This window comes from Lacerta agilis, chromosome 1 (genome assembly GCF_009819535.1).
Source record: "Lacerta agilis isolate rLacAgi1 chromosome 1, rLacAgi1.pri, whole genome shotgun sequence".
NCBI lineage: Eukaryota > Metazoa > Chordata > Lepidosauria > Squamata > Lacertidae > Lacerta > Lacerta agilis.
This window is the reverse complement of record NC_046312.1, coordinates 282,883-426,471: the sequence shown is the minus strand read 5'-3', so window position 1 is coordinate 426,471 and position 143,589 is coordinate 282,883. Positions and strand designations below refer to the sequence as shown.

Sequence of the window (143,589 nt, the reverse complement as noted above, 5' to 3'; positions counted from 1 at the left end):
CTCCATGAGCCAGAACTTGCTGGATCAGAACAAGTCCTTTTGGTGCCTCCTCTAGGATTCGCTTCTCACAGGGGCCAACCAGATGCCTGGATAAACCCAAACAGAAAGCTGGTTGCCCATTTATTTATGGCCCCAATTCAAGGTGTGTAAAGCCCTAAATGACTTATGCCCCACATATCTGTCAGGGCCACCTCCCCCAATCCCTACAGACCCTCCTGGGTGTTAAGATCACCAGGGAGCCCCCATTGTAGCTTTGTCATCCTCACATGTTTTGTGCAGTTGTTGCCCAGCAGAGGGTCTTCTCTGTATGGAATTTCCTCCCCACAGAGACTCAGCCGGCACCTTCATTCCTGCATTGCAGGGGTTTGGATTAGGTGGCCCTTGGGGACTCTACAACTCTATGACTATGCAGCTTCCCTTGTATACCTTCTGGCCTTTGACTCCCAAGATATATATCGTTTTATGCCACCCCGATCACCAAGCAGCAAGAGATTCCAGGGTCCAGCCTTTGCCCCTGTTTCTGCTTCCTTGGAATGAAGGCCGGTGGAGACTGTGTGGTGTCTTTAGGACATATGGTTTACTTTACACATCTACACAACCTAAGCATAAGAAGGAGGGGCTCACGGCATCAACACCCCAACAGATCTTGCTCCTGCATGAGCCACAGCTTTAGATCCAGCACAGAGCAAGCAGGTCTCTGCGTCTCCAGTTTCCAGCCTCCTTCCATGTCAGCAGCTCACTCAGCTCTTGTTTTCCTGCCTAGCATCTAGGTGTAGGGGGGTGGAGGAAAGGTTCACCCCATCAGCCTGGAGGCCCCCATCACTTTGTTGAAGCTTTTGCAACTGGGCTAATTCTTTTGAGATGCTGTTGCGGACACTGAGGTGGCCACTTAAGGCCCTTGATGTGCAAAGACACTTGTTTAGTTCAGCAAACTGTTAGATTCTAATCCTCCCTGGGTCCAGGACTCAAGAACTGGGAGGGACTCAGAGCATCATTCCACAAACCCACAATAATATTGTAAGACCCACACAATTCTCTTGACAGTAGAACTGTTTTCAATTTTGCATTTTTGAATGGCTTTAACCTGCCCTGCGACCTTATGGTGAAGGATGGGTAAGAAACTGAAATCCCAGAATCCCAGAACCAACCTCCTGCAATGCAGGAATCATTTGCCCAGTGTGGGGCTCGAACCCACATACTCAGCAGCCTGAGGCCCTTTATCCTGGAGGCAGGACACAGCCTACGTGGCTAGGAACCAGCCTTCTCTCCCGCACATGTCTAATTCTCTCTTAAAGCCATCCATGATGGGGACTGTCACTTTGCTGCTGAAGGTGGTGGCAAACTCACAAACATTAAGCATGGCACCTTTTTGGGGAGGAGGAATGGCTCATGTCGGGATAAAATGGGCCGTTTCATCTGACATTTCAGCAGCTGAGCACTGCTTTGTTTTGCCCTGTGATGGAACTATCAAAAGAGCATCACTTCAGAAACATCTCCATGGGGAGGGACAAAAATTTCCAGTACTGCGTTTGGACCCCTAGACAAAGATCAAATAACATTTTAAAGATCTCCTGATCTTCCCCCACCCCACCAAAGTGCCTGAGATTTGCAAAGGGCTCAAGCGTGTATTTCTCTAACTTTCATTGAAGACTTTATCAGTTGAAAAACACCCGAGTTTAGCGCTGCTAAGGAGAAGGAAGCTAAAATATTATAATGCAACAATGTTCTCAAAAATTCTTGGCCATTTTCACAGGTCTGGAGAGGGCACTGATGAAACCAAGCCTGATGAGGAATGGTTGAAGCAACTGGTTACATTTAGCCTGGGGGGGGGGAAGAAGATTGAGAGGAGATATGAGAGCCATCTTCAAATATCTGAAGGGCTGACACATGGAAGATGGAGCAAGCTTGTTTTCTCCTGCTCCGGAGATTAGGACCTCAACCAATTATAAGGAAGGCAATTGTCACTAAACAGTAGGAAGAACTTTCTGATGGTAAGAGCTGTTTGACAGTGGGGTGAACTTCCCTGGGAGGTGCTGGACTCTCCTTCCTTGGAGGCTTTTAAGTAGATGTTTGATGGCCATCTGTAAGTGATTCCTCAGCTGTGATTCCTGCATTGCAGGGGGTTGGACTGGATCACCCCTGCATCCTTTCCAACTCTACAACTCTATGGATCTATGTTGATTTCAGGCACCTGTAGTTTTGGTCAACCACAACTTCTTTCCCCTACATATTAGCAATAAGCTTCTTTTGTTCTGAGACAATGGTGTTTATGTGCTCCTCTGGAGCAGTGCCATCCTTTTGGAGATGTGCTTTGTGACTTGAGGATGGCTCTCTCCCACACTCCAGGAAGGAAAGGAAGGCCAGCAATCAAAGTGAGGAGGACTCCAAGGCACCGTCAGGAAACTTGACGTTTAATTGACATTTCTGGGGAAGATTAATTTAGTGCTTGAGAGAGGTGAGAGATGGATCGTTCTGGCACCTGAGCACCGTTATTTATGTGCCTTGCTGATGAGGTGTGGGCAGAGGCAGCAGTGGGCTTGAAATGTCCTGATGTTGGCTCTTAATAATATCCCGAATGGGCTCTTGAGACAGTAATTCAGACACAATTTCATTTTGTCTTGAGCTTCTGCGGAACGCAGAATGACAATCATTGCAAATTTTGCTGAGCTGGGAGACACTTTAGGGATGAGAAAGCAAGAGGGAGATTTGCAAAAATTGCTGAAGCCATCACATTCCCCCTTTGAGTGATCTGAAGGCGGCAGAGGTGAAAGTCCAGCAACCAAGGAGGGGCATCCTCTCTCTCTCTCCCTCTCCCTCTCTCTCTCTCTCTCTCTCTCTCTCTCCCTCCCTCCCTCCCTCCCTCTCTCTGTCTCTCTCCCAGAATGTCAAAAAAGGCAACACTGCTGGTTGCAAGTGCAGGGATTTGAGGGTGGTGTTCTGATGACAAAGCAGATCTGAAAATGACCTCAAATAACATTAAGAGGGATGTAAGCAAAGCAGCCTGAAAAACTGAAAACCATCAGAAGACATCCTGCAGGGCAGAGGGTCTCTCCCTCAGCTCCACCACCCTCCCTGCTCTGCCTGACACAAAGACACTGGCATTCCCTTCCCAGCTGTTTTTGTTCCTTTGCTTGGAGAATATTTGCTGCATAAAACTGAATTGTTCTTTTTTGTGCCCCTTCTGGTTGGTTCGTCTACCTTTGGTGCCCACCCTGCACTCATCTCTCTTCTGGGGCTCCCTGAAGCTGCCAGCATGTGACAGTGGCCACCCCCTGGGACTGCTCAAAACTGGTGGCTGGAGGAGATGTAGATGGCGTTTATAAGTGGTCCATGTTCCACAAGCATACAGTAAGGTTGGTAGTACAATAGCCTTGTAAATGAGCATTTCGGTTTCCCTGCTAATGTCCCAGTCCTCAAACAGTCTGCACTGCCCACGTAGGAAAAGTGACTGACACTTTCCAATGTAGCACCATTGAGTTGGATTGATGGTGCTGCAGAGGGGATGTTTTGTGCCTGCTGGTGCAGCACTTTGGTTTTTTGGATATTGAGTGATAGGCCAAGCTTTTCATAGGCTTCTGTGAAGATATTTAGGATGGTTTGGAGCCCCAGAAGAGAGTGTGTCCTCTGAGCATGCACACACTACATTGTCATCAGCATCCTGAAGCTTTATGATGGAAGTTACGGTAACCTTATTCTTTGCTTTCAGCCTGCTAAGATTAAAGAGCTTTCCATCAGTTCAATGTATGATTTCTACCCCGGTGGGGAGTTTCCCTTCAACAATGAGTAGGATCATGGTGATGAAGTAAATGAATAGATTTGGGGCGATAACGCACCCCTGTTTAACGATTGATCCCACTGTGAATGGCTCACTCTGAGAGCCATTTTTATCTGTGATTGTTGCTGTCCTATTATCATGGAGGAGCGAAAGGATGTTCACAAATTTATCTGGGCAGCCAATTTTCAGAAGGACAGTCCACAGGGCATTACGATTTACAGTGTCAAAGGCCTTAGTCAGGTCCATAAATGCCATATATAGGGGTTGGTTTGGCTCTCTGCATTTTTCTTGAAGCTGTCGAGTGGTGAAAATCATGTCCATTGTCCCCCAAGAAGGTTGAAAACCATTTTGGGATTCAGGAAGGGCCACCTCAGATATTGTTAAGGGTTGGTTTGCTAAGACTCTTGCAAGAATTTTGCCAGCCTCAGCTAACAGAGGTTGATAATTTGGCATCCCTAAAGTCTGCTGGGATCTCCTCTCTCTCCCAGATTCTTTTGATGAGCTTGTGAAGTTGTTGAGATGAGGTACATGCTTCCTCTTCAGTGTGTGTCTCAATGGAAATGCTCTTGCAGACACTTATCTCCGGGAATGCATTACTGAATAAAATCTGCTTGGTTGGGAAATTGGTGTGAGCCTCTGAACCTGGGTCCCACACGGTCCGCTGTCCTCTCAGCTGCCCTCAGGATCAATCTCTGCAAAAGTCCTTTTTGAAATTTGTAGGTGTCCTTAAACATAGCTGTCCATTTAATACTTCCAATCTGCTCCCATAATTTTTGCCGTTGCTCTTTCTCAGAGGACATTGATTGCTTTTCCACATTTTTGCATATAAAATTCTTCCAATAGTGAGAGCATACAGACCTGATATTTGTTTTTGAACTGAGATGCTCTCTTTAACAGAGTTGTAACAGGAATGAATATTCAGCTGGGTCTGGCTGTGCTTTTTTTATTGCACTCGTTTCTCCAATTAACCCCAACACCACCAACATTCTCCACAACTTGACTCCTTTTTTGCACACTCACAATGCATAGGGAAGGAGCCTTCATTTTGTTCCTGACATATCCAGCTCTTGCCTTTCTCTTCCACGTATATTTCCATAGTGTTCCATGCAGTGAGCTCTCTTCCATTCAGTCAGAAACCAGCTCTAATGCTAATGCAATTCTAGGCTGCATCAACAGAAGTCAAGAGTGTGGGCGAAGGGAAGTGATAGTCCCACTCTATTCCACTTGGGACAGACCCCACCTGGAGCCCTGTGTCCAATTCTGGGCACCTGAGTTTAAGGGACATATTGACAAGCTGGAAGGTGTGCAGAGAAGGGCGACCAAGATGATCAAGGGACCGGAAACCAAGCCTTATGAGGAACGGTTGAAGGAAAGGGGTATCCTTAGCTTGGAGAAGAGAAGACAGAGAGGTGACGGTAGCCATCTTCAAATATCTGAAGGACTGTCACATGAGAAATGGAGCAAGCTAGTTTCCTGCTTCTGCAGAGGGCAGGACCTGAATCAGTCAATTCCAATGACAAGGAAGGAGATTCCAACTAAACTTTGGGAAGAACTTTCTGAGGGTAAGAGCTGTTCAACAGTGGAAAAGACTCCCTTGGGAAGTGGTGGACTCTCCTTCCTTGGAGGTTTTTAAACAAAGGCTGGATGGCCATCTCTCAGGGATTATTGAGCTGTGCTTCCTGCAATGCAGGGGCTGGACTAGATGACCCTTGGGGTTCCTTCCAGCTCTACGATTCTATGAGTCTATGAACACAGCTTGAACTGGACCATCTTGCCTCTGAATTGGCAGAGATCTGCAAGGTGCCTGGGCTTGGGAACCAGCTAGTCCAGACCTGTGCTCACTGGAGCACCATTGCTGGAGAAATGTGCTAAAGGCAATGAACGAAGTCCACAGCTGGAGGTTGTTCCCAAGTGTGATCTCAGCTGCAGTTTGGGTTCCTCAGTCATTCTCTAATCCTCCAATTCACTTTGGATATCCAGACACTATTTGGGGGTGGGGGAGGGGAGAGATTTGGAACTGGCTTGGAACCAATTCCTATTAGTGCCAGATGGGGGGTGGTGTGGTCAAATGGGGGCAGCAATTGCTGGCGCACACCTAATGCGAATCCTCTCCTGCCGTCTCTGCTTTGCCCTGCCTCACCGAACATGAAACCAAGCCAGACCTTTGTTCCTAGCCTCAGGCACATGTTGGGATTCTGATTTCTTTCAAAACACCAGAATCCATGGGTGTAGTCAGGGAGGGACAGCTGCCCCTTTCAACAAAAATCAATAAAAATACATAGCTAACTGAGGTCCTGCCCTTCCCCCAACAAAAGGCCTGCCCCCCCCTCAAATCCTGGCTACACCCATGCCAGAATCCAGTGAGATTTCTTGGGGAGGATCTGCAAAGGTGATGCTGAGTCCTCCAGGGTTAAAACTGGGGGTGGGGGCAAAATAATTTGGGCAAAGGGGTTTCCAAAATACCTGGTTTCTTAGGTGAAGAGGGGTGTAGGCTTGACCTCCCAATTAAACAAGAGTGACAGGTCTTTGGCAGTGTTTGGGAGCTCCTGGCTTCTTAACACCGTCAGCGGAACGTGGATCAGGGAAGATTGGCTTTTCCGCTTCTGAAAGAGCATCTTGTCTGCTGGGAACAGTTCCCTCTGCCCTGGCAAATTCGGGAGAGTTTTGCACAGAACAAAACCACTCTGCATTTGAATGTATTCCAATACTTATATATTTGTTATGTCTCCTAAGGAAACATAAATGATGCGGTTTTTGAGTAATATGTACTGCTTTTGTTAGCTATCAAGAGGCACGGGCGGGGGGGGGGGGGACACACACACACAAAAATGAAGCTCCACTCTCTGGCATCTGAGATCTCCCCAGACATCATTGCCCTGTCTTGCACGCCGCCGCCACCTCCTCCTCCTCCTTTCTCTTCTTCTTATCATGGAATCATAGAATGGGAGAAATGGAAGGACTCTGGGGGTCTTCTATTCTGACCCCCTAAAATTCAGGATATGTACAGAGGCGGGCAACCAAGATGATCAAGGGTCTGGAAACCAAGCTTTATGAAGGATTGAAAGAACTGAGTACCGGTATGTTTAGCCTGGGAAAGAGGAGACTGAGAGGAGACAGGAGAGCCATCTTCAAATATCTCAAGGGCTGTCCCATGGAAGATGGAGCAAGCTTGTTTTCTCCTTCTCTGGAGGGGAGGACCCAAACCCATGGCTTCAAGTTACAGGAAAGGAGATTCTGACTAAATATCAGGAAGAACTTTCTGACAGTAAGAAAGAATCCGGAGGTGGTGGATTCTCCTTCCTTGGAGGTTTTTAAGCAGAGCTTGGATGGCTATCTTCCATGACTGCGTTAGCTGAGATTCCTGCACTAGATGACTGTTGGACTAGATGACTCTTATGGACTTTTCCGATTCTTATGGACTTTTCCAACTCTGCAATTCTATGATTCAATGATCCATGACAGATGGCCTTCCAACCTCTGCTTGAAATCCTCTTCTTGTCTTCTTATTCTTGCTTTTCCTCTCCTTCTCCCTCCCCTCCAAAAGTGTGTGTTTGTGTGTGTGTGATGTGTCAAATAAACTCTCCATCTTCCTCTGAGAGATGCTGCTGGAGTCCCCTTGTGATGCTGGACCTCTGTGGCCCCTTGGAGTTTGCACTCTGCTCACATCCTGATGCTCATTCAAAGAGGAAGGAAAGGTGCAGTTCCCAGGGGCAGAAGGAACAGTAGCCACCACCACTTGCCTGATGCTAAAGGCTGGAGAGAGACATCCACACACACACACACACACACACACACTTCTTGTCCATCCCTCGGTCCCAGATTACTTCCTGAATTGGCTCGGGAAAATTCACTCCTTGCCAAATGTGTCCAGTTTAGGACATCTCCATAGAAATGTGTGTAAAAATATGTTTGTGAAAGCAGATAATAATACCTATCAATGTTCACAGCAGGAATCACTGTCATAAAAATGCACATCTAGTTAGCAAATTTTTTTTTTTTGCTTATTCCTGCTAAAAGCAGTAACCCAGAATGTCTCCGTGAATTGCATTACCCATGTTATCATGGCCTTAGCTTAGCGCTAATAAAAACCAAATATAGCAGCTCCTCTTTTTTCTAATCTGTTCAGACGCTCAGAACGTCCTTTGGCAGAACTTCTTTAAATATGAAATCCAGCATCCTGTTCTCACAGTCGCTGCCCAGATGCCTTGCAGGGAACTTGGAAGCAGGACCTGAGGGCAAGATCAACATTCCTCCATTCCAAGCAACTGTATTGGGAGGCACTGAGAAGGTCCAACGTGGCCACAGTTGGCCATCCAAAGCTGTCTCCTCCTCCATGAAATGGTCTGATCCTCTTTTGAAGCCATCTAGGTGGGAGGCCAGATCCAGCAGGCTCTTCTTAGAAAGCTGAAATATTGGAAGAATCAGGAACTCCCTCCCACAGGAGCCACTGATGCCATTACCTTGGAAGGCTTAAGAAGAGGATTCAACAATTTCATGTCAGAAGCAGCAGTGCTTCCGAATCTCAGTTGCTGGAAACCACAGGAGGGGAGAAGTCTCTTTGTGGGAATGTTTAGGGTGACAGGAGAGGATATATTGTTTATTAATATCCTTCCTAACTTTCATTAGCAAGTTCCTTCACTTAGCAGATTGCATTCCCCTTTACACAGCACAGCAGATAGCTGGTTGCAGACTCGTGTGAGCCTCTCACTATTGTACATTTCAGTCTGTCTCAGACTGAATTGTATGTTCCTGGTAAGTTCCCTTAAAAGAATAAAGATGCCACAATCTTATTCAAAGTCAATAAAAGAAGTTTACCCGTATTTTTCGCTCCATAAGACACACTTTTTTCCTCTTAAAAAGTAAGGGGAAATATCTGTGCATCTTATGGAGCGAATGGTGGTCCCTGGAGCTAAATTGCCCAGGGGCCAAAAGAGGATCATGCTTTTTATTTTACAAAGAGAAAAGGGGGTGTTGAAAGGACCCTGCTCAGCAGCTGATCAGCAAGAGATCAGGAGAGAGATCAGAGTCCCCGGCTCCCTTTCAGCCCCCCTCCATTGTAGAATGTGCTGCAGAGGGAGGTTGTTTGTGATCCAGCTACATGTGACTGGCTGATTAGATTATCTGTCTGGAAACTGTAGAAAAGGCTCCCTTTCCATTAGAAGCTGCAGAAATGTGAGTTCAACCCCATAACAATGGGGCTTTCCCTCTTTGCTTTTCCCCCTTTGGAAAAGGAGCTGCAAAACTTTTAGCTGATCCTAAAAAAAAACAGGGTTTTTCCCTTTGCAAAAAAGCTGCAAAACTTTTAGCTGATCCTCAAAAAACCAGGGCTTTTCCCTTTGCAAAAAAGCTGCAAACCTTTAGCTGATCCTAAAAAAAACAGGGCTTTTAGAGGAGGAAAACCAGAAAAATATTTTTTTTTCTTGTTTCCTCCTCTAAAAATGAGGTGCGCCCTATGGTCCAGTGCGCCCTTACATCAGACAGAGCACTGTTGAATCCCTGAAGGCAGACTTAGTTACAAATATGTACACATGGATCTATCCCATATGGGGGATAGTCCCAGTGCTTCTGCTAGCTGAGAAGCCTTGCTAGAAGCTGGACAAACAAAGAAGGAAGTCAAAAAGAGGGAAGGGTGCTGCATGACTCGTCCTTTTGTTACCTGGACAGGTTAGGTCACGCCCACCTGCTAGTCACATGCAAAAGGAAGGATGCTCCAGCCAGGAGGAACAGGAAGTTTTGACTGGCTGGACCAAACATTCCCTCACATGTCTTCTCTAGCATTACAAGGAATGTTGTACTTGACTGCCTCGCATGGATCACATCCCACACTCTTGTGCTCAGATCCTACTTGTGGGTTTCTCCTAATGGGCATCTCATCAGCCACTGCAACAACCGGGTGCGGGACTAGACTCTTCTTGTGTTCTTATGCACAGAAGCCGCCCAAAAATCTTCTCGTGGCAAAGCTGCAAAAGACGGGGCTTGCGCACTGAACAAGCAAGGCCTCCTTGATCGCAGCTTGCCTTGGCAAAAAGCTTTGCCCACCTCCTCTTGTTCCTCGGCTGTCCTCTGTTGCAGAGGCACCTGTGAAACCAATTAGGAGAAGGGGGCCTTTCAGCTGGCACAGCCAGTTCTGCGAGAGGCACTGACAGGCTTTGTTATCTTGGAAAGCTCTGCTGGAGAGGCTTTCGTGCAGAAGGGCAGGTGGCAGCCACACTCCCCACTCCTCCCTGCAGCACCCCTTCCCCTGCGAGGGAGACCCCCCCCCTCCCAGGCTCTGCTACCTCCTGGGGGAAAGGTTGGCCTCTGCATGTCAATGAGCTCCCTCCCCCCCCCCCAACAGCTCCAGCATCTACTTGAGGCCGACGGTGTCTGTTCTTAAACATCTCTCCTTGTCCTTGAATTGCCGACTTTGTCCTTGTGCGACACCGGCTCTCAAATCATCCACTTCCCCTGAGACAGAGAAGTTGGTCTTTTGTGAAAGGGGGGGGGACCACATTTTTCATAGCATTTGCAGCATCTGAGCAAGAACAGGTGATGCTGGCAGGTCAGAGCCTGTCAGAGCTGCAGGTGCGGCTTCCAAAAGACGGAGGGTGTGAGAGGGGGAGCCCACTCCTGCTCCCTTCTGTCTCCATCCCTCAATGGTGCTGGGGGGCAGATCTGTTTCTTTCCCCTCTGTTTGCCAATTAGCACAGGTTCAGGGCAGATGAAAGGAAGGATTTCTTCATGCAGCGCAGGCTCAAATGATGGAACTCCCTCCCGCAAGAGGCGGCGGTGGCTAGCAGCCTAGATAGCTTCAAAAGAGGTTTGGGCAAATTCACGGAAGAGGAAAAGGCTACTGATGGCCCCAAACCACGAAGGCTATTGCTCTTCCCTCTACGGTTTGAGGCAGCAATGCTTCTCAATATCAGTTGCAGGAAACCACAAGAGGGGATAGGACTCTTGGGACACTTGGGTCCTGCTTCTGGATTTCTCTTTGGGGCATCAGTTGGATTTCTGTGTCTTTGCAAAAAGCAGAGAAAGTTAAACCATCCCTGCCTTTTAAAAATTACCTTTGGTACTTCTCTCCTGAAGTCTCCGATTCCTGGTAGTGCTTTGCACGACCTCAAGCTTCTAGTCCCTACTGTTGGGTTAGGGTTAGGGTTAGGAGGAGGGTGGAGCACCAGTGACTAAAAATTGCACCCCCACCCCCCACACATACACCTGCCTCTTAGGAATTGCAAGATGATCATGAAGCCTGAACTCCTCATGCATACCCTCCCTGTCCGCAGACTGTCTGGCCAGAGGGGTACATGCTCTAGTTATCTCCTGCTTGGACTACTGCCATGCGCTCTACAGGCAGCTCCCTTTGAAGGTGACCCAGAAACTACAACTAATTCAGAATGCAGCAGCTAGACTGGTGACTGGGAGCGGCTGCCGAGACCACATAACACCAGTCTTGAAAGACCTGCATTGGCTCCCAGTATGTTTCTGAGCACAATTCAAAGCCCTAAATGGCCTCAAAGGCCCAGTAGACCTGAAAGAGCATCTCCACCCCCATCGTTCAGCCTGGACACTGAGGTCCAGCTCCGAGGGCCTTCTGGTGGTTCCCTCATTGCAAGAAGCGAGGTTACAGGGAACCAGGCAGAGGGCCTTCTCAGTAGTGGCACCCACCCTGTGGAACGCCCTCCCATCAGATGTCAAGGAAATAAAGGACTATCTGATTTTTAGAAGACATCTGAAGGCAGCCCCATTGAGGGAAGTTTGTAACGATTGATGTTTTAATGTATTTTTAACCTTCTGTTGGAAGCCGCCCAGAGTGGCTGGGGAAACCCAGCTGGATGGTCGGGGTAGAAATAAATGATGATGATGATGATGCAAGCAGGAGTTGCCAACTTCCGATTCTGGCGGGGCTCCTGTGCCTTTATGACAAGCATAAGCGCAAGAGCTAAGTGGAGAAATGCTCCGTTTTCTCTTGCCATGTGGCGCTCAGGCCAAGCCGCCCTTTCTGGCTCCCCCCTCCCCCAAAATGACCTTTACTCCGCAAAGCTCAAGGCAATGTTGTTCTGAGCTTCACAGTTTGGCAAGGAAAGCCCAGAAGAGGTTGGCCTGAGAGCTGGCTGGACCAAAGTGCTTCCTTGCTTCTTGGGAAAGGGGTGTTTTTTCATGCTGAGGAGCGAAAAGCACCATTGCTGACATCCTTCTGGCAGGCAGGCACCCCCCCTCCCTGATCCCGCCAGTTGGGCCTTGACTTAGAATCAGGGAATCAGATATTTGGAAGGGACCCCAAAGGGACATCTAGTCCAACCCATAGTCCAGTGGTGGGTAAATGGGAGGCAGAGCAACACCCCACAAAGGTGTGTTTTTCTCTGCTCTGGAACACAGAAGAGGGTTTATGGCCTGTAACAAGGAATGGAAGAATCTGCCCGTTTTGGATTCTCTTGGTTTCTCTTTTCTCCAAGACTCGCCCCCCCCCAAAAAAAAACATTTGCAGATCAATTTGTGATTATTAGTCCTCAGGAAAATTCATCAGCATTTTCATATAATTGTATTTTAGTGTGCATTTCTTCTAATATATGCATACATGAATGCAATACTGCCTAGTTGCCAAGCAATTTCCACTGATATAATTATTTTATTTTTAATTTTTGGATGCAGTATTGCCTATTAAACACATTTTTGTAAAGCAATTTCCACTGATATAATTATTTTATTATTATGTGATATCTTTACCTGCCACGTAACACTTATAACAGTCTCTAAATCACTTACAAGATAACAAAAATGCCTTTTTGCATGTTATTTGGACTAATATATGCATTTTGATGCACATTCTGCCCTTGCGTACGCAGACCTGTACACGTTACTTGGCTGGAGAAACTTCCTAGCAAAGTGGGAGACATGTGGCAGACTTTGGAGGGTGGTTCTGTGTTTAGGTTCTCACTTTGTTTCCGGAAAACGGGAATTAAGCAGGTGTGCTTTTGAATGTGAAGTGAATCGACTTTCTCCCCCGTCTCTCATCGTAACCTGTAATTTCAAAACTATTATCCGGAGACATGAAACTCGTCCCTACTTCACAATTACGGACTTGCACAGCAAAATTCTGAATAGCGTGTTATTGATTAGAGGAGGGCGATTATAATAACAACAACATTTCACTAGCATCAGATTAAAAGCAGGTTAGAACTTCAGTCTTCCGACTGAGCAAATGGTCCTCTGACGCCCATCTTTCGGATGGCGAGAGCTGCTCATTCGACGGTGCAATGGGGCTCAGTCAAAATGTGGTGGGATCTCCTTCCTTGGAGGTTTTTAAGCAGAGGTCGGATGGCCATCTGTCATGGATGATCTAGTTGAGATTCCTGCATTGCGGGGGGTTGGACTGGATGACCCTTGGGGGTCCCGTCCAATTCTGCACTTCTACGATTCTATGATTGTTTCATGGGAGGTTTTTAAGCATGTTGTTTGACCCCCCCCCCAATCAGGGATACCACAGCTGTGGTTCCTGAATGTGCTCACCCCTGTGGGCCCCCATCTTAGCGACCTTGATTTCCAGGAGGGAAGGAAGATGGGGTGCAGAATGAGGGCTCTGCCTCCAGCCACTCCCTCGGCCGCCCCGCCAGGCTCAGCCTTCACCAGCCCTCCAACCGCCGCCACCATCAATAAATACTCAGCCGCCCCACCATCTTGACAAGACTCAGCCAGCAGACTCTCTCCAGACTCGCCGCAAAGTATTCCAAACACTTTGAAAGCACTGCAAATTATTATGGATTATTGCAGATATTTGAAGTGCTGCAGGCGCTGATTTCCCGGGGGGGGGGAAGCTCTTCCAAGGAGGGGGTGGGGGAGAGAGAAACTCCTGGGAATTCCTGGACTGAGCTGCCTTCATCACCTCCCCCCCCCCCCCGCGCGCCGCTTCTTGAAAAGGGGAAACACTGAGGCAAGCAGAAAAAAAGAATGAAAGGCGCCCCTGGTGACATAAAAAACGCTATTTCGGGAGAAATTTGAATAACAAAAGCATCTGCAAATAGCTCTGGTGCTGAACTCCTTGCAGGTTAAAAGAATATCTGTTAATTGATTATCACTTCCTCTGCCCCAATTATCATTCTCTCCACCAGCACCCCTTGACAGGAAGGAGGAGGCAATGCGCTCGCTCCCGACAGACCAAGCGCCTTGCATTTCTCCCTTCTCCTCCTGAGTCATCTTCTGCTTCCTGGCGGCTTCTCTTGGCTACCCAAAACTGAAATGGAAAATGTGCTCAACGTAAAACGTTGTTGTTGATGTTGATGTGCGGGTTTGCCACTCCTGGCCCCATGCCTGCCCCAAACGCAAAGCCATTTGGGTCGTCTGCATCTGCCTTGCAGCGGGTTGGACTAGATGACCCTTGAGGTCCCCCCCCCCAACTCTACAATTCTATGCTCCTGAGAGCATAGGGTGGACTCCCCTCAAATGGATAGCTCAGTTGGTTACAGCGTGGTGCCGATAATGCCAAGGTCGCCGGTTCGATCCAGCTGCGTATTCCTGCCTTGCAGGCGGTTGGACTGGATGATCATCAGGGTCCCTTCCAACTCTACAATCTATGATTCAGTTTTTCCATGTAGGCTAGATGACTGCTCCCTCCAGAAGTGTTTGCACCAAGGATGCAAGGGTATAAGAACACAGAAAGAGCAAGGCGGGTGGATCAGACCGAAGGACACTCATCTCCACCCCCATTGTCCAGCCCTGACACCGAGATCCAGCGCAGAGGTCTTGGCTAGTAGCCATTGATAGCCTTATTCTCCATGGATTTGTCACCTAAAATACAATTTTTATATATCATTTTGCCTTGTACACATTTTTGCAAGGGCTAACCCCAATCTTCTTTGAAAGACATCCCAAGTTGGTGGCCCTCACTGCCGCCTGCAGCAGTGAGTTCCACAGTTTGCGCTGCATGAAGAAGGATTTCCTTTTGCCTGGCCTGAATCCCCCAACATGCAGCTTCAGCTGAGGTCCCTAACCCAGAATGCAGCAGCAGCAGCAGCAGCAGCACAGCTTGTCACGCTCAGTCAACACATAAGCCTTTGGCTCAGAGATCTGCAGATTTGTTACTGGGCCAAGGTCAAAGCATTACTGTTGGCATATAAAACCCTCAACAGTTGGCAGGATTTTACTTGCAAGATTGCCTCGTCCCACACAGGAACGCTTCAATCTGTGGAACTTCAGCTATTATGGGTGCTGCATCAAGCATGTTTCGCGCTTGGAAGAAATCATTCTTTGAGTCTGGCAGCATCTAAATAAACACTTTGGAACTCCTTGCCTATTGACACCAGGCTGGTGCCTTTGCTGTATTCTTCCCAGCGCCTGCTTAAAATGCTTTTTGTTTCTGCAAACATATCCCAGACATGTGGTTTGTATGTGTTTTAATTTATTATGGACTCTTAATTAGTTTTTGAATATTTTTCCATGCCTGCTTTTAACTATCTTTTATTGATAATGCCAAGGTCTGGGTTTGTAAAGCAGTTTGAGGTTTTATGACAATCATAAGGAAACAATAAAATCTATAAGTAAATAAACAGACCCACGCAAATGGCAAGGAAGGAGATTCTTACTAAAGTGCAGGAAGAACTTTCTGACAGTCAGAGCTACTCAAAAAAGCGATCTCCCTCAGGAGGCTGTGGACTCTCCTTTCTTTGAGGCTTTTAAGCAGAGGTTGGATAATCATCAGTCAGGAATGCTTTAGCTGAGATTCCTGCATTGAAGAGGGTTGGACTAGAGGACCCTTGGGGTCCCTTCCAGCTCTACTATTCTATGATTCTATCATAGCCCTAAGAGGCAGATCGTGAGCATTTCCTTTTTGCAGATGGGAAGCTGAGGCTAGAACATTTTAAGCCCCAGCAAAGCAATTTACACCAGAAATGGACTGTTGCAGCTCTCTATAAAAAGCAGCACGTGGAACCAGCCCAGCAGATATGAAGATGTTTCGGATTTGGACGCAAGACGCCGGCAGCCTCCGTGAAGATGGAGGAAGCCAACTTCCTTTCACAATAAATTGATAAATAGGAGCAAGGTGAGGTATCGGTTAATAACCGGGAGAAAACAAATGTTAGGCAGATGAGAGGTGCTAAAGCTTCATTTGATGATGATGTGAGACGCCTGACACACGCCAGCATCCCAGAGAGGCATCAAGGAACAGATGGTCTTTGCAAGGGAGCCGGGCACGGCATTGATCTTCATTTAAGTGCTCAGGTTTAACAACCAGTTCTGCAAAGTCCATTAAAAGACCATCTTTTCCAGAAGCCCCCCTCCCTCCCTCTCCACTTCACAGCACTATAATTAAACCTAATTCTCTATTAAGTCGGCAAAGAAATTGTTTATAAAGCATTTGACGTACAGTTCTTGGTGAGATCAACAGAGCTGTCCCAGTGTATGTTTGGGGCTGGGAATCCTGGTTCAAGGCCCACCGGTTGCCTTATGTGGCCCTGGGAAATGCAGAAAGCACTCTTCGCATGCTCAAAAGACCATTTGAACTGTTAAAACATGCAGAATGTGTGCAGAGGAGGGCAAGTTCAAGGCATGGGAACCAAGCCTTATGAGCAAGAGTGGAGGGAGTTGGGGATGCTTAGCCTGGAAAAGAGGAGACTGAGGGGAGATAGGAGAGCCATCATCAAATATCTCAAGGGCTGTCACATGGAGGAGGGAGCAAGGTTTGGTTTCTCCTGCTCTGGAGATTAGGACTCGAACCCAGGGCTTCAAGTAACAAGAAAGGAGATTCCAACTAAACACCAGGAAGAACTTTGTGACAGTAGAAGCCACTCAAGAGCGGAATGGAATCCTTTGGAAGGTAAGAGACTCTCCTTCCTAGGATGGCTCTCTGTCAGGGATCCTGCAGCTGAGATTCCTCTTTTGCAGGGGTTTGGACTAGATGACCCTTGGGGTCCATTCCAAAACTACAGTTCTATGATTCTATGTGCTTGGAAATGAATCGCAAGGCTCTGCATACATTCTCATTTTCCCTGCTTTCTACAAAACGTTTGTCTCCTTTGCCTGCTGCTGTATGATTTTGATGGGGTTTTTTTTATCTCTGGCCCTGTAACCAAGACTCAGGGCCCTCACTAAGCAGCTCAGAGACCTGGGAAAGCAGCCTGACATGGCAATTAAAACTTCCTTGCCTTGGAGGGCTGTGGCTGAGCTCAGTTTGGCAAGAGGCTCCGAGGGGAAGAGGCAGAGTGGAGCTTTCCAAGAACTCTGAAGGAGAGGAAAGCCACCTAGAAGGCACTGGCTTCCTCCAGCAGAGACATCAGGACATCAGAAGAGCCTCTTGGATCAGGCCAGTGGTCCATCTGGTCCAACCTCCTGTCCTATTCTCTCCGGGGCCAGCCAGATGCCCCCATGGGAGCCCAGCAAGCAGAAGAGGAGCGCCAGAGCAACTCTCCCTTCCTGGGCCTTCCAGAGCCTTTTCCTCCTCCAAGAATTCTCTTTTGTCTCATTCTCTTGTCAAGCCATCCAAGCTGGCGGCCCTCATGGCCTCCTGTGGCAGGGAGTTCCACAGTCTAACTCCACACCACATGGAGGACTTTCTTTCATCTGTCCTGAATCTTCCAACCTTCAGCCTCCTTGGGTGTCATCAAGTTCTAGTGTTGTGTGAGAGAGAAGGGAACTTCTCTCTATCCCCTTTCTCTGCGCCAAGCAGGCTGTTACAGACTTCTGTCATGTTCCCTCTTGCTTGCCTTTCCTCTCACGAAGCAGCCCCAAATGCTGTCACCTTTCCTCATAGGGATTCACTCCATCCCCTGAACCATTCTAGAGGCCCATTTCTGAACCTTTTCTGACTCTACAATATCCTTTCTGAGGTGAGTTGACCTGAACCACACAAAGTATTCTAAACATGATCGCTCCATCAGTTTGTATAATGGCATTGCGGTACTGGCAAACTTATTTTCAATTCCTTTCCCAATGATCCCTGGTGTGGAGTTGGCCTTTTGCGCCCCGGACAACGGGGTCGGCCTGGTGGGCTGGAGACCCACGTTGGAGGCCGAGGAGGCCGTGGAGTGACAAGGCCGAGGCCGAGACCGCAGGCCACCCTCTCAGCTTCACAGGTTGTCATTCCAACTAGTGTCTCTCATGGAGAGATTTGACAGGGACCCTGGAGACGATCTGAATGGATGTCACAAGTGCAGATTAATACATTCGCTCAGCCGAATCCACCTGGGGATCTGAAACAGCTGCTCCAAGAGGCTTCGGTGAGTTGGCACTTTCCTGGAACAACTGCGGATGTGGCGTCTCTCTCCGCAGAAATGAAAGAGCAAGTCTGCAGCTGTCAGAATGATGGAGAAAACCCCCCAAAGGCTGAGCAGAAGCAGGGAGTTCAGCTGGAAGATGTGGAGAGGGAGAAGCACAGCGGAGAAGGGGAGGGAAGCCCACCCCCCTTCATCTTGGGGTCATCATTGGAAGGAGGATCCATTCTTAGCTGCATCTCGAAGTGGGGAGACATCAGGGGACAGCTGTGGCCCCACATAGTCCATCAAGGGGGCTCCAGGACCCAGCCAGCCAGCCAGCCAGCCTCTCTCCTGCATGCAAACCACTTGGCTTATTGAGTGCTGTGTGGCTTGGACACATGATCATAAATGCACATCAAGCGCTCAGATGGTCAACAACTTGGATGGCTTTAGAAAGGGAGTAGACATATAGGAGGATAAGGCCATTGCTGACCCCTAGCCAGGATGGCTCTGCTCTGATCTCCACAGATGGAGACAGAAATGCTTCTGAGTCCCAGCTGCTGGAAACTGTAGGAGGGGAGAGTTGCTGCTGGGCTCAGATCCTGCCTGCAGGTTTGCCACCATGGGCATCTGGTTGGCCACTGTGAGAACAGGATGCTAGCAAAAGAGGCCATTGGCCCGATTCAGGAGGCTGTTCCTCTGTTCTATGGCCATGCATTCAGCCCCACAAGCTCTCAAGGACACCATCGCTTATTCCCTCTTTCCTTCCAATGATCCTCCTGCTCTGGGCCTCCTCCTCCTCCCTGCACCCCTCACCTGCAAACTGCACAAAGTCCTTTCCCCTGAGCTCTAGCGCTTCTCATATATATATATATATATATATATATATATATATATATATATATACATATACACACACACATACATATCTCAGATGTGGCATCATGATGGACCCCCTGCAGCTGCTGTGGCTGCTATTTGTGTTCTTCATGCTACACCTGTGGCTCATTTGTCAAGGTGTTTTGCAAATGAAATTTCTGAGGGCAAGTGCTGTTCGGCAGTAGAACAGATAACCTCCGAAGGTAGTTGGCTCTCCTTCCTTGGAGGTTTTCAACGGGGATCAAACCTGTGACCATGGGCATAGCCAAGTTGGCGCAGGGAGGGGCAGCTGCCCCCCATATCAATAAAATTACATAGCAAACTGAGCTTCTGCCCCCCCCCAACAAAGATCCTGGCTATGCCTGTGACCTTGGCATCATCAGCATCATACTCGAACCAACCAAGTTGGCTATGAGAGTAGAATAAATAAATGAAGGAGAAGTTTAAAGAAATCCTAAAAACAGGTTTCTAAAGTCCTTAAGTCTCTCCCTCTCTCTCTCTCTCTCTCTCTCTCTCTCTCTCTCTCTCTCTCACACACACACACACACACACACACACAATCCTCTCTCCATCAAGCCATTTCTCCAGCCCTCTTCCTTTCTATTTCCATACAGAAGCAACAATAGCGAGGTGCTTTTTCCTGCTGGAAGCGCAAACCACGATGGCAAATATTAAGGCCGTTCCCATGCTCACTCTCTTTTCTGTGTGGCTCTGACAAGGTGGCCAAGCAAGGAGCTCTGCTGACACATCAACTGTCTCAAATGCTTCCTCCTCCTTCTCTTCTTCCTCCTCACAGAGTAATAAGCTATCATTGACAGCGAGACGTGGATGCTTTGCATTTAAAAGTCTTGCCAGCCAGCTGTTTCAATTCTTCCAGCAATTAAACGGATTACAGTGGGAAATTAGATGTAATATTTGTTCGAGGCAAAATAAGCCAGAAATTGGCAGGCTGTGCATTGCTGTGAAGCTGAAGTTGGCAGCGCAGAAGAACAGGACAACGAAAGAAGGAAGAGCTCTTTCTGTGGAGAGGGAGAGAAGCACCAGAATGAAGACTTGGCTTTTCCTTAACCAGCCCACAAGCAGGACAGACCTTAGTTAAGGCAAGCCCTCCTAAGCACACCAGAACACCAGAAGAGCATCTGATCAGTCAGGCCAATGGCTCACCTAGTCTAGCTCTCAAACTTAATCTGTTCCAGAAGTTCATTCCAAAACCAAAGCGTTTCAAAACCAAGGTGCGCTTTCCCATAGAAAGCAATGCAAAATGGATTCACCCATTCCAAACTTTTAAAAACAACCCCTAAAACAGCAATTTAAGATGAATTTTACTATCTAACGAGACCACTGATCCATAAAATGAAAGCAATAAACAATCTACTGCAGTCACACAATCAATCAATCAGTAGCTGAACTGGGTTCCGCACAGTCACAAAAATAAAACAAAAAGCCGCAAAAATGAAAATGTAAAATAAATAACAAAAACAGACAGACCTCAGCGTAACTCTCAAATTGGAAGTGTAACACTCAAAACAGAGCACGTTTGGCTTCCGAAAAATGCCCATGGGTTTGCAGTGTTTGGGTTCCAAGGCGTTTGAGAACCAAGGTACCACTGTGTTGGGAACTGGGGTGAGGGATTGCCTAGGAAGCAGCATGGCCTCCGTGCTCATTTCACCAAAGTTCTCTAATCCAGGGGCTGGGGAGGGGGCTGTTACAAGCTGATGGATGAAGTAGGTGAGGCTTTGCTCCTTCTCCTCCCAGAGGAGATATTCCCCGGCGGAGAGGCCTGCGGCTCCTTGGCTAATGCCCGGGCATCACCACGCCTGCCTCTTGTGCTGGACCCAGAAAGGTTAAGGCTCTTTGCAAGCGATTGCGCCAGGCCATTTAAGCATCATAAATCCTGTTTATCTTGGGGTCGTTGTCCTGGTGTCGTTTTTGGTGTCGAAGCAGCCGGCTCTGTTTCAGCAGGAGAGTGAGCTGCATACTGATGGGAAGAACATCAAACAGGGAGGCAGGCAGGCACGCAGCGTCGCTCGTCTGCAGTGGATGTTTAATGGTTTGCTGACAAGAATTAAATATGGAAATTGTAATTAGTCACTTAGCCAAACAGAGTGGGGGCCAGGCTCTCCTCCCCAATAGGGCAGGAGGGCAGGAGGGCAGGCCGACTGAAGCTGGTGGGGAACCAGGGGGGATGAATGAGCCAGGAGAAAACCAAAAAACTAAGCATTGTTGCCTCCAACTGTGGTGGAAGGGCAGAGCCATCCTGGCTGGGAGCCATCAGTAGCCCTCTCCTGCTGCAGGAATTTGTGCTTTATGTTTAATGTGTCTCCAATTAAAGGCATACCATTTCTGTGGGATGTAAAGCACAGGAGCAGTCAAACACAACATTGCTAGAGTGGACATAGAAACTCTAGGCCAGCCAGTCGGAACTTGCTGTTTCTCCTGGGCTGGGATGGACTTCCTCTGTGTAACTGGAGATGGGTGTGGTCTCACCTGGGCAGGTTAACACAAAACCACAGGGACCAGACTCCATCTTCCTCTTTTGGACCACGCTCTCAAATAAGTGAGACGGCTAAGATGCTCTCTTGGCTTCTAGCTAAGAGAACACAAAGGAGCTGTTTTCCCTTATGGAACAGTCTGCTGAGTAAATGTAACTTTTACTAAGTTTAAGTCTGCCTTCTGGGATCCTTTTGTGAACAGATGATTTCTCGTGAGTAAACTCTCTTTATGCTTTTATATAAGACTGTGTAATGTCTTATTTTGAGAGGGATTAATGGGGGAAATACCAGGACATTTATTACAGAGGTTTTAACAAACCTGAGCAAGCTTTCCGCTGTGTGTGTGTGTGCGTCTGTGTGTGTGTGTGTGTGTTTAAAAGGGGAATGAGAACTCTGCTAATTTCTGGGACTTGTAAACACAAGTTGGAATAGGATATCTTAAACAATATATCTTCTCCTGCATCCCAAAACATTCCCACAGTTTCAAGTGTTCAAGTGAAGTGTGAGGTTATCAGAAAGACTATACTGTATGCCTGTACTTTAGTTAGAAAGTATGGAGAGGGACTTGGCTGAAGAAGCGCTCCCCTCCTTGGGGAACATGACTGCGCATGTGCCGTCACGCCACTGGGCTGTGCCAAGGCCAGGAGAACTCCGTGAAATGTGCTTGCGTCCACAATGTTGTGTTTTGGACCTTCTCGGCAACACAGCATTCAGACCCGTTGCATTTCAAGAGAAACATGACATTATAGTGAAAGATAGGCCAACAACGGAATATACGTATAGATACAAAAATGAATAATTACACTCAGCATTTTAAGATTGAATATTTCAACACTGCAATTGGGCTTACAGCTTGCTGGTCAAGGAAGAAACTAGCCCTAACTGTTTCTCTATGAAAAATTTCGCTGCACACCACTGAAAGAGCTTCTTGGTGCCATTCTGACTACTTTTAAGGGCATATCTTAACATTTTCCAAATCCTGCTGCTCCCCTTCCTGAGGTTTTGGGACAGAAATTCAAACGAAACGCTCCTCCTGGTCTCCCTGAGTGCTGCTGGCCTGGGCTTTCTAGGCCAGGGGTCAGCAAACTTTTTCAGCAGGGGGCCGGTCCATTGTCCCTCCGACCTTGTGGGGGGCCGTACTATATTTTAGGGGGGGGGGAAATGAACGAATTCCTATGCCCCACAAATAACCCAGAGATGCATTTTAAATAAAAGGACACATTCTACTCATGTAAAAACACGCTGATTCCCGGACTGTCCGTGGGCCGCATTTAGAAGGCGATTGGGCCGCATCCGGCCCCCAGGCCTTAGGTTGCCTACCCATGTTCTAGGCTCAAGGCAGGCACCTTTTGATAACCTCCCACCTTCTGGGAACAGAGATGATGTTACATCTGCGCTTCTTCCAGCCCCTTGGAGGGGATTCTCCACGCAATTTTGGCTTTTGCTGTTCCATTTGTGGCAACTGCTCTGCTGTCACCTATAAACCATCATTGCTCTGGGTGTGCAATTCACCTCCCCCTTCACTTTCTCAGAGAGAGAGAGAGAGAGATGGAAAAGGGTTCAATTAGTTCCTCCTGGCAATCGCTCTCTTGCTGGCTCGTTCTTCCTTAAGTGCTCTGCTCCCACTTTGCTTTCGTAATGGCACTTCAGATTCTCCACCAGCCTTTAGTCTTTCTAATGTATTTTCAAAATAAATTCTTGTTATTGGCTCTCATTGCTTTAGCTTCTCACTCCTCGCATTCTCTCACAGGCAGCTGCCTTATTGCATTTCACTCGCTGGAATTTATACTCTGGGATTGACTTTCTGCTATTTGGATCACCTTTCTAATTTTTCCTCTTTCGTTTTAATAGCTTTTCAAATCATTGCGCTTTAGTTTAGCACAATCCCTGAAAGATTCCTCTCCCTTCCTCTTTCTCCGTTGGTGGGTTCACTAGAGAGTTCATTTGAATTTTCATAACATGCTTCTGCAAACATCTCATGCACCCCACTGCACCCCAAAACCTGTGGTGGTTTACCGCGTCGTGGATGTGGGGGAAAGAGAAGAGACCTGTCTGTTGCAGCATCTCAGCCCTTATAACAAAGTGACTGTCAAGACAGGCAAGTGAGTTAGACCATTGTTTCCCAACCTTGGGTCTCCGGCAATTTTTGGACTACAGATCCCATCATCCCTGACCACTGGTCCTTCTAGCTAGGGATGATGAGAGTTAGACACTGAGTTAGGCAGCAGGATGGAGAGACCAGAGCAGGCAAACTCCTTCTCTTTGTGACCTTGTGACCTCACAAATCCAAAGCTCTCAATCACCTAGCCCTATAGACAAGAATAACAAGTATCTAGGTAGAGATTCAGTCAGGGTTTGGGGGGTCTGTCCAGTGTGCTGTTGTGAGTTGGGGAGTCAGTCTGTATAACTTCCTAAGTCTCTGGACCTAACGGTCAGGGATACCTTTACCTTTACCTTTATACTTGTGGGGGTAGAAGGTATTAGAGCAAGCCTGCCCAACCAGCCCCTTTCTCAAGCCAATGGTTGGGGCTGGCTAGTCAAGTACTAGAGGAGGAAGGAAGGAAGGAAGGAAGGAAGGAAGGAAGGAAGGAAGGAAGGAAGGAAGGAAGGAAGAAAGAGCCGAGCTGGAAACAGGCTGGGAGTTGGAAATGCAGAGACCCACTTGCTCTGTGCTGCATCCAAAGCTGTGTCTAATGGAGAAGCAAGATCTGTTGGGGGTGTTGATGCTGTGAGCCCCTCCATCTCTTGCTCAGGTTATACATATGTACAAATAAAACCATATTAATTAGCCAGTCTATGGCCTGGGAAAGGGGAAATGTTTTTTTCCCCCCTGGCATATTTTTGAAGCTTTTCCAACTCTACATTGTCCTTTTTGAGGTGAAGTGACCGGCAGGGGTGGAGTGCTGCTCACTGGTGCCCGGGGCGGGTGCGCAGCGCATTTGCCCTCGCCAAAACCGCTAGGCAGGCGCTCACACACCGGGCGGGGGCAGGGAGAGGAGGGTACTCTTCACCCTTCGCTCTCACCAGGGCCAGACTGGGGGGGCTGGGGGGACCTGGTTCACCCCTCCCCCAAGATTCTATGCCCAGATACACACCCCTGCCCCCCATGGTATGCCACTAGTCACCAGAACTGTACACACGACTCCAAATGCTGCCACACCATAGATTTGTGCCATGGCATTATGATATCAGAAGTTTTATTTTCAATCCCTTTCTGGGTGACCCTTAGAATGCACTTTGCCTTTTCCGCAGCAGCCGAACGCTGGGTTGATGTCTTCATTGAGCTATCCGAAACCCAGAGGTCTTGCTCCCGGTCAGTCGCATCCAGTTCACCTGAATCAGGATGGAATCATACTGCTGGTGCTTAATTATTTTAATTTTTTAAGGGTGTGAGTAGAAGAGTTTTTGAATGCATTGCAAGGGGGAAGCTGAGAGGAGCCTGCCTTGGGATCAATGCCCCTCCTTCTCCAAAGGAGGAAAGAATCTGTCATGTTAGAAGTCACATTCAGTTTGAAACACTTTAAAGCTTCAACTTTCACAATGTTGCATTTAATGACAGGGAAGAAGAAAAAGAGGCAAAAGAGGTTGTCTGTCAATGCCTTAAAATTTGTGAAGAGCAATAAAAAGAAAATGAAGAGTTAGAATTCTCTGGCCAGAAGAAGTGAGGATGAGAGAGAGAGAGAGATGGGGGGAGGGGTTGTTTCTGTAATATTCTTTTCCTCTGTTGCTGCAGACATTTTGCTCAGTTAGGGTTCTTCCTCCCATCATGCTGGTTATAAAACAAAACAAAACAAAAACATGCATATAAATAAATTGGTGGAATGGACAGGACTTTCCACTGCATGAACATCTGGGCTTAATCTGGAGAGCTTCCACATCAGAGCCATGTCATTAAAACTGTTTTCACATTTAAAAATCAGCATAATTTTTGGGTGCAATCCAGCCAATGCAAAACACTTCTAAAACAGTTGAGGGATTTGGGTATGTTTAGCAAGGAGAAAAGGAGATTGAAAAGAGACACAGTAGCCATCTTCAAACATCTGAAAGACTGCTGCCACATGAAGGATGGAGCAAGCTAGTTTTCTCCTGCTCCAGAGGGCAGGATCCAAACCCGTGGAGTCAAGTAAGAAGGAGATTCCAATTAATCATCGGGAAGGACTTTCTGGTGGTTTGACCATGGAACGGTCTCCCTCAGAAGGTGGTGAACTCTCCTTCCTTGGGGGAATTTAAACAGAACTCAGTGACCACCTGTCAAGGATTCTCCAGCTGTGATTCCTGCATTGCAGGGGGCTGGGTGACTTTTGGGGGCCCCTCCAATGCTAAAATTGTATTATTCATTGGATGCTTTAAAAAAGAGGCTGGATGGCTGACTGTCAGATTCTTTCGCTGCAATTCCTGCATTCCAAAATACGGGACTAGATGACCCTCAATAGTCCCTTCCAGCTCTACAATTCCATTATTCTATGATCTCGCAGAAGCTGAGTTTCTGAGCATTCATGAAATGAGGGGGGGCTGCTTTCTCCCTCCCAGTAGAAAAGGGGCCACCAAGCATTTGCTTCTTGGTTGGCAATTCCAAGAGCCGGGGATGCGGAATCACAGTTTGAGTTTCACTTACTAATGCAAGTTTTGTGTTTTTTGGATGTTTTTATTGTTCTGCACAGAGAGGCTGGTGGGTCTCCAGTGTGCTGTTTGAGCAATGTAAAATGTGAACATTTATTAAAGACGACAATAAAAGCAATCCATGCAAAGAGAAGAACAGGCTTAAACAGCACACCAAGAGGACTTGGCTGCAAGTCATGGCAGTCTGCTCAGACAGCTCTACCCTGGGGAGAACTCCCCTCCCCCCAAAAAACAACAACACCCTGCCCTCCCCCAGAGGAGAGACAAGCAGGATGGCCCTTCCCCCCGCCCAGTCACTCAGCGACTTGCACACAGACATATCTCCAAGAGGTCCAGAGCCCTGCCACCAAAATCTTAGAATCATAGAATGGAAGATTTGGAAGGGACCTTGAGGGCCATCCAGTCCAATCCCCTGCAATGCAAGAATCTCAACTGGAGCACCCATGACAGATGACCACCCAACCTCTGCTTAAAAACCTCCAAGGAAGGAGAGTCCACCATCTCCCGAGGGAGCCTGTTCCACCGTCAAACAGCTCTTATTGTCAGAAAGCTGTTCCTGGTGTTGAGTCAGAATCTCCTTTCTTGAACCCCAGATTTTCAGATGCTCCTTGGCTGTGGAAACACTGATTCTTACAGGTACCGGGTAGAGAATACTCCATAGATTGTTGCAAGGGGTCAGCAATGTGGAATATTTAAAAGGTAAAAGGTAAAGGACCCCTGGACGGTTAGGTCCAGTCAAACATGACTATGGGGTTGTGGCACTCATCTCACTTTCAGGCTGAGGGAACCGGCGTTTGTCCACAGACAGCTTTCTGGGTCATGTGGCCAGCAGGACTAAACCGCTTCTGGCACAACGGGACACCGTGATGGAAACCAGAGTGCACAGAAATGCCATTTACCTTCCTGCTGCAGCGGTACCTACTTATCTACTTGCACTGGTGTGCTTTCAAACTGCTAGGTTGGCAGGAGCTAGGACAGAGCAACGGGAGATCACCCCATTGCGGGGATTTGAACTGCCAACCTTCCAGTCAGCAAGTCCAAGAGGCTACGTGGGTGAGACCCCAGCGCCACCTGCATGGAATATTTTAAGTGCAGTCAAACCAACAATTCCTGTTTTGCTAGACAGGCACATGATAGGGGCTGAAGCTCACAGGGTTTTCATATAAACTTGCTAGAGAGATTTCTGTGAGAGACCCTCCCACTGTGCCTTGACAAGGGGAGGGCAGAGCTGTGCACTCTTCTGCCTGCCTGGGCACATCATGTCTTTTTCCTCACTTTCCACCAAGCCAACAATGTGAGGACATTTGCATGTCTGAGCTCCAATGCTCTGACACCATTTTAAGCTAGACTTTAGTATGTCTTTAGTATTGCCATTTTTAGCCTGCCTGAACAAAGCTGCTGTATCTGTTACTCTTCAACAAGTATTCCGTGTGAGCAATTTTTTTGTTTTGTTTTTTACCTTTTAGAAGACTGTTTGTTGTTTTAAGGGGGAGAAAAGGGTGACGTGCCAGGAGAATCCAGTCTGCCTTAAAGCATCCTGGATTACTTAACTAAATAGCTAAAACTAGCCTATCTAAGCTTCCCTTTTAAGCTGCAGAGGGATGTACTTTGCTGAACTCACAAATGTGATAGTATCTAATAAATATATCATCCACTGGCATCCATTCTTTGTCCATGGAGTTTTCTTGGCAGGGATACTGGAGTGGCTTGCCAGTTCCTGCTCCAGGTGGATCATGTTTAGTCAAAACTCTCCACTATGACCTGTCCATCTTGGGTGGCCCTGCACGGCATAGCTCATAGCTTTTCTGAGTTATTCATGCCCCTTTGCCACATCCAAGGGAGTGATCCTGAAGCTGAGGCTCCAATACTTTGGCTACCTCATGAGAAGAGAAGACTTCCTGGAAGAGACCCTGATGTTGGGAAAGGTGGAGGGCACAAGGAGAAGGGGAAGACAGAGGGCGAGATGGTGGGACAGTGTTCTTGAAGCTACCAAGATGAGTCTGACCAAACTGCGGGAGGCAGTGGAAGACAGAAGTGCCTGGCGTGCTCTGGTCCATGGGGTCAACAAGAGCCGGACACGACTAAACAACAACAGCGTCCATTCACATTCCACCAAGCACAGCATCCTCGTTCTGGTGCTGCCTTTCGAGTGGCCCCCTTTAGCACCCCTCCAGCATCAGTTCACCTTTGCTGTGGGCCCTTGCTCCTCTGAGACCTCCTGCTTGCTTAGAGCCCTGGGATGGAGAATGGGCTGCAAGTACCAGGAAGGAACAAGCCGAGCACCCAGGCAGTGTCACAACCCACCAGAAGTCCAGGTGTGCAGGTGGTGACAGAAATGCCCGGGAGGATGCGAACAGTGGGACCGGGCCAGAAGAGGAGTGGCAACCTGAGACATCTCCAGAATCTGAAGCACTTAGGAGTTGCTGCCTTGATCCTCAACGAATATCTGGCAACCACATTCTATGCTAGCATCTCCAAGTGGAATATCTTGCTCTTTGCTGTAGCCCTGGATGTTGCTGCAGCTCTGTTCCATCACATCTCATCTTGCAAAGTTATTGCATGGCTTTATTCAAAAAGTAAAGTCTCTTCTATGGACAACTGCCTCACATGTTTATATCTTTGTTGTGTCTGCTATTATGTCAATCTGTTGCTGTTAATGTATGTTGGGTTTTCTTGGGGCTTTTTTGTAAGTGGCATTGAGTTGCCCTTCAGGGGGGAGCATCTAACAAATAATAAAGGTGGTGGTGTCAAAATTCACAGGGGATTGTTTTGGGCAGCAAATTAATTGAGCTCTAAAGCTTGTGGACATTCAGTGAAGCTGGATGTTGGAAGATTCAGCCCAGATATAAAGGAAGTCCTTCTTTGTGCAGCACAGGAGGCAGTGATGTCCACCAAGCAGGGTGGCTTTAAAAGAGGGTTGGACAAACTCGTGGAGGAGGAGAGGGCGATGGATGGCTCCGCTGGGTGTCTCTGCTCTGCCCTGCTCTCCACTGTTGGAGGCAGCAATGCTTCTGAGTACCAGTTACTTGAGGCCTCTATGGGCTCCTGTTTGGCCCCTGTCAGAACAGGATGCTGGATTAGCTGGGCCATGGTCCTGATCCAGCCTTGCCTTTGGTCCTCACACCTGCCTGCCCAAGGAAGTCCACAGTGCCACTTGCTGTCTGTTTGGATCCTGCCATGACCCTTGCCTGCCAGCACATCCTCTTTTTCCTTTGGCTGCTGGACCCCCCAGAACTGCCATGGGGCACCCTAAGGAATATCTGTTTTCTAAGGGTGGGTAAAGAGATTGAAGGACGCAGTGAGCTGGAGGACACAATGCATTCGTGCAGATTATTCATTTCCCCCTTTTTATGGTCACTCAGATCTTTGCAGATGATGGACTGGGAACATAGAAGTGATATCATGAAATGCAAATGACTATAAATGGGGGGGGGGGAATCAGGCTGGCATTATGCACAGCGCTGGCTTGATAATTTAAACAAGAACCTGTGATTCTCTTTGAGAAGACAAATGTTTTACATGCACCTCTTCCATGGTGCAATTTGAGGGGAACGGCAGGATCCAGAATGCAAAATATTTACACTTACCCTGTACTTGAAACAAGAACCAAAAGGATGTTCGAAAGTGTTAACATGGCGAAGCCCTGCCTGAGGTGATTAACTTTGCAGTGCTCACATAATTAACATGGGTCTCCACTGATTCAAATTTAAATTTATTTCCACAATATATTGAAGTTGTTGGCTCATGTATTAAAATGGGGCTGTCTTTGAGAATCAGAGTTTTTGCTATCAATAGTGTGTGTGTGTGTGTGTGTGTGTGTGTGTGTGTGTTCTATGCTATGTGGAGTCACAAATGTTTCCCATGCTCCAAAGAGCCGATGATGGATCTGCCTGTGCCTCTGCCTGTGCCTCTCCCCACCCCAAATAGCATGCCCAGAGAGGAGTGTTCATGTGTGTCACGTGTGTCATGAACCACCCAAGATGCCCGCAGGGTCACCGAGACCATTCTAAGAAGACAGGTGTCCATCACAAAATCCCTAACAAAAACAAGTACTCACAGGAATATGCTGAATGTCATGAATGTCATGTGACACTTCAAGAAGGAGCCAGCAACCAGTATTGACACTGAGGAATAAATTCATTTGCTTGGAAATTGTTTTGTGCCTGAAAACACAGGTTGCTTCCTATTGGAGACCAGCCATTTAGACTCCGTATGAGAACTAGCCCAAACTAAGACCCTGGATTTTGGACTTCTTGGTCTTCCTAGATCTGTGCCATGCAGGGGTGGGGAACAGCTGTGCCTCCCCCCCCCCCAGATCTTGTGAGACTCAATTCCCAGCAGTCTCAGCAGATGGAGATCAGCCACAGATACTGATGGGGTTTATAAGCAGCCCAGAAACATCTGAAGGGACCTACGATTGGTGACACCTGGACACCATCTCTGTCGTTCTCTGCCCTTCCTCATTCTGCACCCCAGGACAACAGGGAGGCCCTCCTGCTTCACAGTTTGATGAGGAAAATGTAGGATAAGGATTGGAGTTCATAGAATCATGGGTCTGTGAATTTGAAAGTGACTCCAAAGGGTCATCTAGTCCAACCACTTGCAAAGCAGGAATCACAGCTAAAGAATCCCAATAGATGGTGATCCAACCTTTACTTAAAAACCTCCAGTGAAGGAGAGTCCACAACCTGCCAAGGGAACCCATCACTGTCAAAGGGCTCTTACTGTCGGAAAGCTCTTCCTGGTGGTTAGTCGGAATCTCCTTTCCTGTCACTGGAAGCCATGGGTTTGGTGTGGGAATGTTGAGGGTGGCAGGAGAGGATATGTTGATTATTAATATCCTTCCTAACTTGTGCTAGCATTCCACATGCAGCTGCTGGGTGACACTTCTCTGAAGTCTCTCAGCCCCACTCACCTCACAGAGTGTTTGTTGTGGGGGAGGAAGGGAAAGGAGAATGTGAGCCGCTTTGAGACTCCTTCGCATAGTGATAAAGCGGGATATCAAATCTAAACTCTTCTTCTTCTTACGCAGCAGACAACTGGTTGCAGACTCGTGTGAGCCTCTTAAGACAATAAGCAATTCAGTCTGGCTTGTCCAGATTGAGATATGTTCTATTATTGCTGGTAAGAGCCATTTGATCCCTCCTAAAAGAATAAAAACACCACAGTCTTATTCATAAGTGACAAAAAATAGTTTTACTCATGATCAGGCGGAGCACAGTGTGATTCCTGAAGGCAGGCTTTAGGCTTAAAGTTACAAACATGTACAAATAGTTACAGGTGGGTAGCCGTGTTGGTCTGCCATAGTCAAAACAAAATCGAAAATTCTTTCCAGTAGCACCTTAGAGACCAACTGAGTTTGTTCTTGGTATGAGCTTTCGTGTGCATGCAAACTTCTGTGCACACTTCTAGGGTGCATGCACACTTCTAGGGTTCAGTGTATCTGAAGAAGTGTGCATGCACACGAAAGCTCATACCAAGAACAAACTCAGTTGGTCTCTAAGGTGCTACTGGAAAGAATTTTCGATTTTGTTATGTACAAATAGGTTTACCCCGTATGGGAGATAACCTGGGAGACTGCTTGGCTGGCAGCCAGCAGTACAGGAAGTTCACAGGACAAAAGTGAAGCAAGAAGGTGGCTGAGTGACTTGTCCTTTTACCAGGACTGGAAAGGTCACGCCCACCCACTAGTCATATGCAAGGAAGGATGCTCCAGGCAGGAGGAACGGGAAGTTTCGACTGGCTGGACCAAACATTCCCTTGCATGTCCACTCTAGCAAAACAAGGAATGTTGTATTTGACTGCTCCCAGTGGATTACATCCCACATTTGGGTCGTAACCTCCAGAGCAGGAGAAAACAAGTATGTTCCCTCTTCCACATGACAGCCCTTGAGATATCTGAAGATGTCTCTCATATCTCCTCTCACTCGCCTCTTTTCCAGGATAAATGTCCCCAACTCCCTCAACTGCTCCTCACAAGGCTTGTTTTCCAGACCCTTGAGCATCTTGGTTGCCCACCTCAGCACACCTTCCAGCTTCTCCATATCCTCCTCCAAGTGGGGTGCCCAGAACTGCACATAGGAATCCAGGAGGGGGCTGAGCAAAGCACAGTACTATGGGGTCTTTTCTCTCACTCTGTGACCTCACAAATTCTGTGCCAGAACTGCTTTGCAGGAGGTTGGACTAAATGACCCTTTGGGTCCCTTCCAGCTCTGCAATTCTATGATTCTATGGATTCCTTCCTGGCCGGGGTATGCAAAGTGGGACGACAGCAGACCCTCCTGTGAAGATGAAGCCGTGAGTTGTGGCAGGCTGGCCACGCTCTCTAGCAAGTGTTTCTTCTATCTCCTGCCTTTCCAACTCCAAACCACTCAGAATGCCTGAGCGGAATTGTTAGTGGCTGTTTTTGAAATCTGAGGTCCCAGCTGAGCTTGGCTTAGAAAATTCAGTGGCCCCCAGCTGTGTGTGAGTGTGTGACAGAGAAGGAGAGAGGACAGAGAGACAGCTCCTGAAAAACAAAACCAGGAATCAGCACACCCTCAAGGACTGGCTTACAGTTAATAAGGTGCAGGGATGTTGTGAGAAAGCAGAAAGGGTTTTCATTTTGCAACTCCCAAGTCTGAAAAGTTAAGTGGGATCTTTGCCTCTTTTGGCAGGACATGAAGGGACAAAACTCTTCAAAGCCCCTTTGCCTCCAGGCTGTTTTTCCCTTTGAATAGTGACATTATTTGGCAAGCCAGGAGGATACACAAAGACAACCTTTTCTAGGATGCTTCAGAAACCCACGGCACATTTCCAGCTGCATGCAGTTTTGCGCTCCAAAAAGACTGCGGTGCTTATTAAGTCAAATGGGCCCAGAAACCTGTCTGCCTTGGTGGAAATCTGAACGTGGTCTTGCTCCAGGATATGAGCAGGATACTGACTACATCACCCTCCAGAGGTTGCAGAGCCATCTCACTGTCCAAGGATAAAGTCTAGCCCACAGATGGAGTGGGCCTCTTGTTGTCCATTGCTGAGTCAAAGCACAGCAGAACTTGGAATCATGGAATTGCAGAGTTGGGTCCTCTAGCTGGAGCCCAAACTGGGGCCAGGGTCCTCTCTCCTTTCCCAGGTAGGAGTTTCTCTCCCTTGTCTGGGATGCTGAGGAGGCAGCAATGCTTCTGAACACCAGTTGCTGGAAATTGCAAGAGGGGAGAGGACTCTTGTGCTTGGATCCTGCTTGTGGGTTTCTTGCAGGCATCTGGTTGGCCACTGTGAGGACAGCATGCTAGACCAGATGGGGCCATTGGCCATTGGCTCTTCTTGTGTCCACCACTCTTTCGACACACATCCAATCCTGTGTGAATTTGACATTCGTTTGCCATTGAGCAAAAAAGGAGGGCCTTCAAAGAATGTCAAGGAAGTGCCCTCACCCAACCTCTTCCCACTAGGTCCCCAGGGTGCCTCTCACCTCTTCTTCACATCCAAAACTTTCCCAACTCCTCCGGCTGATTTTACTATATAATTTTTTCTTCACCCACCCTTTCAGGAGCATCACACCTCCGTGCTAGACTTCTATCAGACACTTAAAGGGCAATCTTGTTATTTCAGGCTCTGTAAGGCAGGGAATGATTGCAGTGATGGCAACCTCATTTAATGGTATTTATTTCTTAATACACCCGTGAGAGGAATCATGGCCGGGTGGCAACAATGCAAAGGGCTGCAATCAGGGCTCTGGGTGAGGCTCATGTTGTTTTGCGACCAAATTTCCACCTGGAAATTTGCACAGGAGGAAAATCTTCCTTGGTGGAAATAAATGCACCTGAGCTGCTCAGTATTCTTCCAGGCCAACACCACGATCTAGAGAACGGTGCAGCTCAGCTCCGCCTCTCCAGTGGCAATTTAGCAGTGAAAATAAAAAAAACCCACCTACTCCAGCCTCCTGCTCTCACCATGGCTGAGCAGATGCCCCAAATGGGAGACCCAAAGCAGGACCTGAGAGCAAGAGTAGTTCTCCCCTGCTGCGGTTCCCAGCAACTGGGATACAAAACCACAACAACCTCGCCTCATACCCCTCAACCACCCTGATTTGAGCAGGACAGCCCAGAATTACAGAAGCCACCCTGGGTGTCCAGGGTTTTGGACTGGCACTCTGGCATGAGGTTTCTGGTTCACGCCAGGGTGCCAAACCAAAAGACGCCCCCTTTTTTGTCTCGTGCTCTTGCACAAGTCAGCTAGCTCCTGCGAGTGGTTGGGACCAAAAAGAAAGTGTCCTGATTTTGATCAGCGGGATGTTGGAGGACACGCAGTAGAACACAGGCATTGTGGCTAGGAGCCTTCTCCTCCACGAATGTGTCTGCATCCCTTTTGAAGCCATCCAAGTTGGTGGAGAAGCAAGGGAGGGAAAAGGGGAAAGGGAAACGGAGGGGATAAGGGAAAGTGTGTTGATGGAAGGGGGAGGAATGGAGAAGGAAACTTTCCCTCTCCTCCTTCTCCACTTCTCTCTCCTCTGCATTTCACAGAGTCTTCCTTTCCCTTCCTTTCCATACCTCTATCAAACCCCTCGCCCACAGAGTCCTGCTCTAGTTCTGAGCTGTGTGTGCAGCTGGCTTCTGAAGGGCAGGTGCCCAGCTTTGCAAGAGAGCAGCTGCAGGCTCCAGGCAGTAAGTCTAGGTAGAAAGGCGAGAAAGGATGGGTTCGAATGACAAGAAAGGATATTACGGCAAAACATTAAGAAGAACTTTCTGGGGCTAAGAGCTATTGGACAATGGAACAGACTGTCTGGAAAGGTGGTGGGCTCTCTCGACTTTGGGTGGCCATCTGTCACGGATGCTTTAGCTGGGAATCCTGCATTGCAGGGGGGTTGGACTAGATGACCCCTGGGGTGCCAACACTACCATTCTATGAGTGCAGCTGAAGTGGAGAGGAAGACTGGAGGGAAAGTGGAGAGCATTTTGGTGATGAGGCAGGCCCATTTCTCTCAATCTCTTGTCATAACTGAGTTTCCTCATGTCCTAACAATGCAAAATTAGTTTAGAAGCCCACAAAAGAGATTCAGCCAGATGGAATGATTCCATCTCCTTCCCTTTGTGTGCTTCTGTCTTACCAGCTCACCAGGGGCTTGTTTGCTTCCCTAGATTTGAGCTCCGGCTCATTCATGCAAAAGCAAAAATGACCTCGCAAAAACCTGGGGGAGGGGGGTTTGTGTTGGGAGGAAGCCAGATTCACTTCCGTTGGTTACTGGGTCTCTCTTCGCTTCTTTCTCTCAATACAGTGGTACCTTGGTTTACAACCATAATCCGTTCCAGAGGTCCGGTTGTAAACCAAAACAGGTTGTAACCCAAGGCACGCTTTTGCCAATGGGGCCTCCCCCCCCCAAAAAAATGGGTTGTAATAATAAAAAAGGGACATGCACTTCCGGGGTTGACGTAGTTGTCATCCAAAACGGTTGTAATCCAAAACGGTGGCAAACCAAGGTACCAAAAGCGGCACTTTTACATAAAATAGCATAAGGCAGTACACAACCTGACAAGACAATACTATAATAAGAACAATAAAACTGAGCTGATGGGGCTGTGGTGTGTGTGGGTGTGGGTGTGTCCATCCATCAACACTGGTTGCATATCCAAGGAGAGAGAGGTTTTCCTCCCCCTCTCATGGCACTGGGAATCCTTGACATCCTAGGAAGCTCAACATTGGAAGGTTCAGGACAGACAAAGGACGTCCTTCTTCACACAGCATAGTCAAACCATGGGATGTGGGATTTGTGTCTGCACAGTTGGTATTCTTCAGGGAGCATCTAGGATGGAACTTGGAAAGCATACATTTGGGGGTTCCACACACCCCTTTCCCCCCAGTAACAACAGGCACACCTGTGATGTTGAAGGATGCTGAACCTGGACACTGAGGTCTACTTCCAGGGGTCTTCTGGTGGTTCCCTCAATGCAGGAAGCAAAGTTACAGGGAACCAGGCAGAGGGCCTTCTCAATGGAGGCGCCCTCCCTATGGAACGCCCTCCCACCAGATGACATGTGAGATAAAGAACTATACAACTTTTAGAAAGCATACAAAGGCAGCCCTGTATCAGGAATTTTCTAATGTTTGACATTTTATTATTTTTTATATTTTGCTGGAAGCTTCACAAAGTGGCTGGGGAAATTCACATGGGTGGGGTTTAAATAAGAGAAATTATTATTATTATTATTATTATTATTATTATTATTATTATTATTAAACGTCTGAAGTTGATTCCTGCATTGCAGGGGGTTAGAATCATAGAATCCTAGAGTTGGAAGAGACCCCAAGGGCCATCCAGTCCAACCCCCTGCCAAGCAGGAAACACCATCAAAGCATTCCTGACAGATGGCTGTCAAGCCTCTGCTTAAAGACCTCCAAAGAAGGAGACTCCACCACACTCCTTGGTAGCAAATTCCACTGCCGAACAGCTATCACTGTCAGGAAGTTCTTCCTAATGTTTAGGTGGAATCTTCTTTCTTGTAGTTTGAATCCATTGCCCCGTGTCCACTTCTCTGGAGCAGCAGAAAACAACCTTTCTCCCTCCTCTAGATGACATCCTTTGATATATTTGAACATGGCTATCCTTCTCTTCTCCAAGCTTAACCTTCTCTTCTCCAAGCTAAACATACCCAGCTCCCTAAGCCGTTCCTCATCAGGCATCATTTCCAGGCCTTTGACCATTTTGGTTGCCCTCTTCTGGACAGGTTCCAGCTTGTCAGTATCCTTCTTGAACTGTGGTGCCCAGAACTGGACACAGTATTCCAGGTGAGGTCTGACCAGAGCAGAATATAGTGGTACTATTACTTCCCTTGATCTAGACGGTATACTCCTATTGATGCAACCCAGAATTGCATTGGCTTTTTTAGCTGCTGCATCACACTGTTGACTCAACAGTTGGACTAGATGACCCTTGGGTTCCCTTCCAACTCTATGATTCTATTATTTGGACCATTGGTGCCTTCAGGGCAGATAAAGTAAAGCCCTTTTTGCACAATGCATGCTATGGAACTCCCAGCCACATGAGGCAGTGGTGACCACCAACCTAGATGGCTTTAAAAAAAGGATTAGACAAATTCCTGGAGGAGGAGAGAGCTATTTCCATGGGAGGAAAGAGGGCTCTTGTGCTCAAATCCTGATTGCTGTTTCCCATGAGGTATGTGGAAATGTTTAGGGATGCAGGAAAGGATTTTTTTTTATATCCTATTCCAACTTGTGTTTAAAAGTCCCAGAACTTAGCAGAGTTTTCATTCCCCTTTTACACACACACAGTGGATAGCTTGCTCAGACTCGCTAGAGTCTCTATAATAATATTACCCTGGTATTTCCCCCTTTAATCCCTCCTAAAATAAGACACGACACAGTCTTCTATAAAAGTATAAAGAGTTTACTTACAAGTATCATCTGTTCACAATTGGATCCCAGAAGGCAGACTTTTAGCTTAGAAAATATAATATACATTAGGAAACTATTCCTTAAGGGCGATAGCTCCTTCTAGTCTCTTAGCTGGAGGCCAAGAGAGCAGCTTGCCTAAGCACATGTTGCTCCGTTGAAAGAGAGCCGAAAAGAGAGAGAAAATGGTGGCTAGCCTGTGGTTTTGTTTTACCTGTACAGGTAAAGCCACACCCATCTCTAGTTACGCAGAGGAAGTCTGTTTCAGCCCAGGAGAAACAGGAAGTTTCATGTCCACTCTAGGGATGCTGTATTTGACTGTTCTTGTGTTTCACATCCCACAAGGTGAATTTTGTTGCCTCTGTGGGAACAGGATCCTAAACTAGATGGGTCACTGAGTTTGATCCAGCAGAACTCTTCTTATGCTTTTATTCTCCTGTGCTCAGATCCTGCTTGTGGGCTTCTTCCCATTGGAACGCCTGGTTGGCAACTGTGAGGTTGGCCCTGATCCAGCACAGTTCTTCTTATTTCCTGAAGGCAGCTGCCCTGCTCAGCCTTGTTCCAGGCTCTCTTCAGCCACCGGGTGCCAGGGATAGTGGATGGTCATAGGAGACGGTTCCAGGCTGGAAGGGCCAATGGCCTGACTCAGGTGGGAGGGCAGCCTCACCTGCGCTTCTCCCGCTCCTAGAAGACCGTCTTCCTTTCCCTCCTGCCAGGAGGAGGCATCCACAACAGAGGCATCCGCACCTGGGAACGTCTCCCAACACAATCACGCCTGACGCACGGAAGTTAAATATTTTCAAAACACTTATTTTTGGAAGCCACAAATGCTTCTGCTCTTCCTTGGAAAGGTTTTATCATAATTAATGAGGGAGGAACATTTGGAAGAATAGGCCAGGTGTACGATGAGCAAACAGGAAATCACCGAGCCCCGCTAATGCTGACATTTCGCTCTCGTCTCCTTCTCCGCTTCAATCTGCTCCTAATTGTTGGGTAATTAACGACTCTTTGCGCCGCCGAGAACTTTTTTCTCTCTCCAAGTGAGGCCCTGGTATTCTTGGCAAAGAGCCCTCAGGGTTGGCACAGGCCTTTGTGCTTCGCCTTGTTGCAAAGTGCAAGCGTTGCTCCATGTAAAATGGCTCATTTTCAAAGGGCTCGCACTCCACGCTCAGCAAGAGGCCACCTCGGCCGGGAAGTGGCTCTGCGCCAGGCACCCTTTGAGGAAGCGGGGTGGGTGCGCATGAGAAAGAGAGAGATCTCTTCCCAACTCTGGTTTTCTTACAAATCTACCAGTAGGGAAAGGGATGGAAGGGGGCACGATCCAGCAGAGCTCTCATGGAGAGATGGGGGTACGGAGAGAAAGAAAGAAAGAAAGAAAGAAAGAAAGAAAGAAAGAAAGAAAGAAAGAAAGAAAGAAAGAAAGAAAGAAAGAAAGAGGCTTTTCTCTGTCTTTTGTCCCTGAATGGTTAGTTTTCTGTGTTCAAACATGTCATGGGTTTTGAAGAAGCTCAAACTCAGGATGAAAGGGAGAAACATGCTAAGTGGAAGGCATGCTTGGCAAACCCTCACCACGATCAATGTGGGATGTAAAACACAGGAGCAGTCAAGTATCCCTAAGCAGTCAAACATCCCTAGAGTGGACTTAGAAGGGGATGTCTGGACCAGCCAGTCAGAACTTCCTGTTTCTCCTGGGCTGGGACAGACTTCCTCTACATGTGACTAGAGGTGGGTGTGGCCTCACCTGTGCAGGTAACAAAAGCATAGGGCTGGCCACCATCTCTCTCTCTCTTTTGACTACATTTTGACGAGGAAGCATCACCTGCTTAGCCAAAGCTGCTCTCTTAGCTTCCAGCTTCCAGCCAAGAGACGACAAAAGGAGCTATCTCCTATGGAATAGTCTCCAAGTGTATGTTACTTTTCTAAGCTAAGTCTGCCTTCTGGGATCCTATTGTGAACAGAATGTAAGTAAACTCTTTTTTATACTTTATACTCTTATACTTTCATAGAAGACTGTGTCGTGTCTTATCTTTTAGGAGGGAATAAAGGGGGAAATACAAGGACAGTAATTATAGAGGCTTTAGCGAGCCTGAACAATACATCTGCTGTGTAAGCTTAAAAGGGGAATGTTACTCTGCTAAATTGTGGAACTTGTTAACACAAGTTGGAAAGGCTATAATGAAACAATATATCCTCTCCTGCATCCCTGAACATTCCCACAATCAACTCCCACCCGGAAACCAATGTCCCCACTGTGGAAGGACGTATGGATGTAGAATTGGCCTCCACAGTCACTTACAGACTCACTGTTAAAACCGTGCTTCTGGAAGATAATCTTACTCAGCTACGAGGGATCGCCAAAGAAGAAGAGTTTTCTGTGTGCAAAGAGGAGCTCACCTTTCTTGCCCTCAAGAACATAAGCACATCATAAGAAGAGCCTGCTAGATCATGGTTTCTGGAAAACACAGGAGGAGACGAGATGGATGATTGATTGGCCTGGTCCAGGGGGCTCTTCGGATGTCCTTATGGAGACCACATGAGCAGAGAGTCCTCTTGTCTTCAGCTCCTGCTTGTCAGCTTCTCACAAGCTTGGCCACTGTCAAAAGAGGATGCTGCGCTAGATGGGCCATTGAGCCTGATCCATCAATTCTTCTGAAGTTCCTACGACTGGCAGGCATCTGAGGACCCTGAGCGAATCTTCCCGACTTCTGAGTACCAGCAAAGCAAAGCCTCTTCCTCTCCCCACCAGCTTCCCTGCAGGAGAGGAGTGCTGAGCTCCTTTTTCTGCATCAGCGCCCCCTCCCCCCTTGCCACTACGCCTGCCTTCCCTTCCCCCCTCCTCAATCCAGTGTGTGTGGATTTGCTCTCCCTCCGGAACTGCCCCAGTTTAGCTGACAAGGTGAGCAGATGTTGGCCCCTTCCCCGCCCACCTCCCCCCTGCACAGACAGATCCCAGCCTCCAAAATGGCACAGGAAGTGGGCACTTTGCTGCCGGCATTCCCAGGAAAGCCCCCTACCCCCCCCCCATGGCTTGCTGAGGGTTAATGTGCAGATGCAGCAGGTTAACCCTTGCAACCCCGGCAGGAAATGAGCAGAGGCTCTTTCCCCTCTTCCTGGGACTCTAGGCTTCATTTATTGTGCCCCTCCACCCGCCAGCATCCTCCAGCAACCCAGATGCTGCAGCCTCTGCTTCTGCTCCCTCTGGCAATCTTCGTCCTCTGCTGTGTGTGTGTGTGTGTGTGTGTGAGAGAGAGAGAGAGAGAGAGAGAGAGAGAGAGAGAGAGAGAGAGAGAGAGAGAGGCAGAGAAGGAGGTGTTGTTGTTGTGGGGGGGGGGGGCGAAAGAGGAATCGGCACTGCTTGCTGATTTGCTAGCAGGCCCAGTTTAAGGAGTCACTATTAGTATGTGGCACTGTGGGTTAAACCACAGAGCCCAGGGCTTGCCGATCAGAAGGTCGGCGGTTCAAATCCCCTTGACGGGGTGAGCTCCCGTTACTCGGTCCCAGTTCCTGGCAACCTAGCAGTTCGAAAGCATGGCAAAGTGCAAGTAGATAAATAGGTACCGCTCTGGTGGGAAGGTAAACGGCGTTTCTGTGCGCTGATCTGGTTCGCCAGAAGCGGCTTAGTCATGCTGGCCACATGACCTGGAAGCTGTACGCTGGCTCCCTTGGCCAGTGAAGCAAGATGAGCGCCACAACCCCAGAGTGGTCCATGACTGGACCTAATGGTCAGGGGTCCCTTTACCTTTATTAGTATGTAAAGCCCATAAACACTTGGGACCACTTCGCCTGACCCCACCGGCATCCACTCAACCACTTTGATCAGCAGAATCAGCACTGTTACAAGAGCCACATAATAGCTGTACCATATTTGAAAGAATCAACCATTCAGTGTGGCAGCACCAACACTTTGCATCCTTTGCCTGTTGAGATCCAGCCAATAAGAAAAAGAAAAGTCACAGTCCCACTCTCTTCTGCCTTGGTCAGACCCCACCTGGAGTCCTGTGTTCAGTTCTGGGTGCCACAATTTAAGAAGGAAGGTGACAAGCTGGAAGGTGTGCCAAGGAGGGTGACCAAGATGATCAAGGGCCTGGAAGCCAAGCCTGATGAGGAATGGTTGAAGGAGCTGGGTATGTTTAGTCTGGAAAAGAGACTGAGAGGAGCCACAAGAGCCATCTTCAGATATCTCAAGGGCTGTCACATGGAAGAGGGAACAAGCTTGATTTCTCTTGCTCTGGAGGGTAGGACCTCCTAAACCAATGGCTTCAAGTTTCAAGAAAGGGGATTCCAACTGGATACCAGGAAGAACTTTCTGACAGTAAGAGCTGTTTGGCAGTGGAACCGATTCCCTCAGGAGGTTGTGGACTCTCCTTCCTTGGAGAGGAGAGGTTGGGTGGCCATCTGTTATGGATGCTTTAGTTGAGATTCTTGCATTGGGTCCCCTTCCAACTCTACAATTCTATCATTCTATAAGCAGTCCTCTCCCCTCATGTGGTTTCCAGTAACTGGCATTTGGAAGCACTGCTGCTTCCAGCCGTGTCTATTAGCCACCGACAGTCTTCTCTTCCCCCATGAACTTGTCTGACCCTTTTTCAAAGCCATCCAGGTTGGTGGCCATCACAGCCTCCTGTAGCAGTGAGTTCCAAAGCTTAGCTATGCACAGAGAAGGACTTCCTTCCACATCCTCATTCTCATCCCTGGCCATTGGCTGTGCTGGCTGATGAAAGCTGGAGTCCAGCAACACCCAGAAGCAATCGTGTGTGTGTGTGTGTGTGTGTGTGTGTGTGTGTGTGTGTGTGTGTAGGCTGTCCTATGAACTATCAAATAACTTGAGTGCAGCTTGCATTTTCTCATGCAACGGGAATGCCATCTGGCCTCAGCGGCTCATTATTTTTTCATTTGTCAAGCTAAGTTCTGAAATGTCATCCTTTTGTCACCTCCACTTGAGAGGCCCTCTCCAAAAATAACGTTCCAAGCGTGGGTCTCCTTTCAACGTCTTCTTCTTCCATGGCTGAAACCACAATTCGGCTTCCCTGCCGTTTCCCTCAATTATTCCTTCACTTCTCAGCTTTTTCCTTCCTTCTCTAATGGCCCCGCAGACCCTGTGGCTGGTTTCTTTCTCTGGCTAGTTTAAATTAACCTCTATTTTTAGCTGTAGCATATCAAGCAACCCCTGGCCAGGGCTCACATGAGGCTCTCTGAGGCAGCTGTGACACCCTGGGATGGGTGGCAGATTTGCCTCTGGGTGCAGCACCCACCTCCCTGCTTCCTGTTGCCATATTTCAAAAACTAATAATAATAATAATAATAATAATAATAATAATAATAATAATAATAAAATTTTATTTATACCCCGCTAACACCAATAAAATCACAACAAAAACATAAAACAATTCATTAAAATACAGATTAAAATACAATTTAAAATTAAATCTCAACTGCAGCCTCATTTTTAAGTAGCCCACCAATCACACCAAAAGAAGGAAACATCAGGGTTAAACTGAAACCAACCCAAAGGCTAGGTGGAACAGCTCCGTCTTGCAGGCCCTGCGGAAAGATGCCAAATCCCGCAGGGCCCTGGTCTCTTGTGCCAGACTGTTCCACCAAGTCAGGGCCAGTACTGAGAAGGCCCTGGCCCTAGTTGAAGCCAACCTAGCATCCTTGTGGCTCGGGACCTCCAACAAATTATTATTTGAGGACCTTAAGGTCCTACCAGGGACATACCAGGAGAGGCGGTCCCTTAGGACAGGACACCCCAAAAGTTGTTAAGCTTTTTTTAGGAAGTCCCCTATTTTCATTGCAGCTGGCGCAGGAGAAGGCATCCAGTTGTGCTGCTGCAAAGGCACCACAATGTTTCTTTTCTCTGCACTCCTCCCTGTGGTCATTTCTCCTCTGGTCACTGCCATGGATGCACAACCTGACTGTCTGTCTCCACATGCTGCGGTCATCTTCAAGGGATCCCCACATGGCGGGGTTGATGTCACCAGGCTTCATGTCATGCTTGCACACATCTCTGTAATGCATTGCAACAAGAGACTGAGTTAATGCAAAGTGGCCAAGCTCCTCCAATGCCCAATCTTATTTAAATGAGCAGAAGCCAGGGAGCCTCTCAGGATATATTGTTTATTAATATCCTTCCTAACTTGCACTAGCAAGTTCCTTTACTTAGCAGAGTTTTACATTCCCCTTTTAAACACACAGTGGATAACTGGTTGCAGGCTTGTGTAAGTCTCTCACTATTAGGTTCCTGGCAAGTTCCCTTTTATCCCTTTTAGCATTTATTTACAATGCTACCATTCAGTGGATTTGTAACTGGCTGACTGACCGAACCCAAAGGGTGCTCATTAATGGCTCCTCTTCATCCTGGAGAGAAGTGACTAGTGGGGTGCCACAGGGTTCTGTCTTGGGCCCAGTCTTATTCAACATCTTCATCAATGACTTGGATGATGGGCTTGAGGGTATCCTGATCAAGTTTGCAGATGACACCAAATTAGGAGGGGTGGCTAATACCCCAGAGGACAGGATCACACTTCAAAATGACCTTAACAGACTAGAGAACTGGGCCAAAGCAAACAAGATGAATTTTAACAGGGAGAAATGTAAAGTACTACACTTGGGCAAAAAAAATGAAAGACACAAATACAGGATGGGTGACACCTGGCTTGAGAGCAGTACATGTGAAAAGGATCTAGGAGTCATAAACTTGACATGAGTCAACAGTGTGATGCAGCAGCTAAAAAAGCCAATGCAATTCTGGGCTGCATCAATAGGAGTATAGCATCTAGATCAAGGGAAGTAATAGTACCACTATATTCTGTCCAGTTCTGGGCACCACAGTTCAAGAAGGATACTGACAAGCTGGAACGTGTCCAGAGGAGGGCAACCAAAATGATCAAAGGCCTGGAAACGATGCCTTATGTGGAACGGCTTAGGGAGCTGGGTATGTTTAGCCTGGAGAAGAGAATGTTAAGGGGTGATCTGATAGCCATGTTCAAATATATAAACAGGGCTGGAAGCAGCAGTGCTTCCAAATGCCAGTTGCTGGAAACCACAGGAGGGGAGAGGACTGCTTATAGAATGATAGAATTGTAGAGTTGGAAGGGGACCCAATGCAAGAATCTCAACTAAAGCATCCATAACAGATGGCCACCCAACCTCTCCTCTCCAAGGAAGGAGAGTCCACAACCTCCTGAGGGAATCGGTTCCACTGCCAAACAGCTCTTACTGTCAGAAAGTTCTTCCTGATATCCAGTTGGAATCCCCTTTCTTGAAACTTGAAGCCATTGGTTTAGGAGGTCCTACCCTCCAGAGCAAGAGAAATCAAGCTTGTTCCCTCTTCCATGTGACAGCCCTTGAGATATCTGAAGATGGCTCTTGTGGCTCCTCTCAGTCTCTTTTCCAGACTAAACATACCCAGCTCCTTCAACCATTCCTCATCAGGCTTGGATGTCATATAGAGGAGGGTGAAAGGTTGTTTTCTGCTGCTCCAGAGAAGCGGACACGGGGCAATGGATTCAAACTACAAGAAAGAAGATTCCACCTAAACATTAGGAAGAACTTCCTGACAGTAAGAGCTGTTCGACAGTTGAATTTGCTGCCAAGGAGTGTGGTGGAGTCTCCTTCTTTGGAGGTCTTTAAGCAGAGGCTTGACAGCCATCTGTCAGGAATGCTTTGATGGGGTTTCCTGCTTGGCAGGGGGTTGGACTGGATGGCCCTTGGGGTCTCTTCCAACTCTAGGATTCTATGATTCTATCCCTCTTAAAAGAATAAACATGCCACAATCTTGTGTAAAGTATATAAAAGTGGATCTGTCCCATATGGGGATAATCCCAGTGTCCTCTGTTGGAAGCCAACAGAGCATCTAAAGCTGCTCCAACGATGGAGGAAGTCAAAAACAGAGAGTGTGTGCTGCACGCCTTGTCCTTTTGTTACCTGGACAGGTAAGGTCACGTCCACCTCTAGTCACATGCAAAGGAAGTATGTCCCAGCCAGGAGGAAACAGGAAATCTTTGACTGGCTGGACCAAACATCCCCCTGCATGTCCACTCTAGGAAAACAAGGAATGTTGTACTTGTCTGCTACTTATGTATCACATCCCACAAGCACCACCCTCAGGAAATGGGTGTCTGATACCCGTGGGATGGGAGGAAGCAGACCTCAAGGTGCAGGAAGACCCTGCACAAAGTGAAAGTCCTTCACACGGTGCACAGTTAAACTATGGAACTCCCTCCCTCAATTACTCAGTGGCTACTGATTGTGATGACTGTGCTCTCCCTCCACAGCCAGAGGCAGCCATGCTTCTGAACCCCGGTTGCTGGAAGCCAAAGGAGGGGAGAGCTGCTCTTGTGCTCAAATCCTGCTTGAAGATTTCCCCCAGGCATCTGGTTGGCCACTGTGAGAATGCTGGACTCCATGGGCCCCCATTGGCCAAATCCGGCAGGCTCTCCTTATATTCTTATTGCTTTACAACCATTCACTGTGAGGAAGGGAGGGCACTTCAGTGAGGTCACCTGTCCACATTTCTGCAAAGGGTACAAAGATGTGCAAAAAGATTGTTTCAGCACTGTTAGTGAAAACTGTCTCCAGTTTTAGTTTGCCTTTCAACAATCCAGTGTTGGGACCTGAAAAAGCGATCTGAGTGTTCTTGTCTGACCTCCTGCCAAATCTCCTGGCCCCTCCCAGGGCCTCCTCCCTCCATCCCAGGAGAAACCTGGTCCACATCTCTGATTCGGAGAAGGATCCCTGGGAGCCCACGCAGGCGCTCGGTCTCTGAGCTCCTCAGGGGTGGCAGAAACACATTTTAGAAGGTTCACAAGACCTTCAATAATGGTCCCCACAAGAGGCCATTAAGGACTCTTAATTCAGATGCTCTGTAATGAAGGGAGCCGAGAGCGGGTGGAAAGATTAAGCAGGAAGGAAACATTTAGCAGGGCAAGGATGCAATTATGTGCGGAGTTGAAGGACAGCAAGAGGGGTAGGAGGTGTTTGGGTTTTGCCATGGAATGAGGCTATTAATGGAAAGAGAATTTGCTAGGAAATGTTAACAAGCTCTGCGGGGTCCAGGCGGTGAAAGAGAGAGCCGAGTTTTCGGTAGGGAACCCAGTTGATTTCCCCCCTCTCACTCACCTCTTAGTTGCCCTGGCAAAGGTTTCATTTAAAACTCTAGCGCTGCCTATAAAGACACACAGAAGAATCAATCCTGTGTGTACATCTCACTCGAGGGAAGGGAGACAAATCTTTGCTTCTGAACACTGGTGGCTGGAAACCGCAGGAGGGGAGGGAGGGGGCTCTTGTGCTCGAACCCTGCTTACTGGTTCCCTACAGAAACCTTCATAAGTGTGAGCAGGAGACACCCCTTACTCCTGGGAGGAAGACATCCTCTGCAGATGAAAGGGTCGTCCAGGGAATCTCGCCATCTCCAGCCCTGGGAATTGCCCCCCAAGGCAGTGTGGGTGGGGCATCAGAACACAGACTCCCCACTGTTCAGCTGCAGGCAAAAGATGTGTCCTTGCATTTTCAAAAGCTGAGTATGGAGGTCTCCTGAGTCCTCCCCCTCCCCCTGTGGCTCTCAGGTTCCTGACAACCCCTCAGGATGCCTGGATAAAGGAGAGGATGAACATAAGAACGTGAGGTGCTGGATCAGGCCATTGCCCATCTAGTCCAGGATCCTGTTCTCACAGAGGCCAACCAGGTGCCCATATGGGGAACCCGCAAGCAGGATTTGAGCCCAAGAGCCCTCTTCCTTCTTGTGGTTTCCACCACTGGAGTTCAGAAGCATTGCTGCCCCCATCTATAGGCCTCTCCTCCATTAATTTGTTCATTGTCCAAAGCATCTGCAGCTGCCTGAGGAATTTCCCTCCGCTGAGTGTCATGCAATCTCCAGGCCCTTCTGAAGGTCACCTGACACAAGGGCCTCCTCTCCTCCCCGGCAGGAAACCAACCTGCCCTTCCTGCCCAGTCACATCTGACCATCTGGATGAAGGCGGCAAGTTCTCTCTCTGCTCTCCCTGCCGTATCAGGAAGGAGAGAATCTGGAAGCACCTCCGCATAGTAAGCAGCAGTGCCACACACTCTCTCCCTCCTCAGACATGTCTCCAATCTGGATCTGGATGAGGGGACCAGGGCAAAGGGGGCAGCTCCCACTGAAGGGGGCAAGGCCACATCCTGAGGTGGGCAGGATCCCTCTTCTCCCATGCCTTGAGCTGCACTCACAATGCTAGCCCTACTTCCTTGGGGGCCAGGGAACTTGCACTGCGTTCTTCTAAAGCTAATTCTGTTCTCACAGTGGCCAGTTAGATGCCCCAATGGAAAACCAGCAGAACCAGTTGCTGGAAGCCACAGGGGTGGAGAGGAGACCCCCACTCGAATCCTGCTTTCAGGTTTCCCACCTTGGCTGGCAACTGTGATCACTGATCACTATTTGGGGAGCTCGTTCTCCTATGTTCACAGAGTCACACCCCAGCAGCTGCCTCTGTGTGTGTGTGTGGTCCCTTCAGACATGCAAGGGCAACACACACACACAACTTTACTCCTGTCTCTCATATCAAATGTGCTGTGTATGTGTGTAGAAGTGAGCAACACAGAGCCCAGTATCCCTTCTGCCACCCGTTCTCCTGCTAACTGGCAAAATGTTCAAATACCACACGAGATTGCTGTGAAAATAATGTTGGGGGTATTTATAGTTCCAGAGATAATGAAATGCAAATAGCAGTAGCTGCAATTTGGCAGGGACCGAGCCTGCTTTTCCGCACACACTCAGTGAGCAGGGATGACTTGGTAGTTGTGAATGGCTGGAGATATTCAAGGCTTCACGGCAGCCTCCTTCTGGCTGTGTGGTTTGCCAGGCAGGGCTTCTGCTCGGCATGCAGGAGGTCCCAGCTTCAACATCTTCATGGACCAAGAATGGTCTAACTGGGCACCAGGCAGTTCCCTGTGTTCCTGAGTCTCTAGGCCTCTTGAAAAAGATGCTCTTAAGAACACAGGAAGCGCCTGCTGGATCAGGCCAATGGCCCACCCAGCCCAGCATCCTTTTCTCACAGAGGCCAACCAGATGTCCCAGTGGGAAGTCCAAAAGCAGGACCCAAACACAAGAGCAGCCAGAGCAGAGCCATGGTGACCAGAAGCTACCGATAGCTCTCTCTACATATCTGCCCATCATCTTATGACATTCAGCTTCCTTGGGTGAGTTCTAGTGTTACGAAAGAGGGAGGAAATCTTCCTGCTGTCCACTTTCTCCAGGCCACACATAATTCTATAAATTTCGAAGATGCCACCTCTTAGTCTCCATTTCTCTAAACTGAAAAGTCTCAAACATTGCAGCCTTCCTTCAGAGGGGAGTCTCTCCACCTCCTTGGTCATTTTGGTGGCCCTTTCCTAAACCTTCTCGAACTCCACAATCTTCTTTATGAGGTGAGGCCACCAGAACTGGACACAGTAGATTCCCAAAGCTCCTGGGTGGTTCTTGCCCCGGAGATGCTCTTTTCTATTTCTAGAGAGGTATTTGTGTTCTTCAGAGACACATGAGGAAAGAGGTCAGCCTGGAATCCAGAAAACACTTCTGGCAGAAATGCAAGACTAGAAGCACTGCTCTCCCCACCCCACTGGGTGTGTTGCTCTTAACCCCATGACCTCCCAGTTGACACACACACACACACCACAGCTCTACATATCACCAAGCACCATCTGAGGCCACCGGCTTCCTTGTGATGCTTACTGGTATGATTGGCAGCCTGCCTGCTCAGCTTCTCCCACCGGGGTGTGGACAAGCTCCAGCTGCCTTCACAACACGGATCTTGAATATTTACCAACAGTGGGTGACATCATCCTCTGCGGAGACACATCCCCCCCCCCAATTCCTCACTAAACCTCTTCCGAGGGCAGAAAGCTGGTTGATAACATGTTTAATTAAACTTGTGAATTTGCCCGAAACCATCTTGTCTTGTTCTTGTGCTTCACTTGTCATTACATCCTTTCAGAGCGTGGAGAGATCAGCCAGCACCACAGACAGCTCCAGGCCCATCTTCCAGGCTGCCCTTTCAGATCCACAGCACTGGAGTCCCCACTTCACACAGATGGGTTACTGGGGGCGGAGGGAGGATAGCTCCCGACTTTATGTTCCCAGGACTGTTTCAAAGCAGAGGTAGAATCATAGAATTGCAGCATTAGAAGGGACCATGAGGGTCTTCTAGTCCAACCCCCAGCAAAGCAGGAATCTTTCCCCCCTGCAACGCAGGGCTCAAACCCACAACCTTGAGATTAAGAGTCTCATGCTCTACCCATTGAGCTATCTGAGATAGTCTTTGCTACAGCACTGGGATGGCCTTCAAAGATCTCCATGGGAAGAGGGTCCTGTGATGGAAAGGTATTGCTGCAGCCTAGGGTAGAATCATCAAATTGTTGTTGTGGATAATAATAATAATAATAATAATAATAATAATAATAATAATAATAATTTATTTATACCCCGCCCATCTGGCTGAGTTTCCCCAGCCACTCTGGGCGGCTCCCAATCGAGTGTTAAAAACAATACAGCATTAAATATTAAAAACTTCCCTAAACAGGGCTGCCTTCAGATGACTTTTAAAAATAGGATAGCTGCCCTCTGTCTGGTTCCCTGTAACCCCACTTCCTGTTGAGTTGGAAGGGACCCCCAAGTGTCATCTAGTCCAACTCCCAAAGTGCAGGAATCACAGCTAGAGAAGCATTGAGAGACCCAACCCAACCTCTGTTGAAAAACATCCCATGAAGAAGAGTCCATCACCTTCTGAGGAAGTCCATTCCGCTGTCCAACACCTCTTACCATCAGGAAGTTCTTCTGAAGGTTGAGCTGGAAACTCATTTCTTGTCACTTGAATCCATTGGTTCAGGTCCTCCCCTCTGGAGCAGCAGAAAACAAGCTTGTTCTCTCTTCCATGTGACAGCCCTTTTGATATTTGAAGATGGCTATCATACCCCCTCTCAGTCACTGCACAGGGTTGGACTAGATGACCACTGGGGTCCCTTCCAACTCTACAATTCTACGGTTCTATGATTCTCTTTTCCAGGCTAAACATACCTAGCTCCTTCAACCGTTCCTCATAAGGCTTGGTTTCCAGACCCTTGATCATCTCAGTCACCCTCCTCTCCACACCTTCCTGCTTATCCATATCCTTAAATTGTGGTGCCCAGAAGTGGACACAGGACTCAAAGGCTGAAGAGAGCCTGACCCTCTGAAGGCTGCAGGTCCGCACATGGCGACAAAGCTCACTGGTTGACCTTGGGGGCCAGTCACCACCTCTTCTTAGCCTAACCCTACCTCACAGGGTTGTTGTGAAGATGAAACGGGATAAGGGGAGAACCACGGGTGTCACTCTGAGCTTCTGGGAGAAAAAGGTGGGATATAAATGCCCAGCACCCAACAGGGCCTCCCTCCTCTGCCCCAGTCAAGGTGCCCACAGGGGATCCCTCAAGGCGAGCCAAGCTATTTTGGCATCTGAGCTGGAAAATCCCCAAAGTGCCTTCCGCACCCACACCCCCAACAATACAGAAAAGACCAGTCTTATTCCGTTTATTTATTTATTTTACTCCTGAGCTCTGCTGTTGTTGTTTTTCAATGCTGTGTATCTTGTGCATTGTTCTCGTTTGCATTCTTTGCATTTAAATATATTCCTTATTGTAGTGCGGTTTTAGAATTATTTTAAGCCTCCCTAATGCATAGGCACCAGGAGGCGGGAGAGGGGGAGATGGGGGGGGGGAATGAACCAACATTAATAAACTAAATAACTGTTTGCTGCCCTTTCTGGACACTCTTGAACAGGTGGCTGAGGTGGCTGCCTCCCTCTGCCTCACGGTGGGGCTGGCTTTGGCTCAGGGCAAGCCCCACCCCCAGCCCACATCAGGAAGCAGAGGGGCAGGGCTGCTTCTCTGCAGAAGAAAAGCCCCTGGTGCTGCAGGGGCCTTTTTCTTTGAAACACCTCCCCCCCCTCTCTCCTCCCGAAGGAGCCACAGAATAGGGCTTCCATATGTCCAGATTTTCATCAGGTAAGACAATTGAAAAACTGCATGGTTTTTCGGGAGGTGTTTTTGTAAATAAAAGTTCAACAACTGTGGGGGCTTTTCCTTTTAAAAAGCTCAAGAATTCTGGGATGTCCTGGCTTTTACTTTTTGAAATATGGCAGCCCTACCACAGAAACATAAAACAGGGGTAGGCAACCTAAGGCCCATGGGCCGGATCCGGCCCAATCGCATTCTCAATCCAGCCTGCAAATGGTCTGGGAATCAGCATGTTTTTATGTGAGTAGAATGTGTCCTTTTATTTAAAATGCATCTCTGGGTTATTTGTGGGGCCTTCTTGGTGTTTTTACATAAGTAGAATGTGTGCTTTTATTTAAAATGCATCTCTGGGTTATTTGTGGGGCATAGGAATTCATTCATTTCCCTCCCCCACAATATAGTCCGGCCCACCACATGCTCCGAGGGATGGTGGACCGGCCCACAGCTGAAAAAGGTTGCTGACCCCTGACATAGAATGATAGAGCTGCAAGGCAGCCTCAGGGTCATCTAGTCCAACCCCCTGCAATGCCGGACTCGGGGCTAAAGAATTCCTGAGCAATGGCCATCCAACCGCTGCTTAAAAACCTCCCAGGGAGGAGAGTCCACCACCTTCTGATGGAGTTTGTTCCACTGCTGATCATCTCTTGCTGTCAGAAAGTTCTTCCTGATGTTGAGTTGGAATCTCCTTCCTTGGAATTTGGATCCATTGAATCATCATACAATCATAGAGTTAGCAGGGGCCCAAAGGGTCATCTTCTCCACCACTTGCAATGTAGGAATCCTTGGTCTGGGTCCTCACCTTTGGAGCAGCGAAAACCAAGCTTGCTCCATCTTCCAGGTGACAGTCCTTCAGATATTTGGAGATGCTTATCCTTTCTCTTCTATGTCTCCTCTTCTGCTGGCTAAGGTTGAGAAAAAGGCACCCGATTTCACAGAATTATAGAACCACCTCCCTCTGCCTCGCAGTAGGGCCAGCTCTGGCTCAGGGCAAGCCTTCTCACCCTCGAAGCATCGGGGCAGAGCAGCTTCTCTGCAAAAATAACATGAAATAAATTGAAGCCCTGCTGCTTGCAAATCCTCCCGGGGAGCTTTCTTGCTTGAAATCTCTCTCTGCAATCTCTCCAAGGTTGCCAGGGTGCAAGTGGGAGCATATGGCCTGATCCAGGCTCTGGGGAAGCCCGGTTTGGCAAAGAGACGTCTGCAAGGCAGAGAGAGCTCTGTCTGGCTGCCAAGGTGTTCAGGAGAAGCAGCTGGGCAGGAGAGGAGCATCTCCAGAGGCAAAGCTGCCGCTTGGCTGGCTCCCATGAGGGGAAAGGCTCTTTCATTTTCCCTCATGGTTTAAGGTCCGACCAAATCACCCTTATGGGGTAAGAGGGGCACACCCATCATTGGGGTCAAGGGAAGGCTCGGGAGAGAGCCTGTGCACACCCGGTGCTGTCTTAAAGCCCAGCAGGAACCCAGGAAACCCCCCAATTGCAAGCTGTCCCTCTCTCAGGCCATGATGGGAAGGGGGGCTGGGATGGAGAGGCAGTCAGGAAAATGGGGCTGAGTGTCCTTCCTTGCAGGGCTATTGGGTTAGGCAGCCAAGGTGATGCAGGAAGATTCAGAACAGTTGAGGGAGTTGGGTATGTTTAGCTTGGAAAAGAGGAGACTGAGAGGAGATATGAGATATCTCAAGGGCTGTCAGATGCAAGATGCAGCAAGCAAGTTCTCCCCTGTAGCTCCTAGAAGCTGTCAACAGGCAACAGATCAAGGGAAGCATTTGGTTCCACTGTATTCTGCCTTGGTCAGTTCACACTTGGAATACTGTGTCCAATTTTGGGCACCACAATTTAAGAAGGATGTTGACAAGCTGGAAGGTTTGCAGAGGAGAGTGACCAAGATGATCCAGGGTCTGGAAACTAAGCCTTATGGAGAATGGTTGAAGGAGCTGGCTATGTTTAACCTGGAAAAGAGGAGATATGAGAGCCATCTACAAATATCTCAAGGGCTGTCCCATGGAAGATGGAGTAAGCTTGTTTTCTCCTGCTCCGGAGGGGAGGTTTCCAACCAATGGCTTCAAGTTTCAAGAGGTTCCAACTAAACATTGGGAATAATTTTCTGATGGCAAGAGCTGTCTGACAGCAGAACAGACTCCCTCTGAAACTGGTGGACTCTCCTTCATCGGAGGGTTTTTAAGCAGAGGTTGGATTCTTTCTTTGGTTCTTGCATTGCAGTGAGTTGGACTAGATGACCCTTAGGATCCCTCGTAAACCTACGATTCTATGATTATAGGTGAAGAACATTTTCTTTGCAAATTAAAAGAGCTCCCAAAAGTAGCAGGAGCTTGTATCTCCTCTGATATTTCAAGCAGGGCATCACTTTTAATTAAGGTTGGGAGGGATCCTGCTGCCTTGGCTCACTAATGGAGGAGAGGAAAGAAGCTCAGTCCAGATAAGACGGAGGTGCTGCTAGCGGATGGTTCCCTAGAGCGGATGGCTGGGAGGTGGCCTGCTTGGGTGGGGCTACACTCCCTGTGAAAGAGTGGCTACATAGCTTGGGGGTCTTCCTGGATCCTTTGCTGTCGCTTGAGGCTCAGGTGGCCTCAGGGGCGGGGCGGGCCTTCCATCAGTTTTAGCAGGGATAGCCTAACTCAGGCATAGGCAAACTCAGTCCTCCAGATGTTTTGGGACTACAACTCCCATCACCCCTGACCACTGGTCCTGTTAGCTAGGGATGGTGGGAGTTGTAGTCCCAAAACATCTGGAGGGCCGAGTTTGCCTATGGCTGGCCTAACTTCTGTCAATGCACTGATAACATCCAGGTTAGATTATTGCAACACATTATACAGGGGGCTGCCTCTGAAGACAGTTCAGAAACTTCAACTGTTGCAGAATTTGGCGGCCAGGTTCCTCTCCAGGACAAGATGGTTTGGGTGATTAAGCAGTCTGTGGTCTTCAAAACTGAGCAAGAAGGCTCATTGTTTTGTTTGTTATTATGTTACATACTTTGTGCTTTCATGTTTTAAACTGTTCTATGATCTTTGGAGAAAAGTAGTATATAGTAAATTTATCATAAATAATAATAACTGTTCTCTCTCAAGGGCAAAAGGGAAAGCTGCTCCTCTTGGGACCTTCTTCAAAGGACGTTTCCGAGCACAATTCAAAGTGTTGGTGCTGACCTTGAAAGCCCAAAACGGCCTCGGTCCTGTATACCTGAAGGAGCGTCTCCACCCCCATCATTCAGCCCGGACACTGAGATCCAGCGCCGAGGGCCTTCTGGCGGTTCCCTCACTGTGAGAAGCAAGGCTACAGGAAACCAGGCAGAGGGCCTTCTCAGTAGTGGCACCCACCCTGTGGAACACCCTCCCATCAGAGGTCAAGGAGATAAACAACTACCTGACATTCAGAAAATACCTGAAGGCAGCCCTGTTTAGGGAAGTTTTTAATCTGTGATATTTTAATGTATTTTAATATATGTTGGAAGCCGCCCAGAGTGGCTAGGGAGACCCAGCCAGATGGGCAGGGTACAAATAAATTATTATTATTATTATTATTATTATTATTATTATTATTATTATTATTATCATCATCATGCTACGAAGGCTACTCTGGAAGGCAAACGGCAACCTCAGGATTGCAGCTTGCTCCTGACACTTGAAAATAGGAACCTAAGAAAAGCCTGCTGGATCAGGCCTCTGGCCCATCGAGTCCAGCATCTCGTTCTCACAAAGGCCAGCCCTGTGGGGAAGCAGCAAGCAGGATCCAAGCACAAGAGCAGCCCTGCCCCCCCCTGGTGGGGTCAGAAGAAGCTTTGCTGCCTCCCAATGAGGAGGTGGTGATACAAGGACTACTGCAGCCGGCAGAAGGTAATATCCCCAAGGCAACTGTCTGTAAAGAAACAATAAATGTCCATAAAAATGGCAAAAGCAGTTTCTTTCCCAAATAGGTTTTATCTTAAACCATTGCAAACGCAGTAAATAAAGAGATCACTTGTAATATGTCAGTGGTTCAGTGCTCATTTCTTCTCTTTCCAAAATAGATTTTATCTTGAACAATTGCAAACGCAATAATAAAGAGCCCGCTTGTGATATTCCAGCGGTTCAGTGCTTGGACGTCATTCCAGTTATCTGACATTTCGTCACAAAAGATCTTGGTCATCAAGCTGTCGAAATCAACTGTAATAGAACTGCCCTGAATTAACAATAGAATGAGGAAAATTAAAATTAAAAATACATTGAGAATGCAGAATTAAGACATGCCTTTAATTTTCCTTATTCTACTTGTTTCCCATTGAGAAAGGCAGAGCATAGCTATCTATCTCCAGCATGGAGTCCAGCATCCTGACACCCTTCTTGCCCACTGGGCTGCCTGCCTGCGCCCCTCTCTGTGCTGGGTGGGGGCCAGATGCCATTCCAGAGAGCCAGTGTGGGGCAGCGGATGTGCTGGGCCATTGTCGTGACTCGGTAGGAGACTGGATCAGAGCCAGCAAACTGAGGCTCAATCTGGATAAAACAGAGGCACTCTTAGTGGCTGGTTCCCTTGGACTGGAGTGATTTGGGGGGGGGGGTTGCCTGCTCTACGTGGGGTTACACTTTCTTTGAAGGAGCAGGGGTTGCTTCTGAATCCTTTGCTGTCACTTGAGGCTCAGGTGGCCTCGATGGCACGGAGTACCTTCCACCACCTTCGGCTGGTGGCCTAGCTGTGCCCCTATCTGGACAGGGACAGCCTAAAGTCTGTTGTCTATGCTCTGGTAACCTCTGGGTTAGATTGCTGCACTGCATTATATCTGGGGCTGCCTCTGAAGAAGCTTCAGCTGGTGCAGAATTTGGCGGTCAGGCAAGTTGGGCAAGACAGTCTGAGAATATGACACTGATCCTGACCCAACTGCACTGGCTGCCTATTCGTTTCCAGGCCCAATTCAAAGTGCAGGTTTTGACCTATAAAGCCTTAAACGGATCAGGACCGCAATACCTCAAGGACCGCCTCTTTCCATATGAACCGACCCAGACTCTGAGATCATCTTCCGAGGCCCTCCTGTGTGTGCCTCCTTCATGTGAGGCCCGGAGGATGGCAACATGAGAACGGGGCCTTCTCTGCAGTGGCTCCCCATTTGTGGAATGCTCTCCCCAGGAACGTTTGCCTGGCACCTTCATTGTACACCTTTAGGCACAAGGCAAAAATGTTTCTCTTTAACCAGGCCTTTGGCTGATTGACATCCTATGCCCTTTTAAATGTGTTTGTAGAAGGGCGAGGGTTATCGTTCTGTTTCGGTTTTAGTTCTTGTTTTATTACGTATTTTGTCTTTTTAACTTGTATTTCTAATATTGTGAACCACCCTGAGATCCACAGATGAAGGGCGGTATACAAATTTAATTAATAAACCATCATCATCATCATCATTAGCATTGGACTAGAACCTGGGAAACCCGGGTTGCCTCTCTCTACTCAGTCATGGAGATCACTGGCTTTAACTTGGGGGGGGGGCAGTTGGTGCCTCTTAGCCTAACCTACCCCACAAGGTTGTTGTGAGGCTGAAATGGGGAGGAGGGAGAGTCATGAACCCCCCCCCCCACCACCTTGAGGAAAAGGTGGGATGTGCATGATGGTCACAAGACTTTCTGAACCACTGTGTTCCCTCCCGAAATCTGCCCCACTGACTCAACACAATCTTCCTGGAAAGGGTCACGTGACCCCCGGGCCCCCCAGGCTGCCAGACCCTTTTACTGAACAAGGCAAGAGCTTCGTATGTGGCTGGGAAGGAGCTGGATTCAGAAGACGACACACTTGATTCTGTTCCAGCCTTGGTGAGCGCGGAGTGAGCTGGACCTTTCCCCAGCCCCCCTGGAAGCTGCTCCAAGATGTTGCAGGATGTGTCTCAAAGATGCCCCCCGCCCGCCCGCCCGCCATGCTCCTGTCAATGAACCAGTGGGGAAACGCTCATATTAAAACATTTATTTCCAGGGGTGGTGTGACATAATGGAGAATCAGTCGTACGGTCTGTGAATTCAACCACCACCAACCAGCAACCACGAATAGGAAGAACGGAGGCCACACCGGGCCCAGACCCCTCTCCCTGTTAATTCTTTGCTGTACAAAAGAAAAATAAAGTCCTGAAGGCCAGAAGAAGACACTTGCAATGCCTGGGCAGGGTTTTCTGGGGGTGGGGTGGGGCGAAAAGGGGGGGGTGGAGGAGGGGGAGGGGAGACAGGGGAGACCATCCATCCCTCCAGCATCTCCAGTCTCCGTGGGTTCCCAGCGCAGGCCTGAGGCACCGGGGGTGTGACGTCCCTGCTGGTGGAGCAGAATTTGGCCCTATTCTCAGTCTCCGGTGAGTTGAAACCGAATGGATTTTTGTCGGGTGCAAACGTGGGCGGCCACGTTTTCAGGAGGAGCAAGAGGAGGAGGAGGGTGGCAAGCACTCTTCAGGCTGCTGCCAGCTTCTGTGTGGTGGAAAGAGAAACAGAAAGAGAGAGAGAGAGATCTATAAGGAGACAAAACGCCCGGCTTGGCTCAGCTCCTCAACTTCACCAAAGCAGTACCAACCTGGAAGGGGAGAACTTCCACCAGCTCCCTCCCTGCTGCCCACCTGCCCATCTAAGCATCTTCCCCTCAAGCAGGAAAGGTAGAGCCAGGCCTCCACAACGCCCCATCCCCAGGAGGACTCAGGACCAAGGAAAGAAAAGGCTTCTGCACACAGTGCCTGGCTGAACTGTGGGACTCACTGCCACCGGAGGCAGAGATGACCAGCAACCTAGATGGCCTTACAAGAGGATGAGACCAATTCCTGGAAGAGGGGAGGGCCATTCATGGGTGCGAGACACGTTGCTCTGCTCTGTCTTCACAGCTGGAGGCAGCAATGCTTCTCTGAATGCCACTTCAGTGCTCTTGGAGAAAGTGCTCTTGCGCTTGAATCTTCCATGAAGGTGCCTCATCATCTTTTAAAGCCATCTCTGCCTCCTGTGGGAGGGAGTTCTGTTGGATCAGGCCAGTGGTCCATCTGGTCCAACCTCCAGCCACATGCCCCCATGGGAGCCCAGCAAGCAGAAGAGGAGCGCCAGAGCAACTCTCCCTTCCTGTGCCTTCCAGAGCCTTTTCCTCCTCCAAGAATTCCCTTTTGTCTCATTCTCTTGTCAAGCCATCCAAGCTGGCAGCCCTCATGGCCTCCTGTGGCAGGGAGTTCCACAGTCTAACTCCACACCACATGGAGGACTTTCTTTCATCTGCCCTGAATCTTCCAGCCTTCAGCCTCCTTGGGTGTCATCAAGTTCTAGTGTTGTGTGAGAGAGAAGGGAACTTCTCTCTATCCCCTTTCTCTGCGCCAAGCATGCTGTTACAGACTTCTGTCATGTTCCCTCTTGCTTGCCTCCTCTCACGAAGCAGCCCCGAATGCTGTCACCTTTCCTCATAGGGGATTCACTCATGGGGGGTTTTCCCATTGGCACTTGGTTGGCCGCTACAAGAAGATTTCAGTGATGGCGGCCTGACTCTGGCATTCTCTTCCTGGGGAGACAGATAAGAACATTCGAAGAGATGGAGCATTGGCTGGATCAGGCCAATGCTCCATCTGGTCCAGCCTCCGGTTCTCACAGAGGCCAGCCAGATGCCTCCATGGGAAACTGGCAAGCAGGATTCAAGCCCCGCCACAACTCTTCCCTTCCAGCAACTGGGATTCAGACGCAGCACTGCTTCCAAATGTGGAGGAAGAGCATCAACCCCTGGGGCAAGGAGCCATCTTCCATGAATGCGCCTCATCCTCTTTTCAAGCCATCTCTGCCTCCTGTGGCAGGGAGTTCCACAGTTCATCCATGCACTGCATGAAGAACTAGGTGTCTTTCCAGCTATTGTGAACTGGAAGCTATGGTGTTCTATAATTAGCCTTTTAGCTATAGCTGCTAAAAACAACAACAACAACAACCCAGATCCTGTTATATGTGGTTTTCTATTGATTCTTAAATGTTTTCTCCTTCCCAGGCTGTTTGCACCTTGTTCTGTCTTTACACCGGCCCTTTTATCATGTTGGCTCCAGCCAGATTTATCGCCTCCCTGCATTTCAGTCTTGGAAGCTGCCTTGAAGGCAGGCAGGCTGGCGAAGAACAGGAAAATGTCAAGCATTGGGACATAAGAAAGGACGGCTGCTGCTGCTGCTGCTCGACAGAGAGGGCTCCTTTTTAATATTGCTTTTATTTTTTATCTATGCCATTTTAAATTGTTATTGATGTCGATGTTGTATTTTTAGTTTTAGATTGCACGATTCATGTGGAAATTGTTTTCCATTTGGTTGTGTACCTTGTGATGTGTTTTATTGATTGTTTATGACTTTTGTTATGTTATGTAATGATGTAAATCTTGTCATGTCATGAGCCACCTTGAGCATTGTTTTAACTATGGAAAGGCAGCATACAAATAAAATGAAGAAGAAGAAGAAGAAGAAGAAGAAGAAGAAGAAGAAGAAGAAGAAGAAGAAGAAGAAGAAGAAGAAGAAGAAGAATCAAGTTTGGTCATAATGCCAAACCATTGCTTAGCAGACTGGGAGCCAGGCAGCTCTGAGTCGGTCCCTGCCTGTCCCCTGTCCCCAAATGAGTTTGGAAGCATCTGCCTCATGCATTGAACTTTGTTGTTGTTGTTTAGTCATTTAGTCGTGTCCGACTCTTCGTGACCCCATGGACCAGAGCACACCAGGCACTCCTGTCTCCCACTGCCTCCCGCTTTGAGCTAACCACGGTTTATTGGGATGCATGAAAATGACAAGCCACACTTTGCTAGGAAGGTTCAGCACCAAACCATTGTTTCTGATTCCAACCTGCCAGCTCCAAGCAGGATGGCCCAGAAGGTGGGAGAGAAAGGGAACCCCCTTCCCTGTAGAGAAACGTCCGGCACCTGAGGTGGGGGGTGGGGTGGAGAGAGAGAGAGCACCACAAAATATATGGCCCATGGTGTGCTCAAGGTAAATGGTGACCTAAATAATGTACGTGCATTTTGCAAAGTTGATGCATTTTTTAAAACCTGCCTATTTAGCTTAGAATTTGTGCTTTTAACTGCAAATTTTATTCCTTCTGCTTTTCTATGAATTTAAGAATTGTAGAGTTGGAAGGGTCATCTATTCCAACCCCAAATTGCTTTTAATGTTGTTGTTTTTATTTTAATGTATCTTTTGCATTCTTTTAATGCATATTTTATGTTCTTTTCAAACTTTTGTTTTCAGTAAAGCTGCAGGCACATTTTGTTAAAAAGAATAATTGCGCACATTCACACATAACGCTCTTTGTGCACAGAGTAAGTAGTCTAGCAAAACCACATCAGCGTCTCCTCGAGAGCAAGTCCTCTTGGGTTAACCTGGGTCAGCGGGCCAAGGATGGCAGCCTAGAGCTTTGAACTTGCAGAGGTGCCCCAGGGCAGAGTGTGCATGAGAGACCAAAGAATGGGAGGCCAAGCAGCCTGGGCAGCAAAACAGAAGCGACCACCTGGTCTGCAAGTGTCAAGAATGCCGAGATTAGGGCCAGGGAATGAACGTGGCCCCTGCGGGCTCTCTATGTGGCCCTTGGGACTGTCTCCAGCTTCCACCCTCCTCCAAGTCCCTTTTGTCTGGAAGGATGTGGCCTTGCGCTGTGACGGGACCGGTGGCTGCCTCCTAGATGACCCTTGGGGTCCCCTCCCCACTCCACAATCCTAGGATTCGCCTGCACTGCCCAGGGCGGGCACGCTCCCAAGGAGGCGTGGCACAGAGGGTGCATTCCCCGGGCGCCCGGAGCGACACACACGCCCTGCAGCTGGGGGCGGAGCAAGCCACCCATGGTGGACATTCGGCATGCCGCCCACCCGCAACTCCCAAGCCTCCCCCAAGCTGTCAAAACGAAGGAGGAAGGGGGGAATGCTGTCAGCAAAGGCTCGGGGTAGGCTTGGGAGTCGCGAGTGGGCGGTGCGCCAAATGTCAGTGAGGCACCCAGGGCGGTCTGCCCCCACCACACCCCCTGGGGTGGCCACCAGCCTGGGATTCTTTCCCTGGGGTTCCTGCGTTTCAAGGGGTTCAACCAGATGACCACCTCAGTCCGGTCATAGCCATGGACAGCCCTCTCCTCTGCCAATCCTCTTTGAAAGCCATCCAGGTTGGCGTCTATCTCTGCCTCCGGTGGCAGGGAGTTCCAGAGTCCCACACTGTGACAGGCGCCACATACAGCAGCTATACTTTGGAACTCCGTGCCTCTTGAGATCCAGCCATGTTCTCTTGGGGGGCCCTGCTCAAAACAACCTCGTTTGGACCACCCCAACTCAGGTGCTTAAAAAGCTGGTGTGAGTTTTAATCTATGATTAGTAGTATTTTAACTTTGTGCATGTTTTCAAGTGTTGTTGTCCATTTCCCTTGATGGTTTCCTTGCTTTATCTTTTTGTAAACTGCTTTGAGGCTTGCTTGCTTTCAACAATCGAGCGACGTGTAAATTTTATGAAACAAACAAACAAACAGGCCCCCAAGCCACACAACTTCCAGAAAGGGGACCAGCTATGGCAATTCTGAACATTTTCTCGCCAAAGCAGCATTTGTTTAGGGAAGTTTTTAATGACTGATGTTTTAATGTACTTTTAATCTTTTGTTGGAAGCCGCCCAGAGTGGCTGGGGAAACCCAGACAGATGGGCGGGGTTTAAATAATAAATTATTATTATTATTACTATTATTATTATTATTATGGCCAGGACCTGAAATTTCAGATTGGGTTTTTTGTTTTTTGTCTAAAGTATACTGCTCCTATTTTGTTTTCACTGCCTTGTTTTAGGGCAGTCTATACAGCATTGTAGAGCTGGAAGGGACCCCAAGAGCCATCTAGCCCACCCCTGCAATTATTTATTATTTAGTCCTTTCATAAAATGTTTGCACAGCTTGATAGTGTAAAAAGATCTCAAAGTCGTTTATCTCTAAGAGATAAAACACTAAAATCAAGGGGGAAACACAACAGCTTAAGACATGCAAAGGTTAAAGCCATAATAGACTGAAAGGATGCAGCAAATGTAATGAAGGAATCACAGCTAAAGAATCGCTGACCCATCGGGTGGTTTTTTTTAATGTTCTTTTATTATCTGTATTTTAATAGATTGGGTTATTTTATATTGTTTTAATCATATTAGGGTTTAATTACTTTTAAAACTATTATCTTTGTGACATTTTCAGCTCTCTGCATTCCCTCTGTGTCGTTTAAAGTGACTTTTAAAAATGCCATTGAGTGAGTGATTTTAGCTGCAAATAGCCTTGAGTCCATATCAGGGGGAATAATAAATATAATGAGAATATATATATATATGAATGAGTTGGGGGGAGGGGAGGCTTTACAAGCAAGAGGAGCTGACTCTGGAGGAAGAAAATGCAACAGAGGCTCGTCTTCCTTCCGCACCAGATTCACCCTAAGCAAGGAGAGCAGCTCATTGGAGCCACAAAGGAACCGCAAAGGAAGGACCCAGAATCCAGGCAAGGCCAAGGGAAGCACCCATGGGTGTGGTGGGGGGGGGTGATGTGAGTACTTGGGGGGCATTCATCTCTGAACTGGCGCAGGCACTCTTTGTGTTTCAGTTGTTGTCTTTTTTCTTCTCCCCACACAAGTTATCAAAACAGACCAACCAACTGAGCCCATTTTTTAATATGCATTAATTCTATCACGGAGCAAACAAAGAAGGGATCTTAACGCAAGTGTGAAATCACGCCGAGATCCCTCTTTGCACCGCGATTGAGTGAATGCAATTCTTTCCCTGGGATCCATCAGCAACCTGGGGCGAAAAGTGTGCAGCCAAACTGTGAGCAGCTTCTGAGATTCGTCCAGAAGAACAAGGGATCGATCAAGCACCGGGGCAACTCCAGAAACAAGATTAAGCCATTTGGAACCCCAAGAAGGAATTTGCAGAAGCCTCGAGAGATCTCCCAGGCGAGCATCGCAGAGGTTTACGGCTGCTCTGTTTCGGGGTGTTATAACTGCTTTTTATCGGTTAGATGGCATTGCAACAGGCCGTCTTTTCTGCCTGGAAAGCTGACTCATAGCCTAGCACAAATAGAAGGAACGAAAGAGCGAAATTGGCACCAATATAAATGCTGCTGACTCAGCCTGGAGAAATCCCCCTGCCGCCAACAAGACCCACAGAACGCAAGGCTGGCCAGCCTGTAGCACCGCTGACCCACTTTCTCTGGTGCTGGAGACCCCAGGCTCCTGCTCACAGCTACCAAGAGAGAGATGGACAGGCTCTCTGACCAGGCACACTTCCAGCCTGGCTCTGTCCTGCCTCCTACAGCAGATGACCTCCGCCCATTGGGCAGCCTGGCCAGGGAACAGGGGCAGAGACCTCCTCCTTCCCCCTCTCCCCATCGGCCACCCGGATAGGGCGCCCCCAGCACCCCTGAACCAAGGAGGGTCATTCCAAGGGCACTGCCTGGTCACACCGGCTGAAGGTATTGAAGGAATATTTTATTTTACACAACGTAGCAACACAGAGTTGGATGGGTTTTGTACAGCGTTGGCCCAGAAAGGAAGGCAGGACCAAAGTCACAGGAGGAAAGAGGGCAGAAAAGACACTTGGCTCGATTTAGAAATGCTCCCTCTCCCTTTTTTGTCTACTGATCCATCAGAAAAGCAGCCTTCCGTTGGCACAGAGGAAAGAGCAACGAGGCCCTTCGACAAACGGCTCCTACTTCCCCCCTGGCCAAGGCTCTCTCCTGGGTCCTCGATCGGCTAGGGTGGGACCCGGGTGCCGATCCTAGCAGAGGCGGAGACCCCGCTCGACTTTTGTGCTTTCCCCTTAAATCTTTGTTTCCTTGCCAATATTTCCCTCCGCTTGTTGGATTAAACAGAAACCCCAAGAGAGAAAAGGTGGTGTGAAAGGGCGCTCCTCGGTGGTCCATGCCCTGCTCTGTGCGGAGAGGTGAGAGGGGCAGGAAAAAGCCAGACACTGCCCCCACCCAGACACGAGTTCTCGGACAGTGTTTGGAGGGCGGGGGAAACCTCCGTCCTTTTTTAGGACTGGCAAAATAAAAAGAAAAGAAAAGCCACACACCCCCTGCGGCTCACACTGTGCTTTCCAATATCCACTCCGAACTGGAGAAAGTTGCTTGGCCACTATCCGCCTCGGAGGAGTCTGTCTGAAGGAGCATCCCGTTCATGGACAGGCTCCGCTTAGACCAAAATCCGCCTGGGTTCGGGGAGTTAAGGTAACAGTGGTATTCCATGATCTCTCCGTTCAGGGAGTACCTGCGCTTGGCGCGGGACGGGTCGGCGGGCAAGGTGAGGAACTTACTTGGCTTGGCTTGCGCTCTCTTGTAGGCGGGGGCCGCCCCCGGGGAAGAGTCCGCTGGCCGGGCGGCCAGCTGCAGCGCCGTGGAGTTGTTGCGGTTCGTGTTCTGCGACTCGAGGCCGCCGGACGCGGAGGAGCAGGAGGCGCCTTCGCTGGGCACGGCCTCGTGGCTGCTGGACTTTGGCGTGGGCTTGCGCTTCAGCTTTTGGGAAGCGGGGGGCCCCGGAGTCCACGTGGGCGGCAGAGCGGAGGTAGCGCCGGCAGAAGCGGAGCAGGAGTCCTGGCCGGGAAAGGAGTCCGCCGGCCGCGCCGAGCCCTCGCTGCCCACCTTGCAGCACTGCAGGCTCTCCTCACGCCCCACGGCCTGCTTGGAGCCCGACGGCGGCAGGGCAGCGCCGGCGCCGCCGAACCCTGGCTGCTGGGCCTGCTGGGCCCCGTTGGTCTGGGAGTAAACGTTGCTAACCTTGGCGGCCTTGGGGTGCCCGCCGTTGTTGCACACCTTGTAGCGGATCATGAGGATGATGATGAAGACCAGCACGGAGGCCACGATGATGCCCCCTATGATGATGATCATGGTGCCCCCCAGGAACTGGGACTGCATGAAATGGCAACGCACGTAGTCCTGCTCCGTCGTGAACTGGATGCAGCCCACCACGCGGGTGGCCGTCAGGGAGGTGATGCCGTCGTCGTAGATGGCCAGGACGCACAGGTCGTAGACCGTCCCCGCCGCCAGGTTGTTGACCAGGAAGGTCTTGCTTGTGGGAGGGATCATTCTGCGGAGAGACAGAGAGAAGAAACACGTCACTGGGCTGGACCAGGAGGACTGACCTCAGAATCTTAGAAGAGCTATATAGGTGGTCAAAATATATATAAGAATAAAAATAAAAATTGTCCAGTAGCACCTTAGAGATCAACTAAGCTTGCTATAAGCTCTCGCATGCATGCACACTTCTTCAGATGAAGAATGCACACAAAAGCTTGTACCAAGAACAAACTTAGTTGGTCTCTAAGGTGCTACTGGACAATTTTTATTTTTATTTTTATATATATTTCGACTGCATCAGACCAACACAGCTACCTACCTGAATCAATACAGGTGGTATTTAACACCAACTAAACTTGCCAAAATGTATCAGATAAAAAATAAGGAATGTTGGAAATGTAAAGAAAAGGAAGGAAATTTCTATCATATGTGGAGGACTTGCACGGAAGTAAATGTCTTCTGGGAAATGATATATAATGAATTAAAGAAAATGTACAAAAGTACATTTGCTAAAAAAAAAAACAACCAGAAGCATTTTTACCAGGCACAATAGGGGAAGAAATTCCAAAGAGAGACCAAAGATTGTTTATATATGCAGCAACAGCAGCAAGGACTGACTCTTCTAGCCCCCAAATAGAAACAACCGGAATGAGCAACGATTGAAGAGTGGCAGGTGAAGGTGATGGAATATGCACAACTGGCAAAGCTGACCGGGAAAATCCGAAAGCAGCAGGATCAAGCTTTCTAAAAAGACTGGAGTAAATTTATACAATATTTGAAGGACGGCTGCAAACAATTAACAACACTAGCAGGATTGACTTAAAAAGACTTGTAATGTTTATGATTTATACCTTTTTGAATTTATTTAAAATGTAAAAATGGAAATGTAAAAATGTAAAAAGGGAGGAAGAGGTACAATTGTGATGAAATAGATAGGAATTATGGCACCCACAAGGTGGGGGGGGGGAGTCGAACAGCTTATATGAACAAAAATTTAATGTGAGTAATATGGATGTGTTCATATATTATGAAACCCTGTTCTCACAGCCAGGGGCCTGTTGTGGGCAGCCCAAAATCAGGATTCGAACACAAGATCCCTCTCCCTTCCTGAAGTTTCCAGCAACTGGGATTCAGAAACATGGCTGCCTCCGACTGTGGAGGCACAGCTGAGCAGGATAGATAACATTCAATGATTTAAAAAAATCATTTAAATCATTTAAAAAAAATATTAAATATGTTTTTTAAAACTTAAATTGGATACCCAAAATACCCTTATGGATTTCACCCACTGAAGCCATGGCTGTCAAGAGAAGAAATGAAATGAAAGGAGATTGGCCCACATACAGATTAGTTATAGAAACAATTAAGGACAAACTAACGCTCAAGAAATACGAAGAAATCAAGGGTTCTCTTTCAGATTGGCTACAATGTTTCCAATTACGCCAAAGATTAATGATAGATTTAAAACATGTAATTGCAAAAGAAACATCCAGATTTGAAAGAGAATTAATATTAATAAAAAGGAAAAACATCTCACGAATATAGGATTATTTGCTGGAGTGGGAAACAAAAGAAGAACAAGTAAAAGTAGTCATGGTAAAATGGGCACAGGACTTTGGATGTAATATATTAATGGAACAGTGGGAGAGACTATGGACAACGGACATTAAGTGTTATAACCTGAGGGAGAATACCATGAAAATGATCTATAGGTGGCACCTTACCCCAAAAAAGTTCGCTAAGATGTATAAAGGAAGGAATTCAGTATGTTGGAGATGTAAAAAGATGTAGGGACATACTATCACATGTGGTGGACCTGCTCATTATCGCCCTGTTGGGAAAACTGAGAGTCCTTCGGGGACAAAGGAAAAGGGACGTTAGACCCTAAGAAGAAGGTGCTGGATCAGGCCATCTAGTCCAGCCTCCTGTTCTCACGGTGGACAACCAGATGCCTCTTCTGGGAAGCCAGCAAGCAGGATTCAAGGACAAGAGCAACTCTCCCTCCCTGTGGTTTCTGGAAAGTGGGAATCGGAAGAGTTGCTGCCTTTGACTGTGGAGGAAGAGTAGAGCCATCCTGGCTGGGAGTCATTGATAGTTTTTTATCCCTTGGTGGCCAGGGCCGTCTTTACCCGGGGGTACAAGGGATGCAGGGTACCCAGGTGCCAAATTCTGGGGGGCACATATTTTCCTCCCCCCAAAAAGCTCAACAACTTTAAGTTTGCCCCCCTAAAAAATTTGGGGGCAGCTAAACTAAATTTGGGGGCACTGGGTAGATCTTTGCACCCCGGCGGCGCATATGCTAAAGATGGCCCTGTTGGTGGCCATTGCTCCCTCCCTCCTGTGGCAGGGAGTTCCGTAGTTTAGCTATGCGCTGCATGCAGGAGGATCGAGTCTCCCCACATTCATTCATTGGGTGTCCATGAGGTCTAGTGTTTCCTCAAAACTAAAAAGTCCCCAACACTGCAACCTTTCTTCATAGAGAAGCTGCTCCAAACCCTCGATCATTTTGGGGAACCTTTTCTCATCCCTTTCATTTTTATCCTTTTTGACGTGAGGCGCCCAGAACTGCACGCAGAACTCCAGATGCAGTTGCGCCATAGATCTGGGCAAAGGCATTAGGATACTGGAAATTTTGCTTTCCTAATTATCCCTAGCAAGGAATTTGCCTTTTCCATGGCTGCCGCACACGGGTCCAGCAATTTCATACCTGTTTGGCTTGATTTCATTTCATTTGCAAGCAAGGAGGAGCATGACCGGGAAGCTCCCTCAGTCTACGAGCGAATAAGGCCAGTGCAGTGACTCAGGGCCTGCAAATACTTTCAATTCCTTTCCCTGGCCATAACAGGGCCCACGTTTGTCAACCCTGTCTTGTGAATGTCTATGCCAGAAATAGTTCCAGTTGCTGCATTTGACGCATCCATGCACCTTTGGTTTATTTACTTGGTTTTGTTTCTCGTCTGTCCTTGTTCAAGAGTGATCTATCATTCTATTTATTTAGTTATTAAAAATATGCATCGTAAAAATCGTAGCAGAGCAGTTTACAGCGATATAAAACCGTGCAGCCGACAGTTGCATGGGGACTGTGCGAATTGTCAGCCGATCCTGTCTGATCATGCCATGTTTTGCAGAAATTTGTATAACGTTTGCAGAAACAATTCAACAGATTTTATTTAAGAAGAAGACAAAGAAAAGAAACAAACGTTTCTCGCTGTGCGGAGGAGAGTCAAACAACGGATAAGGAAGACTCAGAAGCAGCAGCAGGGGACACGGAAAGGGTGTCCCCAAACTCAAAGCACCGAAGTCACTGAAGATGGCAGAAGCTGTGAGCAAAGATAAATTGCCTGTCCTGCTCCCTGCACAACATGGGATTTGTTCTCTTTTTGAACGTAAGCCGTTGAACCTCAAGCATACCCTCCAACATTCCTCAGATGAAAATAGAGACATTTCTCACTTCCCTCCAACTGACCCTCATCGACCCCCCCTTTTTTGCCTGTATCCCCCACCATCACAGAGCATTTCCACCATCGCTCCACCAACGGGACGCAGCACTCGTGCCCTCCATAGTTCTGAGAAAAGCCCTGAATCCCGATTTTATTGCATTCTTTGGTAGACTTACAAAAAGAGAAGGACAAGATTGGATGCAGACACACAATGCATACTTTTTTCCAAATCAAGACTCCTCCCGCTCCGCCTTCTTCCGCCCAGGGTGGCCCTGCCCTCTGCCTGCCCCCCAGAGCCAGGGGGTCATGTGGGGTTGGACCTTGCCAGCCACAGCCTCTCCTCACCCGCTCTCCAGCCACCACCAAGAGCTGCCCAAGGGATGCTCCTTCTCAGCTGCCGCTCAGGACAAACGCCGGCTTGGAGGCTCCATGGTGCTTGTCCCTAGCAAAAGATGAGCCCTCTTTCTGCCTCCCCCTGGAACAGGTTGGGAGGCCTGGAGAGAAGCCTTGTGGGGCAAGGGGGCGCATAATAATAATAATAATAATAATAATAATAATAATAATAATAATAATTCATTTATACGCCACCCATATGGCTGGGTTTCCTCAGCAACCAGGGCCGTCTTAAGTACATGAGGTGCCCTGGCGCGGGCCGGCTAACTTGCGCTCCCGCGCTCTGGCGGGCAGCTGGAGGGTGCTGCTGGCGGGCCCTGCCGGTGGGGCTGGAGGGCGGAGGTGCCCTCCAGGCCATTGCGCCCTGGAGCGTTGCGCCAGTAGGCTCAATGGTTAAGACGGCCCTGTCAGCAACCCTGGGGGGCTCCTGACAAAATATTAAAAATACAATAAAGCATCAAACATTAAAAACTTCCCTAAATAGAGCTGCCTTCAGAAGTCTTCCAAAAGTCAGAGAGTTGTTTATTTCCTTGACATCTGATGGGAGGGGGTTCCACAGGGCAGGCACCACCACTGAGAAGGCCCTCTGCCTGGTTCCCTGTAACTTCACTTCTCGCAGGGAGGGAACCGCCAGAAGGCCCTCGGGAGAGGGACCCTGGTGTCCGGGCTGAGTGATGGGGGTGGAGACGCTCCTTCAGGTATACTGGGCCGAGGTCATTTAGGGCCCCCAGCCGCCTCTTTCTCAGCAGTGCAGAAGCCAGAGGAGAGGGTGGCTTTGTTGCAAATACCCCATGGCAAAAAGACAAGCTCCCCAACACACAGAGGGGTGGGTAAAGGAATCAGACCCCCACGTCCTCTTCCAGTGGGGCTGTTCCTTAGTCTCAAGTCTTCTTCTTCTTTATTTATTTCCTGCATTTATATCCCAGCTTTTTCTCCCCAGGGAGTTTGAGACGCCTTACATGGTTCTCACCCCCTCCTCGTTTAATCCCCACAACAGTCTTGCAAGGCGGGTCTGAGAGAAGGCAGCGACCGGCCCAAGGTCCTTTTTTCACAGATAAGAATGGAGAAGAGACCAAAATTTGGCTTTTCCATAACAGCATGTGAACTGAAACACACGGCCACCTTTCAGAAACCCCCACTTCTCCCGATTTTGCAATGTGGTTCTCCAAAGCGGCACTTGCAAGGGCAAATGCTCACATCAAGGCATGAATGGAGGAAAATGGCAAAGAAAGAGACATCTTATTATGGAAAGTTGTTTCCCAAAAATGTCTTTATCAAGCAAAATTTCAAACAGGTGTGTCCATTTGGAGGAAATCACACTAAAACGCTACTGGGGTAGCGGCAACAGTAATGGTGGCAAACTGCTGTGAAAATGTGGAACTGTGAGCTTATGACTGCTGTGGGGTTGTAGCTCAGTGGTTAGAGCATCTCCCTGCCTGAAGCCCTGGAAAGTGGGTGCCAGTCTGTGCAAGCAGGACAGAGCGAGCTGGACCAGCAGGTCCGACTTTGTATCGAGGAACCTTGCTGGCTTCCTAAGGCTGGAGAAAGAAGCAAATAATTTTATTTATGGTGCTGCCTTCATCCGAAGGTCCCAGGGAAGACGGCAGCAGGAAAGCAGCATCATAAACCACAGTCATGGAAATAGGGTGGGTTGTAAATATAGGGAAAACGAGAAACCAAGGTGGAGAGGCGAGCCAGCCAGCTGCCCACCGCCAGTTGGCCTCAATTGGCCCGGACCCGGGGGCAAGGAGTCCAAGGGGCCCAGACACAACCTGAGACGTCTCCGAAGACCCAGGACGGCCCTGGCTGAGCATCTTCTCTCGGGACAGGCTCCATCCTTCCGCATCCTCTCCTCCACAGGCTTCTAGTCCCTGTGAGCAGCCCCCCAACCACACACACACACACACACCCCTCCCCACAGCCCCTGCCGTTGTCCTGGGAGAGTCTGGGGGCGGGGGCTTCTGGGTGGCTTTGATCTGCAGGATCCCGTTCCCTCCCCAAGGATGTGGCTTTGAAAAGTGGGGGAGAAAAAGGGAATAATTTATGACAAATCGGTTAGGAAAGGTGTGACTGCTCCATTAGGAGGCTTCAAAGCAAATCCACTTAGCAAATCCAACACCTTGTCCACACGCTCTTCCGTTATTCATCCATGGATATATATAAATAAAAATAATTTATGGATATCCTTTCCCCCTGTCATTCCCTCCCCCCAACAGAGGGTGTTAGTGTCTCCTGAGTAGGGCTAACTTTCCAATCCTTGCGCTAATCAGATTACCTCAAAGGATTAAAGGTCAGTGGGGATGATCCAAAAATAAAGCACAAATCAAACCTGCTGGCTGCAAAAGGCCTTTGCTTTCCTCCTGCCTGGAGGCCGGTCGGTGCTTGTAGAGAATCAAAGAGCTGCAGAGGTGGAAGGGACCTCCAAGGGTCCTCTAGTCCAGCCCCCTGCAATGCAGGAATCACAGCTCAAGGTTCCTTGGCAGGTGGCTGCCCAACCTGTGTTTGAAAACCTCCAAAGAAAGAGAGTCTGCCACCTCCCAAGGGAATCCGTCCCGCCACTGGACAGCTCTCACCAGTGCCGGATTTACGTGTAAGCTAAACAAGCTAGAGCTTAGGGCCCCACTCTCTTGGCGGCCCCCCCAAAAGCCCCGTTTTTTAGGTTGGTGAGCTTCTTTGGGGGGAGCCAGTGATCTACCGGCGATCTACCACAGACATCCAGTGATCTACCTGGTGGACATGCCGGCCATATAGCATATATTCAACACAAAAAACCAGTGACAATTTGCTGTTGACAAAGGACAGCTGAACAGATACAGGGCCCCATTACCTTTAGGAGCTGAGGGCCTCATCAAACCTCAATCCGGCCCTGCCTCTCTCTGTCGGAAAGGTCTTCCTAATGTTTCGTTGGAATCTAACCCTGGGAGAGCTCATGATTTCTGTCATTCCTGAATTTACTGACCTGCTCTGCACTTCCTAAGATGTTTTGAATGGTTATTGTAGGGTCCTTGGTTAGTTGCTCATGAGTAACCAGGCAAAACCCCAACCTTTCCTTTAGTAGTTTTATTGTGCAAACTATGTACAGTGCAGAGCTAATAAGTTCATGTCTGTATCAAGCGTCGGCAGAATCTGGGAATGGCCCCTTCCAGTTCTGACCCCAACAAAAGAGTTTTGGTATACGAAAACCCCGCCTCCCATCCTTTTGTTTCACCCCTCAACGCCTTTGGGGCGACGGAAGCTGCGTGTCTCTTTCATCGCCCCTTGGGCTAGGGGAGTGCAGGGTCTCTCCAGCATCCTCAGAGCCTCGACCCTCCACCCCCTGAATCCCATGCCCCTCCCCGCTGGAAGCCTCGCTGCTCCCTCCGCTGCCAGAGGAGGCGCTGCTGGTCAGGTGGGGCCGGGGCTCTCTGTGGCATCCCGGGGGCCCTTCCACCACCTTGCGCTGCGCCGGGGACAGTTCCCTGACAGTTATCGCCAGCCGCTTTGGCCACAGGCTCATTGTGGCAAAGTGACTTATGCACAATTAATTCAAAGCAAATCTAGAAGTTTATCTGACTCCCGCAACTCCCACCTCTCTGTTTTTGCACATTACATATTTATTCAGACTCAGCCTTTTGCCCTGATGGGACTCAAGGCAACCTACAGATAACCATTCCCCTCTTTGAGACCACACTTTGGTTGCAACACATTTTAAGCAGGTCTGGGGAACATCTGGCCTGCCAGATGTTGATGGGATTTTTAATGTAAGTTATTTGACTTTGTTGATCAGTTCAGTCCTTTTACATTTTTTGTGTATTGTGGCATTTTATGCATTCTGACTCACTGTTATTTTTATTATTATAATCTAGTAATGATTTATTGCAATTGTTGAGGGTGAAATTCTATTTCATTATTGGGTGCTATTATATTCTAAATGCATTACTGGCTATTTCTTTATTTGATATAAGTTGTTTATGTGAAGGTCATATTCTTATCTGCACTGGATCAGATTGCTTTGATCTGGTGTCTGGTCTTTTTTCTGCTGCTGCTGCTGCTTGCAAGCATCTCATGGGCAGAGATACAGAAAGGCAGTATGCAAATAAAAAGTGAAATGGACTACATTTCCCATCATCAGACATATTATTTATGAAGAATATTTGTACTGCTGTGTCATACAAAATATCAAAGTGGTTTACACCAATAAAACCATAAAACCATCCCATAAAAACCACAACAAAATGAAACAAAAAGTCAGACATCAACAAAATATTGTGGAAGGTTGCCGTTTTAATGGCCTGCAGAGGCCTAGAGGAATAGAATAGGAAGGTTTTCAGCAGGCTTTTAGAAGTTGGCACAAAAGGTCCCTGCCGAGTCTCCAGTGGCAGAGAGTCCCAGAGGACTGGGCTGAGAACACTGAACATATTTCAGGTGAACATATTTGGCTACTCTTTCACCTCACTTTCCTAACCCCCCCCCCCTCAACTCCCTGAAATGCAACAAGACTTGCGCCAGCAGTGGATACTTCCAGGAGGCAGATACCCAGACTGATCCCCAGAGAGAACTTGCTGCAAAACAGACCCAAAAGAGAAAATAACAGAACACCACTGGTAATCGCATACAGCTCCCAAGTTAAAACAGTTCAACGCATCATCAGAGATCTACAACCTCTCCTAGACAATGACAGTTCTCTTTCTCAAGCTCTACAGACAGCCACCCACTTAAACAACTCCTCACCCACAGTAATACAACAACAGGACTCAACATGGACACTGGTACCAGAGCCTGCAATAAACCCAGATGCCAACTTTGCTGCCACATAAACCCAGACAACACCATTACTGGCCCCAACAACATCAAACATACCATCTCAGGACTATTTAATTGCTCATCTTCCAACATTGTGTATGCAATCAAATGCCAACAGTGCCCTTCAGCTCTCTATATTGGACAAACAGGCCAAACCCTACGCCAAAGGATAAATGGACATAAATCTGATATCACGAATCACAAGACAGAGAAGCCAGTAGAACACTTCAATCTCCCAGGACATTCACAAGATCTCAAAGCAGCTGTCTTATTACAAAAGAATTTCAGAAATAGACTGGAAAGAGAAGTGGCTGAATTGCAACTAATCACCAAACTTAAAACCATGGAGAAACCTGGTCTTAATAGAGACATTGGATTCCTGTTTCATTATATATGCTAATCATCTGCATACTATCCCTTGCTTTTTCCTGTAAGACCAATTGCAGTCGTTAACAGTCCAACAGGTTTTCCACACCTATCAGCCAATCCCCCATTCCCACCACCCTTCTGAGTAATATCCCTCCCCAGCCTCTCACTATATATAGGGTCTGGTGACTTCTGTTTCAGTGTATCTGAAGAAGTGTGCATGCACACGAAAGCTTATACTGTACCCCAAACAAACTTAGTTGGTCTCTATGGTGCTACTGGAGATATATATCTGTATCTCGGGAGTAAGGCTATGGGAGCCATCTGCAGGCCAGCTCCCTCTCCCTTGCCTTGAAGCCAGGCTCCTTGGAGGGCAGCAAAATCAGGGCCAGAAACATTACTGTTGGTGAACTCGTGTCTTGCTGTGTCTCCATGTACCTAAGCCCAGGTTGCTTTTTCGGAATGGGAATATTGACTTTATTCTCCATTTGCCCAAACTCCTGATTTCTGTCATTTTTGAATCGACTTCCATAAATTGCATTTTGTATACTTGCACATCCAATGCTCTGCATTTTGATGTTTTCAGGCGATGTACAGATAAAAATAAAGACTTCTAAAAGCATGAGGTGGAAGGCAATCCTTAAAAGACAATTAAACACTGCTAGCGTTTAAGCTAAGCGCAGAGATAACATCGATGGAAGCCATATCAGTAATTACAATTAAACCGGTACAGCGCCAGCCTTTTTGTTAAAAGCAGTCTGTTCCCAAATGCCTGTTGGGAGAAGTCTTGCAAGACCAGGGGTGGACTTTGGCAGAGGTGTAGCTGGGGGGGGGATGCTCGGGGTCACGCATCTCTCCTGGGGGTGACGCAGTGGCTCGGGTGCCTGCAGGATCCACGCTGCCCAAAACGGCACCGTGGGGCTTGTGTCTGCCCACCACCTCCCCCTCAGCCACCTACAGCTGAGGGGGAAGCAGGGGGCAGACTCCAGGGAGGCTCCACACAGTGTGCCCTGCCCTGGCTCACCCCACCCCCGGGCACAGGGCCCACGTGCCACTCTGGGCCCCCAAGTGGCTAGCTATGCCACTGGACTTTGGTAATCTTTTGTAATATGGCTCCCTGTGTGAGGCCAAAATTTGCCCCCTTCACCAATGGATCATCTTAGTTATGGATCTTTTCGGTTTTGGGCCCCCTTGGCTCAGTGCCCTGTGCAGGGAAGCCACCCGCTGTCAGGCATCAAGGAATCCGATCCCCCTCGGCAGGCTGTCAGGAATAGATACGACAAGGAAGCTCTTACCAATGTCTTTTATTCAATATTCACAGAGGGAGGCTTACAAATGATGCCTCTTGGAGCAATGGCACTACTCTGAGTAATCTCCATCCCCCTTCTCTCCTCAATCGCCAACGGCACCACCTACCTTACAGTTGCCGCTTAGGGTCATTTCCTTACAAGTCTTTGCTCTCCTACTTTCAATGCCCACCGGGTTCCGGGAGAAGTGGGGTCTGGAATGCTACCTAGTGATAATGTGTCACCCAGCTGCTCCGGCTCTGCTTCCCCCCACTTCCTCTCCCATTATTTCCTAACTCTGCTCTTTGTCTACCTCTGAGCCATGACCTTCTTCAAACCACTGCTCTAAATCTACAGTCTTCCTCTTCTCTGGGAGATTCAGGAGGGCGAGGGCATCTCCATCCTCCCTCCTTTGTCCAGTCCCACACAGCCCTAAATTCGGCCCTGGCAAGACCTAAATGACAAGTGTTTCTCCCCATCTCCTGCTGAGTCCACCTGACCGCCCCCCAAGAACCAAGAAGAGGTGAAAGGAAAAGGTTCCCCCAGCGAAGGGAGCAGGTGATGGACCAAAGTGGTCTGAGGTTCCTTACCTGTAAACAAGTGAGTCGTCATACGTCCCATTGTACTGGATTTGGAACATGCGTATCCCGGGGATATTCCTTTGGAAGTTGAACTTGAGCAGGGCGGTGGAGGACGTGGCCTCGGCCACCACCACCTTCTTGTCGGGGCTGACCTTGGTCTCCCCGTTGCTGCTGCTGCTACTGCTGCTGGCGTTGGAGCCGGACTTGGTGGAAGTGGAGATGTCGGAGGACCCAGGGTCCGGCTCGTGGATGTGGTTGGTGCTGTTGACAATGTGGGGCAGCTTGATGATGTGCAGGTCCACCGACTGCGTGGCCTCCCCGGCCGGGTTGGAGGCGATGCAGGTGAAGGAGCCCGTGTCCTTCATGGTGGTGATGTGGATGTCGAGGGTCCCGTTGTCGTAGACCAGCGAGCGCGTGGCGTTGGAGATCAGCTTGCCCTCGGGCGAGATCCAGTGGATGGCCGGCTCGGGGTCTCCGCGGGCCTTGCACCTCAGGATGGCCCTCTGCCCCTCCAGCACCCTCAGCTCGTGGGTGTGCCTCGTGATGAGCGGCGGCTCGCACAGGAACTCCTCCTCGGGGACCGACCAGAAATAGCGGCCCGAGAGGAGCGGCGGGGAGGCGCACGTCTCCAGGTCGTCCTCCCTGGAGAGGCGCCGCAGCCACAGCAGCTCGCAGTTGCAGTGCAAGGGGTTCCCGCCAAAGCTGAGGGCGAAGGTGGAGGGGCTGATGATCCCTGAGGTGGCCAAGACCTGGGCCCTCTGGAAGAGGGGGTCGGGGGGCAGCTTGTGCAGCTTGTTGGAGGTGACGTCCAGGCGGGTCATCTTGTGGAGGTGGGAGAAGGTCCCCTTGGGGATGCTGTCAATCATGTTGTGGTCCAGGCTGAGGGTGTGCAAGCTGACCATCTTCTCCACGGCGTCCCAGGGGATGGTCTCCAGGTTGTTGTAGGACAGGTCCAGCTCCTCGAGCGCCAGGACGTCGTCGAAGGCCGTGGCGGAGATCAGCGTCAGCTGGTTGTTGTTGAGGATCAGGTGGTGCAGGTTGAGGAGCCCGCTCAGCATGTCGTGGGTGATCTTGGTCAGCCGGTTGCTGTTCAGGTGCAGGGCCCTGAGGTTGCGCAGGTCGGCAAAGGCGTGCGGGGTGACGAAGCTGATGGTGTTCCGCGAGAGGGTCAGGTCCACCAGGCTGGTCATGTTGGCAAAATCCTTGCGCTTGATGCTGGTGACAAAGTTGTCGGCCAGGCGCAGCTCCACGGTCCTCCGGTCGATGTTGGGGGGCACAAACAGGAGGCCCTTCTTGGCGCAAAGGGTGGCGAGGTTGGGCGACAAGATCTGGCAGACGCAGCGCTTGGGACAGATCTGAGCCTTTGCCGCTATGCCAATGAAGAGCAGGTACAGAAGCAGTTTTTCCATTGTAGAGCGGGGTCAGGATGCTGCGAGAGAGAGGGAGAGAGGAGAGAGAGGGAAGAGGGGTTACATGGGGAGCACCGGGTTTGAGTCCCACACACAGCCCCACCGGCACAATGGATGGAAGGAAACCCCAAGGGCCATCTGGACCTCCCCCCTAAACACAGCTAAGGAATCCTTATCAGGTGGCCGTCCAACCTCTGCATAAAAACCTCCGGCAAAGGAGAGTCCAACGGGGTCTCTTCCACTATGGAACAGCTATTCCTGTATTTATTATGGTTTACAAGCTGAATAAGACAATAACATTATCAATTTAAAAAAAAAAAAAACCTCTTTAAAACTTTGAAGAAGTAAGATCAGAACTTGGGTTGCCATATTTTGAAGAGCAAAATAGAGGGCGCTATGACGACTCTCATTTTAACTACCACTACTATATGTAGGCTATAGAGGCTGTGGTATATTGCTGGGGGGGGGGGCAGGAGAAGAGGAGAGGAGAGCAAGTCTTCAACCGCCAGTTCCGTCTATGTCTCCTCCCAAAAATATAGCCAGAGACATTTTGGTAAATTTTAAAAATCCACCAAGGCAGAGGTTTTACCCCTAATAATAATAATAATAATAATAATTTTATTTATACCCCGCCCTTCCCTGCCAAACTGGGCTCAGGGTGGCTAACACCAATAAAATCACAACAAAAACATAAAACAATTCATTAAAATACAGATTAAAATACAATTTAAAATTAAATCTAAACTGCAGCCTCATTTTTAAGTAGCCCACCAATCACACCAAAAGAAGGAAACATCAGGGTTAAACTGAAACCAACACAAGGGCCAGGTGGAACAGCTCCGTCTTGCAGGCCCTGCGGAAAGATGCCAAATCCCGCAGGGCCCTGGTCTCTTGTGCCAGACTGTTCCACCAAGTCGGGGCCAGTACTGAGAAGGCCCTGGCCCTAGTTGAGGCCAACCTAGCACTCCCCTCCTGAGGTTTCCAGCAATGGGAAAGTGGGGATGGCTCCATCACAAAGAATCCGAGTGTTTTGCAAAGGTGCTCTTGCGCTGTAGCACATTATAAGCAGGACAACCAACAACACCAAAAGAACTGGAGCATTTGCAGCAGGAAAGTTGCAGGAGTTTAGCAGGCCTCAGTTGCAGCTGAAGAAATATTGTGATAATGGTGATAATGGGTGGAAATCCTTGAGTGTGCTTCTAAGAGAGAAGTTTTGGTAACCTGTTGCTTTATGAAACTGGTGACTTTGCAAGTTGCCCCCCCCCCATTGGGGCAGGAATACAGCTAATATGTCAGGGGTCAGCAAACTTTTTCAGCAGGGGGCCGGCCCACTGTCCCTCAGATCTTGTGGGGGGCCGGACTATTTTTTTTGGGGGGGGGGGAACGAACGAATTCCTATGCCCCACAAATAACCCAGAGTTCCATTTTAAATAAAAGGACACATTTTACTCATGTAAAAACACGCTGATTCCCGGACCATCCACGGGCTGGATTGGGAAGGCGACTGGGCTGGATCCTGCCCCTAGGTCTTAGTTTGCCTACCTATGTAATATGTGAATCACAAAGATACAGCTAGAACATAAGTTGCTACACGGTGCAAATGGCTACACATAACACAGGTTCACAACATGCATACTAACACAATGCAACAGAGCACAGTGGGAATCAACACTGAATCAGCAAACTTGCCAGTGCTTACTGCGCAATGCGCATATGTATTAATATGAGGGAAGGATGTACCTGATTGGTGAAAATTGAGATGCAGTGGAACCTCGGGTTGCGGACATAATCTGTGAAGGAGGCACGTCCGCAACCCACAGGGTTCGTAACCTGCAGCACCGCGTCTGTGCGCACACATGATGCGATTTGGCCCTTCTGCGCATGCACGAGCAGCGAAACCCAGAAGTAACCCTTTCCAGTACTTCTGGGTTTCCCGCAGTCCGCAACCTGAAAACACGGAACCCAAAGTGTTTGTAACCTGAGGTACCACTGTGCTTTTGATCAAATGTTATAAATACCACTGCCTGGACCACTGGGCAGCACTGCAGTTTTGCACAACGATCCGACTATAACCTATTGCTTTGCAATAAACCACAGTGGACTCCTAAATCCTCATGTTTCTGGGTATTATTGGCATAAACTCAGGAGATAAGCCATGACCACCCAAAACCCTCTGAGGTGCACAGGCGGAGGAAAGCGCCATCAAAGGCCCTATAACCACCCCAATGGCATCATGATCACCAATCACAAAGAAGGCACAATTGAAAAGATGCCAAGGAGAGCTAAGAAAGACCAAATGCTGCAACATTTCTTCATGAGGAAGTGACTGCCCTCAAGGTCACCCCTTGAAGAAGTGGGGATTTGGACCCAGGTCTCCCAGGTCCTGGTTTGATACTCTAACCAGTGCACCACACTGTACCACAATGCAAGGTGTCTAGGAGGGCATTATGATGTCAGCAATTTTATTTTTGACCCCTTTCCCAATGACTCCTCGCATGAACTTTTGCCTTCAGGGAGCTGGTGTCTCCATGGCCTCCAACAGGGAACTGTGATCATAAACTCAAAGTCTCCTTCTGGTCCATCACCACCAGCTCAGACCACATCAAAGTAGATATGTGAAATTCAGATTATTTGCCCCATTGGGGCACTGCTAAGCCCAGGCTTTAGGGCTTCCATACATCCAGGATTTGTCCATTGGAAATAACGTCCGGGTAAAATTTCCAAAAATCAGTAAAAATGTCCATGAAAACCCAGACGTATGGTAACCCATGTCAGAAGTGTTGGGTTTTTTTGGGGGGGGCAAATTTCCTTAAAAATAGCTCAACAACTTTGCCTCCCCCCCAAAAAGTTCAACAACCTTTGTGTCCGGATTTGTGTATGGCAACCCCTCCATCCTTGCTGGTTTATTTGCCAGTTTATTGCCCATTCCTCAATTTTGGAGAGGCCCCTCTTGAGTTCAATCCCTTTTTTGCTTTTCATAGAATCATAGAATTGAAGATTCAGAAGGGACCCTCAGGGCCACTGAGTTCGCCCCCTGCAATGTTTTTGCCATCTCCAACTAGTGTCTCCGGGCAGCTCCTGGCTCCCTCTCAACCCTCCGCAGAGACTACAGTAAACAGCTTTGACTCCCGCATTGCAGGGGGTTGGACTAGATGACCCCTGGGATCCCTCCCAACTCTGCAATCCTAGGAGCACATGTCGGAAACCACGGGCAAGCCGAAGATCCAGGCCGTGCAGTTGCCGTTCCACCCAGGTAAATCTCCTTGGCTCCAACTTGGCTTTTCTTCCAACTTCCAACTGTTTTATTGGAAGGAGATTGTGCTTTTCTTTATGACGGCTGAAGATTGCTTTGGTGCTGATTTTCTTCTGCCTCCGTTTAATTATTTCCCTCCCACATGGTTCTGTGCACTTAACATTAGCCGCCTTGCACACTGTTTTGTTGAAAAGTCAGGATATAAAACATATTAAAATGTTCTTTGTGGTTTATGAAATGTCAGTATGCAACCTCTTCCAGCACCTCTGCCAACTCCCTGCATGTCCAGAGGGCTCGGCCTCCCACCCCCACACAAGGACCCCCATGGCCTGGCCTGCCCCACATCCAGAGGGTGTCAAGAGCCCAGGGGCCGACCAATTTGCTGGCTCCATCGCAGACTCTGTGTCCACTGGACAAAGGAGGAAAGCTTACAGAAACAAATTCATTTTTATAGGCAGCTGAGAGGGTAATCTCTTCTTTGCAGAATCCAATATTGCTCCAATTTATATGTTGCGTTGGAAAGAAAGTGGTTGGGCTCCTTCACGGAGAGCCAGGCAGTCCGGGACTATAAATGTTCCAATTAAACTTGTTCCCTTTCCCCAGCAGCCTCAAACATGAGGGAGGCAGGTCGTTCTGGGAAGGAACCATAAATTTTTGGAATAAAACCATTTACGCCTTTCCGCGGAGAATATTCTTTTGCATTAATTTGGACTTCCAAGGGTGATGTTTAAGCACATCCTTGAGGAAAAGGCCCCCAATTTCTCTGACCCTGGAGAAGTCAGGCCATTTGCAGCGAGGCTCCAGACACAGAAACAGGAGGCTGGACTACATGGGCCACTGGCCGGATCCAGCAAACTCTTATTACGTTCATATATTCTTTTGTCCCCAGGAAGAGTATTGTGTGCATTTGGGAAGAGTGACCTTATTGGGGGGGGGGGAGAGATGTTCAAATTTTGCCCCAGATTTCTATAAGCTGCATTTTATTGCTTCAGTTTTATTTATCTTTGGCTCCTTGAGAGCTGCTTTGGGAATCCTTTCTGGCCAGAAGGCGGCATGGAAATAGTCCAGCTAACTAACCTTTTCCTGTTCCCTACACAACTCCTTGTTAGCAGATTCTGGACAGGAGCATTTTCTCTTCCTCCCAGCATCAGATGGGAGGGTCCCACTCCATGGCCCCTGAGGAACAGGCGCTGCATGCCAGGGAAAGGAGGCCAGGCTGGGTCAGGGAACGCGAGTGCAGGACCATTGCATAGGGCAACTGGCACAAGGAAATGCGCAGGAAAGAATGTCGCTTGTGTATGGCGCTGCCTCTGAATGCCGAGAGGCTGAAGCAATGGCCCATCTAGTCCGCCATCCTGCTCTCGCAGCAACAGCAACAGCAACAGCAGCAGAGAAGATGCCCCAGGGGGAAATCTGCAAGCAGGATCCAAGCACAAGGGACCGGTCCCCTCCTGGGATTCAGAAGCATTGCTGCCTCTGACTGTGGAGGCAGAGCTTAGCCTTCTCTTCCAGGGATGGTGGCCATGGATAATACTATTAATCATTAATAATAATAATAATAATAATAATAATAATAATAATAATAATAATAATAAAGAATTCCTTCCAGGAGCACCTTAGAGACCAACTAAGTTTGTTCTTGGTATGAGCTTTCATGTGCATGCACACTTCTTCAGATACACTGAAACAGAAGTCACTCTCTCACTATATTTAAGGGTCTGGTGACTTCTATTTCTGTGTATCTGAAGAAGTGTGCATGCACACGAAAGCTCATACCAAGAACAAACTTAGTCGGTCTCTAAGGTGCTACTGGAAGGAGTTTTTTTGTTTTTTATTTTGTTTTGACTCTGGCAGACCAACACGGCTACTTACCAGTAAATAATAATAATAATAATAATAATAATAATAATAATAATAATAATAATAATAATAATAATACAGTGGTACCTTGGTTCTCAAATGCCTTGGTTCCCAAACACCGAAAACCCAGAAATAAGTGTTCTGGTTTTCAAAAGCTTTTCAGAAGCCAAATGTCTGATGTGGCTGTTGGCTATTGTTTCCGAGGCGCCTGCACCAATCAGAAGCTGCGCCTTGGTTTTCGAACATTTCGGAAGTCAAACAGACTTCCGGAACGGATTAAGTTCAAGATCCAGGGTACCACAGTATTTGGTGCTTTTGGTTTTGCTATTTATTTTTGCGTTTTTGTTTTTGAGGCTTTTTCGGTTAATTAGTTTTTGTGACTGTGTGGAACCCAATTCAGCTGATTGATAGATTGTGTGACTGCGGAAATAGATAAGAGCCCCCCATCCAAACAATGACTATCATCAGAGCGAGTAAGAAAATAATAATTTAATTTTCATCATCTACAATAGTGCCTTATTTATTTTATAGTACAGTACATTGATTATAGCTTTCATTTATGGAATCAATGGTCTCATTAGGTAGTAAAATTCATGTTAAATTGCTGTTTAAGGGGTTGTTTTTAAAAGTCTGGAATGGATTAAGCCACTTTGCATTACTTTATATGGAAAAGCGTGCCTCAGTTTTGGAAGGCTTTGGTTTTGGAACGGACATCCGGAACGGATTAAGTTTGAGAATCAAGGTACCACTGTAATAATTTTATTATTTCTACCCCAGCCACTCTGGGCAGCTCCCAACAGAACACTGAAAACAGAATAAAACTTCAAACATTGAAAACTTCCCTGAACAGGGCTGCATGTAGATGCCTCCACAGAGGCAGGTGAATTTTAGGCCCACCAACTTCAGCCAGGTGAAAAGGGGCTTTCGCAGTTCTGTGGCCTTGTATAGAAAGAGAAAGAGAAGCCAGAAGGGGGATCCATTGGGAGATCCACCGAGCTCCCCAGAAGGCTCCTCAGAATCCCAGGCAAAGAAGTGGAATTCCTATCAGGGAAAGGAGAGAGGACCCCCCCACCCCCCACTTTGGGCTCCTGCAATGTAGCTGTGATTCCAGCATTACAGGGCGTTGGGCTCTTCCAACTCTACAGTTCTATGATTCTAGAAACCTAGAGGGGGAGCAGGGGCCGATTCAGATGCCATCTGACAGACACTTCCTGGCCTGCCAAGTGAATGAGGTGATAATGACACTTTCAAGTTCTGTTTGAGGCAGATTAGCATTTGAGGCAGATTAGCATAGAAGAAAAACCTGTTGCAGGCTTCCCTCCTTTGCCGAGGTTCCTGCTTCATGCTAGCAGCTCAACTCCTTTGCAAGATTGTTTGCATTTCTAATTGAAACCTAAAGGTTTAGTTGCTTGATTCGTTTATTTGCACAACTCATTAATTGCTTCTCATTAGAAAGGTCAAAGCGGTGTACAAAAGGGAGGAGGGGAATACTTAAAATAACAATTAGAACACGTTAGTTAGCAGAATTTGAGACATCTGAGGACAGCAGAGCGGACAGGCGTCCTCCTGTCAGCCAGCCAGAAGACACTCTCCTGAAACAGATGACTGAACTTTTGCAGATAAGAACTGTAGTGATGGGGGCTTTCAGCTTTCCTGGCATCTGCTGGAAATCTAACTCTGCCCAAAGCAGATCACCCCATAAATCCACGCCTTGCTGACAACCTTATCTCTCAAGCCGAGGAGGAAAGAATGAGCATTTGGAACTCTGCTATCCTGCACTTGCATCCAAGGAGGAACTGGCGGGTGAGGGGTCAGACACAGAATCACAGAATCATAGAGTTGGAAGGGACACTAAGGGTCATCCGGTCCAACCCCCTGCAAGGCAGCTAAAGCATCCCTGACAGATGGCCATCCAGCCTCTGCTTAGAAACCTCCAAGGAAGGAGAGTCCACAACCTCCAGAGAGAGGCCATTCCACTATGGAACAACTCTGACGGCCAGAAAGTTCTTCCTGATGTTTAGTGGGGATCTCCTTTCTTGGAACTTGAAGCCATTGCCTCGAGTCCTCCCTTCCAGGGCAGGAGAAACCAAGCATGCTCCCTCTTCCATGTGACAGCCTTTAAGATATTTGAAGACGTCTCTCATATCTCCTCTCAGTCTCCTCTTTTCCAGGCAAAACATACCCAGCTCCTTCAACCGTTCCTCATCAGGCTTGGTTTCCAGACCCTTGATCTTCTTGGTCGCCCTCCTCCACACACCTTCTAGCTTGTCAGCATCCTTCTTAAATTGTGGTGCCCAGAACTGGACACGGTATTCCATGTATGGTCTGACCAAGGCAGAAGAGAGTGGTGCTATTGCTTCTGTTGATTGGGACACTAGAATCATAGAATTGTATTGTTTGCCTCTACAATGTCCAGCATGAGGCTCTCACAGCGACCTACCCGAAGCCCCCACGGAGAACCCATAAGCAAGGAGGGCCCAAGTGCGAGAGCAGCAGCAGCAGCAGCCCTGTCTTCAAAGAAGGAGCTGAGACTGGCAAGGGGCGTAGAAAACAACAGAAATGGGTTTCCCCAGCTCTGCGTGGAGTTAAGGAGGAGGATGTCAAGGGAAGGTGAAGTTTGACGCTTAGGGGAAAACGGCAAAATGTTAACGGATGACAGGAAAAAGTCAGAAACGCTTACAGATTTGACAGAGATGGAAAAAGATGTTGACAGGCTGGAAGGCTGGGCCAGCACCAGGGAGATGACATCCTCCCTTTAAAATAAACCCTGGACCTCGGTCCCAAGAGCAAAAGGCCCCAACGCTGGAAGCAGAAGCTGCAAGCTCAGCAAGCAGGAGGCGCCAGGAGGGTCCTTGGCCTGAGCAGGACACCAGGAGGCGGCTGAAAGGACAAAGGCAACCCAAGGCTGCTTGGGTGGGAACAGAGTCTCCAGCAGACAGACACAGAGTCTTCTATGTGGACCAGGCTGGTCTGGAGTCTGAGACACACAGAAATCCACATTGTAAGCAGGAGGCAGACCAGGACGGAGGCTGGAATGGCAAGGGGCCTGGAAGGGAAGTCCTGGGAAGAAGAGTTGGAGGAGCTGGGAAGGTCCTGAGTGGAGAAGATTCTTGGCTGCAAGTCCTGCTCCCTGCCTTGCGAGCCTCTTGAGACACCTGGCAAGGGAGGGCTCTGGGGCCCTGGCAGATGGACTGATTCCAGCTACCGGAGCCGAGGCTTCCACAGACGCCCTCTTACTTGTGAGCCCCGAAAGACCTTCTTCTCAGGATGCCTGCAGACTCTTGGGGTGGGGTGTTGTTTAGGGGGTTTTCTTGGGGTCAAGATTTAACTCTGGAGGTGATAATTTCGCTGCTATTGGTACGTATTATTATTTTGCATCTGTATTTTTCAATCCTTTTACAGCTTATGTGGGGAGTGTTTTTCATTTGTTTTGAATCTCTCCATTTTGAAAGCCGCCTTGGGCAGGGTTTAACTATGGGATGGCAGCCCACAAATAAACAATGCTGATGATTCAGGGGAAGGTGAAAGGGGGACCTGGCAGCTGCCCTGGAAGAGCTGAAGAGGGAGCCGACTCCTGCTCTCCGTTGCTCCAAAGGTCAGGCCTGGCCCCAAACCGGAGGGTCTTGCAACAGGGGAGCAAAGGTCAACTCCTCCCAACTATGGAAGAGCCTGTCCCAAGAACAAGAGGCTGGCCAGCCTCTTGCCAGGGATAAAAACCTAAGAAGTGCCGGCAGGATCAGGGCTACGGCTCACCTAGTCCAGCATCCTGTTCTTACAGTGGCCAGCCAGGTGCCTCAATGGGAAACCCACAAGCAGGATTTTAACCCAAAGCAACTCTCTCCTCCTGTGGCTTCCAGCAATTGGTATTTAGAGCATTTCTGCCTCCAGTTGTGGAGCCAAAGCAGAACATCCTGGCTGGTGGCCATCGATAGCTCTCTCCTCCTCCATGAATTTGTCCAATGTTCTTTTAAAGCCATCCAGGTTGGCGGCCATCCCTGCCCCCTGTGGCAGGGAGTTCCACAGTTGAACTCTGTGAAGAAGGACTTCCCTTTATCTCTCCTGAATCTGCAAACATTCAGCTTCATCGGGCTCTCTCCCTCCTTAACACCCTCACAGCTAAGACATGTGAACTGAGCTGTACAACTCCTCGATGCTTCTCGTTCCTTTCAGCTTTTTCATTTTATTTTCACCTTGTAAGCTTAATTAAAATGTTGAGCAGCCAGTTGCTCTCGTTGCTGCAGCTAAGACAGCTTGAAAGGATGGCAGGAGCCCGTTTGCTTGGAGGCCCCCCTCCTGACCTGCCCTTCCAGAGTCACAAGGCAGGGAGCAAAGAAGGCGGCAGATGAGGCTGACAGGGTGAGCTGCCGGCGCCTACAGCATAGCCTGGAGGGGGGGACTTAAAATGGAAAGGGATTTCGAGAATAAACCTAAGAGCACCAGAAGAGCCTGCTGGATCAGGCCAAAGGGGGCCCATCCAGTCCAGGGTCCTGTGCTCACAGTAGCCACCCAGATGCCCCAAGTGAAACCTGCAAGCGGAATCCCAGCACAGGAGCATCCCTCTCCTCTCCTGCGGTTTCCACCAACCAGTGTACAGTGGTACCTCGGTTCTCAAATGCTTTGGTACTCAAACAACTTGGAACGCAAACACAGCAAACCCAGAAGTAAGCGTTCCGGTTTGCGAACTTTATTCGGAAGCCAAACGTGCTCCGTTTTGAGTGCCACACTTCTGTTTTGAGTGTTACACTGAGGTCTGTCTGTTTTTGCTATTTATTTTGCTTTTTTGTTTTTGTGGCTCTTTTTTGTTATGTTTTTGTGACTGTGTGGAACCCAGTTCAGCTACTGATTGATTGATTGATTGTGTGACTGCAGTACATGGTTTACTGCTTTCATTTTACGGATCAATGGTCTCGTTAGTAAAATTCATTGGGGTTGTTTTTAAAAGTCTGTACTGGATTAATCCATTTTGCATTACTTTCTATAGGAAAGCGCACCTTGGTTTTGGAACACTTTGGTTTTGGAACGGACTTCCGGAACAGATTACCGTAAGTTTGAGAACCAAGGGACCACTGTATTCAGAACCACTTACTTGTCTCCAACTGCAGAGCTGAGCCATCCCAGACAGTAACCACTGTTAGCCCTCTCCTCCTCCTCCTCCTCCTCCTCCTCCTCCTCCTCCTCCTCCTCCTCCATGAATCTGTCCACACCTGGGAGCATATTCCAGGACTTAACCCTGCACTGTGAGAATCACAGCACTGCAGAGTTGGAAGGGACCCCATGGGTCATCTAGTCCAACCCCCTTCAAAGTGGGAATCACAACTACAGCATCCCTGGCAGAAGATTCCTGCCTGCCCTGAGTCTTCCAGTGTTGGGATCTGGAGTGAGGAGAGCGCCTTGGTGTTTCTTTGAGCACCCTCTGCCGCCTCTCAGTGAAGCCAGACTCCTTTACCCCATGGAGACCTTGAGGAGAATCGCTGCTCAGAGTCTCTTCTTGGAGGGGTTTGTATGTGAGAGAGGAGAAAGAGCAGATAATTCCTTCCCTGTCTCTGGAAAAGACATCTTTGTTTCAGAAGAGGGGTGGGCAGCTCTCTCCCTGGACCTCCACATATATTTATCCTCCTGCTTATGTATTGTTTTAATTATCGAGTGTTAATATTTTATGGACATTTATCATGAGCTGCCTTGAGAATCCTTTAGTAGCAAGACCAAAGATGGAAGAGATCAATAGGCACACAAGTTCCATGCAAGCTTGGAAGCAGAGTTGCTCAGAGATGCCACCCCCCACCTTTCCTGGAAAGCTTTGAGAAAAGTTGCAAGCCATCCATCAACTCCGGAACGTTGGATTAACCCCTGCACTGCCATCATTTCTTATGCCACACCATCAATGTGCAGGGATCTCCCTCTAAGGCTCACCTCGGCCAAAGTGTAAGCTTCACCAGGAAGATATGTCTGTGTTTGTTTGTCCCTCTAAGAAAGGTCTCTGCCCAGCCCAGCCCAGCCTCCAGTCTCCCAGGGGAGAAGCCCAGAGGAAGAGACCAGAGCTCAATGGCAGGTGGCATGGTTTGCTTACAGATCCCAAAGGGGACAGGTGATGGAAAGAATTCTGTAGCTGTGATTCCTGCATTGCAGGTGCTTGGAAGAGATGACCCTTGGGGTCCCTTCCAACTCCTTCTCTGCCCCAGAGCCCGTGTCAGGCAGCTGGACACAGAGCTTGGCCTGGTCTGATAAGGCAGATTCCCACAGGCCTAATCTAAATTATATTGGGGGTGGGAGAGATCAAGTGAACAGAGACCAAGGCAAGTCTCACAGGGGTTGGAGGTGGGCTCCCTCTCTTTTCAGGGGCATTTGCGGGGGTGAGAGAGAGGAGAGGGTAAGAAGAAACTCTTCCAGAAAGCTCTGAAGGGCAGCTTGGAATGAGCAGAGTCTCCAGCAGGACACCATCCACAAGGAGTGGGGAAAGGGAAGTGTCCTCCCTCTCTCCGGACACGGAGAACTCCTGGACATCCCACAAAGCTGAACGTTGGAGGAGTCAGGGCAAATAAAAGGAGGGACTTTTTCATGCAGCACAGAATTAAATTGTGGCACCTGCTCCCACAAGGAATACCAGTTTGAATGGCTCTAAAAGAGGACTGGACAAATCCATGGAGGAGGAGAGGGCTCTCCAAGGCTCCCAGGCTCTACCTCCAGCCTTCTGGTCAGCCACTGCAAGAACAGGATGCTGGACAAGGTGGGCCATTGGCCTGATCCAGCAGGCTCTTCAATCTTCTTATGCGGGTGCAAAAGTCAGCTACGTGGTGGTCGCCCGAGAGCACATGTTTCATCCTGCATCAGTGCCTCTTGATGCTCTGCCTTTTTATCAGGCTCTCAAAGCTCCAAGCACATCTGCTTCCAGCGAAGCCTCACAAGGCTGGCACGATGGGGTGCAAATGAAGAGGAACCCCCCCCATGGCAACAGGGGGAGGCTGGAAGGGAGGGGAGCAGAAGCCGCAGCCTTTCGTTTTGCCAAAGAGAGAGAGAGAGAAGCACCAGGTCAGCTGCTTCGCAGGAGCCGCTGCTGCAGCACCTCCAGGATGCAGCTCTCAGGTTCCTGACATCTCTCGTCTCTCCTCTAATGGATGCAGCTGGAGAGTCTTGGTGGAGCCACGGCAGCAGCAGCCTGTGAATTATTGATGGGGGAGCAATAATGCGCAGGGAGCAGGCGGGCGGGGGGAGAGGACCACCCCACCCACCCCTCTCCCCTCCTCGGGAGCAGCCAGAGGTGCCCAGCAGGCCTCCCCAGCCTGGGCAAGGAGGAAGAGGCCACGCCTGCACCCCCCCTTCTCTCCCTGCTCCAAGGCAGAACACAGTTAAACCGTGGAACTTGCCCCCACAGGAGGCAAGGATGGCCACCAACTTGGATGGCTTGAGAAGAGGACTGGACGAATTCACGGAGGAGGAGGAGGAGAAGGAGGAGGATAAGGCCAGGGTGGCTCTGCTCTGCCTGCACAGGGGGAGGCAGCAGTCCTTCCAAATGCCAGTGGCTGGAAATCCCGAAAGAGGAGAGCGCGGAGATGGACAAGTTGACTGGGCAGATAAGAGATCAAACAAAACAAAAAAAAATTAAAAAGAGTGGAACATATTCAAACAATACTTGAAAGACCGTTATGGGGAAATTGAAATTTTGACTGGATTAGAATAACTTCTGTAAGAAAAAAATTACTAAAATATAGAGGGAAAACAGGAAAACAAACTCAAAGACGTGTTAAGAGAGGCATTCAAATAAGTAAAATTGAGGACCCAAGTAAGAAGGGGAGGAAAGTCAAGTATAAAAGGAATTCAATTGAATCAAGCAATCAAGCACAAATTTTTGTTTTTGTTTTCTTTATTCTTATTTAGAAATACATGTTTAGCCAAAGGAGAGCTGAGATGTTATGTGATTCTATGAATATAAATTAAAAGAAACGATTAAAGGTGATGTGCAAAAAAAGAGGAGAAGGAGAGTGCTGTGACATTTGCGGGTGTCCCATTGGGCGCATCTGGCCAACCAATAGGATGCTATGAGAAGTGAGAGCTGGACCATCAAGAAGGCTGATCACCAAAGAATTGATGCTTTTGAATTATGGTGCTGGAGGAGACTCTGGAGAGTCCCATGGACTGCAAGAAGATCAAACCTATCCATTCATAAAGAAATCAGCCCTGAGTGCTCACTGGAAGGGCAGATCCTGAAGTTGAGGCTCCAGTACTTTGGCCACCTCATGAGAAGAGAAGACTCCCTGGAAAAGACACTGATGTTGGGAAAGATGGAGGGCACAAAGAGAAGGAGAAGACAGAGGACGAGATGCCTGGACAGTGTTCTCAAAGCTACCAACATTTGTCTGACCAAACTGCGGGAAGATAGGAGTGCCTGGTGTGCATGTAGAGTTGGACATGACTCAATGACTAAACATCTGAAGAAGTGTGCATGCACACGAAACTCATACCAGGAACAAACTCAGTTGGTCTCTAAGGTGCTACTGGAAAGAATTTTCGATTTTGTTTTGACTATGGCAGACCAACACGGCTACCCACCTGTAACTGACTAAACAAAAACATGCTATGCTATATCATCAGAAGTGTAAGTCTTCTCCAGAAGACTGTGAGCATCTGATTCTCTTTTCACTCCTGCTGCAGGGCAGGGGGCAAATTCCACCTTCCCCACCATGAGCCCACCTCTCCCACCTCCAGCTCATCTCCTTGCTTTCCTGGGGGGGGGGGGTCCTGCCCTTGGCTCCCACCTGCCTCAGAGGCAAGTGAGATGCTGCTCCTCTTTGGTGACCCTCAAGCAGGCAGAGTGGGGGCGAAGACTCTTTCTCAGAGCAGAGAAGGGTCGTCCACCTTCTGTGGAGAGCAGGGCTTGCGGCCTGGACCAGCTCTCTGCTGCGCCAGGGAAGCCTGTTGCACCTTGCGTGGCCAGCGGAGGATGCTGGTGGTTTGACCTGCCACCAGCCAATCCTGAGTGGGCCAGTTGGCATGGGCTGGGGAGCGAAGCAAGAGGGGAGCCTTCCCAGTCCCTTCTTCTAGTGCGGTCCCCTCTTGGGGCACTTAAGGAGGCTGCGGCAGGACCTGACAGCTCAGTTGGAGGTGGATCTTGCCGGAAGGAGCCCTGCTCTCCTCCAAGGATGTGGGGTGCCTCGTTAAAGGGGCCCAGTCAGAGTTTAGTGGGTCACAATACACCTTCAGAGGGTGATCCTGTGGGGTCACCCTTATTCATAGGGAGATCCTTAACCCAGTTGGGCTGGAAGATTCAGGATCCAGTCCACCCAAACCTACTGACATCTGTGACCAATGAAATTGTGACCTGTTGACTCCCAAGCTCCGTGTCCTGTCATCTCTCCACAGCCCCCACCGGCAGACGGCTCGCTGCACCTGCGCCCCCAATTGCCCATGCGTACAATCCTGTCAACAGACCTCTGGTCCTTGAGAAATAGTATCCTAATTCAGGGCAGCAGGGGAGGAGGAAGAGATGCTTCCTTCCCTTCCGAATTGAGAATTCCAAGCACAACAGCAAAACTTGAAGTGCTGGAGGACATCTGCAAATCCCTTTTGTGCTTTTTAGCCAGGACAGGTCTGGACGCCCCGCCAGAACTGCTCTCCAGGCCTCAGATGCCCTTTCCAAATCAGAACAAGAACCAAAATGCATCCTCCCCTTTGGAATTTGCACCTCTCCGGATTTCTCCAACCAAGCAAGGGGTACAAAAGTGCATGTCTGGAGTATTAGGCGGGTGTGTGTGTGTGTGTGCATGCGTGCGTGCGTGCGTGCGTGCATTCATGGAAAAAATGCCATGCATTTGGGGAAATTGCTTGCAGAAACGTGTGTTTACCTGGAGAAGTCTACACCGAAATGCTGATGAATTTTCATGAGGACTTTAAAAAACCAAACTGACAGGTCCACCCACCCCGAGATGAAGTCCTCCTCCGTCAGGATTGTGCAATGTGTGCAGCCCACCCACCCCCACCCCCACTCCCCAAAGTACCAAGCACAGCCTGCTGCCTTTGGACAGAGTCCAGCTGGGGGCTGAGCTCCCTCTTCCAATCCTGCATTCTGGGTGTCCCAAACAGGCAGCAGATTGCACTGGCCCATTTTCATTCTTTTAGTAAACCAGACTCAGAAGGTGACGGGTGGGAAGAATATATTTGCAAAATTCCCTAAACCTAGAAAACTTGCAAAGAAGGGTTTTGGGGTGCTGGAGCAGAGAGCCCCGCCCCCTTGGCTGATTGACGGACGTCAGCTGCCAATGCTGAGGCTTCCAGAGAGACCAGAGATCAGCTTCCTTTTGTATCTTTATTTTGAGAACTTATTATGACTTATGTGGGGATTGTTTAATTTTGTTGTGTACATTTTGATATGATAGCCCTTATTGCTTATGACTGCTTTTGTGCTATTTTTGTAAATATGCAAATTGTTTCATGTTGCGAGCCACCTTGAGGGTTTTAACGATGGAAAGGCAGCATGAAAATAAACTATGATGATGTGCAAGATCTCCTTAGGTTTCTGTCTCATGCAACTAATTGGCCGTGTCTGAAAACATTTACAAGAACTCGCATATTAATTTCCAAGGGAAGGTATAAATCTACTGAAAATAACTCAGAAACCAGATTAAGGCTGTGATCCTATACACACTTCCATGAGAATAAGTCCCATAAAACTCAACAAGAGTTACTTTTGAAAAGATGCACATAGGATTTTACTGTTAAGTGCATTGGAGAGATGCTTTCTCCTTAATCAAATATTTCAGTTATAGTTAACTGCTATTTTTGGGAGGACGGGAATTTTGAGCAGGTCAAATGGGGATGGTGCACTTTGTTCAGTAAACTAAACTGAAAAAAATCCAACATCATAACTCAGATCCCAATTTATCTGGGTCAGCACAAGCATTTCAGAAAACTGCATTGCTGCTCATGACAGTAACCTAGAAATTCCTAGGAGACTGTTGACATAGATTTACTTTCCATTTTATTAATTGCATCATGACCAGATTCAGTATCAGCCAACTAACCAGCAGAGGTTTCCAACACCGAGATTCAGAAGGATTCCTGCCCCCCACTGTGGAGGCAGAGATGAGCCATTGAGGCTCGTCATCATCAAAACCTTCTCCTTGATGAATTTAGCTAACCCTCTTTTAAAGCCATCTAGTTTGGTGGTCACCCCTGCCTCCTGTGGGAGGGAGTTCCACAGTTTAACTCTGTGCTGCACAAAGAAGAGAAAGGATTGGGGCTGGGCAATATTTCAATATATCGCCCCAAACTGGTTTGAGGTCCATCTCATGATATCAAGTTCATAATTTTTGACCTGGCATCATGATGTGTGGTTGTGTGTGCTATGCTGAAATCAGTGTGGGGGAAAACATGGAGGAAGTGAATCCTTCTCTCAAGTCGGCTAACTCTGCCGGCTGATCCCTCCCCTGCCTCCTGCAGGAGGCAGTAAATTCCGAGAGCAGGAAAATCACGATGCAGGAAAACCCATGAAGCCAGCTGGTGCCTCTACATAGTTCCACCCTTATTTCAGACATCAGGATAAATCGACATATTGTGATGTTTAGCTGGTGATATATCAATGCCATCTCCAACTCCTTGAAAGATTCCACCAGCGGTGTCTCTGAAAAATTCTACACATCACTTGGGAAGACAGGCAAACTAATACCAGTGTTCTGGAAGAAGCAAGGATCACCCGTGTCGAAGCAAGGATTCTTCAACATCAACTTCATTGGACTGGTCATGTTGTGCGGATGCCTGATTATCGTCTTCCAAAGCAGCTACTCTATTCCGAACTTAAAAATGGAAAGCGTAATGCTGGTGGTCAACAAAAGAGGTTTAAAGACTCTCTCAAGGCAAATATTTAAAAAAATGTAGTATAAGCACTGATAACTGGGAAACAGTAGCCTGTGAGCGCTCCAGTTGGAGAACAGCCTTTACCAAAAGTGTCATGGGTTTTGAAGACACTCAAACTCAGGACGAAAGGGAGAAACGTGCTAAGAGGAAGGCATGCTTGGCAAATCCACACCATGATCAACTCCTGCCCGGAAACCCATGTCCCCACTGTGGAAGGACGTGTTGATCCAGAATTGGCCTCCACAGTCACTTACGGACTCATTGTTAAAACCGTGTTCATGGAAGACAATCTTACTCGGCTACGAGGGATTGCCAAAGAAGAAGATGATGTTGAAAAGCAGACATCGCCCAGCCCTAGCAAGGATGCATTTTTGAGGACACAAACATGGGATAAGAGTCATCCTGCTGGATGAGGCCAACGAGTCTCTTGCTGCTCCCCTCCTGCGCATGGCTGATCAGGCACCTTCAGGTGTGCTACCTGCAAAACGCTCTGGAACCCGGGAGAAGGGAGAAGCTCCTGGCTGCTCCATGGAATGAGTGTGTCTCCCAGCTGGCCTCCCCTTCAGAGATTGCCGCCTGCTCTTCCTCGAGGCGAGACAGTTGGCCCCTGAGTGGCCTAATTCTGCCTAAGCCACGGTCCGATGACACGTAAGACCCAGCAAAGCCCCAGGGTCTGCAGGGACAAAGCTGGAGTGTGCAGAGCATCTGCAGGGTGTAATCCAGTTACGCTAAGTCACTCAGAGCATCCTGAACATTACACCATGAGACCCACGTGGGGCTATTCATGGCTGGCAGGCTCAGAAATAGCACAAGGCAGCATGGCACAGACCGGAGGGGGGGCGTGGAGAGAGGAGAGGAGATGCTTCTTTTCCAGCCTGGGAGACTGAAGGGCTCAAGGGCAAGGGATGAGGGGAAGCAAACCCTCCTCAAGGTGAGAGGCAAGGGGCGCAGATTACAGGCTGCTCCTTCTCACCTGGGCCATCTTTCACTTCCAAAGCTGCAACCCTCAAGCCAAGAGCAGTATAGAAGCACAGGACTGAAGGGACACCAAGGGTCCTCTAGTCTGACCCCCTGCAATTCAGGAATCTCAGCTAGAGTTTCCATGACAGATAACCACCCAAAAATCTGCTTAAAGGCCTCCAAGGAAGGAGAGTCCACTCCCTTATGATTTCTCCAATTGGATAACAGCCTTTACCAAATGTGTCATGGGCTTCAAAGACACTCGAACTCAGGACACAAGGGAGAAATGTGCTAAGAACGTGCTCCCCCTACCTGGGCCTGAGTCTACATCCTACCTTGCAAGCCTGTCGCAAGTAGAATCCAATGAACATTTGGGAACCGAATGGAAGCTTCTTCGCACACGGCAGGACTTGAATTCACACACCCAAACACGAAATCCAATGCAGGGGGCGGGGAATTGAACTGCCCAAAGCTCTCCTTCCTCTCCCCAACCCCCTCCCCCCCAAATACAGCAGCATTTCCCCTGGCTCTCCTCCCTTGCACACACCCCCCAACTGCAGAGGCAGAGAGTGGGGCAGGCGAGCCCACCTGACTGTAGTTAAATTGTCAGGTTTCAGCCAATCTGATTTAAAATGCTATTAATGCCTCTCCGCTTTCAAGTCGTCCAATTTGAATTCAGATTAGTGATTAGCATAATAGTGTTAATTCCAGATACCAGCACACACCACTGATTTGATATTAATTTGCTGTGGCCTATGAATTTTTTATGCATTCTCGGTTTTATTTTTCATTTTTAATTGCGGCGGTGCGGAACGGCGTCGCACGCCTGCAATAAAGAACGTCTTGGAGCCATCAGAGGGGGCATCTGAGCTCTGGAGACTCTTCTCCAGGCAGCCAAAGAGCGGCAGGTGAGGAGGGATGGATCCATGGGTCCTCTGCGCCAGAAGGATCAGCCCCAGAGCAAACGTTCTGGATTTTTCAGACGAGATCCATGAGCCACTGAGAAACGTCACTTATGAGCCACAGTTTCTCCTGGGGATTTTTTTGGGGGGGAGGGCATTTATATCACCACTTTACTTGTTTTCTATTTATAATAGTTTTATCTATGCTGTAACCCCATTTGGAAAACTCTGCAGTCCTGGTTGCCTTACGTCAAGAATTTTGTAGCTTTGGAAAAGTTTGGAAATGGGCAACCAAAACAACGGAGGGGGTCGTACGTTTGGGGCTTTTCAGTTTAGAGAAGATGCAACATGATATAAGTTTATAAAGTTATACATGTCAAGGAGAAAGAGAAGTTTTTTCTCCCTCTCCTGTGAACATCTAATAATGGGGTTTTGTTTTTGTTTTTGTTTTAACTATTTATTTTGTGATTTTGTCCTTTATTTTTATCTTGTGAACTGCCCTGAGATCTTTGAATGAAGGGCAGTATATAAATTTAATATCATCTTCTTCTTCATCATCTGAATGTTGGGAGATTCAGGACGGATAAAAGTAAGTCATTCATACAGCACATAGTTATCCTGTGGAACTCCCTGCCACAGGGAGTCATGATGGCCATCAACCAAAATGGCTTTAAGAGGGGATCCTGCTTGTGGATGGGCATCTGGTTGGCCACCATGAGAACAGGAGGCTGGACGAGACCGGGCCCCTTTGGCCTGATCCAAGAGCCTCTTCTCACGTTCTTGTACTCAGCAGGTGGCCGGGGGCAGTGGAGGACTAACATGGCAGAAGGCAGTTGCGCAAGGGCTCCACAAGATGCTCAAGTCACCTAGCAAATCCCATTGCCAAAGTGCGGTTTCCAAGCCAATGCCATGGCAACCCCACCCCAGCAACAGCTGCCTCTTTCTCCAACCTGCTCAGGAGGAGCTGCCTCGCTGCCAACACACCTCCTCCCACCTTCGTCATCTCCCACTCACTCAAAGGAGGACCACCCCAAAAACGAGGACGCAGAACTCGTGTCTCTTCTGTTCACCACAGTCACTGAAGCACAGTGAGGAACCCAAAAGAGATTTCTGCCATAATAAAGGGGGAATGGCTCAGGGGGATAGAGAAAAAGCCAAGAATGGAGCTTTCTGATAGATATAGAATTAGAGAAGTTTGAGTTGGAAGAAGAAAAGTTTGGATTTGATATCCCACTTTATCACTACCTGAAGGAGTCTCAAAGCGGCTCACATTCTCCTTTCCCTTCCTCCCCCACCACAAACACTCTGTGAGGTGAGTGGGGCTGAGAGACTTCAAAGAAGTGTGACTAGCCCAAGGTCACCCAGCAGCTGCATGTGGAGGAGCGGAGACGCGAACCCGGTTCACCAGATTACAAATCTACCACTCTTAACCACTGCACCACACTGGCTCTCAAGAGTCATCTAGTCCAATACAGGAATCTCAACTAAAGCATCCCTTACAGATGGCCTCCAACAAAGGTGAGCTGTGGTTTTGGTTTTTATTTGTAGGCTCACAGAATTGTAGGGACCCAAAGGGTCATCTAGTTCAACCCCCTGCAATGCAGGAATCTCAACTAAAATAAAAAAGGGAAAGGACCCCTGGATGGTTAAGTCCAGTCAAAAGCAACTATGGGGTTGAGGCGCTCATCTCGAGATGCCCACGATTGACCCCAGGACCATTGACATGAAAAGCATCTTCTAGCCTCCATTGTAACATAGCAGGTGTGAAATTTCATTCGACCTTCCAGTTTGCTGTTGGAGAATCTGAATAAAGCTCTCAGGTCCCCATGTTCACTAAATAATCAATGGAATAATTTGGTGCTCCCCTTCCCCTCCCGACAGTCATCAGTAGGAAAAGCTTTCTGAATAACTCTCTTGCCCAGAAGGGAGCAAAGAAAAGCCAGATTCTAGCTTCTTCTCTTTAATGCCTGAGATTTTATAGAGATGCTCAAGCAGGGAATCAGGCAGAGGGCCTTCTCAGTGGTGGTGCCCGCCCTGTGGAACGCCCTGCCATCAGATGTCAAGGAAATCAACAATTACCTGACTTTTAAAAGACATCTGAAGGCAGCCCTGTTTAGGGAGGTTTTTAATGACTGATGCCTTATTGTGCTTTTAATATTCTGTTGGGAGCCGCCCAGAAACCCAGCCAGGTGGGAGGGGGAATAAATATTATTATTACTATCATCATCATCATCATCATCATCTAGCACTTCCTGGGACACAAATGGGGTGCCACAGGGTTCTGTCCTGGGCCTTCTGTTGTTCAATGTCTTTATAAATGACTTGGATGAAGGAATTGAGGGGATGCTCATCAAATTTGCAGATGACACCAAACTGGGATGGGTAGCTAATGTCACAGAAGACAGAATCAGAATTCAAAATGACCTTAACAGATTGGAGAACTGGGCACAAGCCAACAAAATGAATTTCAATAGGGACAAATGTCAGGTTCTGCACTTAGGCAAGAAGAACCAGATGCACAAATATAGGATGAGGGGCACCTGGCTTACTAGCAGTACATGTGAAAAGGATCTGGGGATCTTGGTGGATCATAAGCTGAGCATGAGTCAAGAATGTGATGCAGCAGCAATAGGAAAAAGCTAATGCTATTCTGGGCTGCATCAACAGAAGTCTAGTGTCCAGGTCAAGGGAAGCAATAGTCCCACTCTATTCTGTTTTATGTCAGACCCCACCTGGAAGACTGTGTCCAATACTGGGCACCACAGTTTAAGAAGGATGTTGACAAGCTGGAAGGTGTGCAGAGGAGGATGACCAAGAAGATCAAGGGTCTGGAAACCAAGCCTGATGAGGAACGGTTGAAGGAGCGGGGTACACTTAACCTGAAGAAGAGGAACCTGAGAGGTGATATGATGGCCATCTTCAAATATCTGAAGGGTTGCTTCATGGAAGGTGGAGTGACTAAAGAGTCCTAAATGTTTAAACATCTTCTCATCGAAGAATTCAATCCCCCTTGGCACTGGTACCAAATCAAGGGCGCAATATTGTGCTCCCTGCGTGGATAGAGCTTTCATATCATTTATTCACTAGGTGGTACTGTACTTAATTGTATCTGGGTGGAGTTAGGCCTGCTCTGCTTAAGAGACAAAGTTCATGACTAGTTTTTGTCTAAGTCTTCTGTGGCACAAGCCTACTCGGGAGTAAGCTCCCTTGAGCCCAGTAGGACTGAACTTTGGAGAAAACCTGCTGAGCATCAGCCCAGCTGATTCAGCCCATCCAACCAAGAGGCTGCAAGGGGAATCAAGATGAGATTTTCTGCTAATTAGCTAGCGGCACAAACATTACAATAAACAAGTTTGAATCATCCTTTTTCACTTTTAGTCACTGAGCTTCACTCGATTTTAATTCACATGCAGTAGATGACTGAGTGGAGCAGAAATCAAGGAGGCCTCCATCTCAGCTGACCAAACATTCTTCCTCATTCTCTGCCTCGAAGCTGATTCACACAGCCATCTGGACGCCAAATGGTAATGCGAAATCGCAACGCAACTTGGACCTCTACCCACCATGAGCTGGTGAAGGGCAGGTGGCGCTGCCACCACCTCACATGTGACTCTCCTCTCAGCGAAATGATGCACACACACCAATGTGCGAATAGTTGGTGCCTGCGCGGGATGGGCGGAGAAAGGAAGCGCACTCAGGGAGCTCAAGCCACACACAGAGACGTTTCTCAAAGGATACATGGCAAGGAGAGAGGGGGAAGAGAAAAGCCCTTTCCCCTCTCTCCTAACACTAGAACTGGTGGACACCCCGTGAAGCTGGAAGACTCAAGATGGATTAAAGTCCTTGCCATGCAGAGCTTAGTTAAACTGTGGAACTCCCTCCCACAGGAGGCAGGGATGGCCACCAACCTGGACGGCTTATAAAAGGCAAGTTTATGGAGTAGAAGAAGGTGATGCTCATGCTGGCCACAGTGGGAACAGGATGCTGGCCTGATCCAGCAGGCTATAACCATAGTCTTAAATATTTTGATGAATTGTTTAGTGGCTTTTTCAGTGCTTTTTCTATTAAAAATGTTTAGGGGTACTCTCATTTTGACTCAAGAAAACCACCATGTTATAGCTCAAATCGGGGAAAATAAATACAGTAAATGGACAAAAGTACAAAGATTCACACAATGTTTAGGGGTATGTGTACCCCTGTGTACCCCCAGAAAGCAAGCACTGGGCTTTTTCATGACTTGATATTTTGATATTTGTGTTATAACCTTAATAAGGTTTACCAAGTTGTTCTATATATTAATATATTGCAAATTCTCCTCGCTGTTTCTTTTTTTTAAATACCATTGTATTCTTCTGTTTTGATTTTAGGTGTTTTGAGTGTTATTCATGGAAAAGTGAGACCTAAATAGGCACTTGGAGCCCTTCTGAAGTCCCACCCACTCCTTCCACCCCACCCTCCCCGTTGCCTCTGAGAGTCGGCCTGAGGTTAGAGTCCAGGGGTCAGCAAACTTTTTTAGCAGGGGGGTGGTCCATTCTCCCTCAGACCTTGTGGGGGGCCGGACTATATTTTGAAAAAAATAATGAATGAATTCCTATGCCCCACAAATAACCCAGAGATGCATTTTAAATAAAAGGACACATTCTACTCATGTAAAAACAAACTGATTCCCGGACCATCCGCACGCCGGATTGAGAAGGCGATTGGGCTGGATCCGGTTCCCAGGCCTTAGTTTGCCTACCCATGGCTTAGACCAGGCGTCAGCAAACTTTTTCAGCAGGGAGCCGCTCCAAGGTCCCTCAGACCTTGTGGTTTTTAATTGCTATTTACATTAATATTTTGTCGATTTTTAATTCTGTCAACTGGTGCAAAATGTATATTTTAAGAAAATCAGGACAGATATATTTTTGACACCTTTGCTGTATTTTTAAAATCATAAAATGACAGGGTATTTTTAAAAATAAAAATAAAAAACACTGTTCCTAATGGTCTCTAACAAGGAAATCTTCTTTTCTTTTTTATGATTCTATAAAAGGAGATTCTGACTAAGAAAGAAGAGCTGTTTTTACTGACAATGTCATTGTCTTCTTCCCTTTGTAAACCACTTTGAGGGTGTTGTTGCTTCACAGTCGGGTGGTGAATAAATGATTGTGAAATATATAAATGCAGAGGTAAAGGCAGAGCTGTTGGGCAGTGAAGAGGATAAGACTCTCCTTCCTTGGAGGCCAGAGGGATCCTTTAGCCAGGATTCCTGCCTTGCAGGGGGCAGGAGCAGGTGACCCTCGGGGTCCCTTTGTTGAGCTCGTATCCCACTTTTCCTCTAATGTTGGTGGCACCAACGGTTTTCATCTTCCTGTTTTATCCTCACAACACCCCTGAGCGGTAGGCTGGGCTGCAAGGCAGCGACTGGCCCCCGAGGTAACACGGCTGAGGGGGAGGGATTCGAACCCTGGTCTCTCCCAGGTCCGAGTCCTGCACTCTAACCACTAAGCCACCCTTCCATAATGCGCACTGTTCCAGAAACAGGCACCAGACTTCTAAGGCTGCTGCAAGGGCAGAAGAGAAAATGGATGGCTCCGTGCAGAGCAGACACAATCTGGGTCTTATTGTGCGAGAACAAGAGCGTCTCTTTCAGCCCTTTAAGAAGCAAGATTTATTTGCAGCCTTTTCCACTAACGGATGCTCTATCCGTAGGAAAGTGAGATAAAGCTAATCCAACATGTTCCAGGACACTGCAGAGAGGCTGAGGCTTTCCTCCGACCATCTTCAACCGGGGGGGGGGGGGAATGTGATTTGGATCTCTCAGAGACGCGACGTCCTTATCATCTCAAGGAATATTCATGCCACAGAAGATGGGGATAATCATAATGCCTTCTAAAAAAGGACAAGCGCTGCAACGGAAACAATTTTTTTCCAGGAGCCAAGAATGGTAAATGATTTATGTGCACTTATTTTAATTTATTTTTTGGGCTATGTACAATTCATCCTGCGGACATGAAAAATTCATCAAGCAAAGAGAGAAGAGTTTTAATAAACTCATCCGGAGGTGCATCAAACTCATCGCCAGCAGGAGGAGAGCTCCAGCTCATCCCAGGATGGCCGGCATCTGCTGTGGGGTGGCAGTTAAGCCCTGGCACCGCCTTCTCTGGGTCTCATAGAATCATCAAACTATAAAGTTGGAAGGGGCCCCAAGGGTCATCTAGCTCAACCCCCTGCAATGCACAACTAAATAATCACTGGCAGGATTCCACCAGGGAGTTCTTCCTAATCTTCAGTCTCCTCAGCTTCCACCACAACCAGCTTCTACGCAGAGAAGAGACTGCTCAGCTAGATCAGGGCAAAGGTGCAGCAGGCCCCTCACACCACCACAAAGTCCCACCAGAACTGCTTCCAGCAGCAAGAGCCAGCCAGCCAGAGGCCTCTGCAAAGGCCAGAAGCAGGGCATGGAAACAGGAGAAGCCACACAGATATACTGCTACTCTACAAGGAAGCTCCATTCAGCAGTCTTGGATACTGTCTGTTATAGAATCCTAGAATTGTAAAGTTAGAAGGGAGGAGAAGAGTCATCTAGTCCAACCCCCTACAATGCAGGAATCTCAGCTAAAGCATCCAAAACAGATGACCATCCAACCTCTGCTTAAAAAACTCCAAGGAAGGAGAGTCCACCACCTCCCGAGGGAGTCCGTGCCACTATGGAACAGCTCCTGCTGTCAGAAAGTTCTTCCTGATGTTTAGTCGGAATCTCCTTCTTGTAACTTGAAGCCATGGGTTCGAGTCCTACTGTCCAGAGCAGGAGAAAACAAGCATGCTCCCTCTTCCATGGGACAGCCCTTGAGATATCTCTGAAGATGGCTCTCATATCTCCTCCCAGTCATCTCTTTTCCAGGCTAAACATACCCAGCTCCTTCAACTGTCCCTTCATCAGGCTTGGTCTCCAGCCCCTCGATCATCTTGGTTGCCCTTCCTTGGCACAGCTTCCAGCTTCTCCATATCCTCCTCCAACTAGGGTGCTGAGAACTGGACACAGGGCTCCAGGTGGGGCTTGACCAAGGCGGAATATTCAATGGATCCAAATGAGAAGAAAGGAGATCCCAGCTAAACACTAGGAAGAACTTTCTGCTGGCAAGAGCTATTTAACAGTAGAATGGTGGTGGACTGAGGTTTCCCAGCAGAGGTTGGATGGCCACCTGTCAGGGATTCTTGAGGTGTGATTCCTCCATTGCAGGGGGTTGGACTAGAGGACCTTTGGGGACCCTTCCAATGATTCTATGGAAAAGGCACCTCACCATGATGGGGACTGAAGTTCAAAACCAGGGCTTGGAAAAATTGCAGATAAGGGAGAAGGCTTCAAACTTCCTTTGGGAAATGTTTGATTGCATGTCTGGGCCAAACACTCAGAAACATGGTCTCTCAACAGCTAACCATAGAAATATAGCTTTGGAAGGGACCCTGAGGGTCGTTCAATCCATCTCCCCGCAATACACAAAATCTCCTTGCTTGTCATTTGAACCCATTGATTTAGGTCCTCCCCTCCAGAGCAGGAGAAAACAAGCTTGCTCCATCTTCCATATGACAGCCTTCAAGATATTTGAAGGTGGCTCTCATGTCCCCTCTCTGTTTCCTCTTCTCCAGGCTAAAGACACCCAACTCCCTCCACCGTTCCTCACAAGGCTTGCTTCCTAGACCCGTCATCTTCTTGGTTGCCCATCATCTTGGATGAAGCTTATCATGACATAGCAGCAACTGGTCCCCATCCCCTTGCCTGCCTGTTTAAAGGGTTCTCTCCCCAGGTTTAATGGCTCGTGACTTTGTTTAAACATTAGAAATAACTTTCTGATGGAAACAAAATAGAAAATTCTTTCCAGTAGCACCTTAGAGACCAACTGAGTTTGTTCTTGGTATGAGCTTTCGTGTGCATGCACACTTCTTCAGATACACTGAAACAGAAGTCACCAGATCCTTAAATATAGTGAGGGAGTGGGGAGGGGTATTACTCAGAGGGTGGTGGGAATGGGTGATAAGCTGATAGGTGTGGAAAACCTGTTGACGACTCTTAACGACTGCAATTAGTCTTGCAGGGAAAGTGGTGCACTCCCTTTCCTTGGAGTGCAAGGAAATGGAGTGCTCTATGATTCTATGATTGGAGTTTTTAAGCGAAGGGATTCTTGAGATGTGATTCCTGCATTGCGGGGGCTTGGAGAATCCCTTCCAACTCTACAATGGGAATTCTAATCATCACAATGGGAATTCTAATTAAATTCTAATTAGATTACAATGGGAATTCTAATCATCACAATGGGGATTCTAATTAGATGGGAATTCTAATCATCACATAGAATCATAGAGTTGGAGGAGACCACAAGGGCCATCCAGTCCAACCCCCTGCCAAGCAGGAAACACCATCAAAGCTTTCCTGACAGATGGCTGTCAAGCCTCTGCTTAAAGACCTCCAAAGAAGGAGACTCCACCACACTCCTTGGCAGCAAATCCCACTGTCAAACAGCTCTTACTGTCAGGAAGTTCTTCCTAATGTTTAGGTGGAATCTTCTTTCTTGTAGTTTGAATCCATTGCCCCGTGTCCGCTTCTCTGGAGCAGCAACACATCATGGAGACAGGAGGGCTTCCATGTTCCTGGCAGAGTTCCCTTACTCATCCCCAGGGGAGCCACCGGCAGCAAGCTGGGCTCAGAGACTCAAGGGGTGCTCTGCCCTCTCCCCACCCGGAACAGCCCCCAGCAGACCCCAGATAAGATGGCAGCCCATCCCAGACCCCGTCTGGAGATTACAGAACAGAACAAGGATCATCATTGCAGAACTTTAATCTCAGATCCAATTACATTTTTAAAAAAAAACAAGTTTGATTCGACCTAATTATTATTAGGCCCCTTTCAATCAATCCCAGCACCCGGAAGGAATCTATCTCCCCCTGTCCTTTTTTCAAAGAGGCAGATCAAACACCCGAGCTGCCAGACCACAGAGGGCTTTGAAAAACAAGCAGCCTTTTCTGGAACAGGCAGAAAACAGGGAAGGGGCTGGGCGGGGAGCGCCTGATGTTGAAAGGCCCTTTCCCAGGAAAAGTATTAGTTGCTCCAAAGGGGCTTGTTGGTCGGTTGATTGATAATGCTTCCATGCTGTTTTCCCAAAGTGGCTTACAAACAATAACTAACCATAAGAGAACAACATAAAGAGCACAGCATAAACCATATAATATAATTAACAAATCATCAGTAAGACAACTGCAATCTACAAAACGCTATTAAACAAACCAGCAACTAAAAAACAGGACAAACATCACAACTGCAGCATAAACTCATATTCTGTTATTAACAAACCATGTTTATAACCGCCCAAACAAGACTGTTCTCACGGCATGAAGGAAGCAAGTCAAGATTTGCATCTTGAGGCAGATCAAGGTCTTCCTTGCAGGAGGCGGCCTCTGTTTGTGTTTCTCTCGCCTGGCCTTTATGGGCCTCCTGGTTCTCATGTTCTTAACTCAGCACTCTCTTCATCTGAGCCTTTGAGATAGGAGACACACTCACAGCTCTGGCACAGAGACGTCATCCCCATCTGAATCGCTCCATGGGAAATCTGGTCGGCGGCAACGTTCAGGCAAAGGTTTGCTAAGGAATGTCTTTGTGGTGGGAGCCTTGGCGGGGGCTCCAGGTCAATGGGCCTTTCCCTCCCACCCAAAGGCCAGGGGTCCACACAACACTGGCTGAAACAGCCCCCAGTTCAAACAGGGATCCACTTCCAGTTGCAGGGATCAAGCCTGCCCAATGCTCAGAAGGCATCTCAAGAATGCAATAAAAGCCCTGCTGGATGAGGCCCATGGTCCATCTAGTCCAGCATCCAGATCCCACAGGGGCCAACCAGATGCCTCAGTGGGAAACCCGCAAGCAGGATTCGAACACAAGAGCAGCTCTCCCCTCCTGCAGTTCCAGCAACTGACCTTCAGAAGCATGGCCACCTCCGACTGTGGAGGCAGAGCAGAACCACCCTGGCCAGGAGCCATCAATGGCCATCCATGAATTTGTTTATTCCAATTTTAAATCCATCTAGGTCGGCAGCCATCACTGCCTCCTGCAGAGTGAATTCCTCAGTTTAACCATGCACTGCATGAAGAAGGGCTTTTTCTTTCATTTTCTGCAGAGCCCACAAGATCTGGGAGTTTCTCTAGCCCTCCTCAAATATCTGACCACAAATGGGCAGCTTCTGCAGGTGCTCAGTCAAGATTCTGAATTGCTTCCCCCAAACACAGACATAATAATAATAATAATAATAATAATAATAATAATAATAATAATAATACCCCACCCATCTGACTGGGATGCCCCAACCATACTGGGAAACTAACTGTTACCCAGGTATGCCAGAGATTTTAAAGATTGCTGAACTGGGGTGGCCAGTTGTACTGTGTGCACAGCCACACTATTTAGAGCCCAGGGCAAAAATGAAGTGCAGATTCAGTGAGAAGACAGCTTTCTTTTTACCAGCCCCATCCCAGGCTCTTGCTTTGATTAACTTTCCGACCAATGGAGGTATTTTGTGGCATTAGATGTGCCTTAAGACAGCCTCAAATCCATTCTGGAGAGTTCATCAAATCCTAGAATGGCGGGGTTGGAAGGGTTGCAGGAATCTCCAGCATCCCTGACAGATGGCCATCCAGCCTCCAAGGAAGGAGGCTCCACCACCTTCTGAAGGAGTTCGTTCTGTGGGGAACCCAAGGACAGATTTGTGAAGGAGCCACGCCAACCATGCAGGCAAAGCAAACCTTTTTCTCTGTTTCACTTATCTGGAGGGTTTTTCTCTGGGACAGAAAAGCTTTTTTTTTGCACAAAGAGGGCTGGCAAGCATCATCCTTTGTCCCCTGCTGGGAAATCAAGGGCAGTGCTTGGTCCCTGGACCACTAGCTCTCGACTCCAGAGCCACTTGAAGAAAGAGGAAGAGGAGGAGGAGGAGGAGGAGGAGGAGGAGGAGGAGGAGGAGAATTCAGGAAGCTACGACTCTCAATTCTGGCTTCCAGCCTTCCTTGGCCAGATGGCCGGACAGGGCCGGGTGTGGGTGAGTGGCCCAGTTCCTTTATTTATCTAGGAAACTTACACAACCCTCAGCTTTGCCCGGAGATAAATTCAGGCACTAAGTCACTGGTTGCAGCACAAGCACAAAGGGCACAGCTAGGCTACACATCCGCCAGGCCAGCCCCCCAGAGGTGGTTTGCTGAGATGCCGTCCCCTCCTGGCTTCGCCTTCACGATTCCACTACAATTCTTGGCTCAAGACCAGAGGAAGATCTGGTCAAAGCCAACCGCCAAACCAGGAGCGTCATGGGTCCAAGATGCTTTTCCTGCATCCGCCCAGAGGCCTGCTCATCACAACCAAGTGTCAAAAGTGTGACCCACATGCAGGGGCGTCGCAGGGGGGGCGGAGGGGGCGGGGGGCCCTGGGCAGCGCCCCTGTTGGGGTGACACATCGGGGGCCAGCCCCGCCCACTGGGTTTTTTTATAAAAAAAAATAAAAAAAAAATTTGGGAAAATTTTTTTTAGGTTATTTTCGGCACTGCCAGGGGGGAGCCGCAGAGGCGGCCAGCGAGGAGGGGTGTCACCCCCCCTCGCAGGCCGCCCCTGCGGCTCCGCCCCAGCAGCGCCGAAGATAGCCCCCCTTCCAGCGGCGCAGCTCGGCATGGAGGCAAGGGGCGGGCCAGCGAGGTGGCCCGTCCCTCTCCCTGCCCCAACTTGCGCTCCGCCAAGGGAGCCCGGGCGGCAGATTTGGGAGTCTTTGAAGCCCGCAAAGACTCCCGAATCCGCCGCCCAGCACCCCTTCTTGCAGCAGCTGCTCCCGCAGGCACGAGCAGCCGCGGCAAGAAGGGGTGCTGCCGCCGGGCGGAGGCTTCTTCAGGAGTCTTTGCAGCCCACCAAAACTCCTGAATCCACCGCCGGCAACTCCGGGGGCGGGGCGTCGCATGCGTCATGACGTCATGACGCACGCACACCCCGCCCCCCAGGGGTGTCTCTTGGCTTCCCGCCCCCGGCAGCCAAGGGGCTAAGAACGCCCCTGCCCACATGGGATCATGGTGTGCACAGAGAAGAAGGGGCCTTCTGGATATGTGCCCCTTTCTTGAGAAACAGTCTTCTTCTGAGAGAGCCAGCAATGTCAGACCTCTGGACTCGGGAGAACGTTTGGTGGACAACTCTAAACTCATTGCAGTTAAGGTATCCGAACCCCATTTTATCCTGATCTTTTGGAAGGGTGTTCATAGGTGGCGAGGGTTTGAGAGGAGTCAGCCCACCCATACTTTGCAGGACGGCGTGTGCCAAGGCCGCAAGGGAGGGGAAATCACGAATCACTGGTGCTTGCCACATGGAACGCCAACACGGCAGCTTCTCAACATCGCTTGTGATAATTCCCACCAAGCCAAACAAATTCCCCAGTTGTTTAAAAAAAAAAAAAACCAAAACCTTTTTTACTTGATTGCCTTAGGTCTCCCTGCTTTCTCATTCTGCCTCGGAGCACAGAGCTCTCAAGGTGCCACACACCTCGAGTCAGATTTCCAAATAGGTGTGGAAACCAAGATGTGATTAAGGGGCAGACATGCCAGCACCACTTGGCACCAAGCCCTTTCCTTCGGCAGGGAGGCTGCTCACTCTTGCCAAGGGCCCAATCCTTTCCCCCTCCTGCTGGGTGATCCCTTTGTGGGAGGAAGGGGGGTGGGACAGACTCCAGCCAGGTTTCCATTTTCCAAAACATGGGCTGGGTGGGGGATGTGCTGGAGAAGTGCTCAGGCTCAGCTCCTGCCTGTGGGCTTCTCCCTGGGGCATCCGATGGCCATGGCAAGAACAGGATGCCCTGTGAGGTGGTGCCCATTGGCCTGATCCAGCAGGCTTTTCCGATGCTCTCATGAAGAGCAGCCTGCATCTCCCCAGCCTGCTGCCAGAATAGCTCTCTCCATCCGTCATTTACTAGGACCTGCTCTTGCCGTTGCTACCAAGAAAGCCGCTTGCTAGAGGAGCATGACAGCATGTCCCTTGCATAACAACACCAGAAGAGCCTGCTCTTCTGTGTTTCCATGAGAATCACAGAACCATAGAATGGTAGAGTTGGAAGGGACCCCAAGAATCATCTAGTGCAGCCCCCTGCAATGCAGGAGTCTCCAGGACAGATGACCATCCAACCTCTGCTCTCCAAGGAAGGAGAGTGAGCATCAGAAGAGCCTGCTGAAACAGGCCAGTAGTTCACCTGGGGCCTCATCCTGCTCTCACAATGGCTGAAGAGTTGCCTGTGGGAAACCAGCAAGCAGGATCTGAGCACAAGAGTCCTCTTCCCTCGTGTGATTTCCTGGCTAGGAGCCCTTGATCACCCTCTCCCTTGCCCCTGCCCCTCCATGCAGGCCAAGAGACAACCAGGAGAGGTTGGCACCATTGAAGAAGCTTTCTCTCTTGCTTGGGGGGCATGAAATTGTGCCATGTGCCCCTTTCCAGGTGGGAGTGCCCAGCACATCGCTCTCAAGAAGGACCAGGGATCCCTGAGGCCCACCATGCCAGTGTGATGTGGTGGTTAGAATGTCAGACTAGGAGTGAGCTGGGTTCAAATCCCACCCAGCCTGAGGCTCATTGGGTGACCCTGGCTCCATCACTGCCTCTCCACCTAACCCTACCTTGCAGGGTTGCTATGAGGATCAAATGAGGAGGAGGAGAGCCATGTACACCACTTTGAGCTCCTTAGAGAAAACGGTGGAATATAGATGCAATCAATCAATCAATCAATCAATATAATGATATATCTGCAATTAGCCTTTAAGGTGCCGTAAGGCTAACTCTGGGAGGCAATTTACACATACATGTTCTCTGCTGCGAAATTCAAAAGCCTTCTAACATCTCCCAGGCAGAAATCTCTTTTAAATTCTGTTTTTGAACCCCTTGTAAAGTCAAAAGTTGAATTCAGGCTCATGGATTACCTTAAAGGGGTAGAGGACAGTTTGGAAACAGCCAGTGTCCAGCTGCACCTAAAATACCAGGACTCAGATACCCAAATTGCCCAAATACAATTATTTCCCAAGCTCTCGGTGGCCTCACCTCTGATCCAAGGTCCACAATTCCTCCACCAACCTTCACGGTGAAGCTGCACTTAGTGGCTCAAAGGGTTTCCAGCCATTTCTACATCCAGCAAAAAACCGAGTGCTTCCCTTCAAGGTGCTCTTGCAATCCTAGTCTTGAAAGTTGCCCAGTCCAGGCAGGAAGTCCAGTATGACAACCCTGCCTTCTTCAGGAGAGGCCACCCAGCAATGCAGCTGACACCAGGAGGAAGTTCTCCCTCAGGTTTCATCTAAGTCCCCTTTCTTGCCATTTGAGCCCAGCAGACTTCAGGTACAACCTTCTGGGAGATCTCAGGGCAGCCGTGAAACTTGCTCTCACTCTCCATCCCGCACGAAGACAGGGGGATGCCGTGCAGAAAGGAGGTTATGGCATTCACTTCCCATTCCCCCAAAGAGAAGCCAGGAAGAGTGACTCAGACCTGTGGGGAGGGACCCACGGCAGCCACGGCCCACCTGCCAGCTTGATGTCATCTGCGGAGTCTTGCATTGCTAAGGAGAAGCTCATGACTGTTCCAGGAAAGGCAACCAAACAGGCGCTGATGGACAAAACGGCTCCTGCGAGCCAGAGTGAGTCCCCACCTCACCAAGGCCAGCGCCTGTCGCAGCAGGGAAGGCAGGAGGCAAGGGCAGCCTGTGGGTCCAGGGTGGGCTCCCTGCCACCTCTTCTGCAGGACAACCCTAGAGGCCCTTTGATGGAGGAAACCAGCATGCAGAAATCGCCCGCCTGAGACCTTGTTGCCCACGGAGCATCCACACTGGGAAACCACAGTCCATTGCTTCAGCAGAAGAGAGGGCACCATGACTTTCCTTGGTCTGGACACTGGATTTCTCTTGATGCAGCCTAGAATAGCATTCACTTTCTTCTGCTGCTGTATCACACTGTGGGCTCAGGTGAGGCTTGTGGTCCACAAAGACGCACAGACCTTTTCCACATGTACTGCTGGTAAGCCAAGTATCCTCCATCTTCTATGTGTGCAACTGGTTCTTCCTGCCTGAGTGTCAAAGCTTGTGTTTGTCCCTATTGAAATTCGCTTTGTTAGTTTTGGCCCAGTTCTCCATGCCATGCAGCTTTTTATAAACATCTATCATGCCGCTTCTCACTTGCCTTTTCTCTAAAACTAAAGAGTCCCCAATGCTAGGAGAGGGTATTACAAACCACCTGCCCGCAGTGGCTATTGGAGCCATGACACAAGCAGGTTGCAGGGCTCCGGGGCTCAAGCTGAGAGACTTCACCTCCAGCTTCCAAGAGCAAGCACACATCTCCAGTGCCAGCCAACTCTCTGCTTCCCTCATCTCCCCCATGCAAGTGTTCAGGGCCGTCTTTACCCAGGTGTGCAAGGGGTGCAGGGCACCCGGGCGCCAAATTCTGTGGGGCACCAAATGTATACGGTCCTTCTTGATCGGCGGCAGAGGGCTGGATGACCCCTGAGGTACCTTCCAAATCTATAGTTCTGGGATTCTGTGTGGAACAGCACCTGAACTTACAAGTTCATATTCAAGATAAGCAGTGAAGGAAGGAAGCGGAGGCTGAGCAGGCAGCCAAGTGTGCATGACGCAGCAGTGGGTCTTGATCCGCTGGGATAAAAAAATTAAAACCCCATTCTTCGGCCGAACTTAAGGGTCACCAAACAGTCTATAAATATGGGAAATAAATCCCATTTAAATGGACCTAAGAAGAATCTGCTGGATCCTGGCAATGGCTCGCCTCCTCCAGCATCCTGATCTCCCAGGGGCCGAACAGATGGCATTATGGGAAACCCACCAGGAGGATTCAAGCACAAGAGCAACCTTCCCTCTTGCAGCTTCCAGCAGAAGCATTTTCTGCCCCAACCATGGAAACAGAGCACAGCCATCCTGGCCAGCAGCCATCAATATCCCTCTCCTCCTCCATGAATTTGTCTGATCCTCTTTTAAAAGCATCTCGGTTGGTGACCATCACTGCCTCCTTTGGGAGCCAGCTCCATAGCTTAACTCTGCTACAGTACATGAATAAGTCATTTCTTTATATATTTGTCCGGAATCTTCCAGTTTTATGCGAGAGGAAGTCCATGCTGTGCACAATTTTACAAACCTCTGTCTTCTTACTTGCCTTTTCTCTATTTAAGATTAAGTCTCAAACTCTGCAGCCTTTCTCCACCCCTATGATCATTCTGGTGGCCCTTCTCTGGACATTTTCCAACTCTACAATCTCCTCTTTGAGGTGAGGCAACCAGAACTGGACACAGCACCCCGGATCTGGTTGCACCATAGATTTGTAGAACAGCATCCCAATATCGGCAGATTTATTGCCAATTCCTTTCCTAGTGATCCCTGGCATGGAATTTGCCTTTTTCGCAGCCACCGCGCACTGGGTTGACATGCTGAATTTCTTGTCACTCCAACAACCTTGGTTGCTCCTCCTGGCCTGCCCGGACTCAGGAGAGCGAGACCATGAGATTTGGGTTCAGGTGACCTTTCTCAGGTGAGAGGGGCAGGAAGAGAATTGGGGGGTTGAGCAAAGCAGCCAAGTCCGGTCGGCCATCTAGCAAGACAATTCAAAGCACAATTTAACCAGGGTTCAGGGGTTCCCAAAACCGTTGGGGGGCAGCCCCCTTGGTTCCACAAACTCATCCTCTACTGTACCCTACAAAAAGCATTATTCGGAATAGCAGTTTGCACAACCCACTAAGGAAAGCAATAACACGTAACCAATTAATGCAACAAAATGGATGAACTTGATCTGTCAGCTTTTCAACGTCTGGTAGCCATTTACTCCCCAAGCGTCCCCCGGCTGCCCCCTTGCCTCTCAGTACCCCCCACCCATGTCCCATCACCCTCTTTGGGAGCCACAGCTCTAGAACAAGCCATGTGCCTCAAGAGGTCAGTGGGAGGACTGGCGCATGCGCTCCCATGATGAGCATGTTTGCTGACTCTGAATCCAGACAGACACATCCCTGCTTGACTGCGGAACCAGGGCGAGGGACCCCAGAAATCATAGGAGAATCACAGGTAACACTGACAATTATGCCTGCCTAGATATTATTCTGATGGATAAGAAGAGCCACCCAAGATGGATAATCCCTTCCTTCACTCTCACAGCACAAAAGTATCAAAAAAAGGGAATTACAGTGTGTTTAATAATAATAAAAATAATAATAATGAAGCCAAACAAAAATAAATAGGCAGAAATATCTTTTTCTATTTCCCCTTTCAGCTATTAAGAGTGTGTTGCTAAAATACACCCTGGAAAGTAATTCAGCAATGCACAATGACTATTGCAACAGCAGTGGTGGGGGTGGGGGTGGGGGGCGCGCAATTCTGCAGATTTGCCATTTCACACAATATTTGCAGGTAAGAGATGAGATTCTCCCCATTTCACGGGCTTTAGATTTACTAAGGAAACAGATGATATTGTAAACAACGCATTTTCCTGAGGAGGATAAACTCAGAAAAGAGGCTTTGGAGAATGCCGGAACCAGAGATATTTCCATTCATTTCTTGATCTGTGGAGCCCCCACAGTGCTGCCCTTACAGCGTCAAGGAACATTTCTTTTCAGCCAATAGGGCTCCTCTTGGCCCCCGTCTCCCCACTGATGCCCTCCCAGATGCCCTGCAAAAGATAGGCCAAGGGAGGAAAGTGTTGGCAGCGGAGGAATGTGCATGCACCGGATGAGGGCTTGTGGCCCTCCCCTCTGCCCTTTTCTGCACTGCCAGTCATTGGGGATGCCGGTGGGGGCTGGGGTAATCAGCCCCCCACTGGCCACTCTGCTGAGGGGGCTGACAAGGAGACCAGAAACCCATGCAGTGCCCTGGGGTCCCCAGCTCTTGATCTAGACCAGGCATGTCCAACAGGTAGATCATGATCTACTGGTAGATCGCGGGGTGTTTCTGGTAGATCCTTGGCCCCTCAGTGATCTCCTCCCCCCCCCCAAAAAAAAAAAGCTCAACAACTTTGGTCCATCCAATGACAATGCTGGGTTTTTTTTATACTGTGAGTAGATTGCAGTCTATTGGGAGTTGGTCGTCCCTGATCTAGATGGTTGTGCGATTCAGGCAACAAGGAAGTGCAAAAGAACACAAGAACAGCCTGCTGGATCCAGCCCTCTAGTCTAGCGTGCCTCCTGTTCTCAGTGAATTCAGGATTAGGCCTGGTTGGCACCAACGTTCATTGGTCTCATCCAGGCACCAAGTTCAGACATGGCTGTTCACTGGAGAATTTGGGTGGCTCTTAGTGGAAGTTGTGGTGTCTGAGCTGCATGCCTAGACTTTCAGAACACGAGAAGAGTTCTGCTGGAGCATCCTGTTCTCACAAGGGCCAACCAGATGCCCATCATGGGAAACCCGCAAGCAGGATCCAAGCTCCAGAGCTCCTCTCTCCTCTCCTGGGGTTTCCAGCAACTGGTATTTGAATGAATGAAATTTATTATGGTCCCAGACCAGATTCACAAACCGTACTAAGCAAACATAAAACACAATAGAATTAAGTTTGAATTAACAATCGAATATGACAATAAACAATACAAATATGACAGCCATTAGAAATGTAGTTTAGGTCTTAATCTCTAAAATATTATCTAGAGTTTGCATCTGAGGCCTTAGTCTTTGTAATAGCACAGCTTGTTCCCTGAGTTTTATGGCAGCCGTGCAAAATTTGGCCACCCTTAGTGTGATCTCTGGATCATTATCCTCTATCAGGGATTTTAAGCATTGAGGTTCAGACCCACTTAGGATTTTCTGTATAACAAGGATGATAAAGACCGAGCGTATATCCTCATAAGAAAGACATCATAGCAAGACACAGGTAGGTAGCCGTGTTGGTCTGCCATAGTCAAAACAAAATAAAAAAATCCTTCCAGTAGCACCTTAGAGACCAACTAAGTTTGTTCTGGTATGAGCTTTCGTGTGCATGCACACTTCTTCAGATACCAGGCCCTCCAAGTCTCCTTTTTTTCCAGGGATAGCAAGACATGAGAGATGGCTTCCACCTCCATCAGGCCGCAGGGGCAGACTCACTCTGCATATGGTTTACCCACATATCTGCCCTGCAATAAGGCAGATGGCAGCACGTTGAATCTAGTGAGGGTGAACGACCGTCTATATTTAGATATTTGTAATTTTGGCAGATATATTGCTGGGGTAAAACCATCTTTGATTGCTGGGTGCTTATTCATCTCACTCACATGACACTGAAATTCTGCGTCCCAAATTTGTTGGCGAATTGAGCAACTGGTACTGGTATATAGCAGCATTGTTGCCTCCTTAATCACTTTGGTGGCCCCTTTCTGAAACTTTTCCAACTCTACAATGTCCTTTTTGAGGGGAGGCAACCAGAACAGTACATTATTCCAAAGACAGTCACGCCACCAATTTGTTTAATGGCCCTATATTGGATTTTGCCACTGGTTATTAGATTTCACATGGTTGATTTTTGTGGTTTTTACAGTTTACATTGTATTGGCATTTTTATGGATTGCAACCTGCCCTGAGATCATTTGATACAGAGCAGGTTAGAAATGCAGTAGCGGCAGCCGATGTTATTAATAAATATTAGCTGCATTTTTTGCGCTCAGGTACCTTAAGGTGATTTCTTCCAGAGCAAATGCAACGGAGAGACTGAAATCAGAGAAAGCCAGCAAAGAACAAAAACTAAAATCCTCTTCCAGCAACACATTTAAAGGGGGCAAGTCTTCCCTGCCCCCATTTGAAGAATGAGCCCCATGAAGGCCACAGAGAAGGATGAGGAGGATTAAACAAAGGGAAGGGGTGGAGACCCCCTTGAATGAGCAGCATGGGAAGGAGCAACACATGGCATAGGTGAATGGGTGAGGGGGCCAAGGACATGGATAGGGGAGACCTCACAGGGGCAGGGTGCACAATTTTGGCATGCAGTCATGTTGGGAAGACTGCCTCCCCCAGGTGAGAGGGCAAGGAGGCTAAGTCCAGGAAGGCAGCCTTGCTGAAAAAGATGGAGCTCACTTCTGCAGGAGGCAGTGACCGTCACCAACTTGGATGGCTTTTTAAAAGAATTGTGAAAATTCATGGAGGACAAAGCTCTCAATGGCTCCTGGCCACAAGGACAGTCAGAGGCAGGGGTGCTTCTGAACACCAGTCTCCCCAGGAGGGGAGAGTGATGCTCTTATGCTCGGATCCTGCTTGTTGGTTTCCCATTTAGGGCACCTGGTTGGCCACTGTGAGAAGAGGAGGCTGGACTAGATGGGCCTGATCCAGAAAGCTCTTCTGATGTTCTTCAATCTGGGACCTGCTTGTTGCGTTCCGAATGGAACATGGAGAACTGGACTCTGAGAAAATCACCACGCACACATGAGGCTTGTCCTGCAAGACCTCTGAGCACGTGAGAAGGATGAGCAAAGGGCCACACACCTCTCCGGCTCAGGTCATTTTTATTAACCAAGAGAATTTCCACTCAGATTTAAAAAGAACCAATCACATCTCCTAACACATCAGTTGTAGGAACCAATCAGATTCTCTCTGGACATTTCAAAAACCCCACTGGGACAAGTCAGACCCCCACATGGGAACAAACAACTTGCAGGAAACTTCTTAACTACAAAGGCTACTTTGAGCATTGATACATCTCAAAGACAGGTAAACAGGAGCCAGGAAAGAAAGCACCTTAGCAGATCCTAGGGCAATAAACTACAGGACAGGAAGGATAGATATTTATTACCATTTATTACCTCTATGCTAGCACTGTTTGCCTGGCGTTAAAAATCTACCCAAGGATAACCATCTACATCCAAAGCTACCTCCGTATCTTCTTGGTTGAAAGGGATGCCTAGCCAGGCAAACAAGCAAATGGTCTGCATGAAATTGCTTTGTGCATGACCTGCCAACCCTTAGGGAGACTGGCAGAGAGTGCGGAGCCCTATGGCAAGACGCACAGCCTTGTGGGATTTTATCAGAAACTTATGCTTCAGGCCCAGTCAGGATGTTTTCATCTGACACAATGATATGATTCATATTACAGAATTCCTCACCGTAATCTCCAGGTGACTGCCACACCTGCTTTCAAATGAGTCACTAGGGAGCACTGGCAAAGGAACAGGGGTGCAAGGGGAGCGCACCGTCCCCGGCAGCACGATCCTGGTGGGGTGCCATCACGGCTTTCCCCCTCCTGTGCTGGCTGCCACGCCCCTGCGGGCAGCACACCACGCCCCCGGGACACGTGCCACACCCACCAGCCACGCCCCCTGCTCTCCGCCCCCCCCCCACTGGAGCCTGCTAGGGAGGTGGAGGGAGGGGAGCTACTCGATTTAGACAGATGATCGCTGTGAGGTTTATTGGCATAGGAAGACCATAATAAGGGTGAAGAGAGGGAAGGGAACATGGTGGGCTCAAGCCGATTGTTCTGTTACATTACAAAATATCAATTGGCTGGGAGGATCCCCACCCCTGGCATCAATTCCGGCTCCTTCTCCCTGAGCCCAGCAGCCTGGCCCTCCAAACAAAGGAAGACCTCGGAAGCTGCAGGGACTTCTGGTTGGTCAACAGGGGGAAAGGGATGATGGGCCAGGGAGGCCATCGCTCCACACCAAGATGTGTCTTTCTCCTCAAGCCAGAGGAATGCAGAGAGGGAATGGGCTCACAGCCCCAGAGGCAGGAGGGGGAAGGAGGCCAAGGACAGAGGGAGGCTGGAGCCAAAGAGGGAAGCATGGGCACAACGCAGGGGAAGGGACCTGTTCTCATGCAACACTGAGTGGCAGGGGAGGTTCTGGGGGACCCACCACGGGGCATCTGCCTTGCCACACTGACCATGCCTGGGACCCTGGTCAGAGATTCTTTAGCCGAGATCCCTGCACTGGACAGGGTTGGACTAGATGACCCTTGGGATCCCTTCCAACTCCAAGATTCTATGGCTGTTTTGAATGTGCATCATTTGTATTTCCATTATTCTGTATTTGTATTGTTGTATTTGTACGTATTTGCTTCCAACGCCTTATGAATTTACTGTACTGTTTTGTGTTTTTATATTGTTGCAAACTGCTGTGATAAACTTTTATGAAACAGTGGTATATAAATATTTTTTGTGAATAATGTATCTGTTTGTTCCTGGGAGCTGCCCTGGGAGTCTTTTGGCGGAAAGGTAGCCTGTAAATAAACAGTAGCATAACCTAACAAACCATAGCTTAGCATGGACCCACAAAGCCATGGGCTGTGGAGAGGAGATGGCGACTGTCTCCTTCCTCCTCCTCAGGCTCTGTTGCACCACTGGGAGCTAAGCCCTGGCTTGCTTTAGTGTCATCTGCTTTTGGTTTGTCTGGAGTCTGTCAACCCACAAGCCCAGATTCAGAGGACAAGTTCTGCCAAACCATGACTTAGCTCTCAGCTGCAAAGTGGGCACATTCTCCTCTCTGAGAGACCACACCTGCATTCCCACACGAAGCCATGGTTGGGCTTAGCAGGACAAACTGGGTTGGCATCTCTTGACTGTTTATGTGGTGCTGGAAGCTGAGGCAGGAGCCTCAACTTCTAATGCTCATGCTTTGGGGAGCGCAAGCTGGTCTGTAGCAGCCCTAATTCTTCAGCAAAAGGGTCCTTTTGATCCAATAACGAATACCTTGTACCGCCGTAGTCCAGTGACATCCATCAACAACCAGGATAACAAATTGAAACGAGCACCTGCTCTCCTGAAGCTTCTCCCTTATTTATGCTTCAAGATCTGCTCCTCTCCCATAAATGAAAAAGAAAACCGGTGAGGAGGAGGAGGCCAGGGATTTTGCCAGGCTGAACTGAGCTCTCTGGGTTGTCCGGGAGGCTCAGCAGGACAAGCCTGTGACCCAGGACTTTCTCTGTCCCCTCCTCTCTGGCCAGAAGGTTTGCTGCAATTCCTGCAGTGCATAGACTAGACAAACCAACTCTGCCATTCTATGAGCCTCTTATCTCCTCCAGCTCCCCCATGCCAACTCCCACAGGTATTCTGTGATCCTTGCAGGTGTGTCTGCTTCCAAGGACTTCAGCACCTTGGGCTTTGGTCTATCCATGCCTTGGGAACAATGCACTGTCCAGGACAGACCACCACCTCCCCTCTGTGAAACATTTCAGGCGGTGAGCAGAACCAGAGAAGTGAGGGCATCGGGGATGTTCTTTATCTCATTTGATCCTTCCAGTTCTCCACAGAGCCTTTGCTCAAATCTTCATCAGCCAAACAGAAATCCAAAATGGGAACTCAGCCTTGAAGGGCCACCCAAATGCCCAAGAGCCGTGGGCCCCTCTTCACCTCCAAGCCACAAACTAGTTGAAAAAAGAACTGCTCCAGCCTTTGAAGGGTCTTCTTTCGAGCACGGGCCTTCAGCTGGTGGAGCAAGAACCACTAGCAGGTCATGGACTGATTTGAGCAGGAGCTCAAACAGGAGCACTGCCACCATGGAAATAGATGGGAAAGGTTAAGAAATGGGTCCCCCAATGCATGTTTGGGGGCACTGGGTTTTTTAAAGCAGAGGTTGGACAGACAACTGTCAGGGATGCTTTAGTTGTGATTCCAGAATTGCAAGGGGTTGGACTAGATGACCCTTGGGGCCCCTTCCTACTGTAGAATTCTCTGATTCTATGAAAAGTGCATTCTGGGTCTGAAAAGGCTGAAGGCTGCAGCTTTAGAGGCTGCTTCCAACGTTATGCTGGAACTGGCAAGATCCACACTGGCAGGAAGTGAGGTCTGGTGTCTCTCCCTCGCTCTGTCCAATTGTGTGTCGAAATCTCACACATGTGACCCATAGAGGGGAGAGGCTCAGAAGCATTTCAAGTCTCCCTTGAAAACGGCCTCAGGTGCCCAGAACACGGCCCCCTTTCCACTCATTCTCTCCCTCTCTCACACAGAGGCGCACCTCTGGGGCCAAATCCTGCCCCTCACCTCCCCCTTCTGCCACATGCTGCATCTTTTGAACAGACGCATGCGGAGCTGCGAGGCCGGCGCAATCCTGCAAGGCTTGTTGTTTTGTTCTGGAGTAGCATCTATTTCAGGCTCAAGGGCACGGGAGACACCGAGAGGAGAAAGCAGCCGCCACTATGGAAGGCAGCCTTGGTCCTGCTGGGCTGAATCGCTCCTCTGACGACGGCTGCCTGCCTGCCTGCCTCCTTCCCTCAGCCTCAAGCGGAGATGGTCACATCTTGGTATTCACATGTGGGCCTGAGCACACACCCCACCCATAAGTGCCCTGAGCCATTTGGCAGTTGGCTGTCCAAAGGCTAAGGTGCTACTGGAAAGAATTTTCTATTTTGTTTCGACAAAGGCAGCCAAATACTCTCCAGGCAAATCCCCCTGAAAAGGACTGAACCATGTCCATATTTCAATTTCTTCTGGTGGGGTGGGGGCAGGGAAGACTTCCTTGCCAGGCCTTGTCCCCCTGCCCTATCTGACGCCTGCTCCAAGTGACACCCACCCCCCCACCCCCGCCGGCAACCGCCATGGCTGCTCCACAAGGGGCCAGCTCTCATTGCCAGCAGACCTCGCCTACTTAGCTGGGGCTCGGCTCAGCCTGCTAAAGACAAAGCTAGTCTAACGATTTTCCCAGGCAGAATGTTTGCTCTGATAGCATCCCCAAAGATTTTCCTATAAAGCCAGTCCTGTTATCAAGCCCTCGAGCAGAAGGAGTATCGATCTCCTGGGGAAAGGGAGGGCAAGCAATTGCAGCCAGGGAGGCTTGCCCACATCCAGCACTCAGAAGGAGAAGAAAGGCTGGACTCCCCCTTGAAGGTCTCCTTGGCCAGGAGGAAGGAAGGGGCTTCGGGGGTCTCCTCCTCCACCTCCACAACTGCCTTGGGGCTCCTTGGGCAAGTGGGGGTTGGTGGGGGCTGGAATGTGGGTGCCAGCCTTGCGGTCTGCTGCCAGAGGCAGGAAACTCTGGAGGCTGCCTTCTCCTGAGTCAGACCATTGGGTCCATCTACCTTGGTCTTGTCTACCTTGGCGGCCAGTGATGACTCTTCTCCAGGGGTTCAGGCCAGGGACATTCCCACTCCCAGCTGGAAACACTTGAGATTGAACCTTTGGCTTTCAAGGCAGATGCTCCACCACAGAGACCCTCAGGAGACCACATCCTGGGGAGCACCAGTGGAGAGAGAGTGCTGCTGCTGCTGAGGTTGCTCTCAGGTCCTGCTTGCAGGTGGGGTGAGGTGGGGTGGGGAGACCAGGATGCCTGACTAGTCAGGCCTCCGCTTTGGCCTGATCCAGCAGCCAGGCTCTTCCAATACATTGTTTTGGCAAGTAGCAAAGTCTTTATGCCTTAGGCCCTAAAATTAAGCAGCTAGCCTCATGCATTATGAGAGAAATCCTTACAACAGACCTGCAAGGGGCCACCTTTCCTATCCATATCACAGCTGGGGGTGAAGGAAATGCGTGGGATCCAGGCCAACATGGAGCTCTGTAGCATCTACACTGCCTGGCAGCAGACTCTCCAGGGGTCCAGGGTCTCCCTCAGCCCCTACTTGGAACCTTTTTCAGGGAAAGTAGGAGCTCGATCCTTAAGCTCTGGTCTTTGCCCGAGGAATGCCACCCTCCACCAATCTGTGCATCTGTCCTCTGGTGCACATAAAAGGGACAAAGAGAAAGTGAACTGGGTCTGAGAATGGGCAGGATGAGCTCCATGGCTCAGAAAAGGGCCTCAGTTGGGACAGGCCTGGGGTGGGGGGGCCAGGAGCCTCCTCTGGCCAAGCACATGTCCCCAGGCCAGGAAGAAACCAGCTGGACATGAGGCTAAAACAATGTCCAGAGATACTGAGTACCCTCTCCCCACGTGGGGGGCCTCCAGCCCCCCAACCTGCTCTCAGGGCCTGGAGGGACAAGGGGGACCCCACCAGCTCAACATTAAGGGCACCCCCTGCACCATTCCCCTGAAAGCCCCACACCAGCAGCTAGGAGGAAGAGACCCCAGCCCTACAAGCACAATTCACGCCTTACAGAAAGACGCCCCTCTCCACCCCCACCCCCACCCCCAAAAGGGGGACAAGTTGCAGCAGCAGTTGAGGTCGCCAACGCGAAAGAAACAGGAGGGCAACTTAACAGCTGGAAACCTCCGCTCCACCCCCATCCCCTGGTATTCCACCCCTCCTCCTCCAGGGTGCATGCCATTTCCATGCACATCGACCGGGGGGGGGGGAGATACAGACTCCACCACTGCCTGGGCTCTGTCCTCCTCCACATCCCATCCCCACCCCCCAAAAAACCTGCCATTCTCCCCGCCCCCCTTCCGCTTCGGGGCTCCAGCACTCCTTTCCAGGAGGCGCCCCACACCTTCGGAGAGCATCAGCAGGAGGGGGGCAGGAGCGGGGAGATCCAAAGCGCTGGGGGAGGGGCAGCCCAAAGACCCTCTCGCCTAGAAACCGACAGGGACAAATCCCCCCCCCCCCCGCTGCTGCAGAGAAAAAATCTGCGCAGGCAAGAAGCGGAGCGAGTCCCCCGAGGGGTCCGGTTTTTTTTGGGGGGGGGGGAGCCTGGATTCGGCGGCACGAACGGTGCTCCCCACACCCCGGAGAAATCCCACCCACTCGGCGCCAGGCCCTTGGTTCTACGTGCGAGGAATCGGGGGCTGTCGGCTGACTCCTTCCCCCCGACGCGGAGGGGGGGGGGGGCGCTCCCGCGTCCAGACCCTCCAAAACCGACCCTGGAGCTCCCCCAACCTGCCAGAGCCGCAGCGGCAGGCAGGCGGAGAAGCGAGTTCCGGAGCCCCGAAACGGGGGAGGATTTGGCAGGTGGGGGGAGGGAGTGCTTTGCAGAAACCTCCATTCTCTCCCTGAACAGGACGGGGGGGGCGGGGGCGTCCTTCTGTTATAGAACCGGGAAATAAGGAGGGGCAACGCTCACCCCCTCGTCGCGCAGGAAAACCGGGAGAAGGGGGCAGCAGCCACACCTGGCCGTGCCCAGTGGGACCCTCCCCTCCCTTCCCCCTCCCTCCGACGGGGAGGGCGCGAGGAAACAGGCCCCCCATTGGGAAGAGGTGGCTCGCCCCCCTCCCCTCCCTACGTCTCCCAACCCCTTCCCCTCCCCGCGCGGGGGCTGCAATGCAGAGAGCGCGAGCCGAGGCGCTTACCTGCTGCCTCCCGGGGAATCCGACCAGCCGCCCGGGGCGCTCCGTGTCCGGCGGCCGCCTTCCTCCTGCTGCTGCTGGCCGCCTTCCTCGTCGTCGTCGTCCGCCCGCTCCCTGCTCGGGTGCGCCGCTCACCAGGCGCCACGGCAGGCGCCGCATCCTAGAGGCGAGAGGCGGCGGCGGCCCCGGGCGGCGGCGGCGGCACAAGAGCGGCTGCGCTCGGGGCCGGAGCGCCCGGCTCGGCGGGCGCGCTCAAGCCGCCGAGCTCGCCCCATGGGAAGCGCGCGGGCGGCGGGAAGCGACTCCACCGGCCCGGGGGTGACCTTGCTTGCCCGGCCCCGACGCCCTGCGCGCCGCCTCGCCCGCCGCTCCCGCGATGCGCAAAGATCCCTCCGGGCGCGCCGCGCCCTCGCTGGCCCCGGGCCCCTCCGCCCCAGCGCCGCCGCCGCCGCCGCCCCGGCCGCCGATCACATCCCCGCCGCCGTTGTAGCCTCCGCCGCCAGGCACGAAGGAAAGAGCACGAGCGAGAAGAGCAGGCGCGCCGGAGCCTCGGCCGGGCGCCGTTCAGTGGCGGCGCCGCGGGGACAGTCGCAGCCGAGCGCCGCCCGCCTGGGCTCCTCCGAGCGCGCCGAACCGAGCCTCTCCTTGGCCGCCGCCGCCGCCCGCCGCGGCCAGCTCCATCCCCGGCGCCGCACCACCAGAAGCCCCAGAACGAGGCGGCTGCCGCCCGGCCGAACCCCGCTCGCCTCGCTGCCGCATGAAGCCTTGTGGCGGCGGCGGCGGCGGCGTCTCCTCCGCAGTCCGAAGCGCGCCCGAGTGGCGGAGACGGGAAGCGTCCGGCGGCGCGGAGGGGCGGGCAAGCGGGCGGGCGGGGAGGGGGCGGCGCCGGCGCACGAGTTGCGAGGCGGCGCCCGCCTAGCCCGGCCTCCAATAAAGGCGCCCGCCGCCCAGACGCCCCTCCACTCGGCGGCGGCCGGGACCGAGCCGGGACGCACCGCCGAGGCCGTCGGGGAGGGGGCTGCCCCGCGTGCGCCCCCACCACCGCCGGTCTCTTTCTTCGGGCGGTGCCTGCCTGTTCTGCCGCGACCACCGCTTCTTTTCTCCTCCCCGCCTCCACCAACAAAGAGACGGGGCGCGGGATCTCGGCTCCGTCGGGTGCTGCTCCCTCTCGGATGGCAAGGACGGCGACGGCGGAGCTGCTGGGGCGCGGGAGAAGGTCCGCGGCGCCGCGCTTCCAAGCGACGAAAGGAACTACGGCCGGACGTCCCGTCAGAAGAGGGTGGACTTTGTGGGGTGCCCAGCGGAGGAGTTGCGGTGGGGCGGGGTCGCAGCGCCAACAGCACGAAGGCCAGCGGTTCTGCGACGTGCTGCTGCCCTCCGGAGCGGGCCCGAGGGCAGCTAGCTGAGCCGAGAAGGGACGCGCTCCTCCCGACGGGGCTCGCGCTCTGCCGGCCTCTCTCCAGCTCGGCTCCAGGGCGCGGCGCTGGCGCTTCTTCCGACGGCGGGGAGGCTGGACAGGAGCTCCGCTCGATGGCGGAGATGGCGAAGGGGTGTTGCTTTGCTTTCACCGGGCAACGGGACCGAGGCGATCGGCCTGCGTGGAGGGAAAGCGGGCAGCAGGCCGGACTCTTAGCTGACAGTGGCGACGTCCATTTAAATGTGTTTGTGGGAGTGGGGAGTATTGATTTGTTCTAGTTGTTTTTATGGTGCGTGTTTTGTTCTCATATTGTATTTCTAAGTTGCAAGCCACCCTGTGATCTTCAGATGAAGGATGGCATACAGGTTTAATAAATAATGAGAATGATAATAAAGTTCATGAGCCGACCTTGCAGGGGGTTGTAGGAGTACTGAGGGGGCTTAGAGCACAATCCTTTGGAAATCACTGGTGGGGATGATGGCCCTGCATCGAAGGGGGTTGGACTAGAGGACCTTTTGGGTGTCCCTTCCACCTCTGCAATTCTGTGATAATGATTCTATGCAATAACCGAGCGTCTCTCAGGCTGAGCTCCAGAGCCTCTGCACATCCCTCATCGCTGCCTGCTTGGCTGGCCTGAAGCAGCTGCCTGCGTCTCTCTCCAAGGAACATGCTGGCTGAAACTGGTCTTTCTGCGAAACTGCTAGGCCAGTGTTGCCCCCTCATTTGACAGCTCAGGGCAGGGCTTGCATTGAAGGCCACGGCAGCCAAGTCAAGGGTGACCCCCAGACAGGGTAGCAAATGGTGGCTCAAGGTCCTGAGGTCCAGGAAGATCCTTCCACTTCCCCACATCCCCCTGAGATATGGATGGTCTGCGCTGGTGGTGATGGTAGGCTACTATGGAGCAGCCTGGAGAGGAGAAGGCAGCTCCCTGCGCACAGGCAAGTCCTCCTTGGCAGGGTGAGGCAGAAAGTCCTGAGGTGTGAAGGAGCTCATCCTGGGGTTCTGCTGTGGCCTCTCCAGGGCCGAAGAGAGCCAGCTTCCAAGCCAGTGTGTGTGTGTGTGAATACCTCTTGAGGCAGGAAATGACTGGCTTAAAACTTGCCTCTGCCCAGAGGTCTCAATTCTCTTAGACCTGGCCTCCTCTGACCTACCTTACAAGGTTGTTCCAATCAATGTGAAGCACTGTGAACACTCAAAAGCACCCGAGGGACACTGAGGAGCTACATGCACCTTGTGAGCAGGTGACTCACCTGGGTGACTCACCCTCTGCTCCCTGAGTAAGTGGGAGATCCTGGAATAAGAGCCAGAAAGTGGGTGACCTCCTTCTCCGAGAAATGGAGGGGACCTCTTGGCAACAGCAGATCCTAACACAGTAGGCCAGGCAGGACTCCCTGTGGACCAGTGGGGGAGCCAGTGTGGTGTAGTGGTTAGAGTAGGCATGGCCAAACTTGGCCCTCCAAAAGTTTTGGGACTACAATTCCCATCATCCCTGACCACTGGTTCTGTTAGCTGTGGATTATGGGAGACCATATAACACCGGTCCTGAAAGATCTCCATTGGCTCCCAGTACGTTTCCGAGCACAATTCAAAGTGTTGGTGTTGACCTTTAAAGCCCTAAATGGCCGCGGTCCAGTATACCTGAAGGAGCGTCTCCACCCCCATTGTTCTGCCCGGACACTGAGGTCAGGGGCGTCGGCACTCTGTCATGACATCACAATGTGATGTCACGCCGCCCCGCCCCAGGTAGCGCGGTGCCTTCCTCCGCCACTGACTGAGGTCCAGTGCCGAGGGCCTTCTGGCGGTTCCCTCACTTCGAGAAGCAAAACTACAGGGAACCAGGCAGAGGGCCTTCTCGGTAGTGGCGCCTGCCCTGTGGAACTCTCTCCCTTCAGATGTCAAACAGATAGACAACTACCAGACATTTAGAGCACATCTGAAGGCAGCCCTGTTTACGGAAGCTTTTAATGTGTGGTATTTTAATGTATTTTGATTTTTGTTGGAAGCCGCCCAGAGTGGCTGGGGAAATCCGGCCAGATGGGCGGGGTATAAATTATTATTATTATTATTATTATTATCATTATTATTATTATCCCAAAACATCTGAAGGGCCAAGTTTGGCCATGCCTGGGTTAGAGTGTTCATCTAGAACCTGAGATACCATCGTTTGAATCTCCACCCACCCAGTCAGCCATGAAGCTCAGCCTAACCTACCTCACAGGTTGTTGGGGGGATCAAATGAGGTGAGGAAGAACCATGTGTGCCAACTTGATCTCCCTGATCTTCCAGGTCTTAATCCAATGCTCTCTCCACTGAATCGCCAAACTCCCTGTTTGAGCATTTACAATATAAGACCTCTTCCATGCAGAGAGATGCCGGCTTCTTAATTAGTTAGGAATAGTGAGTTTTTAATTATTTGGCTTGGAATCGGCCTCTGTCCAACTCTTAATGCTTGTCTGTATTCTGAGCTGAAGGGAAGCCATACACCCTGTGCCAAGACCCAAATTTATTCTTCAACTCAAGATGTAAAAGGAGGTTCTGCAGTCCACGCTGAGCCCACCAGGCTCCTGAGCCTCTTAGTGACATTTAGTCCCATTGGCCACTGTGAAATCATAGAACTGTATAGTTTAAAGGCACCCCAAGAGTCATCTAGTCCACCCTTATGTAATGAGGGAATCATAGCAAAATGGCCCCTGACAGATGGCCACCCAACCTCTGCTGAGAAACCTCCAAGGAAGGAGAGTCCACCACCTTCTGAGGGAGATGGTTCCACTGTCAAACAGCTCTTAGCATCAAAAAGTTCTTCCTGACGTTTAGCTGGAATCTCCTTCCTTGTCATTCAAATCCGTTGGTTCAGATCCTCCCCTCAGGAGCAGGAGCAAGCAATCTTGCTCCATCTTCCATGTGACAGCCCTGGAGATATTTGAAGATGAAATGATAGCCCCAAACATCCAGATGGACCCAAGATGGATGAAAAATCATAAAAGTGTCAACAAATAAATACCGAAATGGCCTGAGCTGTAGAACTGCTGCATTTTCATTCACTGCATCCCTTATGCCTGGAGGCACCATTAAATGAAGAGCAATTGATAGACAGATTCTCCTGGCTGGACCTTTTGTGGAAGGGTGACCCCGACTTCACATACACGCTGATACTGTATAGAGAAAAGAGCCAGCAGTGACTAACAGGGAAATGGATTTGGGGGGTCACAGTGGGCAGTTCAATGAAAGCATTCCCCCATGTGGGGTGTGGCAGCTGCAGAAAGGCAGGTTCTGTGTCGGGGGTTGTCGGGGGAGGGGCTGCGAGGAAAACCTGCCTGTGCCATAACGCCCTGATGCACATCGATGGTGTGGTCGCACTTGGAATGGCGGCGCGTGCTGCTCTCTGGCTCCTCAGCCTGAGGAAGACATGGCGGAAGTGAAAAGAGTGAGCAGCCTCAGGATCAGAATGCGGGGGGGGGGGGCTTCCCCCCTCAGAGCATGAGACCAACAGGCAACTGGGTCAGCCCTAAGGAGCCCACCTAGTCCAGCATCCTGTCCTCGCAATGGCCACAGGTGAGCAAGATGGGAATGTTTGGGCCTTTTTAATTTGGAGGAAGTGAGATGCAAGTTACTGGGGAAACAAAAGGGGGGGGATGTGAAATAATACACGGTGGGGCAGCTGGGGGGCAGGCTTTCCACATCATGGGTTGAGTCAAAACTCCAGGACTGAGCTGCTCTTTTTATTGGCCAAAATTGCCCAGCTTCCTCTTCCTTCCCTTGGCAAAAGATACTGCTGGATCAGGTCAAAGACCCATGTCGCCCTGCATCCTGCTCTTCCAGTGGCCAACTAGGCGCCCCCATGGGAATCCCACAAGCAGGACTCCAGCACAAGAACCCTCTCCCCACCCGCAGTTACCATGATGTGGAATGTGACACACAAGGGCAGTCAAGTACAACATCCCTAGAGTGGACATAGAAAGGGATGTCTGGTCCAGCCAGTCAGAACTTCCTGTTTCTCCTGGGCTGGGACAGACTTCCTCTACATTTGACTGGGTGTGGGTGTGGCCTCACCTGTGTGCAGGTAACAAAAGCAAAGGGCCAGACACCATCTCTCTCTCTCTCTTTTGACTTCGCTCTTCAAGCAAGCAACATCTGCTTAGCTAACATCTGCTCCAGCCAAGAGAGGACAAAAGGAGCTATCTTCCCTATGGAATAGTCTCCAACAATTATGTTCCTTTTTCTAAGTTTAAGTCTGCCATCTGGGATCCTATTGTGAACAGGATGTCTGTAAGTAAACTTTTTATACTTTTTATAGAAGACTGTGCCATGTCTTATCTTTTAAGGGGGAATAAAGGGGAAATACCAGGACAGTATTTTTATAGAGGTTTATAGAGGTTTTAGTGAGAGCCAGTGTGGTGTAGTGGTTAAGAGTGGTAGACTCGTTATCTGGGGGACCGGGTTCGCGTCTCCACTCCTCCACATGCAGCTGCTGGGTGACCTTGGGCTAGTCACACTTCTCTGAAGTCTCTCAGCCCCACTCACCTCACAGAGTGTTTGTTGTGGGGGAGGAAGGGAAAGGAGAATATTAGCTGCTTTGAGACTCCTTCGGGTAGTGAAAAGCGGGATATCAAATCCAAACTCTTCTTCTTCAAACTCTTCCTGAGCAACACATCCGTTGTGTGTGTTTAAAAGGGGAATGTAAACTCTGCTGATATTGTTGAACTTGTTAACACAAGTTGGAATAGGATATAATATTCCAACAATGTCAGATTCTGCACTTAGGCAGGAAGAACAAGATGCACAAATATAGGATGGGGGACACTTGGCTTACTAGCAGTACATGTGAAAAGGATCTGGGGGTATTGGTGGACCACAAGCTGAACATGATTCAGCCATGTGATGCAGTAGCAAAAAAAGGTAATGCTATTCTAAGCTGCATCCACAGAAGTCTAGTGTCCAGATCAAGGGAAGTAATAGTCCCAAACTATTCTGTTTTATGTCAGACCCCACCTGGAATACCGTGTCCAATTCTGGGCGCCACAATTTAAGAAGGATAAATTTAGGAAGCATAAGCTGGAATGTGTGCAGAGGAGGATGACCAAGATGATCAAGGGTCCAGAAACCAAGCCATATGAAGAACGGTTGAGGGAGTTGGGTATGTTTGATCTGGAGAATTCAAATATCTGACGGGCTGCTTCATGGAAGATGAAGCGAGTGTGTTTTCAGAGGGCAGGACCTGTACCAATGGATTCAACTTGCAAGAAAGGAGATTCCCACTCAACATTAGGAAGAACATTCTGAGGGCAAGAGCTATTAGACAGTGGAACCGTCTAATAGGTGGTGGACTCTCCTTCCTTGGAGGTTTTTAAGGAGGGGTTGGATGGCCGTCTGCAAGGGATTCTTAGGCTGTTCTTACTGCAATGCCGAAGGTTAGAGTAGATGACCCTCAGGGTCCCTTCCAGCTCTACAGTTCTATGATTCTATGCAATCCCAGCCTGCAGGATTCTCCCTCTCCTCACACGGAGTTGTGGGCATGCACCACCAGCTCACCACCACACAGATCTGGTGGTCTTCTTTGTGAACCCCACTCTGCCTATCCATCTCTCTATCTGCACAGCAATGTGGAGAAGCATCCCTGCTTGACGCTTGAGTCATGCTGCACACAGCGTGAGCCGCTCTCCACAGAGAGGCAGACGGCTGCCACAGCAGGCAGTGGGAACAGAGGAAACTGCCTTGGTGCATCTGGCTCAGCATTGCCCACACTGGCTGGCAGCAAGAGCTCTCCAGGGTTTCAGGCGGGGGCATTTCCTATCATACCAGGGACCTTCTGCATGCAGAGCAGGTGTTCTATGGAGGTGGGACTGTGTCCCCAAAACAGCAAAGCAGCCTCCATAGACTGGTCTCCTTGAGGCTCACAGTGACTCCTGTTCTGCAAGTTACAGGCAGAGTGAGGGATGGAGAGCCCTGGTCTGTGGAGAGGAGCCTGTCCGGTCCTCCTGCTCTGCAATGCAATGTCAGGCGTCCTGGGCTGATAGGAAATGCCCCTATGAACTCAAAGTCCTATGAACCTTAAACCCGGTGCCACACTGTGCCTGAAGTGGAACTGAGCCCTGGCCACCATTTCAATGCGGTGCAAAGGATGGGGCACTTTGGGATGCTTCTGTTGATGAAATTCAGAAAGCCACGTGTTTCTGCTCCTCTTCCCACGTGAACCAGAAGCTGCTGCTTTTGCAATCTAATCCTGAAAGGGAATCTCTTCCAAATTCTGCTTCTCAGGGACTTGACACCTTGTAGGTGTTTCAAACTCTTAGAAGATCCTCCAGCTTTGCTAGAAATCGGAAGCCAGGTGCCCTCTCTCTCTCTCTCTCTCTCTCTCCTCTCTCTCTCTCTCTCTCTCTCTCTCTCTCTCTGCAGGCACTGTCAGAATCCTTCCAGGGCATACTTCCTCCTGCACAGCCCCCATCCAGCTTGGATACCCCCCCCCTCGAGGAGCCCCCAATTTTATCTTCCTCAGAAGCCGCCCCGCCCCCCCCCCGTGCCCTGATCTCTCTCTCACCCAAGTTCTGCAAAGCTGCGATTTTGGAGAATTCCCACCCCCGCGCCATCCCCACCCCACCGCGCCCCCACCCCACCGCGCCTCCTACTGACGGGCCTGCTGCCCCTTCTTGCTAGGAAGGAATAGTGAGAATGGCCGGGGGCGAAGACTCTGCCCAGGTCGGATTCCTTCCCACCCCAACCCCGGACGTTATCTTGAAGTTCCTCGGTCTGTAGGCTGGGGCCGCTGCTGCCTCGAAGAAAACCCTGCCCAACAGACGTTAAGCGGCAAACCAGCCCGGCTCCCGAGGAGACTCCCGCGGAGGGAGAGCCCTCCTTGGCTTCACCTCTGGCAGTTCCCTCCCTGTCCTGCTGCCCCAGAGATCCTGCTCTGCTCGGGGGACCCCCTTTTTTGCATGCCCTGGTCGGGATACGCGTGTCCACCCCGCCCCGCCGCATCTAACCCCACACCCGGTCACTGTGGGTGGAATATTCTCACGGAGAGGAACCTGCAGACCTTGGCGGGGGTGTGTGGTGCCCACAACTGACTAAACAACTATGCTTATTATTATTATTATTATTATTATTATTATTATTATTATTATTATTATTATTTTCAAATATATGTAGTTTTATTGTTTTATTCATTCATTCATTCATTCAAACTAAAACATGCTCACTTAGGGACTAGACGACCCTTTGAACTCTACAATTCTATGATTCTGCGAAAAGTAAGATTAAACCTACGCAAATGCACACAGGCGGTATGAATTTGCGCTGCTTCACTCACATTGCCTGAAAAAGGGATCGACTTATTTATTAAAGTTGGTGTTGTGAGGGAGAGAGACATTGTTGAAATATTTATTCATCTGTAAATATCAGGATAATTGCCCTCGAGGTCTGATGTTCTCACGTGAAGCTGAAGAGTCACTCCGAGATCCAAATATGTCACAGGAAGCTTTTGAACAGTTATTATTGCCCATATACAAAATAATATTTTGCCACGTAGTTGAAAATGATTCCCCACCCAGTTTGTCCTCTAGCATGCCTTGAATTTTGAGTTAATTTTTCTGCAATTGCTACGGACTAGATTTGATTATATCGTAAATCCTTATTCCTCTAAATATTTCCAATTTTTTTTTTGCAATAGTCATTGTTGTGACTCACAATATAAACACAAAATCCATTCTTTATCCAAACATCTTTGTTTGACCCATCCCATTGTGGTTGAGTTTATAAATTGATTTCTAGGAACATCTCCTCCCCAAAAGCTTCCCTGAGTGACACTCCCACTGTAAGTGGAAATACTACAGTGCTTTTTGATGTCCCCCCCAGCACCAGCATTTTGGGGACAGACCAGGGTTAATGTGTGATACAATGACTGGTGTGCAGTGCCACCTAAAGATTATCTTGAGAGTACATCCTTGAATCTTTGCTGCAGTTGATTTCCAAGGCACCCTGCTCCACATTCTTCCCCATTTAATGGGATTATTATCATAACCCAAATCCCTTTCATAAAACCATGGAATTGTGGACCTTTTGAGTCCCTTCCATCGCTATGGTTCTATGACTTAATGTCTTTGGATTCTAAACTGTCCATGTTTTACCTGGGATGAGGTAGAAATCACAGAGAAGGAGGCACATTTACTGCTCTTCAGCCTTGGCTGCCTGGTATTTTCAAGAATTGCAAGTTTGGGTGTGTTTCCTCCTCCTCCTCTTCCTCCTCTTCTTCCTCTTCCTCCTCTAAGGAAGGCCTGCCTGTGCCTCCTTCCTCCCCAGAGATTAACGCGGAATTGGATTTATTTTAAAAATAGAGATCTCTCTTACCAGATTAAGTTGTGATGTTCTAGGAGCAACAGTCATTAATTAGGAGAAATTGAGATATTCAGCAATTAATGGGAATTGTGGCACATCTTTTTGAGATAATTTCATGTAAATGACTCACGTAATTATCTGTATTTTGAATAATTAAGGAGGGGTGAGTGTAACTGTTTAACCTCTTGCTGTCTGTTGTTGCAAGGGAGTCCCTGACTCTGTCCTCACATTCACACCTCCTGGCTGGAGAGATAATTGGGCCAAAATCCACTCATCTCCCCCTCTGACCAGAGGCAGCAGCAGCAGCAGCAGGAGGAACTGTTCAGACAAGCCAGCCAACATCACAGCCTCCAGGCCATTTCGCTCAGCTTTCCCTTGCAGAGACAGAGTGTTGCACAGCGAGGGAGCACCAGTGAAAAGAGAGTGCAATACTTGTGAATAAATGTTTCTTGCACTCAGAAAAGAGAGGCCAGGACCAGGAGCACCACGGAAGGTTCTGGCTGCCTTCCCTACCCTCAGCTCAGGGCTGGGTTTAGGTTTGATGAGGCCCTCGGCTCCTGAAGGTAATTGGGCCCTTTATCTGTCCAGTTGTCCTTTGTCAACAACAAATTGCTGCTGTTTTTTTGTGTTGAATATATGCTAATGTATATGGTAATTTATGGACCTCATAGGTATCTCAAGCCATTTGCACATGTTGCCCTGCAACCAGTCCATGCAGAATGTAGGCACCTTATACTGTATATAGAAATGAGTAAACCAGTGATATTTTAGGGACCAGGCTAGCAGGCGGGGGCCCATTACTGACATGTAATAATAAATAATAATAACACTAATAATAATATTTGTTTGTTTGTTTGTTTATATTCCGCCCTTCCTGGTTTAGAAACTGGGCTCAGGACGGCTAACAACAAAAATACAACATTGATTAAAATGACTTAAAAACAGCTTAAAAACAATGTGAAATACAACATAATTGTAACATCACCAGGGCTAACTGGCCAAGCACTGTTGCTGTATGTAGGTTTTATTTTATTTGTTTTTTATCTTATATTTTGGAAGTGTACATCCAGTTTTTTCCCCTTTACATTTTTTTGGGGCCCCCAAGAGAGTGGGGCCCTAAGCTATAGCTTGTTTAGCTTATATGTAAATCTGGCACTGCCTACTCTGCTCATCTTTTCCCTCTTAGCTGCCCAGTATCTGCCTTTCTCTAACCATTGATCTCCCCTACCCTCAACAAACTTTTTTGACAATGCAAGAGCAAGGACAGAACAATGGAAGGTCCCAGGTTCACTCCCTAGAGAATAGGAAGTCTTTCTTCAAGCAGCACAGAGTTAACCTGTGGAACTCTGTCAGGTTTTCTGGGCATCTTAGAGTTAATGATACAAGAGGCGTTCTGATCCTGGGAGCCTTGCCCACAGTAATACGGGCACTTTCCCTTTGTCTAGAAAAGGGGAGGTTTGGTTTCACTTTCCCCTTACTCTGTGACTTTCTGCTTACTGATGCTGTTGTATTTTCTGATGTCCGAGTGAGAACGCTGCAGACATGCAGCTCGAGTCTGTAGGATATTTGTGTGTGTGCCACTAAATAAAGCAACGTTAGTTTAGTAGCACTGGTGTCTGTTGAGTTATTTCAAGACACCACGAAGAAGCAGGCCTCAACAAACTATCCTATCCTGCGTTTTTCTCTGCTACTGAAGAAGGCTAAGAGCACAGCGAGAAGTGTGACTGGGCGGCCATTTGATGTCGGAGACGATTGTAAAAGTGATTGATTGCAGTGTCGGTCAGCAGCACTACTTGAGTCAAACAGGGGTGTCGCTAGGGGGCGGTAGGGGCGGTACGCCCCGGGTGACAGGAGAGGGTGGGGGTGACAAGCGGCGGCCCCTCCCGCCACTCCCACACGCCGCCGCTCCCTCCGTCACCCTGTCCGTGCAGTGCTGCTGCTCCCAGGGTGACCGGGGGTGCGTGGGGAGTGGCAGGAGGGGCCGCCGCTTGTCACCCCCACACGCCGCCGCTCCCTCCTTCAGTGGCTTTTTTCACCACTCTGCTCCTTGAGTGGAGCTGGCCCGGGTGGAGGCGTCGCTCCGTGTGCATGCATCATGACGTCATGCGCACGGAGCGACGCCCCGCCCCCATGGGCAGCCCAGCGCGCTAGCTACGCCCCTGGGGTCAAAGGTTTTATGACCCAATACCACAATAAACTCCCTCCCACAGGAGTCTGGAAGGGCAACCAAGCTGGATGGCTTTCAAAGAGGACTGGAGAAACAAATGGTGGAGAGGAGGCTCTCAGTGGCTACTAGCCAGGATGGCTGTGCTTTGTCTTCATGGTTGGCAGCAGCAATGCTTCAAAATACCATTATTTAAAAAATGGAGGAGGTGATTGCAACTCCCATGAAATCACTTATAGATAGTATAATGGTAGAAGGGAAAACCCTGAATTGTGGAATTTGGCACATATTATTGTAATACCATATTATTGTAATACCAGATCCTGAAGTTGAGGCTCCAGTACTTTGGCCACCTCATGAGAAGAGAAGACTCCCTGGAAAAGACCCTGATGTTGGGAAAGATGGAGGGCACAAGGAGAAGGGGACGACAAAGGATGAGATGGTTGGACAGTATTCTCGAAGCTACTAACATGAGTTTGGACAAACTGCGGGAGGCAGTGAATGATAGGCGTGCCTGGCGTGCTCTGGTCCATGGGGTCACGAAGAGTCGGACACGACTGAACGACTGAACAACAACATTGTAATACCAAAGCATGATAAAAATAAGGAAAATGTACAAAAGATGAGTTAATGAAAGAGGTAATGATAAAATGGGCAATGGATTTTGGGCACAATATTGACTATGCTGCATGGACAAAATTGTGGAAGGAGAGTTTGAAATTCACTGCATGTGTAACCTTGAAAGAAAATGTATATAAGATGATGTATAGATGGTATTTGACTCCAGTCAAATTGTCAAAAATGTATAGAATGCATGATGAATTGTGTTGGAAGTGTAGACAAGAAGATGGTGACTTTTATCATATGTGGTAGACATGCGACAAGGTGAAGGTATTTTGGGAATTGATATATAATGAACTAAAGAGGATGTTTAAATATACCTTCCCCAAAAAGCCTGAGGCTTTTTTGTTGGGCCTGATGGGAGAAGAGATAGCTAAGAAGGACCAAAGACTGTTCATGTATGCGACAATTGCTGCAAGAATACTGCTTGCCCCAAAGTGGAAATTACAGGAATTACCAATGATTGACGAGTGGCAGACGAAGATGGTGGAATATGCTGAACTTGCAAAACTGACTGGCAGGATCAGAAACCAGGACGACTCAAGGTTTCAAAGAGATTGGAGTAAATTTGTGGAGTATTTAAGATTGAACCGAGGAAGTTTAAAAACACTAGTAGGATTGGAATAAACCTTTGACATAGTTCAATAGACTGAAGTGGTAAAAACTGCGTGATGAGAATGGACTAGAAAACCTGCTGACGAGAGGGAGGGGAGTCGTAGTTCGGCAGAGCATAGATTTATGTATGTGTGTATGTAGATGTTTAATTGGAGGTAATTTGATCTAATTGGAAAATAATAAAACTTGTTTTTTTATTAAAAAAAGATAAAAATAAGGAAAATATTAATAATATTAATAATTACAGAACTATAACCCTACTCGATAATGATTATAAAATTTACGCAGATATTTTGGCCCAGAGACTAAGAACAGTTTTGAATGAATATATTAATCAAGACCAAGCAGGTTTCTTACCGGGGAGGAAGATGTGCGACAATGTAAGACTAGTGGTTGATTCTATCAAATATCTAGACATGAACCCAGGGAAAACAGCAGCTTTTGTATTCATCGATGCTGAGAAAGCTTTCGATAATGTATCCTGGAGATTTCTCTAGAAAATATTGGAAAAATTAAATTTAGGAACACCGATACTGAATGGAATAAAAACCAGAATATTTCCCTATACAGAAGGGTACACAACAGGGATGCCCACTTTACCCCCTTTTATTTATACTAACATTGGAAGTATTAAATGAGCAAATAAGAAATGAAGAAAGAATAAAGGGTATAACATTGGACAAGAATGTGTATAAAATCAGAGCATTTGCAGACAATATGATAGTAATGGTAGAAAATCTAATAAACTGTGTAAACAAATTATTAGAGAAGATGGAAGAATTTGGAAGGATAGCAGGATTCAAACTAAATAGAGAAAAAACAAAGTTAATGGTTAAAATATGAATGAAATGGAAAAAAGGAAGTTAGAAAAAACAAGTGGTCTGCAAATTGTTAAAAAGTAAAATAAGACATCAATTAGAAATTTGGCAGAGATTAAAATTATCAATGTGAGGGAGAATTTCTATGATTAAAATGAGTATATTACCAAAAATACTTTTTTTATTCCAAATGATTCTGGTAATCAGTAAATATGACATATTTGAGAAATGGAAAAAGGATATATCCCGATTTGTATGGCAAGGGAAAAAACTATGTATAAAATACAAATTGTTAACAGATATCAAAGAGGGGAGGATTTGGACTTCTGGACTGGAAAATTTATTATCAGGCAGCATGCTTAGGATGGATAAACGACTGTATCATGTTAGAAAAAAACAGAGATTAAATAGGGACTTTTTAAAGCACATTTCCCCTTTTTGAAAATAGGGACAATATTTGCCCTCCTCCAGTCTGCTGGCACTTTGCCTGTTCTCCAGGAATTCTCAAAGATTACCGCCAGTGGTTCTGAAATCACCTCTGCCAGTTCCTTTAATACTCTTGGATGTAGTTCATCTGGCCCTGGAGACTTGAATGCATCTAAATTAGCCAAGTATTCCTGTACTACCTCCTTACTTATTCTGGGCTGTGTTTCCCCTGCTGAATCATCTGCTCCAGATGAAGGTATTAATTGAAATTGTCAAATATTCAGACAGGATTTAGGATCTTTATCTTTGAATATGTAATGTATTGCTTTCAATTGCTGTTTGCTTTGGAAAATTCAAAAAAACAAAAAACAAAAACAAAATACCAGTTGATGGAAACTACAGTGGTACCTCGTTTTTCGAACAGTTGGTTCCCGAACAACTATTTTTTTTATTTTTGAGGCTTTTTCGGTTAGTTTGTTTTTGTGACTGTGTGGAACCCACTTCAGCTACTGATTGATTGATTGTGTGACTTCGGAAATGGATGAAAGCCCCCCATCCAAACAATGACTATCATCAATGCAGGTAAGAAAAAAATTAATTTTAATTTTTATCATCTACAATACTGTTTTATTTGTTTTATAGTACAGTACATTGATTACTGCTTTCATTTTATGGATCAATGGTCTTGTTAGTGAAATTCATTTTAAACTGCTGTTTTAGGGGTTGTTTTTAAAAGTCTGGAACAGATTAATCCATTTTTCATTCCTTTCTATGGGAAAGCACGCCTTGGTTTTGGAACGGACTTCCGGAATGGATTAAGTTTGAGAACCAAGGTACCACGGTACAGGAGGAGATAGGGCTCTACTGCTCAAAACCTAGAATCCGAGAATTGTAGAAATGCAGGGGTTTCAACTGAAGCATCCCTAACAGATGGCCATCCAACCTCAACCTCTGCTTAAGAACTGCCAGGGAGGGGACACCCACCATCTTCCGAGGGAGTACATTCCACTGTTGAGCAGCTCTTACTCTCATAAAGTTCTTCCTGATCATGTTGAGTCAGAATCCATTGCTTTGGGTCCTCTCCTCTGGAGCAGCAGAAAACAAGCTGCTCCATCTTCTGTGGTTCCAGTTACAGGTGGGTAGCCGTGTTGGTCTGCCCTAGTCAAAACAAAATAGGAAACAAAATAGGAAATTCTTTCCAGTAGCACCTTAGAGACCAACTGAGTTTGTTGGTCTCTAAGGTGCTACAGGAAAGAATTTCCTATTTTGTTTCCTATTTTGTTTCATCTTCTGTGGGACAGCCCTTTGTGTATGTGAAGATGACTCTCAGATCCTCTCCCAGTTCTGCTTCTCCAAACATCCCCAGCTCTCTCAATTGTTCCTCACAAGGCTTGGTTTCCAGACCCTTCATCTTCTCAGTCACCCTCCTCTGCATATGTTTCAGCTTGTCAATATCCTCCTTAAATTGGGGTGTACAGAACTGAACACAGCACACCAGGTGGGTCTGGGACTATTAGTTTCCTTTATAGAACAAGCCTTTTAAGCCGAGTTCTCTCCCAGTCTGCATCTGTATTGGAGTAGTTGACGGTTAAAAAAATAAAAATTCCTGATGTTCTATTACTTGTCATTTGCTGCCCTGGGCTCCTTTGGGAGAAGGGATATAAACTGAATACACAAACAAACATTACTGCATTTCATTTTGCATTTCCTGCTCCTTGGGATCCCCAGCTGTTGGTAAACACAAGTATATTTCTAGCTGGGTGGAGTTCTTGCTCCAGTGAGTTCCTTGTCTCCAGGACCAAGAAGAGGCCAGAGTCAGGCTAAGAGTAAAAATACAATTGGAAAAGATGTATTTAAATCACAGAAGATAAATGATGAAAACTCTGAAATATAAAGGAAAGAGGCATGCAAATGGGAAAATGCCATTTGAGGTGCAATCAATGACTGGAAAAAGAAAATGCAAAAATGTAGAATGAGCTGTAAATACAGAAACAATAGAAAATTAATCTGTGGCATGAGATAGGGAGATATATGGGGACATTAAAGAGAGCAGCAATTTGACTAATTAACTAAAAGAAATGGCCATCATTAACCAGGCAGCTACCAATGAAACATATCTATTGCTAAGTCTTCAGGCCCATCCTAAAAACTTCCTCCTGCCCAGACCGGTTCAAAGCACCTTTCTAACAGAGTAATCCTGTCTATGTATGTCCTCTCAGAAGCAACTCCTATTCAGTCCAATGGAAGCCTCTCCAAGGGAAGGTGGGAGCCGGCTGAGAGGTGACCTAAGAGACATCTTCAAATACCTGAAGGGCTGCCACATCCAAAACGTGACTGTATTGGATTTTCTTGACAGTAGGCTTGAAATATACTCGGAGTCAAGTGTGGATTTCATGCTCTTTATTCAGCTCATTGTAGCGAGGAATGCAGTTTCCCCAAAACGTCTGCTTTATATACACTATTTACACAATGGGCCCCACGTGATTGGCTAATTCCGGGATACTCCTGTATGCCAATCAGAGTGCGGATTCACTTCTACCTGGAGCTGGATTGGGTGGCTCCTGCGGACCAATCAGACTGCTGCATTCTGGATCCTATTGTTCTAGGACCAATCAGACTGCTGCATTCTGAATCCTATTGTTCTAGGACCAATCAGACTGCTGAATTCTGAATCCTATTGAACTCAGTACATAACAAGGCTATTTACATGTGTGTCTAGTTTAATACCTCTGTTGAGTTAAGAGCTCCCAGTTCACTCAACAGCTCTGACATGTCATGCCAGGTTCAGCATCTGAGCTCAGGAAACCTGTTGCTGCAAGACCACCGAGGAGAAGGTGCCCAGGAGTGCCCGGCAGGGGTCTGCAGCTTTTGTCCTTAGGGCTGCAGGGATCACAGCTAAAGAACCGCTGACCGATGTCCACCCAGCCTCTGCTTAGGCTCCATCCTTTGTGTGTTTTCTGGGTCTTTGGCAGATCTGAAAGACAACGCTTCTCTCTCTCTGCCGCTCTCTCAGCCTTCCAAAGAAAAGTGAGTCATTGTTTGCAAGTCCAGCTGGAGAGATCCATGAATGAAAGGGGAGAGACATGAGGTATCCCCCTTCCATGCCTGACTCACTCTATGAGTCGCTCAGGATGGCAAAAGGAGCCTGCAGTCAGTGGCAGCTGCTGCTCCCGCGTACCTGCTGGAGGTTTCTCCACTTGCCTTTGCAAGCCAGGTGGGTGAGCTGCTGTTCCTATTGCAATTTTGACATCGGTGAAGCCAACGTGTGCATGCGAAAGACAGCCAGGCCTTTATTGCTTCCAAAAATAGATGCCGTTGTGCAGTAAAAATGTGTATTATGGAAATCCCAGAGTTTGGATTGAGCTGAGTTTTAACTGCAGGTGCACGGAGTTCTCTGAGCAGTGCGTGGAAGGGGGTGTCGGAAAAATTTTACACATCACTTGGGAAGACAGGTGAACTAATGCCAGTGTTCTGGAAGAAGCAAAGATCACCAGTGTCGAAACAATGAATCTTGAACATCAACTTCATTGAACTGGACATGTTGTGCCTGATTATAATCTTCCAAAGCAACTACTCTATTCCAAAGTTATAAATGGAAAGCGTAATGCTGGTGGTCAACAAAAGAGGTTTAAAGACTCTCTCAAGGCAATTTTTTTAAAAATGTAGTATAAACACCAACTGGGAAACACTGGCCTGTGAGCGCTCCAGTTACAGAACAGCCTTGACCAAAGGTGTTGTGGGCTTTGAAGACACTCAAACTCAGGACGCAAGGGAGAAACGTGCTAAGAGGAAGGCACGATTGGCAAATCCACACCGTGATCAACTCCCACCTGGAAACCAATGTCCCCACTGTAGAAGGGCATGTAGATCCAGAATTGGCTTCCACAGTCACTTAAAGACTTACTGTTTAAAACTGTGTTTTTGAAAGACAATCTTACTCGGCTATGAGTGATTGCCAAAGAAGAAGAAGAAGAAGAAGTGTCCCATAGTCATTGCCTCGCCCTACAGAACTATGGAACTCCCTGCCACAGGAGGCAGTGATGGCCACCAACCTAGATGGCTTTAAAAGAGGATTAGGTGAATTCATTGAGGAGAAGAGGGCTACCAAGATCTCCTAGCTGCAATGGCCATGCCCTGCCTCCACAGTTGGAAGGGGAGAGGACTCTTGTGCTCAGCTCCTGCTTGCTGGTTTCCCATGGGGGTGTCTGACTGGCGATTGTGAGAACAGGAGGCTGGACTAGATGGTCTCCCTCTGGCCTGATCCAGTGACAGGGCTCATCTTATGTTCTTAACAATACCTGCTGCCAGTGGCGGAGGAAGGGGTGTGTGGTAGGGGTGAGCCGCCCTGGGTGTCCCCATTGAGGGGAGTTACAAACAGGGGAAAATAAGTATTTTAAAAAGAAACTTATTGAAGCTCCTCTCCGAGAGGTGGGCAGGGCTTCCCGGGTCCCAGATGCAACCCTCCTGCAAAGGCAAGGACAGGATTGATGCTGCTGAGGCCGACTTCCTTAGCCTCCTGCCAGCAGCAGTTGGGTTTTTAGGGCCACTGCGGTGGCCTGCTGAGGAAGCAGCGGCCTGCAGAGGCCGAGGTGGCCACCAACAGCAGTTGGGCCCCGTGGATGGCCTCCTGGGCCGCTAAGCCAAAGCAGCTTATGCTCACAATGTTCAGTAAATAAACCAGAAAATAACACTTGTGACTGTAAATATCTTATTTCTCCTCCTTTTAATAATTTCAATGTGGGGTGGGGGTGTGACAAGAAATTTTCCGCACCGGGTACCACCTGACCTGGCTATGCCTCTGCCTGCTGCAACCACCATGAAGACACCAACACAGCTGGTCACTAAAGCATCATTCCAGACTAAGTTTCTGTATGAATAATGTGGGATGTAAACACAGAGCAGCCAAACACAACACTCCTAGAGAGGACATGAAGGTAACTCAGTCCTCCAGGCTTAACTTCCTGTTTACCTGGACTGAGTTACAGGAACCAGAAGTAGGTGTGGTCTTACCTGGGAACCACATCCCAAAGATCACTCTCCATTTTGCCTCATCCTTTGAACAAGCAGGATGCTCTCTCAGCCTGCAGCTGAGAGAAGCAGAAGTGAAGCTTCTCTCCTTATGGAATCAGCTTCACCACATGTAAATATGTTTATCTAAGTTTATATGCCTCCTTGCAGCCTGTACTGTGACTCTTGGATGTCCGTGAGTAAACTCTATTATATCTAATAATCAGTACTGTATTGTGTCTTTTTGCTTTTAAGAGGGAACAAGGGGAAATATACCAGGAATATAGCTGGCTTAAGCAAGCCTATGCAAATGTTTTCTGCTGTGTTTTAAAGGGGAATGTAAACTCTGCTAAGTTTGGAGCTTGCTCACACAAGCTGGGATTGAGATATATAAATAATATATACTCATCCACACTCCTAAACATTCCCACAAAGGGTTATGGGGCCCAGTATTGCATATTTTTGTGTATTTTTGAAGGATTGCATTGGATTGTGTTTTTGAGTTGAGTTAGATTTTTTTGAAAGTACTTCCTGGTGAGCACATGTTTTCTTTGTCTTTGTTCTTTTGTTACTGTGCTGAAAAGGGATTAACCCCCCTTCCCCTCCCTCAGAGTTTACAGTACTCAGAGGCAGTGAAGATTTATTTGAGTTTTTTTGTATTTTTGAACATT

The 143,589-nt window shown here is 48.9% G+C and overlaps 1 protein-coding gene across 3 annotated transcripts; it reads right to left on the bottom strand.

The window, feature by feature from the left end:
- Positions 1-57,259: 57,259 nt before the first annotated feature.
- LRFN5 (leucine rich repeat and fibronectin type III domain containing 5) lies at positions 57,260-123,722 on the bottom strand. Of its 3 annotated transcripts, none has more exons than XM_033155605.1 (4): positions 123,526-123,722; positions 76,204-77,623; positions 64,587-65,356; positions 57,260-57,762 (listed from the first exon to the last, which is right to left on the bottom strand). In XM_033155605.1, the coding sequence occupies exons 2-4, from the start codon at positions 77,601-77,603 to the stop codon at positions 57,641-57,643; spliced, it is 2,292 nt and encodes a 763-aa protein (XP_033011496.1). In that variant the 5' UTR covers positions 77,604-77,623; positions 123,526-123,722; the 3' UTR covers positions 57,260-57,640. The 3 variants fall into 3 exon arrangements, with proteins under 3 accessions (XP_033011496.1, XP_033011405.1, XP_033011326.1); XM_033155514.1 differs by having other exon boundaries at positions 57,659-57,762; positions 64,347-65,356; XM_033155435.1 differs by lacking the exon at positions 57,260-57,762 and having other exon boundaries at positions 63,740-65,356.
- Between the last annotated feature and the right edge of the window lie 19,867 nt (positions 123,723-143,589).

Coding starts and splice junctions, on each gene's coding strand:
- LRFN5 (XM_033155514.1), bottom strand. CDS start 77,603: ATGGAAAAACTGCTTCTGTACCTGCTCTTCATTGGCATAGCGGCAAAG. Junction 65,357..76,203: donor GACGACTCACTTGTTTACAG/GTAAGGAACCTC, acceptor GTCTCTCCGCAG/AATGATCCCTCCCACAAGCA.